This window comes from Hyla sarda, chromosome 10 (genome assembly GCF_029499605.1).
Source record: "Hyla sarda isolate aHylSar1 chromosome 10, aHylSar1.hap1, whole genome shotgun sequence".
Lineage (NCBI taxonomy): Eukaryota > Metazoa > Chordata > Amphibia > Anura > Hylidae > Hyla > Hyla sarda.
The window spans coordinates 4,545,841-4,690,019 of record NC_079198.1 but is presented as its reverse complement, the minus strand read 5'-3'; the positions used below and the strand labels follow the sequence as shown (position 1 = coordinate 4,690,019).

Below are 144,179 nucleotides of genomic sequence, written 5' to 3'. Positions count from 1 at the left end.
CATTTTTTACACTCGCATGTTCTTGTAGACCCAATTTTTGAATTTTTACAAGGGGAAAAAGGAGAAAATGTATACTTATATTTGTAGCCCAATTTCTCTCGAGTAAGCACATACCTCATATGTCTATGTAAAGTGTTCGGTGGGCGCAGTAGAGGGCTCAGAAGCGAAGGAGCGACAAGGGGATTTTGGAGAGTACGTTTTTTTGAAATGGTTTTTGGGAGGCATGTTGCATTTAGGAAGCCCCTATGGTGCCAGAACAGCAAAAATCCCCCACATGGCATACCATTTTGGAAACTAGACCCCTTGAGGTACGTAACAAGGAATAAAGTGAGCCTTAATACCCCACAGGGGTTTCACGACTTTTGCATATGTAAAAAAATAAAAATAAAATTTCACTAAAATGTGTGTTTCCCCCCAAATTTCACATTTTTGCAAGGGTTAATAGCAGAAAATACCCCCCAAAATTTGTAACCACATCTCTTCTGATTATGGAGGTACCCCATAAGTTGACCTGAAGTGCACTACGGGCGAACTACAATGCTCAGAAGAGAAGGAGTCATATTTGGCTTTTTGAGAGCAAATTTTGCTCGGGGGGCATGTCGCATTTAGGAAGCCCATATGGTGCCAGGACAGCAAAATAACCCCCACATGGCATACCATTTTGGAAACTAGACCCCTTGAGGAACGTAACAAGGCATAAAATGAGCATTTACCCCCCACTGGTGTCTGTCATATCTGTGGAACAGTGGGCTGTACAACATTTTTAATTTGCACAGCCCACTGTTCCAAAGATCTGTCAGACACCTGTGGGGTGTAAATTCTCACTGCACCTCTCATTACATTCCGTGAGGGGTGCAGTTTCCGAAATGGGGTCACATGTGGGGTTTTGTTTTTTTTGCGTTTGTCAAAACCGCTGTAACAATCAGCCACCCCTGTGCAAATCACCTCAAATGTACATGGCGCACTCTCCCTTCTGGGCCTTGTTGTGCGCCCCCAGAACACTTTACGCCCACATATGGGGTATCTCCGTACTCGGGAGAAATTGTGTTACAAATTTTGTGGCGCTTTTTTCCCTTTTACCTCTTGTCAAAATGAAAAGTATAGGGCAACACCAGCATGTTAGTGTAAAAAGTTTATTTTTTTACACTAACATGCTGGTGTAGACCCCAACTTCACCTTTTCATAAGGGGTGAAAGGAGAAAAAGACCCCCAAGATTTGTTAGTCAATTTCTCCCGAGTACGGCGATACCCCATATGTGGCCCTAAACTGTTGCCATGAAATACGACAGGGCTCCAAAGTGAGAGCGCCATGCCATTTGAGGCCTGAATTAGGGATTTGCATAGGGGTGGACATAGGGGTATTCTACGCCAGCGATTCCCAAACAGGGTGCCTCCAGCTGTTGCATAAACTCCCAGCATGCCTGGACAGTCAACGGCTGTCTGGCAATACTGGGAGTTGTTGTTTTGCAACAGCTGGAGGCTCCATTTTGGAAACCGTGGCGTACCAGGCGTTTTTCATTTTTATTGGGGAGGGGCGGGGGGCTGTGTAGGGGTATGTGTATATGTAGTGTTTTTTACTTTTTATTTTATTTTGTGTTAGTGTAGTGGTGTGTAGTGTTTTTAGGGTACAGTCACACGGGCGGGGGATTACAGCGAGTTTGAGCTACCGCGCAAAATTTGCTGCATCGCAAACTTGCAGCCTGATACTCACTGTAAGCCCCCTGCCCATGTGAGTGTACCCTGTACATTCACAGGGGGGGGGGGGGCCTCCAGCTGTTGCAAAACTACTACTCCCAGCATGCCTGAGAATGTTTGGGAGTTGTGGTTTTGCAACAGCTGGAGGCACACGGGTTGGGAAACACTGAATTAGGAAACAATGTTTCCCAACCAGTGTGCCTCCAGCTGTTGCAAAACCACAACTCCCAAACATTCTCAGGCATGCTGGGAGTAGTAGTTCGGCAACATCTTTAGAGCCAGATGTTGCCGAACTACAACTCCCAGCATGCTTGGAGTTGTAGTTTTGCAACATCTGGAGGACTACAGTTTGCAGACCACTGATACAGTGGTTCCCAATCTGTGCCCTTCCAGATGTTGCAAAACTACAACTCCCAGTATGCCAAAACTGTCCAGGCATGCTGGGAGTTGTAGTTCTGCAACATCTGAAGGGCCAGATGTTACAGAACTACAACTCCCAGCATGCCTGGACAGTAAGGGCATGCTGAGGATGTGTAGTTTTGCAACTTCTGGAAGGGCACAGTGGTCTCCAAACTGTGGACCTCCAGATGTTGCAAAACTGCAACTCCCAGCATGCCCAGACGCCAAGGGCTGTCTGGGCATGCTGGGAGTTGTAGTTTACAGGGTCCTATTACAGCAATGCATGTCGCTTTACGGCGACGTGCATTGCTGTAAAGGGCCCGACCGCGGCTGAAGATCTACTCACCTGTCGCCGCTGCCGCCGTCTTCATCGTCTGGATCCTGGTCTTCAGGGACGAGGTAAGTACCGGGGCCGGTCCCCAGCACTCCCCCGTCCCCCGCCGCGTCCTCCGGTCTTCCTCCCGTCCTCTCCGGACTTTCAGGGGCCGGGCAGGACGGGAGGAAGTAACCGCCCCCCCTCCTGCGATTGGTCGGTTAACTAACCGACAGATCGCAGGGGATCGGAGGAGGTGGCCGGCTTGCCACCTCGCTCCGATACTCCAGCATGGTCCTGGCTGTCTGTGACAGCCGGGATCATGCGAAATTACCGGGCGGTCGGGTCCCAGAGACCCGATCAGCCCGGTATCGCCGCAGATCGCAAGGGCGATTTCCCTTGCGATTTGCGGCGATCGCCGACATGGGGGGCCTACATGGCCCCCCTCGGCGTTTGCCCTGGATGCCTGCTGAAGGATTTCAGCAGGCATCCAGTTCCGATCTCTGCCCGGCGAGCGGCAGAGACCGGAAAACGCCATGACGTATGCATACGTCATGGGTCCTTAAGACCCAGGGTGTGAAGACGTATGCATACGTCATGGGTCCTGAACAGGTTAAGCATTGTGATTTTTCTGTGGGTCCGACTGGTGATCACATGACTCATTTACATTTAATGAACTCCATTGATGCAACAGCTGTCCGGGAATGCTGGGAGGTGTAGTTTTACAACAGCTGGAGGCACCTTGGTTGGGAAACACTGTACTATATTGTAGTCCTAGAGTACCCCTTTAACTATATAAATCCCACATGGCATCTTTTTAACATATCTGGAGTCAGAAAGGGTTTACAGCCTCTGTATTCTTACCCCAGTGTTTTCCCAACAAGGTTGCCTTCAGCTGTTGCAAAACTACAACTCCCAGTATGCCCGGACAGCCAATAGCTGGAGGCACCCTGGTTTGGAAACACTGCCCTATACTGTAGTCCTAGAGTACCCCTTTAACGATATAAATCCCACACGGCATTTATTTAACTTATCAGGAGTCAGAAAGGGGTAACAACCTCTGTATACTTACCCCAGTGTTTCCCAACCAGAGTGGCTCCAGCTGTTGCAAAACTACAACTCCCAGCATGCCCCAACAGGAGGCACCATGGTTTATTTTTTTTAATCAACTGGTGCCAGAAAGTTAAACAGATTTGTAAATTACTTCTATTAAAAAATCTTAATCCTTCCAGTACTTATTAGCTGCTGAATACTACAGAGGAAATTATTTTCTTTTTGGAACACAGAGCTCTCTGCTGACATCATGAGCACAGTGCTCTCTGCTGACACCTCTGTCCATTTTAGGAACTGTCCAGAGCAGCATATGTTTTCTATGCGGATTTTCTCTTACTCCTGGAAAGTTCCTAAAATGGACAGAGGTGTCAGCAGAGAGCTCTGTGTTCATGATGTCAGCAGAGAGCTCTGTGTTCCAAAAAGAAAATAATTTCCTCTGTAGTATTCAGCAGCTAATAAGTACTGGAAGGATTGATTTTTTAATAGAAGTAATTTACAAATCTGTTTAACTTTCTGGAACCAGTTGACTTAAATACAATTTCCACTGGAGTACCCCTTTAAAAGACGAGCTGTATCGGTGTAAGCCGATATGAACCATCTGGTATTTTTTTGCATTGCTGCAGCTGCTGACTCTCTTCTTTTTCTTCCCGGCAGACTTGCTCCGCATGTTCTTCGACTGTCTGTACGACGAGGAGGTCATATCCGAAGACGCCTTCTATAGGTGGGAAAGCAGTAAAGACCCGGTGGAGCAGAATGGAAAAGGTGTAGCACTAAAGTCCGTCACTGCCTTTTTCACGTGGCTGCGAGAGGCGGAGGAGGAGTCCGAGGACAACTAGAAACTTAATCCAATGGCGTTTTACTGACCGTGCTGCCCGTGAGGAGGGGGAGGAGTCACAGCCAGGGTCACTTTCAGCAACTTTATATAAAAAAAAATTTAAGTTTCGCCCTCCCGTTCCTCTCTCTTCGCCAATCAGGGTACAGAACAGTGGATGAAACCAAGTGTGAAGGAGGAGGGGGGTGGAGGAGGAGGGGGGTGAAGGAGGAGGGGGGGGGGGTGAAGGAGGAGGAGGAGGGGGGTTGAAGGAGGGGGGTTGAAGGAGGAGGGGGGTTGAAGGAGGAGGGGGGTGAAGGAGGAGGGGGGTGGAGGAGGAGGGGGGTGGAGGAGGAGGGGGGTGGAGGAGGAGGGGGGTGAAGGAGGAGGGGGGTGGAGGAGGAGGGGGGTGGAGGAGGAGGGGGGTGGAGGAGGAGGGGGGTGGAGGAGGAGGGGGGTGGAGGAGGAAAAAGAGGAGGGGGGTGGAGGAGGAAAAAGAGGAGGGGGGTGAAGGAGGAAAAAGAGGAGGGGGTGAAGGAGGAGGAAAAAGAGGAGGGGGGGTGAAGGAGGAGGAAAAAGAGGAGGGGGGTGAAGGAGGAGGAAAAAGAGGAGGGGGGTGAAGGAGGAGGAAAAAGAGGAGGGGGGTGAAGGAGGAGGAAAAAGAGGAGGGGGGGTGAAGGAGGAGGAAAAAGAGGAGGGGGGAGGAGGAAAAAGAGGAGGGGGGTGAAGGAGGAGGAAAAAGAGGAGGGGGGTGAAGGAGGAGGAAAAAGAGGAGGGGGGGTGAAGGAGGAGGAAAAAGAGGAGGGGGGTGAAGGAGGAGGAAAAAGAGGAGGGGGGTGAAGGAGGAGGAAAAAGAGGAGGGGGGTGAAGGAGGAGGAAAAAGAGGAGGGGGGTGAAGGAGGAGGAAAAAGAGGAGGGGGGGTGAAGGAGGAGGAAAAAGAGGAGGGGGGTGAAGGAGGAGGAAAAAGAGGAGGGGGGTGAAGGAGGAGGAAAAAGAGGAGGGGGGAGGAGGAAAAAGAGGAGGGGGGTGGAGGAAGAGGAGGGGGGTGGAGGAAGAGGAGGGGGGTGGAGGAGAGGAGGGGGGTGGAGGAAGAGGAGGGGGGTGAAGGAGGAGGAAGAGGAGGGGGGGTGAAGGAGGAGGAAGAGGAGGGGGGTGAAGGAGGAGGAAGAGGAGGGGGGGTGAAGGAGGTGGAAGAGGAGGGGGGTGAAGGAGGTGGAAGAGGAGGGTGGTGGTGGAGGAGGGGGAGGGGTGAAGGAGGAGGAGGAGGGGTGGAGGAGCATGGTGGTGAAGGAGGAGGGGGGGTGGAGGAGGAGGGGTGAAGGAGGAGGAGCAGGGTGGTGAAGGAGGAGGGGGGGTGGAGGAGGAGGGGTGAAGGAGGAGGAGCAGGGTGGTGAAGGAGGAGGGGGGGTGGAGGAGGAGGGGTGAAGGAGGAGGAGGGGGTGAAGGAGGAGCTCCCAGTCCAAGCATTGATTTGAATGGTTTTGGGGGAGGTCACCCCCTCCCCGTAGCTTTGTGGGAAGGAGGGCGCAAACCCCACCCCCCACCATCCCCCAACACTGTGTATAGAAGTAAATATTTTTTGTTTTCAATCTTCCCACATCGCGCTTTTTTTTTTTTTTCTTTTATAAAAAAAAAAAACAAATAAGAAAAATAGAGAAGAGACTTAAAGTAATAAAAAAAAACAACAAAACTCAAATCATTTCAAAAGAAAAATGAGAGATAAAATAATTTATTATCCAAGGACTATGCGAGCCGGTGTTCGGCCACGTTACGGGGACCCGGCTCCTTCCTCGCATTGTATCCGGCCTTTTATATTTAAAAGGATCTAATGGTGACGTTTTACGGAAGGTTTTGAGCAGTTGCTGGTTTGGTTGGAAACATATTTTTTGGAGGGCGCCCGGGCCTCTCTTCAGCGCGTCCACGTAACGAGGCGTTTAGGAATTGGGAGACCAGTCCCCGTCAGTTCTAAAGCTTTGGCGCGGTACGCGATGCTGATGGATTCAGGCGCACTGCAGCGGGTGGCCGAGCCCTACGATGTAGGACCCTAGGTCGACCATGACAGATGCCATCTCGCTGCCCGGTGTCTCTAAAAGGGTTGTTGAAAATTCAGTATTTTAAGTGAAATAAAAGATAAGGAGTAGAAAACCTCCAGGGGTACGGGGGAGGGGAGCGCGTCTGAGCCGGGACGAGCTGCGGCGTTCCACAATAACGGCACATGCCACTGTGCCACGCTTTCTCTTTTGTTGTATTTCTATTCATTTTAGCCTGGTTTCCTATGGAAAGAAAGGCTAATAAAACGATCTGTACCCTGTGTCTCGTCTCGTCTTTTCTTAGTACTTTTTTATTTAAACTTTATTAACTTTACTAAAACTTTTCGCTGTCTGGGAATGCTGGGAGTTGTAGTTTTGCAACAGCTGGAGGCGCCCTGGTTGGGAAACACTTGGGTAAGTATACAGAGGCTGGAACCCCTTCCTGACTCCTGATGCGTTAAAGGGGTAAAACATTATTATTATTATTATTATTATTACTTTATATTATTATTTTACATTATTATTATTATCTTATATTTATTATTATTATTACTTTATATTATTATTTTACATTATTATTATTATTATCTTATATTTATTATTATTATTACTTTATATTATTATTTTACATTATTATTATTATTATTACTTTATATTATTATTTTACATTATTATTATTATTACTTTATATTATTATTATCTTATATTTATTATTATTACTTTATTATTATTATTATTATTATTATTACTTTATATTATTATTTTACATTATTATTATTATTACTTTATATTATTATTTTACATTATTATTATTATTATCTTATATTTATTATTATTATTATTATTACTTTATATTATTATTTTACATTATTATTATTATTACTTTATATTATTATTATCTTATATTTATTATTACTTTATTATTATTATTATTATTATTATTACTTTATATTATTATTTTACATTATTATTATTATCTTATATTTATTATTATTATTATTACTTTATATTATTATTTTACATTATTATTATTATTACTTTATATTATTATTTTATATTTATTATTATTTTATATTATTATTATTATAAAAAAAAAATGTAATCAACTGGTGCCAGAGTTGTAATTTTGCAACAGCTGGAGGCACCCTGGTTGGAAAACATTGCCTACACAGTAGTCCTAGAGTACCCCTTTAACTATATAAATCCCACACGGCATCTATTTAAAGGGGTACTCCGGTGGAAAACCTTTTTTTTTTTTTTTTTTTTTTTTTTTGTAAGTCAACTGGTGCCAGAGTTGTAGTTTTGCAACAGCTGGAGGCACCCTGGTTAGGAAACACTGCCCTATACTGTAGTCCTAGAGTACCCCTTCCTAACTATATAAATCCCGCACGGCATCTATTTAAAGGGGTATTAAAGGGAAATCTCTATGGGAGAGCTGGAGATGAACGAATACAGCGCTGCTATTACACTGTAAAACTCAAATTCTTATCCTCTATACCACTGTTTCCCAACCAGGGTGCCTCCAGCTGTTGCAAAACTACAACTCCCAGCATACCCGGACAGCCAACGGCTGTCCGGGTATGCTGGGAGTTGTAGTTTTGCAACAGCTGGAGGCACCCTGGTTGGGAAACACTGCCCTATACTGTAGTCCTAGAGTACCCCTTTAACTATATAAATCCACCACGGCATCTATTTAAAGGAGTACTCTGGTGGAAAACCTTGTTTTTTGTTTTTTTTTGTAGTTTTGCAACAGCTGGAGGCACTCTGGTTGGGAAACACTGCCCTATACTGTAGTCCTAGAGTACCCCTTCCTAACCACATAAATCCCGCACGGCATCTATTTAACTCCTTCATGACCCAGCCCATTTTCACCTTCAGGACCTGGGCATTTTTTGAACATCTGACCACTGTTACTTTAAACATTAAAGGGGTATTCCAGGCAAAACCTTGTTATATATATATATATATATATATATATATATATATATATATCTCAACTGGCTCCGGAAAGTTAAACAGATTTGTAAATTACTTCTATTAAAAAATCTTAATCCTTCCAATAGTTATTAGCTTCTGAAGTTTTCTGTCTAACTGTTCAATGATGATGTCAATCTGTTTAACTTTCCGGAGCCAGTTGATATATAAAACAAGGTTTTGCCTGGAATACCCCTTTAATAACTCTGATGCTTTTACTTATTCTGATTCCGAGATTGTTTTTTCGTGACATATTCTACTTTATGTTATTGGTAAAATTTCACTGATATTTGCATCATTTCTTGGTAAAAAAAATATAAAAATGTCATGAAAATTTGGCATTTTTCTAACTTTGAAGCTCTCTGCTTGTAAGGAAAATGGATATTCCAAATAAATTATACATTGGTTCCCATCTACAATATGTCTACTTTATATTTGCATCATAAAATTTACGTGTTTTTTTACTTTTGGAGACATCAGAGGCGTCAAAGTTCCGCAGCAATTTTCCAATTTTTCTCAAGATTTTCAAAATCGTACTTTTTCAGGGACCAGTTCAGGTTGGAAGTGGATTTTAAGGGTCTTCATATTAGAAATACCCCACAAATGACCCCATTATAAAAACTGCACCCCCCAAAGTATTAAAAATGACATTCAGCAAGTGTGTTAACCCTTTAGGTGTTTCACAGGAATAGCAGCAAAGTGAAGGAGAAAATTCACAATCTTCATTTTTTACACTGACATGTTCTTGTAAACCCAATTTTTTAATTCTTACAAGGGGTAAAAGGAGAGAAATCCCCCTAAAATTTGTAACCAAATTTCTCTCGACAAAGGAAATGCCTCATATGCGTATGTAAAGTGTTCGGCGGGCGCAGTGGAGGGCTCAGAAGGGAAGGAGCGACAATGGGATTTTGGAGAGTGAGTTTTTCTGAAAGGGTTTTTGGGGGGCATGTCCCATTTAGGAAGCCCATATGGTGCCAGAATAGTGGACCCCCCACATGTGAACCCATTTTGGTAACTACACCCCTCATGGAATTTAATAAGGGGTGCAGTGAGAATTTACACCCCACTGGCGTTTGACAGATATTTCAAACAGTGGACTGTGCAAAGGAAAAATGGACTGTTCCAAAAATCTGTCAGACACCAGTGGGGTGTAAATTCTCACTGTACCCCTTATTACATTCCGTGAGGGGTGTAGTTACCAAAATGGGGTCACATATGGATATTTATTGTTTTGCGTTTGTCAGAACCGCTGTAACAATCAGCCAGCCCTGTGCAAATCGCCTCAAATGTACATGGCGCACTCTCCCTTCTGGGCCTTGTTGTGCGCCCCCAGAGCACTTTGCGCCCACTTATGGGGTATCTCCGTACTTGGGAGAAATTGCATTACAAATTTTGGGGGTCTTTTTTCCCTTTTACCTCTTGTGAAAATGAAAAGTATAGGGCAACACCAGCATGTCAGTGTAAAAAAATAAATTTTTATACACTAACATGCTGGTGTAGACCCCAACTTCACCTTTTCATAGGGGTTAAAAGGTGAAAATCCCCATAACAAACCTCTCCTGCTCTGGACAGTTCCTGACACGGACAGAGGTGTCAGCAGAGAGCACTGTGGTCAAGACAAAAAAGAAATTCAAAAAGAAAATAATTTCCTCTGCACCGTTTTGAGACCACTGTATAATGGTCTCCAATCTGTGCTCTTCCAGATGTTACAGAACTACAACTCCCAGCATACCTGGACAGACTGAACATGCTGAGATTTGTAGTTTTGCAACATCTGGAAGAGCACAGATTGGAGACCATTATACAGTGGTCTCCAAACTGTGGACCTCCAGATGTTGCAAAACTACAACTCCCAGCATGCCCAGAAAGCCAAAGGCTGTCTGGGCATGCTGGGAGTTGCAGTTTTGAAACTCCCAGAGGCAGCGGTGAGATCGCTTTACGGCGATCTCACTGCTGCCAATGAAGATGTTGCACTGCTGCCGTAAACTCGCCGCCGGGACGCACCACTGCCGGGACCGCATGGAGGACGCCGCTCGCACCAGGACCGCTCGGGACACCGCATGGCCGGGTAAGTGACGCCGGGAGACAGGTCAGGGACACTTAGCAGAGCGGTGTGTGTCCCGATCCCCCAGATTTGACTAGCTGATAGCAGCGATCCACCATCTTACCGGGCGCTGCGGGATGCCGCGAGTAGCGGCAGAAATGTTCATGACGTACCTGTATGTCATGGGTCGGGAAGGGGTTAAATGGGTACTTCGGTGGAAAACATATTTTTATTTTTTTTATTTTTTTTTTTTTTTTTTTTTTTATCAACTGGTGCCAGAAAGTTAAACAGATTAGTAAATTACTTCTATTAAAAAAATCTTAATCCTTCCAGTACTTTTTAGCAGCTGTATGCTACAGGAACTGTCCAGAGCAGGAGAAAATCCCCATAACAAACCTCTCCTGCTCTGGACAGTTCCTGACACGGACAGAGGTGTCAGCAGAGAGCACTGTGGACAAGACAAAAAAGAAATTCAAAAAGAAAAGAATTTCCTCTGCAGCATACAGCTACTAAAAAGTACTGGAAGGGTAAAAAAAAATTTCAATAGAAGTAATTTACAAATCTCTTTCTGGCACCGGTTGATTTAAGAAAAAAAAAATGTTTTCAACTGGAGTACCCCTTTTAAATAGATGCCATGTGGGATTTATATAGTTAAAGGGGTACTCTAGGACTACTGTATAGGGCAGTGTTTCCCAACCAGGGTGCCTCCAGCTGTTGCAAAACTACAACTCCCAGCATACCCGGACAGCCAAAGGCTGTCCGGGTATGCTGGGAGTTGTAGTTTTGCAACAGCTGGAGACACCCTGGTTGGGAAACATTGGTATAGGGGATAAGAATTTGACTTTTTAATAAAGTTTTACAGTTTAATAGCAGCGCTGTATTCGTTCATCTCCGGCTCGCCCATAGAGATGCATGGAGGGGGCACATCGACCCTGCGAGTTGGTCCGCGGTACTGGAGATATGGGGGGGGGGGATAAGTAGTAAACGCTGACCACCCCTTTAAACGCCACCTGCAGCCTTGAAGGTTATTTTTTATTTCCTTGGCGCAGAAATATTTAAAGGGGTACTCCACTGGAAAAAATCAACTGGTGCCAGAAAGTTACGCAAATCACTTCTATTAAAAAATCTTAATTCTTCCAGTACTTATCAGCTGCTATTAGGAAAATCTTTTCTTTTTGAGTTTCCACAGTGCTCTCTGCTGACACCTCTGTTCATTTTAGGAACTGTCCAGAGTAGGAGCAAATCCCCATAGCTAACCTCTCCTGCTCTGGACAGTTCTTGACATGGACAGAGGTGTCAGCAGAGAGCACTGTGGTCAGACTAGAAAGAACTACACAACTTCCTGTGGAGCATAGAGCAGAGAGTACTGTGGTCAGACTAGAAAGGAAATTGGAAAAAATGTCCTTCCATTTAAAAATCTTAATCCTTCCAGTACTTATCAGCTGTTGTATGCTCCACATGAAGTTCTTTTTTTTATTATTTCTTTTCTGTCTGACCACAGTGCTCTCTGCTGACACCTCTGTCCGTGTCAGGAACTGTCCAGAGTAGGAGCAAATCCCCATAGCAAACCTCTCCTGCTCTGGACAGTTCCTGACATGGACAGAGGTGTCAGCAGAGAGCACTGTGGTCAGACTGGAAAAAACTACACAACTTCCTGTGGAGCATACAGCAGCTGATAAGTACTGGAAGAATTAAGATTTTAGAAGAATAGAAGTAATTTACAAATCTGTTCAACGTTCTGGCACCAGTTCATTAAAAAAGAGAAGAAAAAACTATTTTTCCACCGGAGTACCCCTTTAACACAATAGTTTCCTAACCACAAATCTCAGTTTTATAAAGTGCTTGTGGGCCCCAAGCTGCAGCTTTTTGTTTATTAAAGGGCCCTTGGTTCCAGGCTGATGTATATAGGGAACGGTGTTGAATTCTGTAGAACATAAAGTACAATAAACATGAACAGGCTAATACAAAGGGAGGGAGAGGCCTTATATGAAGGAAGAGAAGGTTCTGCCTGGGAAAGAGGGTCCACAAAGACAGGTTGATATAAAGCAGGGGTCCCAAACTGGTGGTCCTCCAGATGTTGCAAAACTTCAACTCCCAGCATGCCAGGACATGCCCAGACAGATATTTGCTGCAGTTAAAGGGGGTCTCCGGTGCTTAAACATCTTATCCCCTATCCAAAGGATAGGGGATAAGATGCCTGATCGCGGGGGTCGTGCAGCTGGGGACCCCAGGGATCATGCACGCAGCACCCCGTTTGTAATCAGTCCCCGGAGCTTGTTCGCTCCGTGTCTGATTATGGTCGTCATGCTCATCCCCCTCAGTGCAAGCTGTCACGCCCCTCCAATAGACTTTCATTGAGGGGGTGGAGCGTGATGTCACACGGGGGTGGAGCCGTGACATCACTATGCTCCGTCCTCGTGGTCGAGAGACTCAGCCTGAGGATCTTCAGCGGTTCCGGAAGCCGCTAAAGGTGGGTGCTGCATGGTAGATCCCGGTGGTCCCCAGCGGCTGGACCCCCGCCATCTGACATCTTATCCCCTATCCTTTGGATAGGGGATAAGATGTCTAGGGGCAGAGTACCCCTTTTATGGGGTACTCCAGTGGAAAGCTTTTTTTTCTTTTCTATCAACTGGTGCCAGAAAGTTAAACAGATTTGTAAATGACTTCTAATTAAAAAAAAAAAATCCTTCCAGTACTTATTAGCTGCTGAATACTGTAGAGGAATTTCTTTTCTTTTTGGAACACAGAGCTCTCTGCTGACATCACAAGCACATTGCTCTCTGCTGACATCTCTGTCCATTTTAGGAACTGTCCAGAGTAGGAGAAAATCCCCATAGCAAACATATGCTGCTCTGGACAGTTCCTAAAATGGACAGAGATGTCAGCAGAGAGCACTGTGCTTGTGATGTCAGCAGAGAGCTCTGTGTTCCAAAAAGAAAATAATTTCCTCTGTAGTATTCAGCAGCTAATATATACTGGAAGGATTAAGATTTTTTAATAGAAGTAATTTACAAATCTGTTTAACTTTCTGGCACAAAAGTTTTCAAAAGGTGTACCCCTTTAAAGGGGTTGTGCGCTGCCCTGCAGTTCGGAGCTCTGCTCACAGCGTCCGGAAGTTCATTACTCCGAACGCTGTGTGCGGGCTTCCGTGTTCGCAGCCGCCGGGCGTGACGTCTCGCCCGCCCCCTCGTGACGTTTGCCCGCCCCCTCAACAAAAGTCTATGGGAAGGGGGCGCGACCGCTGTCACGCCCCCTTCCCATAGACTTTGGTAGAGGGGGCGGGTGTGACATCACGAGGGGGCGGTGAGATGTCACGAAGGGGCCGGTAGTGACGTCACGCCCGGCGGCCGCGAACACGGAAGCCCGCACACAGCGTTCGGAGTAATGAACTTCCTGACGCTGTGAGCAGAGCTCCGAACTGCAGGGCAGCGCACAACCCCTTTAAAGGGGTACTCCGCCCCTAGACATCTTATCCCCTATCCAAAGGTAAGATCCAGAAGCGGGACCCCCCTGCTGCACCCGGCGTTCATTTAGGCATCGGGTGCAGTGCCGGAGGTTCGTAACGTCGCGGCCGCGCCCCCTCAATGCAAGTCTATGGGAGGGGGCGTGACGGACGTCACACCCCCTCCCATAGATTTGCATTGAGGGGGGGTAGACGTAGGAAGAGTTAAGAGATGGCTTTTTTATTTTTAGATTGTTTTAAATGCCGCCTCGTCTGCTGTCCCCGGAGCTTTGGCTCGATCTAGTCTCTGAGCTAAAGCCCTGCCCCCTGAGTGATGTCATCACCTCTCACCTCAGAGGAGCAGACAGGGAATGAATACAGCAGCAGAATGCCGACTGTTTTGTTGTGTGGAAGAATGTTACGCAGCAGATCTGGACATGGAACTGGCAGGAGGACTGTGATAAAGAGCTCATGAAAATATATGGATTCTGGAAATTGTAGGTCTGGGCAATCACTCAAACTTATTTTTATTTTTTTCACCTTTTCTATATATAAAGTTTTGTACAATGTATATACAGTGATCCCTCAACATACGATGGTAATTCGTTCCAAACGACCCATCGTTTGTCGAATCCATCGTATGTTGAGGGATCCGTGCAATGTAAAGTATAGGAAGTTATACTCACCTGTCCCCGGCGCTCCGGACCAGGTCCTCACCTCTCCCGATGCTGTTCCAGGGGCTCCCGATGCGGTCCCGCTGCTCCGGTGTCTTCTTCGGGATCCTCTGGCTTCTTCTGCAGGGTCCAGGCCTCGCTTTCCGGTGACGTTATTACGCTGCTGCGCCGGCGCGGCGTGCGTAGTGACGTAATAACGACGCCGGAAAGCAAGGCCCGGACCCTGGAGAAGATGCGCAAGACACCGGAGGATCGCGAAGTGGACCCGGAGCATCGGGAATAGGTAAGTGAACCTGCTGGGGCACATTACACTGCTATCCGACAGCAGCTTAAGCATTTTGCGCTGTCTGATAGCAGTTAATGCGATGGCCCCGACATATAAAAGCATCGTATGTCGATTTTATCATATGTCGGGGCCATCGTAGGTCGGGGGGGGTTACTGTATATAACTTTTGGTATAAAAATAGGGGTCATTTTTTGATCGCGTTTTTATAAAAATAAAAAAGTTCTGGTATATGGAGTGACCAAAAATCATCAATTCTGAACTTTGGTATTTTGACGGACTGACTCTGCCAAAAGTGACTTCTCCTTCCGGATGACAAGCCCCCAGCATATCACAGGCAATATCCCCAGGCAGAACTAGAGATTATTGCATCCTTGCACCCAAAGAACCAGGCAACACCAGTCTTCAGGTATAAAATCTTTATTGTGGAACAAGTGTCTTTTTATAGGAAGGACATCACAGGGGGAAGGGTCAGTAAAGACAATACAGGTGACAGGTAGTCTGGGAGATAATCCAATAAAGGCAATACAGGTGACAGGTAGTCTGGGAGATAATCCAATAAAGGCAATGCAGGTGACAGGTAGTCTGGGAGATAATCCAATAAAGGTGATTAGATCTCCCTATACAGTGCCTTGAGTGCAAAAGGTGGAGGTGTGCAGAAGTCGGACTGTGTGCAAAACGGAGAAGCATGTGTAGAATTAGTGCATTGTACAAAAGGTGAACCGTGTGCAACAAGTGGACCGTGTGCAAAAGGTGTATTGTGTAAAGGAGGGGGGACCGTGTGCAAAAAGGTGTATTGTGCACAGAAAGTGGACCGTGTGTGAAAATAGTAAATAAAAGTATTTTAACTCTGAGCTTTATGTCACTGGACAACATCAACTGAGGGGTACAAATAGCGATGTCCCAAAGTCCATCCAAGTAGGAAGGGTGACTCTAGGATCCGTCACAGGTATTTTTTATTTTTATGTCATTGTGCGGTTTTATTAACATAGGTTGGATATATTTGCACACAGCGATAATGTGTTTATATTTGTTTTTTAAAACAGGAAAGGGGGAGGGGTGATTTTAAACTTTTAGAAAAGGGGCTTAAACACATTCCCTTTCCAGAAAAGCATCCAGGCCCCCCTTGAACTTGTTTGAGTCAGACATCCCAACGTCATGTGACTTAGAGTTCCATGGTCACTGCTCTTACAGGAAATAATCCTCCATCACTACATCATGTGACAGAGTTCCATCATCTCACTGCTCTTACAGTAAAGAATCCTCCATCACTACATCATGTGACGGAGTTCCATCATCTCACTGCTCTTACAGTAAAGAATCCTCCATCACTACATTCATGTGGCAGAGTTCTATAGTCTCACTGCTTACAGTAAAGAATCCTCCATGACTACATTCATGTGGCAGAGTTTTATAGTCTCACTGCTCTTACAGTAAAGAATCCTCCATCACTACATCATGTGACAGAGTTCCATCGTCTCTCTGTGATTATGGTGGAACCTTCTTTCCTCTTGACGTAGAGGATGCCCCCTTGTCGTCATGGTTAACGTCCTAGATATATAAAGATCACTAGACAAATCTCTGTCCTGTCCGTTCATATATTTCTACATCCCACTAAGACGGCTTTTCTCTAAACTAAATAACCCCAAGTGATATCCTCTCCTGGTCCTGTAATCCCCCCCCCATTAATTATGTTTGTCGCCTCCTCTGCACCCGTTCCAGTTCTTTAATGTCCTCCTTATATACAGTAATGTACTGTACACAATACACCATATGTGGTCTGACTAATGATTTTATAAAGAGTCAAAACTCTTTGACTATGTTCTTGTCCCGAGCCTCTCTGCCTGTCTTGATACATCCCATGACTATGTTGGCCTTGGCAGCAGCTGCCTGGCACTGGTCACTAACCCTGGCCTTACTGTCCACCAGTATCCTTTTTGGTAGAAGTTTTACCCAATGTTTTATTATTTGGCACATGAATCACGATTGTGGCCCCGATCAGCATCCCTGAGCTACCGGCAATGTAGTTTTGGTAACTTTACACCGCAATCTGCTTTGTTCTCAGTGTGTAAAGGGTTAATGCCAGCCATTACCCTGATTGGTAATGTCCATCATTAGGCTACGTTCAGACGAGCGGATTTACAGCATATTTTATGCTGCGGATCCACTGCTGAAGGACCGCTGTTTGCTGCCTTTACATGTGCCTGCTCGGAGCAGCAATCCACCGCTACGAGCAGACACACTGAAGCGGTGTGCGAGTTGCCATGCATGCGCGGTGTACTCGTACACATCGCGGCCACTCAGCCTAGCTCATAGAGCAGGGGGAGAGCTGCTGCTGCAATGTGCGAGTATACTGTGCGCATGCGCGCGGAGACTCGAACATCGATTCAGTGTGTCTGCTCATAGCGGTGTATTGCTGATCCGAGCAGGCACATGTAAAGGCAGCAGAGGTCCTTCAGCGGTGGATCCACAGCGAAATACGTGCGGAAAATCCGCTCGTCTGAACGTACCCTTAGTTGATCGCAGTCTGGACCAATCTACTATGAAGAACGCTCAGATCCTGACCATGTTTCATAGACCAGGAGCGGGCGAAGGGCATACATGTACACCCTGCATCCCCTAGGGCAGTGGTCTCCAACCTGCGGCCCTCCAGATGTTGCAAAACTACAACTCCCGGCATGCCCGGACAGCCATTGGCTGTCCGGGCATGCCGGGAGTTGTAGTTTTGCAACATCTGGAGGTCCGCAGGTTGGAGACCACTGCTCTAGGGGTTAATAACTTAGCTGATTCACTTGGGGGCATTAACAAATGTTTCTTCCTTTAATTATCTAGAAATAATAGGAATAAAACTACACGCGAAGGCCTTTCTAATAGAGAGACTGCAGGTCATCGGTGGTAGACTAGGTGCGGATTTATCTTCCACCCACATGGATTTTTTTTTTTTTCTTGTAACGGAAAAGTGTGGAAAGTTTTCGGAGAATGGTCTAATCTAGCAAAAGGCAATCCTGTGGATGGAGAGAACTTTGCTGAAATGGGTCAGAAGATTTCAGAAATAAATTTGATAAACAAGGTCAAAGCCAAGGCGAGGAACCTGCAGACTAATACAACGCTGGTGTCCATCATGTCCAAATGTAAAACGCACTGCAAAAGAGCAAAGAAAGTATATAAAGTGGGGAAACATGGACTGATAGATCTAGATCTCTGTGCAAAAAATCACAGCCTGGGCAGAAAAAAAAAAAAGCAGTGTTTCCCAACCATTTTCAACTCTGGGCCCCCCAGGAAAAAAAAATCGCGGGGCACCTCTACCAAAGTTGACAAGCAAAAAGAAGGAAAAAGGCTGTAATGCACAATAAGTGCTGCTTTATACAGCAACTCCGGCGTCGTTCCCTGTTCTTCTCCGTCTGGTCCGGACCGTCCTGACCATTTCTTCCCACAACACTTCTCCGTTAAACCTGCAAAACAAATCTATTAGGCTCCGCACGTTACCAACATTGGCCTCCAGATTCCCCTTTTACAAGTGAAGAGGAATACAGGGGCGTATAGGTGTAACAGAGGGGTGACAGGGGTGAACGTGGGTGACAAGGATGTGGTGAGAGGGGTGGACAATGGGGGGTGAACATGGGTGACGAAGGGGTGGAGAGGGGCAGGAGGGTGTACAAGGGTGACAAGCGGTTAAAAGAGGGGTGAACATGTGTGACAGGGGGATGGACAGGGATGACAGGAGGGTGGACAAGGGGGATAAAAGAGGGGTGAATAGGGTGTGGACGGGGGGGTGAACATGGGTGACTGATGGACAGGGGGGGGTGAACATGGATGACAGGAGGGTGGACATGGGTGACGTGAAGGGTGGGGGGTTGTGGACATGGTATAGTACCTTTTAAGCAAGCCATTGTAAAGGGTCTGGCATGTATGAAGGGTTAAAGCCATCCTTGGTAGCAATTTTGTGACAGGGGCAGACAATTTGGAGTGGATAAATCATTTTTCTCTCAGTCTAGACCAGTGTTTCCCAAGCGCGGTCCTCAAGCACCCCCAACAGGTCATGTTTTCTGGATTTCCTTAGTCTTTCACAGGTGATATAACTGGTGATTCCTGATTCACTGACTAGAATTATATCACCTGAGAGACCAAGGAAATCCAGAAAACATCACCTGTTGGGGGGACTTGAGGACCGCGTTTGGGAAACACTGATCTAGATCCTAATGGGGCTTGTGTGCCCTGCGTAGGGGTATGAGGTGTCTCCAGTCCGCAGTTTTTCCCGTCCTCCTTTCCAGGTCTCCCAGGTTTAGCTCCAGATGTTCCTGTTGGGTTCGATCTTATGCATTTCCCAGCACTTTATCTTGGATGACAGATCACAAAGCTCATTTAGAGAAAGTGCATATATTTGTTTAGACGGCCTGAATGTGGCCTAATTATTCCCGGAATATCAAGCAAACAAAATGATCAAGAACTTGTGCTGATCGGAGGGAACTCCATAAGACTTCGCTTTTAATAAATATGCTTTAAAATCCAATGTATTTATGAGCACTTTTGGTTACTCTGGTGGCCTTTAAAGCAAATTTATTAAAAGCGAAGTCTTCTGGCGTTCCCTCCGATCAGCACAAGATCACAAAGCTCCTGTGTGGGGCAGTAGACGGCCCGACAGGTCCTGTTCTTACACCTGTATCCATAACTAATGAGGGGGCCTCTATACCTGTGCACCTCAAAGGGCGGCTCTTAACCCCTTAAGGACGGACCCATTTTTTTTTACCTTAATGACCAGGCTCTTTAAAAAAAAAAAAAATTGACATGTATCTATTCGGAGATATTTTTTGTGACATATTGTACTTTATATAAGTGGTGCATTTTTTGTGTGAAAAACTCCAAAATATTGTGAAAAACTGGGAAAAATTTTTTTATGTTGTACACTGTGCGGTAAAAGTGATGTTATATTTATTCTGTGGGTCAGTAAGATTATGGCGATACCAATTTTATGTCGCTTTCTATGTTCTTTTTCCCTTTCTGAGTAAAATCCTTTTTCTGCCGTTCATTTTCCAACAGCCGTAAGGCTGGGTTCACATACTGTTTTCAATCCGTTTTTCTAAAGAAAAGTAAACCGTATGCTTTTTTAAACTGTATACTGTTTTGAAAAGTGCATACAGTTCCGTCCGTTTTTATTTAAAAAAAAAACACGTTTTTGAAAATGTTGTCCATTTTTAATGGGAGGGGTCTTGGGTGGGGACTTTAGGATGCAAATGCGCATGTGCAAAGTAAACACCATATACGGTTTCCCATATGGAACCGTATACATGTGTTTCCCATTGACGTCCATGTTAAAAAAATAAATGTATGCGGTTGCAGAACGGTTTTTAAACCGGAGACAAAACTGTGGTCAACTACGGTTTTGAGTACGGGAGAAAACCGTATTGCATGCAAACCGTACGCAACCAGATGCATACGGTTTTCAATTAATTGTCTATGTATACGGTTTTCAATACGGTTCCATACGTTTTCAATAATGAAAACATATTCGGGAAACGTACTTGAAAAACGTGGTGTGAATCCACCCTAACTTTATTTTTCGTCTGACGCCATTGAGTAAGGGCTTATTTTTTTACAGGACGAGTTGTACTTTTTATTGGTACCATTTTTGAGATAAGTGCTACCTTTTGATCTTTTTTATTCCGCTATTTGTACCAAAATTGGCGAATTTTGCTTTTTTTTTTTTTTTTTTTTTACGTCGTTCACCTTGGGGGATAATTTACATTATAGTTTACGGCATCTATGGGGTTAATGCTGCCGGGACTGGCGCGATCGCAGCTCCGGCAGCTGCGGTGGGACTCCGACTGTGATTGACAGCCGGGTCCTGCCGCCGATCTCCTGTGCTGCCCGCTGCAGTGCTGGAGATCACTAGGATGTATGCATACGTCCTATAGCAGGAAGGGGTTAAAGGGGTATTCCAGGATTTTTTATTTTATTTGACTATGCTACAGGGGCTGTAAAGTTAGTGTAGTTCATATATATAGTGTCTGTACCTGTGTGTGACGGTTTTCTTATAATTCTTCTGTGATTTTCACCCCAATATTTATTTTTATCCGCATACAAAATGACTGTTGTCTCAGATTTTTCCCAGCTTGCAATGCAGCCGAGACCTGACATCACTAGTCAGCTGATGACAGGGAGCCTGTCTGCTTCAATGGGTGGGAGGGATTGCTTGGTGGGAGAGAGATCAATCTGAAACTAATGCAACAGCTGTAGGCACCCTGATTGAAAACCACAGGTCTTTTGAATGGATGCAGCTCATTTATGTTTCAATGGGTGGGGTGACATATGTGGGGAGGAAGGAAAATGGAATTATGGGATTTGTAGGCAAAACAAAATTCAAACAGGAAATACCAGTTCACAAAAAGCTAGCCCCAGTGTTATGGTAATCTCCCAACATAGCCATCTATCCCCAAGACAAGCGCAGATCCTTCCAGATCCTTCCTAAGCTCGTCCATTACTGTCTGCCAGGTACTTACTAAAAGTGCAAAAAATTTGCACTCATACAGGAAAAATAGTTTTCTTTTCAATACCCGACCCCCTAATGTACTGTGTTTGTACCCCTAGGCATCTGTCGAGCAGAGATTCCATAGTGTGAACATACCCAACCAGGGTGCCTCCAGCTGTTGCAAAACTACAACTCCCAGAATGCCTGGACAGCCTTTGGCTGTCCAGGCATTCTGGGAGTTGTAGTTTTGCAACAGCTGGAGGCACCCTGGTTGGGAAACACTTCCCTAAGGCTATGAACACACTACGTTTCTGCCCCATTAATCGTATTCCTTGGTGTTCTGCCTAAAACAGGATGCCGATGTATACGGTTAACAGAACCAGTGGACCCCATTTACTTTTACGGCCAAAAGGAGTCATTTGGGGACGAACGCTCTATCTTAAAGGGGTATTCCAGGCAAAAACTTATATATATATATATATATATATATATATATATAATCAACTGGCTCCGGAAAGTTAAACAGATTTGTAAATGACTTCTATTAAAAAATCTTAATCCTTCCAATAGTTATTAGCTTCTGAAGTTTTCTGTCTAACTGCTCAATGATGATGTCACGTCCCGGGAGCTGTGCATGATGGGAAAATATCCTCATAGGAACTGCACAGCTCCCGGGATGTGAGTCATCAGAGAGCAGTTAGACAGAAAACAACAACTCAACTTCAGAAGCTAATAACTATTGGAAGGATTAAGATTTTTTAATAGAAGTAATTCACAAATCTGTTTAACTTTCCGGAGCCAGTTGATATATAAAACAAAGTTTTGGTCTGGAATACCCCTTTAAAAGCTGGCGCTCCACTGTCTGGAATGACCGCACAGACGTTTCCGTGTGAACATAGCCTTACATTTGTATTCCGTCCCCTCTTTTTTGGGCCTTGGTCCAGTACTCCACCCATTTGCTCCAGGCATTTCTAATTAGCAGAAGATGGCCTATATAAGGGGTCACTCCCAAACCCTTCCCCCTCTGGCTGGGATCACATAGTAAGGTAAGTTTAGTGATCGGTTTACCCTGTGCTGGATCGGTGCTCCTATGGACGGTGCTGGTCATCCCCGGTGACGCACCATTTTAAGTTAGGGATCCACTTGAATCCGGTGACCTTGTACAGATTGATCACTATGTCTACTGCAGTGTATCCCAACCAGGGGGCCTCCAGCTGTTGTAAAATTACAACTCCCAGCATGCCCGAAAAGCCAACTGCTGTCTGGGCATGCTGGGAGTTGTAGTTTTGCAACAGCTGGAGGGACCTTGGTTGGGAAACAGTGGTCTGCTGGCTTAATCTTTGTAATTGATCAATCTAGAACATGTGGAGGTGCAGCCATGTTGTGGTGGTTTTTTTCTACATTGGTATAAGTTTGGGAGGGTTATCTACCAGTAATGAGGGGTATGGGGGAGATTTATCACAACCTGTTCAGAGGAAAAGTTGCTGAGTTGCTCATAGCAACCAATCAGATCGCTGCTTTCATTTTTCAGAGGCCCTTTGGAAATGAAAGAAGTGATGTGATTGGTTGCTATGGGCAACTCGGCAACTTTTCCTCTGGATGGGTTTTGATCTGTGTATATATATATATTATATATGAGAGAGCACTGATTGGAAGGTTATATCCAAGTAATGAGTGGTGTATACGTGTGTACATGAGGTATTATATAATATGGTGTATTTATAGGGTTGTATATACTACAAGGGCTATTATATTATGGGTATTAGATATAGGGGGGTATATACTGTAGTGAGGGGTATTTATTGGGAAGGGGTATATACAGTAGTGAGGGGTATTATTTATAGGGGTATTTATAGAAGGGTATTCTAATATTTACAGGGGTGTACATGAGTTGTATATTAGTGGGGTATGTACATGGGGGGGGGGGGTGTATGTACATGGGGGGTGTATGTATATGAGGGGGGGTTGTATATTGGGGGGTGTATGTATATGAGGGGGGGTTGTATATTGGGGGGTGTATGTATATGAGGGGGGGTTGTATATTGGGGGTGTATGTATATGAGGGGGGGGGTGTATGTATATGAGGGGGGGGGGGGGTGTATGTATATGAGGGGGGGGTTGTATATTGGGGGTGTATGTATATGAGGGGGGGGGTTGTATATTGGGGGTGTATGTATATGAGGGGGGGGGTGTATGTATATGAGGGGGGGGGGGGGTGTATGTATATGAGGGGGGGGTTGTATATTGGGGGTGTATGTATATGAGGGGGGGGTTGTATATTGGGGGTGTATGTATATGAGGGGGGGGGTTGTATATTGGGGGTGTATGTATATGGGGGGGGGTTGTATATTGGGGGTGTATGTATATGGGGGGGGGGTTGTATATTGGGGGTGTATGTATAGGGGGGGGGGTTGTATATTGGGGGTGTATGTATAGGGGGGGGGTTGTATATTGGGGGTGTATGTATATGGGGGGGGGTTGTATATTGGGGGTGTATGTATATGGGGGGGGTTGTATATTGGGGGTGTATGTATATGGGGGGGGTTGTATATTGGGGGGTGTATGTATATGGGGGGGTTGTATATTGGGGGGTGTATGTATATGGGGGGGTTGTATATTGGGGGGTGTATGTATATGGGGGGGGGTTGTATATTGGGGGTGTATGTATATGGGGGGGGGGTTGTATATTGGGGGTGTATGTATATGGGGGGGGTTGTATATTGGGGGTGTATGTATATGGGGGGGGGGGGTTGTATATTGGGGGTGTATGTATATGGGGGGGGGTTGTATATTGGGGGTGTATGTATATTGGGGGTGTATGTATATTGGGGGTGTATGTATATGAGGGGGGGGGGGGTGTATGTATATGAGGGGGGGGGGGTGTATGTATATGAGGGGGGGGGGGTGTATGTATATGAGGGGGGGGTGTATGTATATGAGGGGGGGGGGTGTATGTATATGAGGGGGGGGGGTGTATATGAGGGGGGGGGTGTATGTATATGAGGGGGGGGTTGTATATTGGGGGGTGTATGTATATGAGGGGGGGGTTGTATATTGGGGGGTGTATGTATATGAGGGGGGGGTTGTATATTGGGGGGTGTATGTATATGAGGGGGGGGGTTGTATATTGGGGGGTGTATGTATATGAGGGGGGGGTTGTATATTGGGGGGTGTATGTATATGAGGGGGGGGGGGTTGTATATTGGGGGGTGTATGTATATGAGGGGGGGGGTTGTATATTGGGGGGTGTATGTATATGAGGGGGGGGGGTTGTATATTGGGGGGTGTATGTATATGAGGGGGGGGGTTGTATATTGGGGGGTGTATGTATATGAGGGGGGGGGGGTTGTATATTGGGGGGGTGTATGTATATGAGGGGGGGGTTGTATATTGGGGGGGTGTATGTATATGAGGGGGGGGTGTATGTATATGAGGGGGGGGGTTGTATATGAGGGGGGGGTTGTATATTGGGGGGTGTATGTATATGAGGGGGGGGGTTGTATATTGGGGGGTGTATGTATATGAGGGGGGGGGTTGTATATTGGGGGGTGTATGTATATGAGGGGGGGTTGTATATTGGGGGGTGTATGTATATGAGGGGGGGTTGTATATTGGGGGGTGTATGTATATGAGGGGGGGGGGGTTGTATATTGGGGGGTGTATGCATATGAGGGGGGGGTTGTATATTGGGGGGTGTATGCATATGAGGGGGGGGGTTGTATATTGGGGGGTGTATGCATATGAGGGGGGGGGTTGTATATTGGGGGGTGTATGCACATGAGGGGGGGGGTTGTATATTGGGGGGTGTATGCACATGAGGGGGGGGGTTGTATATTGGGGGGTGTATGCACATGAGGGGGGGGGTTGTATATTGGGGGGCGTATGCACATGAGGGGGGGGTTGTATATTGGGGGGCGTATGCACATGAGGGGGGGGGGTTGTATATTGGGGGGTGTATGCACATGAGGGGGGGGGGGTTGTATATTGGGGGGTGTATGCACATGAGGGGGGGGGTGTATATTGGGGGGTGTATGCACATGAGGGGGGGGTGTATGCACATGAGGGGGGGGTGTATATTATGGGGGGTGTATGCACATGAGGGGGGGGTGTATATTATGGGGGGTGTATGCACATGAGGGGGGGGTGTATATTATGGGGGGTGTATGCACATGAGGGGGGGTGTATATTATGGGGGGTGTATGCACATGAGGGGGGGGTGTATATTATGGGGGGTGTATGCACATGAGGGGGGGGGTGTATATTATGGGGGGTGTATGCACATGAGGGGGGGGTGTATATTATGGGGGGTGTATGCACATGAGGGGGGGGGGTGTATATTATGGGGGGTGTATGCACATGAGGGGGGGGGTGTATATTATGGGGGGTGTATGCACATGAGGGGGGGGGGTGTATATTATGGGGGGTGTATGCACATGAGGGGGGGGGGTGTATATTATGGGGGGTGTATGCACATGAGGGGGGTGTATATTATGGGGGGTGTATGCACATGAGGGGGGTGTATATTATGGGGGGTGTATGCACATGAGGGGGGTGTATATTATGGGGGGTGTATGCACATGAGGGGGGGGGTGTATTATGGGGGGTGTATGCACTTGAGGGGGGGGGTGTATTATGGGGGGTGTATGCACATGAGGGGGGGGGTGTATTATGGGGGGTGTATGCACATGAGGGGGGGTGTGTGTGTATTATGGGGGGTGTATGCACATGAGGGGGGGTGTGTGTGTATTATGGGGGGTGTATGCACATGAGGGGGGGGTGTGTGTATTATGGGGGGTGTATGCACATGAGGGGGGGGTGTATATTATGGGGGGTGTATGCACATGAGGGGGGTTGTGTATATTATGGGGGGGTGTATGCACATGAGGGGGGTTGTGTATTATGAGGGGTGTTATATACGTGTGTGTATGAGGGGGTTGTATATTATGGGGGGTAGATACATGAGGGGGGGTTGTTACATACGTGTGTATGAGGGGGTTGTATATTATGAGGGGTGTTATATACGTGTGTATGAGGGGGATGTATATTATGAGGGGTATGATATACGTGTGTATGAGGGGGATGTATATTATGAGGGGTATGTACATGAGGGGTGTTAATTATCGGAGGGGTATTTATTGGGGGTTGTTATATACGTGTGTGTATGAGGGGGATGTATATTATGAGGGGTGTTATATACGTGTGTATGAGGGGGTTGTATATTATGAGGGGTGTTATATACGTGTGTATGAGGGGGATGTATATTATGAGGGGTATGATATACGTGTGTATGAGGGGGATGTATATTATGAGGGGTATGTACATGAGGGGTGTTAATTATCGGAGGGGTATTTATTGGGGGTTGTTATATACGTGTGTGTATGAGGGGGATGTATATTATGAGGGGTGTTATATACGTGTGTGTATGAGGGGGATGTATATTATGAGGGGTGTTATATACGTGTGTATGAGGGGTTGTGTATTATGAGGGGTGTTATATACGTGTGTGAGGGGGGTTGTATATTATGAGGGGTATGTACATGAGGGGTGTTAATTATCGGAGGGGTATTTATTGGGGGGTTGTTATATACGTGTGTGTATGAGGGGGATGTATATTATGAGGGGTGTTATATACGTGTGTATGAGGGGGGTTGTATATTATGAGGGGTGTTATATACGTGTGTATGAGGGGGTTGTATATTATGAGGGGTGTTATATACGTGTGTGTGAGGGGGTTGTATATTATGAGGGGTGTTATATACGTGTGTGTGAGGGGGTTGTATATTATGAGGGGTGTTATATACGTGTGTGTATGAGGGGTATGTACATGAGGGGTGTTATATACGTGTGTATGAGGGGGATGTATATTATGAGGGGTATGTACATGAGGGGTGTTAATTATCGGAGGGGTATTTATTGGGGGTTGTTATATACGTGTGTGTTTGTGGGGGTGTATCTTGCAGCACACAACTCGTCTTACGGCAGCTCGGATTTCGGTCCGGTTGCCATGGCGATAACGTCGCAGACGTCGACGTGCGCGCTCGCGGTGAGGGGGCGTGTCCTGTGGTCGGGATAGCGCGAGTTGCAGGGCGTTCAATCAGCTCCGGAGCCCGAGGTAAGAGCGGCGGCGGCGGGTGATGAGCGGACGGTCTGGCTGAGGCGTGCGCGGGGCCCGATCCTCCGCTATAACCGGGGGAGGCGGACGCGGAGCAGCCGCCATTGTGTTTATAGGGGGAGGGGAGCAGGCGCCATGTTCTTCATCGAGATGACGGCGGTCGGGGGGAGCTGTGAGCCCGCGCACCCCGCGTCCTCTCCCCGGTTCTGCAGCCCATCATTGCTCCCGGTTTCCCCGGTGTTTTTATTTTATTTATTTTATATTTTTTTTAATTTGTGGTTCTATCCTCATTCCCCCCCCTCACGTCTCCCCCCGCGCAGGCGCAAATCCCGCCCAGTGTCTCCGGCCGTTTAAAAGATGCTGCGGCCGCTGATTGGCTGATCCAGGCCCCGCCCACCGAACGTTGCCTCTTTGTTTTGTGTTTTCTTCTCCCGCTTTTATCTGGTCGCTGATTGGCTGGATTTTCAGCGCTCGGGCTGTGATTGGCTGCAGGTAATGTGATGCTCCCCATCCCCCCTGGTGTATCGTCTGTGTTTCCTGACCCCTCACCCTGGCATTGCCCCTCACAACAGCCTCTGCACCAGGTACTGAGCCCTGACCCTGCTGGACGGTGCCGGTAATGCATCTCTCTGCAGTTCACTGATCACATCTCTCTGTACACGACTGTCTCGGAGGACGCAGCGCCCCCTACAGGCCGACCTGTGGCACTGCAGCCGTCACGTTGGTCGCCGTCTCTCCTCGCCGTCCTCTCATCTTTTGTTCTCTCCGTCTCTGAAGGTACACGTGATTCACCATGCCCATCCGACGCTCTGTCAACTCCTCCAGCCAGGAAGCTGCGCCGAAAAACCGCCCCGCCGAGAGCGAGGACAAGAAAAAAGAAGGTAACGTGTCCGACCGGAGGGAGAGGAAGGGTCCGTGCTGCGGCGGCCGCTCATCATATCCCTATCTCTTATATAGAGGCCGATGCCAGCTCCGAGGAGTCCGCGTCCACCGGAGAGGAGCAAGAGACCGAAACGCCCCCCGCAACCTCCAGCGAGACGGAGCAGGTGAAGGAGTCCGATGCCAACGAGGAGAAGAAGGCCGACGGGGCGGACGGCGAGGAGGCCAAGAAGGAGTGAGTGCTGCTGCGGGGGATGGACGGCGGCCGATGCCAGGAGCCGCGCCGTGTGACTGACTTAACGCGTCTTGTGTTTTTTTTTTTTTTGTAGTGGTGACAAGGAGCAGTCCAAAGAAAAGGAGAAGAAGGTGAAGAAGACCATTCCGGCGTGGGCCACCCTGTCTGCCAGCCAGCTCGCCCGGGCGCAGAAACAGACCCACATGTCGTCCTCTTCACGCCCCAAGATGGACGAAATTCTGACTGAAGCCATCAAGGTAAACGCTGACTGATTATCCTGCAAAGATGTCTGGCAGCAGCTGTGTGTGTAATACTTTTATCTGTGCAAGCATAGAACTATGTGCACCCCCCGATTCAGTGTTTCCTCATCCAGTGTGCCTCCAGCTGTTGCAAAACTACAACTCCCAGCATGCCCGGAGGTACCAACTTGACCTGACGGGTCTAGGTCTTCAAATTGTGTGCCTCCAGCTGTTGCAAAACTACAACTCCCAGCATGCCCGGACAGCCGTTGGCTGTCCGGGCATGCTGGGAGTTGTAGTTTTGCAACAGCTGGAGGCACACTGGATGGGAGACATTCCCCTGATTTGGTGGTTTCCACTAGAGATGCGTGAACTTTTACAGTAAATTCGATTCCTCACAAACTTCTCGGCTCGGTAGTTGATGACTTATCCTGCATAAATTAGTTCAGCTTTCCGGTGCTCCGGTGGGCTGGAAAAGGTGGATACAGTCCTAGGAGACTCTTTCCTAGGACTGTATCCACCTTTTCCAGCCCACCGGAGCACCGGAAAGCTGAACTAATTTACGCAGGAAAAGTCATCAACTGCCGAGCCGAGAAGTTCGTGACAAATCGAATTTACTGTAAGTTCGCTCATCTCTAGTTTCCACCATTACATAGGAATACCAAACACTTAGTATACACAGAGGGACATATAAAAAAATTTAATAAATAAACGGATTTAGCACTGTTTTTTTTCCCCTATTTTCATGCCAAAAATGTAAAAGTTTTTACAACTAATATTTGGCACAAACTAATACATTTTCAAAGAACTTTACACTTTTGTACAATTTTCTTAAAGGGGTACTCCGGTGGAAAACAATTATTTTTTTTTTTCAAATCAACTGGGGCCAGAAAGTTAAACAGATTTGTAAATTCATTTTTTGACCAATTTGTGCTGCTGCAATCCTCCTCTTTTTGTATACTCTGTATCTGCCACAGCAGCAGCGTGCACCCGTGTATTAGGTTACTGTGTTGGCTATTGTTTTTTTGTTTAGCTTGTTTGTACAACTCAGGGGGGGGGGGGAGATGGCACCCTCTTTAGCTGTGCACCCCTCCCCCCTTTCTCCCAGGATGGTGTTTTAAATTGTTAATGGATCCAGCATGTCGCCAAGTCAGAGGCTATATGCCCAGCAGATTATATGTATATAGCTATGTGCCCAGCAGAGGTGAGTGGATACGAGGGTTAGGCTCAGAATTTGTGCTAGGCTCCCATCCTAAATGAGGCCACGAGGACACGTTTGGATCAAAAAGTGCGCTAAGAGCCTCAATTTTGTTGACCAATGTGTGCTGCTGCAATCTTCTTTTTTTTTTGTATAGATTTGTAAATTACTTCTATTTAAAAATCTTACCCTTACAGTACTTATAAGCTGCTGTATGCTCCACAGGAAGTCAATTAGTTCTTTCCACAGTGCTCTCTGCTGACACCTCTGTCCGTGTCAGGAACTGCCCAGAGTAGAAGCAAATCCCCATAGCAAACCTCTCCTGCTCTGTACAGTTCCTGACACGGACAGAGGTGTCAGCAGAGAGCACTGTGGTCAGACTGGAAAGGACTACACAACTTCCTCTGGAGAATACAGCAGCTGATAAATACTGGAGGGACTAAGATTTTAATTTTTTATTAAAGGAAAGCTGTCAGTAGTATCAACCGCACTAAACTTGTTACACAGGCTTGTAGTGCGGGTGATGCTGATTATACGGTGCTCACATTGTGTAGATTCGCTCCGCATTTTTTTATATATGCTAATGAGGGCCTTGGGGCATGGGCGGAGCTCCGATCCGAGCTTAAGGCACCCTAATGTCGTCTTGGCCGGGCTCATCAATATTCAGCTGGGCGGAGCTGCACAATGTGAGTACAGTTTTAATTAAGATCACGCACTCTACAAGCCAGTGTAACCGGTTTAGTGTGGGTGATTCTACTGACAGATTTCCAAATCAGCTGCTGTATGCTCCACAGGAAGTTATGTAGTTCTTTCCAGTCTGACCATAGTCCTCTCTGCTGATGCCTCTGTCCATGTCAGGAACTGTCCAGAGCAGGAGAGGTTTGCTATGAGGATTTGCTCCTACTCTGGACAGTTCCTGACATGGACAGAGGTGTCAGCAGAGAGCACTGTGGTCAGACTAGAAGACTTCCTGTGGAGCATACAACAGCTAAGTACTGGAAGAATAGATAATTTTTTTTTAGTAGAAGTAATTTACAAATCTGGAACTTTCTTGCACCAGTTGATTTGGATTTTTTTTTTCCACCGGAGTACCCCTTTAAGAACATTGTGCAAAAGTATAAAGTTCTTTGAAAACTTATTAATTTGTGCCTAATATTTTAGCCCAAAACGCTGAAAAAAAAGTTTTGACTGTCCCCCGCACAGTCTCCATAGGACAGATGGGGTCCCATATATTAGAGGCGCGTCACTGGGTGCACTGATTCGGGAGTTGGGGTAAAGGGTAGAGATTAGCGAATTTACAGTAAATTAGATTAGTCACAAACTTCTCGGCTCGGCAGTTGATGACTTATTCTGCATAAATTAGTTCAGCTTTCCGGTGCTCCCGTGGGCTGGAAAAGGTGGATACAGTATTAGGAGACTCTTTCCTAGGAATGTATCCACCTTTTCCAGCCCACCGGAGCACCGGAAAGCTGAACTAATTTATGCAGGATAAGTCATCAACTGCCGAGCCGAGAAGTTTGTGACTAATCTAATTTACTGTAAATTCGCTCCTCTCTAGTAAAGGGGTTATCCAGGATTAATTAAAAAAAAAAGTGCCACTCTTGTCCTCAGGTTGTGCTGCAAGGGTTTATTGTGAACGGAGCCAAATTGTAATGCCACACACAACCTGAGGACAAGAGTGGCGCTGTGTCTTACTATTCGTGGATAACCCCTTTCATCTCCAACATTTGCGATATATGTGAAACTCTGCTGCCGTGCCCCTGAAGTAGTGTTACTAAACCAACATGCTTCCAGCTGTTGCAAAACTACAACTCCCAGCATGTTCAGGCATGCTGGGAGTTGTAGTTATGCAACAACCTGAGGCATGCTGGTTGGAAAACACTGCCCTAACAGGATATATGAACCAATTTTTTTATATATATTTTTTTCTTCTTTATACAATAAGAATTACTAAAAAATAAACCTAAAAGTTTTGTCTACAGCTTGGATACAGAGCCTTGTGTCTCCATGGTAACAGACTACATGTGTAGTCTGATCCAGTAGCCCATGGTTTCTGTTGTAGTATCGGGAACACCCTGCAGAGGGAGCATTAGCCACGGTCAGGTTTTTCTCTGGCGCCCACGTAACGTTCTTGTTTGCCTTGCAGGCGTGTTTCCAGAAGACGGGGGCCTCCGTCGTGGCAATCCGAAAATACATCATCAGCAAGTACCCTTCCCTAGATCTGGAGAAGAGGGGATACCTTCTCAAGCAGTCCTTAAAGAGAGCGCTGCAGAGAGGAAACATCCGCCAGGTGAGACTGCACAGGGAGAGTCGCTCTGCTTCAGTGGTCTTCAAAAGGTGGACCTCCAGCTGTTGCAAAACTAAAAATCCCAGCAGGTCTACCAACTTGACCTGACAAGTCCTCAGGTAGGGCTTAGTTCTCCAAACTGGGCCTTCTGCTGTTGCAAAACTTCAACTCCCAGCATGCCCGAGTAGCCGACGGCTGCCCGGGCATGCTGGGAGTTGTAGTTTTGCAACAGCTGGAGGTCCACTGTTTGGAGGTTACTGCTCCAGTTACCTGCTTGTTCAATGATTCAATAAGCCTTGGGGCCTCGGTCTCCACATTTTGAGCCTTCTGCTGCTGCAAAATTACAACTCCCAGCATGTCCTGCCAGGTCATCGGGTAGGGCCTAGGTCTTTAAATGGTGGACCTCCAGCTGTTGCAAAACTGCAACTTCCAGCATGTCTAAAAACTTGATCTATCAGGTAGGGCCTAGTTTTCCAGACTGTGGGCCTTCAACTGTTGCAAAACTTCATCTCTTAACTGTCAGCTTGCTCCCCCTCCCGGGGACGCTGATCAGTTTGATGCCTACTGTGCCCGAATCCGCCACGCCGGTCGTCCGAAATCTTTCAAAAATGTCTGTATATGCTAATTCGGTGGTAACTGGCACAGCCGGGGTTCCTGGCACTCTGACGTCAGCGCCGCCCAGCTAATCAATATTCCTCCCCTCCCTCCCCCTCTTCATTACAGAGCGGGGAAAAGAGGGAGGCATATTGATGAGCTGGGTGGTGCTGACGTCAGGGTGCCAGTAATCCCGCCTGTGCCAGTTAGCACCTAATTGGCATATACAGAAAAATCGAAGATTTCGACAAGATGGATCCGGGCACGGTAGGCATCAAACTGATCAGCGGGGCACTGATCAGTTTGATGCCTACCGTGCCCGGATCCATCTTGCCGAAATCTTCGATTTTTCTGCATATGCTAATTAGGTGCTAACTAACAATCCTGCTGATTAGTGTGGGGGTGGGGAAGCTGCCAGTTTTCCTTTTTATAGGCCACTGCTCCAGTTACCTGCATGTTCAATGATTCTAATCTGTTTGGTTCTTCACACAGATCAAGGGGAAAGGAGCCTCCGGCAGCTTCGTCGTGGTCTCCAACTCCTCCAAATCTGCATCAAAGTCCAGAGACAAGAAGGTGCCCACAATTGTCTTCAATTATCCACCCGGGTTAAAGGGGGCATCCAACAACCGCTCCTCACTCATTGCGTCCTTTTTCTTCTCGACAGAAGAGCAGCACCCCGGCAGCAGACCAACCCAACGTCAAACTGGAAGACATCCTGCCGCTGGCATTCACCAGACTGTGCGAGCCCAAGGAAGCTTCCTACAGCCTCATCAAGAAGTACGTGTCGCAGTATTACCCCAAGCTGAAGGTGGACGTCAGGTGAGTTCTGCTCCGCAGACTGTGGAGACCATAGATTGGTGCTGCCTTGCTCCTGCGAGTACTTTATATATTGGTGACTTGGTTGTTGGGTTTTGCAGGCCTCAGATGCTGAAGAACGCTCTGCAGAGGGCCGTGGAGAAGGGCCAGTTGGAGCAGATCACAGGAAAAGGAGCATCCGGCACATTCCAGGTCAGTCAGCTGTCGATACGTTCCTCTGTGCCATGTTCTTTGGTGACGGCAGGGAATCGGGGCAACACTGGAGCATCTCTCATTAATAACAATAAATTAGCTTCGTTGAGTGTCCGGGTGTTTAGTGACACGTGGCTTTGTTCTGTTCCACAGCTGAAACGAGCAGGAGATAAACCCCTTCTAAGCGGAGGCGTTTTCGAGGACGCCATCCTGTCCGCCATCACAGCGATGAACGAGCCCAAGACCTGCTCCACCACTGCCATCAAGAAGTATGTGCTGGAGAACCATCCTGGGGTGAACTCCAGCTTTCAGGGTGAGGATTTAGGAAAACTATAAGAATGGTCAGAACTCTGGCAACTGAAATGTAATGTGGATAAGTGCAAGATTAGACTGGGTTCACACTACGTTTTCTCCCATACGGGAGCGCATACGGCAGGGGGGAGCTAAAAGCTCGCGCTCCCGTATGTCACCGTATGCGCTCCCGTATGTCATTCATTTCAATGAGCCGGCCGGAGTGAAACGTTCTCTCGTATGGGAGAAAACGTAGTGTGAACCCAGCCTAATGGACCTGGGGCGTAAAAACCCTCGGGCAGAATATACAATGTGAGACAGTCCTGACCTCAGTATCTGAGGAAACGGATTTAGGAGAAATTATTTCAGAAGACTTAAAGGTAGGAAGATGATGTAATAAAGCAGCAGGAAACGCTACATAATGCTTGGATGTATAGGGAGAGGTATAAGCAGTAGAGAGAAGTGCTCATGGGTGTATAGGGAGAGGTATAAGCAGTAGAGAGAAGTGCTCATGGATGTATAGGGAGAGGTATAAGCAGTAGATGGAAGTGCTCATGAGTGTATAGGGAGAGGTATAAGCAGTAGAGAGAAGTGCTCATGGGTGTATAGGGAGAGGTATAAGCAGTAGAGAGAAGTGCTCATGGGTGTATAGGGAGAGGTATAAGCAGTAGAGAGAAGTGCTCATGGGTGTATAGGGAGAGGTATAAGCAGTAGAGAGAAGTGCTCATGGGTGTATAGGGAGAGGTATAAGCAGTAGAGAGAAGTGCTCATGGGTGTATAGGGAGAGGTATAAGCAGTAGAGAGAAGTGCTCATGGGTGTATAGGGAGAGGTATAAGCAGTAGAGAGAAGTGCTCATGCCGCTGTACAGAACACTGGTGAGACCTCACTTGGGGTATTGTGCGCAGTACTGGAGGCCGGATCTCCAGAAGGATATATATTCTCTAGATAGAGTTCAGAGAAGATACTAAACTAGTACATGGATTGCAGAATAAAACTTACCAGGAAAGGTTAAAGGACCTTAATGTGTATAGAAGAAAGAAGAGACTGAGGGGAAATGATAGAGACTTTATATACATAAAGGGAATCAACACGGTGAAGGAGAAGAAGATACATAAAAGAAAAACTACCACAAGAGGACATAGTTATATATTAGAGGGGAAAGGTTTCTGCAGTAATATCAGGAAGTATTACTTTACTGAGAGAGAAGTGGATGCATGGAATAGCCTTCCTGCAGAAGTGGTCGCTGCAAATACAGTGAAGGAGTTTAAACATGCATGGGATAAGCATAAGGCTATCCTCCATATAAGATAGAGATATACATAAGGATATCCTTCATAGAAGATAGATAGGTAAAAGGCTATCCTCCATATAAGATAGAGATAGGCATAAGGCTATCCTTCATATAAGATAGGGATAGGTATAAGGCTATCCTTCATAGAAGATAGGGATAGGTATAAGGCTATCCTTCATATAAGATAGGGATAGGTATAAGGCTATCCTTCATAGAAGATAGGGATAGGTATAAGGCTATCCTTCATATAAGATAGGGATAGGTATAAGGCTATCCTTCATATAAGATAGGGATAGGTATAAGGCTATCATGCATATAAGATAGAGATAGGTATAAGGCTATCCTTCATATAAGATAGAGAAAGGTATAAGGCTATCCTTCATATAAGATAGGGATAGGTATAAGGCTATCCTTCATATAAGATAGAGATAGGTATAAGGCTATCCTTCATATAAGATAGGGATAGGTATAAGGCTATCATGCATATAAGATAGAGATAGGTATAAGGCTATCCTTCATATAAGATAGAGAAAGGTATAAGGCTATCCTTCATATAAGATAGGGATAGGTATAAGGCTATCCTTCATATAAGATAGAGATAGGTATAAGGCTATCCTTCATATAAGATAGCGCCAGTGACTTTTGATAGGACTCTGATTATTGGGCAGACTAGATGGGCCAAATGGTTCTTATCTGCCGACACCTTCTATGAGTCTGGATATGCACCCCCCCCCCCCCCTCCCCGTTGTCTTCTGCCATGAGGACACCTCGTAGAGAAGAGATTTCCCTCATTCCGATGTTCTGTGCGTCTTTTCCCCCCTCAGTTCACCTTCTGAAGAGAACCCTGCAGAAGTGCGAGAAAAATGGCTGGATGGAGCAGATCTCTGGGAAGGGATTCAGTGGCACGTACCAGCTCAGCTTTCCATATTACCCGAGGTAGGAGGCGCCCACACTGGCACTATATATCTTTGTATCTTTAGCCTTTGGCGCTGTAAGGCTCCGTTCACATTACGCACGGATTTTGCTTGCAGCAGCCTCCCATTGATTTCAGTGTGAACTCCACCACTTCTGATGAAGTCTATGGCAACAGAGAATTGTTGTTTTGTCAATGGGTCATTGCTTATTACGATTCAGATTAATTTAAGGAAATGAACAAACCCGGCAAGAATTCTGCCTCGTCCGGGCAGATTCTACTTACAGCATCCTCCTCTAAAGGACATTAAAGGGGTCTTTTTTTTCTTTTTAATCAAGTGGTGCCAAAAAGTTACACAGATTTGTAAATAACTTCTCTAAAAAAAAAAAAAAAAAAAATCTTAATCCTTCCAGTACTTATTAGCTGCTGAATACTATAGAGGAAATTATTTTCTTTTGTCTCTTCCACATTGCTCTCTGCTGACATCATGACCACAGTGCTCTCTGCTGACATCATGACCACAGTGCTCTCTGCTGACTCCTCTGTACATATCAGAAACTGTCCAGAGCAGGAGAAAATCCCCATAGGAAACATATGCTGCTCTGTACAGTTCCTAAAATGGGCAGAGGTGTCGGCAGAGAGCACTGTGGTCAGAAAGAAAATAATTTCCTCTATAGTATTCAGCAGCTAATAAGTACTGGAAGGATTAAGATTTTTTTTTTTTTTTTTTTTTTACAAATCTGTTTAACTTTTTGGCACTAGTTGATTTAAAAAATAAAGAAAAACCACCAGCGTACTGCTTTATTTTTATTTAATTTAAGTACCATCCCATTCACTAGAGCAGTGTTTCCCAACCAGGGTGCCTCCAGCTGTTGCAAAACTACAACTCTCAGCATGGCCAGGCAGCCTTTGGCTGTCTGGGCATGCTGGGAGTTGTAGTTTTGCAACAGCTGGAGGCACCCTAGCATGCTGGGAGTTGTAGTTTTGCAACAGCTGGAGGCACCCTGGTTGGAAAACCATGCACGAGTGTTGTGCTGGGACTTCTCTGCTGGGTTCTGTCTGATAGTTGGACATGTTAAATTTTTCACCATATTGTGAACGACACAGCAGAATCCCGTTATAATCAATAGGAGTCTGCTGCAAGCGAAATCCTAGTGGAAAGGATGTAGTGTGAACAGATCCTATATATGGTGCTATAAAGGAAATTATCTCTTTCCTGCAGTCCCTATGTGCTGTTCCCAGACAAGGCAGCTGAGGAAGAAGAGGAAGAGTCTGACAATGAATCAGAAGAGGAGGAGGAGGAAGAAGAGTCTGAAGAAGAATCTGAGGACGAGGAGCCACCTCCAAAGAGAAGGTAAGTAAACCCCATAGAAGTTACTGGGGGGTTCATGACCCCATAATGTGGATTGTATATGGAATGACCATCTTTATTATACACAGGATGCAGAAGAAGGCGGCTCCTTCTAAATCTAGGTCCAGAGCCCCTCCACCCAAACCCAAGAAGAGCGCTCCAGCCCCCCGAGGGAAAGCAAAGAGTGCCCCCAAAAAGGCTCCTCCACCACCACCCCCTAAAGCGAAGAAGGGAAAAGCTGCTTCCCCACCTCCTCCCCCTGCCAAAAAACCAGCCAGCCGGGGCTCCAAGAAGGCCGCACCCGCAAAGAAAGCCGCAAAGCCTGCGGCAAAAGGCAAGTCCAGCCAGAGGAAATCGCTGCGGTCCAGGAAGTGAAGCGTAGACCACGGAGATGGCGGCACCTCAAGACAACAGCCGGGGGAGAGAAACCATTCCAGTGGTTTGATTTCCAGGAAAAGCGACTTTTCTAAAGTTGTTTGTTCAGTTTCTCCTTTTTTTTTTTTTCCCCTCTTCCTGTTTGAGTTCAGAGATGGTGCAGCATTCACACATCTGTTTTTTGGTATAGCAGTAGCCGCTGTGCACCCCCTCCCCACCCCCACAACCCCCCCCCTCCTCGTCCTCTGACCGAAAAACCAGCAAATGGTCCATTTCAGTTTCTTTTTATATATATATATTTTTTTTCCAAATGGTTTCCTGGTTGTGTAAATGCTAAAAGAATTGAAATCAATGTCAATGTTTAACCATTTGTTTCATTATTTAAAATGAACGTCGAGTCCCTTTTGCTGCAGGAAATCCCTTTTTTTTTATTTTTTGGTTTTTATTGCGTAGAGAAAGATGATGCGGCTGGGAGCGAGATAAGGATCCGTTAGTTGCTTTCCAGATACATCATTACGATGGTGCTGACTTAGTGCTGTGTAGGATACAGAATATAAATCTGAGCCCCTTCCACCATCAGACGAGCCGTTTAGCTAGGCCCACGCAACCCCCCCCCGGGGATGAGGGTCTCTGACCTCTGACCCATCTTCCTTCCGGCATGTTGTAACGGAGGAGCAGAGTTGCGCTGTCGCCTCTTGCAATACGTTGCGCGAGACATGGCTTCCATCAGACATGCCCGGTGCGTCGCACCCTCGGCTAGATCGGCATCTGTAGGTCTTACACGTGAGTGACTAGACGTAGCATGTTGTACAGAAATCCAACTTTTTATTTTTTCTTCTTTTTAAACCGATTGTGTCTTTATTTTAATGTTTTGCCATTTTGTAAAGATTTGGGTGAGGATAGACAAAGTGAACCAATGGGTATTCTGCTGTTTGCTACAATAAAAGACTAGATTCTGCTAGTAAGGCTCGGTGTTTGGTTTTTCTTGACTGTAGCGCGTGAATCTACGTGAATCCAACCCAAAGTGCGGCACAATATGGAAAAAAAAAAAAAACCTCCCAAAAAAATTCCATGATATTTATGATGCACACAGGGTAATGTTCACACTGAGGGGTTGGAGAGGAATTTCCGCGAGTAATTCTTCTCGCTTATTCCTCTCCAAATCATTCGGCAGTGAAAAAACCCCCCATAGCATGTAATGAAAATTCTGCTCTTCAGTTCACACTGAGGAATTTCCGCTAGCCGAATTCCGTCACTGAATTCCGTTCCGCATGAAGAATGAACAATGTTCGTTCTTCATGCGGAATTCGCGTCGTAACTCCATAGAAGTCAATGTAAATATTTTTTTTCAGGCCGCCAAACTCCCGTGCAAAAAAAAAAAATAACAATGTCTTCTATGCTGCGCTGAACTCCGCACTGATTTCTGCGCGGAATTCTGCGCAGATTCCACGCCGAGTCCGAGCGGGAGAAACTGTAATTTCTGAGCGGATTTGTTCAGCGCAAATTCCGCTCAGATATTTGTCAGTGTGAATGTACCCTAAAGGGTACCTTTCATCGAAAAAACTGCTTCTTTCGATTTCATTTTCCACTTTGAAAAAAATGACCACTAGGGGTCTCCCTACCAGTCCTGGCCGCAAGCCCTCATGTTGGAGTCCTAAATCTCAAGATTGCAGCCAGGACACAGACAAGCTCAGCACTGCTCCCTGCTTGTCAATCAGACTGGCCGGAGCCAGCACTGTGCTCGTAGCACAGCAGGACATACCGTATTTTTCGCCCTATAGGACGCACCGGCGTATAAGACTCGCCCAATTTTAAAGGTGCAAAATCTAGAAAAAAAAGATTCTGCACCCAACAGTGATCTTCATTCTGCGGACCTCCAGATGTTGCAAAACTACAACTCCCAGCATGCCCGGACAGCCGTTGGCTGTCCGGGCATGCTGGAGTTGTAGTTTTGCAACATCTGGAGGTCTGCAGGTTGAAGACCACTGGTATAGGAGGTTATACTCGCGTGTCCCCGCCGCTCCGGACCCGTCACCGCTGCCCTGGATGTCGTTCCATCGCTGTCACTGCGTCCCCGGGGTGTCCACGCTCTCCGTCGCCATCATCACGTCGCTACGCACGCCGCTCCTATTGGATGACGGGACGGTAGGTAAGGTTCCTCCCGGTGTCCTGTAAGCTGTTCGGGACGCCGCGATTTCACCACGGCGATCCTGAACAGCCGGGCTCCATACATGCTTCCCCATGTATAGCTGTGTGTGTAGTACATTCTTATATGGGGGGAGGGGTTTATGTGCAGAGCATTGCACTCTAGGGGATGAATGAGGGCTAATATTTTTGCGCTGTCATCTGTACTTTTTATCGGTATCATTTTTGTTTTTAATGGGACTTTTAGATCACTTTAATTTTTTTTTATTTCTTTTGCATATGAAGTGACCGAAAAAACTGAATTTTAGATTTTTTTTTTTTTTTTTTTTACATGTACACGATTGACCTTGTGATTTAATTAACATTCATTTTTTAATAGTTCAGACATAAACACGCGGTGATACCACATTTTTTTTTTTTCTACATTATTTTAGTTAAATGGGGAAAAATGTTTGTTCTATACACATGGGGGTATGTGCAGAGCATTGCACCCTTGTCTGCACATTACCCCCCCCCCCCCATGTGTATAGCAGTGCAGAGCAGACTTCAGCCACAGATGGGAGGATCGCTGACCGCCGGGGGCGCAGGATAGTGCAGAGTGTGCGCTCCAGAAGATTTGACATTTTTACCTTGTGAAATGGGCCAGGGCAGGCTGAGCGGAGAAATGAATGGCGGTGGCGGGAGGAGACAGTAAGGAGGAGCAGCAGCCCCACCCTGGTGAGTGATTGGTGAATGTACTCGGAGGGTGGGGTGCCTGACCGCCCGCCCGCAGCAGCCGCCTCCTAACTGTTATTGCGGTATATGAAAAATTCTGATCGTGAAACAAAAAACTATTCGGTATGAACCGGTAATACCGCCCAGGCTGGTGTAGTTTTAGAGACCTTTCAGTGGCTTTGCACCTTTTTTGTGCCTTTTCACAAAAAGGCGCAGTTCATAAAACCCGTCCATATCATATGTATTGCCAAAATCAGTGGATCGCACCTCCAAAATCAGCTGAAATATGTAAACAAAAGGCGCCGTATATAGTCAGAAAAAAAGGGTTAACACGATGAGAAATGCCGGCCTTTGTGCCTTTTCACATGGTGTAGCTGTTAAAGGGGTACTCTGGTGGAACCCCCCTTTTTTATTTATATAATGTGTATATTTTATATATGTATGTATAATTTTTTTATTTTTTTTATATATAAATAAAATGAACTGGTGCCAGAAAGTTAAACAGATTTGTAAATGACTTCTATTAAAAAAAATCTTAATCCTTCCAGTACTTATTAGCTGCTGAATACTACAGAGGAAATTCTTTTCTTTTTGGAACACAGAGCTCTCTGCTGAGATCACGAGCACAGTGCTCTCTGCTGACATCTCTGTCCATTTTAAGAACTTTTCCAGAGTAGGAGAAAATCCCCATAGAAATCATATGCTGCTCTGGACAGTTCCTAAAAGGGACAGAGATGTCAGCAGAGAGCACTGTACTCGTGATCTCAGCAGAGAGCTCTGTGTTCCAAAAAGAAAACCATTTCCTCTGTAGTATTCAGCAGCTAATAAGTACTGAAAGGATTAAGATTTTTTTTTAATAGAAGTAATTTACAAATCTGTTTAACTTTCTGGCACCAGTTGATAAAAAAAAATAAAAATAAAAGTTTTCCACCGGAGTACCCCTTTAAATGGCCCTGTAATGTCCAATGTTCTACTTTGTTTCCCAAACAGTTGTAAAACTACAACTTCCAGCATGCCCGGACAGCCTTCGGCTGTCCGGGCATGCTGGGAGTTGTAGTTTTGCAACAGCTGGAGGGCCTCTGGGTGGGAAACGGGTCTAGCAGTTGGGTTGTGGCGCCATCTTTCTGCTGCAAAGTTTAATAAACAGCAGTAGGGGGCGCAAGCACTGTGGGGGAGATTTATCAAAAAATGTTCGGAGGAAAAATTGCCCTGTTGCCCATAGCAACCAATCAGATCACTTTCATTTTTGAAAAGGCCTCTGAGAAATGAAAGCAACGATCTGATTGGTTGCTATGGGCAACAGGGCAATGTTTCCACTGGATGGGTTTTGATAAATCTCCTCCCTGTGGCCTCTCCACTATTTACATAGCTCCGTAGGTTTAGCGGTAGCATCACAGGGTATTACGGACTTGACCTTTGACCTCACCCTAATGTTTATTACCTATTTATTGCCCTAGACAGGGAGCCCTTGGTTACTCACCATTGGATCTTGCACGTTGGGGTTGTTCCAAACTTAATGTAAGGCCGTAGTAGGTGGGGGACGCGTGGGCTCCATGTGATGTGCGCGCCTCAGTTATGTGCAGCATGCTGCGCGTGTCAGGAATTTCCCCGGAGGGCAGAGATCTGTACTGACAGTAGATAATACAGCCGCTATATCCTCTGTATAACACTTCCTGAGCCCTGCCCCGTATACACCTGGGAGGGGTATATAACAACACACCTGAGGAGGGGAGGGATGAACACCGAGGAGAAGCCGCTCCAGGATCCTCCAGTCTGATCTCCAGAAAGACTCCAGGTAAATCCTAGCTGTGCAGTATATACAGTGTCCAGGGTAGATGTGCAGTATATACACAGGGTACATGTACAGTATATACAGTGTTATCAGTGTCCATGTACAGTATATACAGTGTCCAGGGTCCATGTACAGTATATACAGTTATCAGTGTCCAGGGTAGATGTAAAGTATATACAGTGTTATCAAGGTAGATGGTAGTATATACAGCGGCCACTATAGACGTGCAGTATATACAGCGTCCACTATAGACGTGCAGTGTATACAGCGTCCACTATAGACGTGCGGTGTATACAGCGTCCACTATAGACGTGCGGTGTATACAGCGTCCACTATAGACGTGCGGTGTATACAGCGTCCACTATAGACGTGCGGTGTATACAGCGTCCACTATAGACGTGCGGTGTATACAGCGTCCACTATAGACGTGCGGTGTATACAGCGTCCACTATAGACGTGCGGTGTATACAGCGTCCACTATAGACGTGCGGTGTATACAGCGTCCACTATAGACGTGCGGTGTATACAGCGTCCACTATAGACGTGCGGTGTATACAGCGTCCACTATAGACGTGCGGTGTATACAGCGTCCACTATAGACGTGCGGTGTATACAGCGTCCACTATAGACGTGCGGTGTATACAGCGTCCACTATAGACGTGCGGTGTATACAGCGTCCACTATAGACGTGCGGTGTATACAGCGTCCACTATAGACGTGCGGTGTATACAGCGTCCACTATAGACGTGCGGTGTATACAGCGTCCACTATAGACGTGCGGTGTATACAGCGTCCACTATAGACGTGCGGTGTATACAGCGTCCACTATAGACGTGCGGTGTATACAGCGTCCACTATAGACGTGCGGTGTATACAGCGTCCACTATAGACGTGCGGTGTATACAGCGTCCACTATAGACGTGCGGTGTATACAGCGTCCACTATAGACGTGCGGTGTATACAGCGTCCACTATAGACGTGCGGTGTATACAGCGTCCACTATAGACGTGCGGTGTATACAGCGTCCACTATAGACGTGCGGTGTATACAGCGTCCACTATAGACGTGCGGTGTATACAGCGTCCACTATAGACGTGCGGTGTATACAGCGTCCACTATAGACGTGCGGTGTATACAGCGTCCACTATAGACGTGCGGTGTATACAGCGTCCACTATAGACGTGCGGTGTATACAGCGTCCACTATAGACGTGCGGTGTATACAGCGTCCACTATAGACGTGCGGTGTATACAGCGTCCACTATAGACGTGCGGTGTATACAGCGTCCACTATAGACGTGCGGTGTATACAGCGTCCACTATAGACGTGCGGTGTATACAGCGTCCACTATAGACGTGCGGTGTATACAGCGTCCACTATAGACGTGCGGTGTATACAGCGTCCACTATAGACGTGCGGTGTATACAGCGTCCACTATAGACGTGCGGTGTATACAGCGTCCACTATAGACGTGCGGTGTATACAGCGTCCACTATAGACGTGCGGTGTATACAGCGTCCACTATAGACGTGCGGTGTATACAGCGTCCACTATAGACGTGCGGTGTATACAGCGTCCACTATAGACGTGCGGTGTATACAGCGTCCACTATAGACGTGCGGTGTATACAGCGTCCACTATAGACGTGCGGTGTATACAGCGTCCACTATAGACGTGCAATGTATATTTCTTAATATAGTCACATGATCCACAATCCAAACCATAAGCCCAGCAGTTATTGTTATGGGGCTGTGGGTGTGGAGAGACCACGGACACTTCCTTCTCCATAAAAAAAAAAAATCAAGTAATAAAAAGTCCCAGACGAGGATGGGCTCCTCCGCGGGGTGTACGTGACTGCAGACACTGCGAACCTGCATGTAATCGTGAGTAATCCACAGCTAATCTGACAGCTCCATACTGCTGCACCCAGACCGGCACAGAGACGCTCCTACAGGTAGGGGAACAGAAGCATGGTCACCGATCACAGCACGGTCACCACTCACAGCGTGGTCGCCGCTCACAGCGTGGTCGCCGCTCACAGCGTGGTCACCTCTCACAGCGTGGTCACCACTCACAGCGTGGTCGCCACTCACAGCGTGGTCGCCACTCACATCGTGGTCACCGCTCACAGCACGGTCACCGCTCACAGCACGGTCACCGCTCACAGCACGGTCGCCACTCACAGCGTGGTCGCCGCTCACAGCGTGGTCGTCGCTCACAACGCCAGTCACAGCGTGGTCGCCGCTCACAACGTGGTCGCCGCTCACAGCACGGTCGCCGCTCACAGCACGGTCGTCGCTCACAGCACGGTCACCGCTCACAGCGCGGTCACCACTCACAGCGCAGTCGTCGCTCACAGCGTGGCCGCCCCTCACAGCGTGGTAGCCCCTCACAACATGGTCGTCGCTCACAGCTTGGCCGCCCCCTCACAGCATGGCCTCCCCCTCACAGCGTGCCCGCCCCCCTCACAGCGTGCCCGCCCCCGCCCCCCTCACAGCGTGCCCGCCCCCCTCACAGCGTGCCCGCCCCCGCCCCCCTCACAGCGTGCCCGCCCCCCTCACAGCGTGGTCGCCTCCTCACAGCGTGGTCGCCCCCTCACAGCGTGGTCCTCAGGTGACCGGGGTGAGGTGGAATTATATCCACATCATATATATAGCACCAGGTGGAAGAGACTCTATTGGTCCTGACACCTCTGCACCTCCAATACAGGACATCATCTTACGGCACAGTTCACATTCTGAGGTCATGGGTAATCCTGCAGCACTATACGTGAAGTAGTTTGGCGGGGCATGTAATGGCGGTCATATTAGAAGGGAATTGCATAAAGAAGGTTTGTGCATTTCAGGGAGACATGCTCTACAACTCAATGTAACCTACTGCGCTTCTCCCTTACAGAGTTACTTAAAGCGGAGTAAGACATGAAGAAGACAAATCAGGCGTCCTCAGGGGGAACGTGTCCAGGGACTCGGGTCATAACCAAGTTTACAGAGGTGGGTAAACATGTTCAGTGTGAGCAGATATGAGGATAATGCTGTTATATACATTGCCTGTTCTTCACACACTGTATAGCAGCGGTCTCAAACTGTGGCCCTCCAGATGTTGCAAAATTTCAACTCCCAGCATGCCCGGACAGCCAACGGCTGTCCGGGCATGCTGGGAGTTGAAGTTTTGCAACTTCTGGAGGACTGCAGTTTGAAGACCACTGCACAAAGGCCTTGATTTGCATTTCAGGGCCAGAGTGGATCCTCTGGGGAAGACAGACAGGCTTTTGGCTGTCCGGGCATGCTGGGAGTTGATGTTTTGCAACATCTGGAGGGCCACACTTTGAGACCACTGCTGTATAGGGATTGCAGGAGGTTGCTAGGATGAGATCCTCTAGAGGAGCCTCATGTGTGATCTCCTCCTCCCCACAGGCCCAAAGGGCATTGTCTCCTGGAAACCCATGTTCAGAAGAATGTCTCTCCCTCAGTATGTAGCGAAGGGAGACGAACATAGAATCAGCAATGTCTCATCCTGAAAAGTATTTCAACAGGATAATAAACTCACTGACACAAATAATAATACTCCCAGATAGAAATTTTCGGATAAAAAGGCTCTCAGAGGCTTCTTTTGGGTAGTGTCCCTCTTGTTGAGAGATCAGCGACTGCTGTATATGCCACTTAGGTGCACTCGAAGACACATGGTAAACCGTCTCCAGACAGACTCCAGTATAGATTATCTGATCCACAAGCAGGAGAACCTCACAGCTTTATTGTCCATAATCCAGACACTGGTGGTCTCTTCATTACATCCACCCCCTTCATTCTGTTCATTACACACCTATGTCTTCATTACACTGCCATGTCTGTTATATCCCCTGCCTCTTCATTACACCCTCCTGTCTTTTCATTACACACCCCTGTCCCTCCATTACACCCTGTCCCTCCATTACACACCTTATCTCTTCATTACACACCCGTCTCGCCCCTTACACCTCCTCTTCATTACACTCTCCATGTCTTGTCATTACATCGCCGTCTCTTCATTACACACCCATCTCTTCATTACACACCCGTCTCTTCATTACACACCCATCTCTTCATTACACACCCATCTCTTCATTACACACCCATCTCTTCATTACACACCCGTCTCTTCATTACACACCCATCTCTTCATTACACACCCGTCTCTTCATTACACACCTCTGTCTCTCCATTACACTCCGTCTCTTCATTACATACCCTGTCTCTTCATTACACACCCCTGTCTCTCCATTACACCTCCTCTTCATTACACTCTCAATGTCTTGTCATTACATCCCCGTCTCTTCATTACACTTCCCATGTCTCTTTATTACATTCTCCATGTCTTTTCATTACATCCCCCGTCTCTTCATTACACTCTTCCTGTCTCTTCATTACACACCCGTCTCTCCATTACACCACGTCTCTTCATTACATACCCCGTCTCTTCATTACACACCTTATCTCTTCATTACACTCCGTCTCTTCATTACACTCTCCGTCTCTTCATTACACTCCTCCTGTCTCTCCATTACATCCCCCGTCTCCTTATTACAAACCTTATCTCCATTACCCCCCGTCTCTTCATTACACTCTTCCTGTCTCTTCATTACACACCTGTCTCTCCATTACACTCCATCTCTTCATTACATATCCTGTATTATACTCCAGAGCTTTACTCACTATTCTGCTGGTCAGGTCACTGTGTACATACATTACATTACTTATCCTGTACTGATCCTGAGTTATATCCTGTATTATACTCCAGAGCTGTACTCACTATTCTGCTGGTGAGGTCACTGTGTACATACATTACTTATCCTGTACTGATCCTGAGTTATATCCTGTATTATACTCCAGAGCTGTACTCACTATTCTGCTGGTGAGGTCACTGTGTACATACATTACATTACTTATCCTGTACTGATCCTGAGTTATATCCTGTATTATACTACAGAGCTGTACTCACTATTCTGCTGGTGAGGTCACTGTGTATATACATTACATTACTTATCCTGTACTGATCCTGAGTTCTATCCTGTATTATACTCCAGAGCTGTACTCACTATTCTGCTGGTGGGGTCACTGTGTACATACATTACATTACTTATCCTGTACTGATCCTGAGTTATTTCCTGTATTATACCCCAGAGCTGTACTCACTATTCTGCTGGTGAGGTCACTGTGTACATACATTACATTACTTATCCTGTACTGATCCTGAGTTATATCCTGTATTATACCCCAGAGCTGCACTCACTATTCTGCTGGTGAGGTCACTGTGTACATACATTACATTACTTATCCTGTACTGATCCTGAGTTATATCCTGTATTATACTCCAGAGCTGCACTCACTATTCTGCTGGTGAGGTCACTGTGTACATACATTACATTACTTATCCTGTACTGATCCTGAGTTATATCCTGTATTATTCTCCAGAGCTGTAGTCACTATTCTGCTGGTGAGGTCACTGTGTACGTACATTACATTACTTATCCTGTACTGATCCTGAGTTATATCCTGTATTATACTACAGAGCTGTACTCACTATTCTGCTGGTGAGGTCACTGTGTATATACATTACATTACTTATCCTGTACTGATCCTGAGTTCTATCCTGTATTATACTCCAGAGCTGTACTCACTATTCTGCTGGTGGGGTCACTGTGTACATACATTACATTACTTATCCTGTACTGATCCTGAGTTATATCCTGTATTATTCTCCAGAGCTGTAGTCACTATTCTGCTGGTGAGGTCACTGTGTACATACATTACATTGCTTATTCTGTACTGATCCTGAGTTATATCCTGTATTATACTCCAGAGCTGTAGTCACTATTCTGCTGGTGAGGTCACTGTGTATATACATTACATTACTTATCCTGTACTGATCCTGAGTTATATCCTGTATTATACTCCAGAGCTGCACTCACTATTCTGCTGGTGGGATCACTGTGTACATACATTACATTACTTATCCTGTACTGACCCTGAGTTATATCCTGTATTATACTCCAGAGCTGTAGTCACTATTCTGCTGGTGAGATCACTGTGTACATGCATTACATTACTTATCCTGTACTGATCCGGAGTTATATCCTGTATTATACCCCAGAGCTGTACTCACTATTCTGCTGGTGAGGTCACTGTGTACATACATTACATTACTTATCCTGTATTATACTCCAGAGCTGCACTCACTATTCTGCTGACATTTCCTCATTGTTCTATCTCCCAGTACGTTGGCTCATTCGCAGTGATGGAGTCGGACTCTAGGAGGAGAGTGTGGATTATAGAGGAGCAGATGCGCGTCCTTAAGGTCAGTAAAACCTGATGATAAATCCGTAGACGTGTTGGGCGACCTCTCTGATCTCAGCAGAGCCGACTGACCATGTGACGTGTATGATGGTTTCCAGATAGATGTTGTCAGGGGAGAGAAGGATCGGGCATGTTGAATTTTTACTGCCTGATCTTATCTACTCGGTCGCTCTTCATTGGGTGACACCGTTACTGATGGGTGTATGCTCTTGCCACTAGGAGGCGCTAACACTAATGAAAAAAATGAAAAGGTTGGCTCCTCCCTGGCAGGATAGACCCGCCCACTGGAAGTGAGGTCATCGGCTTAGTGTCAGGGCTAGCCCTCTGTCTGGTTGTTGCTTTCCTACCTCCTTCCGGGATGGTTTCGGTCCATCTGGCTTCCTAGTAGACTTTTTCTTGTCTCTCTCTTCGGACCGGAGGTTTAGAGTCTCTTTACAGGACGGTCTCGTCCTTTGACCATAAAATCTCTTTCTCGTAGCCTTCATTGGGAGACACCGCACCCACCCATTTCTTCATTTTTGCCCGGATGCTCTTTTCCAGTTCTTGGGTTTTTTAGGATTCCTTTCTAGGGTCTTTCGGACATATGTCCTTGTTGGCTTCTCCTACTGCTTTGTGACAAAACTGATGACCTCACTTCCATTGGGCGGGTATATCCTGCCAGGGAGGAGCCAACTTTATTTTTTTCCTTAGTGTCAGCGCCTCCTAGTGGCAAGAGCATATACCATCAGTATTGGTGTCCCCCATTGAAGGCCTGAAAAAGAGATTTTACAGTGAGTACAATAAATCTCCTTTAGTTTGATCTCCGCACAGCAGATGTCACACACTAACAGAATCTGATATTTATTTTCCCCGTCAGGACTGTCCTAGAAGAAGAGCCGTGATCCTGAAGTTCTGCATTCAGGGAGTAAAGATGTACGATGCAGACGGAGAGGTAAAAAACATCACAATGTCTGCTCCAAAAATGTATTGAAATAAGATATTTTACTTATTAATATAGTGTTATCACTGATTGTACAGGATTGGTCTTGGTCAGCAGCTCCCTGGCTCCTCACTCTCCTCTAACAGGAAGTTGTGTAGTTCTCTCAATGTCAGTTTGGTGTTGTCTTAAAATCTCTCTGACTCCTCACTCTCTCTCTTGAGACAACTCATTATCCTGTGCTTTCTCATGAGGCATGGCGGCTGGATCTTGTCTCTCAGCTTTAGCCCCGTTCTCTAAGTGATGTCATCACCTCTAACCAGTCTCTACAGCTGTGTCACTATCTCCCTGTCTATATATATATATATATATATATATATATATATATACACACACACACACACATACTGGGCCATTTAGGGAAGGTTGAGGTGTGGTTACAGCAGACAGGGAATGAATACAGCAGGTGCTGCAACCTCATTGATTGTTTGTTTGTCTTCTATGAAATGAGATGTTCTGCAGCAGCTCTGGGTGGTGAACTTGCAGAAGTGCTGTGGGTGGAAGGTAGGCAGCGTGGGGGGGGGGGGGAGACTATGATCAAGAGCTGAGGGAAAGCAACATATTCCCGAAATGCCAGGAAGTACAGGACTAAGATCCCCAAAACACACGTTTTTTTGGGTGGTTTGAGAAATGGGGCAGACAGTGCTATATGCTTTTGCAGCATTCTCATTTTTTTAAATTTTTTTTTTTAATCGGACATCTTTAAAGGGGTACTCCGCCCCTAGTCATCTTATCCCCTATCCAAAGGATAGAGGATAGGATGTCTGATTGCAGGGATCCTGCTGCTGGGGACCCCGAGATCTCCGTGCTGCACCCGGCATTCGTTTAGATCGTCGGCTTCATAGCCGGTGGCTCGTGACGTCACGGCCTTGCCCCTCAATGCAAGTCTATGGGAGGGGGCGTCACGAGCTGGGCATGAGCCTCCACCCCACATCGACAGTCATCCGGCAGCCATCCGAAGTTCGCTCCGTGCACCGGATGTCTGGGGTGCCGCACCTGAGATCACGGGGGACCCCCGCAATCAGACATCTTATCCCCTATCCAGACATAGGGGATAAGATGTCTAGGGGCGGAGTACCCCTTTAAGTATTTGTTTTCCTAAATCCCGGGTACTGCTGCCCCCATAATCAGTGTCCCTGATTACAGCCCTGTTGACAACCTATCGGGTGCCCATAATACCGCCCCATCAATGCTGTTTTCTCGTCCCCTTCTTACAGGCGCTGCTCATGGCCCATGCTCTTCGGAGGATCCAGTACACCACATGCAGGATGGAGGATAGTCAGTTTGCCTTTGTGTCACGTAACCCACATGACCAAGCAGATCACCTGTATTGCCACCTGTTTGTAGGCAGCCAGCCCAGCGAGGTGATGCCAAGACCCCTCAATAATGGCGCATTATATTGAGCCGTTCTGTGTGGACGGGCCGAGCAGCGTTGTCGTGTACAAAGCGTCCTGACCAATAAATCAGTCTCTCTCTCTGCGCAGGCTCAGGTGCTGAACCTGCTGCTGTGCCGCTCCTTCCAGCTCCAGTACCTGGCGGCGCATCCCGAGTCCGGTGACCAGACGGCGTCTACAAGCAAAAGGGCAAAGGGGATCCGCGATGTGATTGTCAGGGAGCCGCTCGACCCTGAAGAGGTGTCTCAGAATGTGAATGCCTTGGTGTCCTTTAGAAGGCTTCCAGTGACCGGAGAGGTGGAGAATGGCAGCGGCCAAGTAAGACCCCATCACCCGAACTTCATGAAAGTCAATCTGTGTGTCTGCGGCCTCCACATAAGCCAGTGTTTCCCAACCGGGGTACCTCCAGCTGTTGCAAAACTACAACTCCCGGCATGCCCGGACAGCCAACGGCTGTCCGGGCATGCTGGGAGTTGTAGTTTTGCAACAGCTGAAGGCCCACATTTTTAAGACCTAGGCCCTACCCAAAGACCCGTCTGGTCAAGTTGGTATATCCGGTCATTCTGGGAGTTGTAGTTTTGCAACAGCTGAAGGCCCACAATTTTAAGACCTAGGCCCTACCCAAAGACCCGTCTGGTCAAGTTGGTATATCCGGGCATGCTGGGAGTTGTAGTTTTGCAACAGCTGAAGGCCCACAATTTTAAGACCTAGGCCCTACCCAAAGACCCGTCTGGTCAAGTTGGTATACCCGGTCACGCTGGGAGTTGTAGTTTTGCAACAGCTGAAGGCACACAGTTTGAAGACCTTGGCCCTACCCAAAGACCCGTCTGGTCAAGTTAGTAGAGCCAGGCATGCTGGGAGTTGTAGTTTTGCAACAGCTGAAGGCAAACATCTATAAGACAACGGAATGTAGAATTTTTTATATATTTCAGTGGTCTCCAAACTGTGGACCTCCAGCTGTTGCAAAACGACAACTTCCACCAGTTTGAAGACCTAGGCCCATACCCGATGACCCATTGGTAGATTCGGGCATGCTGGAAGTTGTAGTTTTGCTACAGCTCAAGGTTGATAATTTTGCAGGTCACTGGTATACAGTATTTCTTCCAAAAGTGACAAATTGTTTAAAGGGGTACTCTGCACCCCTAGACATCTTATCCCCTATCCAAAGGATAGGGGATAAGATGTCAGATCGCCGGGGTCCCACTGCTGGGGACCCCCGGAATCTCGGCTTCTGCACCTGCCTCTACGGCTTCCACCTCACACCGGCAACGCTGGAGGCTTCGGAGCCCGACCACAATGGCGGACGAGCGTGATGTCACGACTCCGCCCCGTGTGACGTCACGCCCCGTGTGCCCCCTCAATGCAAGTCTATGGGAGGGGGCGTGACGGACCTCCCATAGACTTGCATTGAGGGGGCGGAGCATTACGTCACACGGGGCGGAGTCGTGACATCCCGCTCGTCCGCCATTGTGGTCGGGCTCCGAAGCCTCCAGCGTTGCCGGTGTGAGGTGGAAGCCGTACAGGCGGGTGCAGAAGCAGAGATCCCGGGGGTCCCCAGCAGCGGGACCCCGGCGATCTGACATGTTATCCCCTATCCTTTGGATAGGGGATAAGATGTCTAGGGGTGCGGAGTACCCCTTTAAGTTTCCCAACTTCATAAACAGAAGGTTTTCTTCCTCAGAGTGAATCTCCACCTGATCCGACAAGAAGCTCAGCCGTGGAGTCTCCGTATTGTTCGCCCACTCTGGTCCGTAAAAAGGCCATTCGCAGCAAAGTCCTTCGCTCTGGGGCGTATCGCTTCCCCAAGTCTGACCATCGTGCCCAGGAGAGGGGAGCAGAAGGTAGGAGGCATTGCCAGTCTTCTTACCAGGAATATGAGGAAGGGTTCTACAATGGACCTTTAGATCAGTGTTTCCCAACCAGTGTGTCTCCAGCTGTTGCAAAACTACAACTCCCAGCATGCCCGGACAGCCAACGGCTGTCCGGGCATGCTGGGAGTTGTAGTTTTGCAACAGTTTGAAGACCTAGGCCCTTAGCCGATGACCTGTCAGGTCTGGTTGGTCGATCTGGGCATGCTGGGAGTTGTAGTTTTGCAACAGTTTGAAGACCTAGGCCCTTAGCCGATGACCTGTCAGGTCTAGTTGGTAGATCTGGGCATGCTGGGAGTTGTAGTTTTGCAACAGCTGAAGGCCCACAGTTTGGAGACCTAGGCCCTACCCGATGACCCGCAGGTCAAGTTGGTAGATTTGGGCATGCTGAGAGTTGTAGTTTTGCAACAGCTGAAGGCCCACAGTTTAGAGACCAACCTAGGCCCTACCCGATGACCCGCAGGTCAAGTTGGTAGATTTGGGCATGCTGAGAGTTGTAGTTTTGCAACAGCTGAAGGCCCACAGTTTGGAGACCTAGGCCCTACCCGATGACCCACAGGTCAAGTTGGTAGATTCGGGCATGCTGAGAGTTGTAGTTTTGCAACAGCCTGAGGCACCCTGGTTAGGAAACACTGCTTTAGATAATAAAGAAACATAACCGAACCATTATATCTTGTCTGTGGTTAGGAGTGTGGGGTCCAGACGATGCTCTGTACTTTACTAGTCTCCATTTTCTTCCCCAGACAGATGTGCTGGTGCCGTGATGGAGCTCTCGGAGAAGTTGGAGGTTTTGCTGGACGCCGTTTGGTTCTGTGCTGGAGTCCAAAGGTGCGGAAGCTGAGATATCGAAGTCTTATCCTCATATAATTCTATGTACGGGGCACGATCTGCTAGTATAAGGGTACATTCACACTAGGGAATTTCGGAGCGGGGAAATTCTGCTCAAAAATTCAAGTGCAGCAGCCTCCAATTGACTTTAACATGGATTCCTCTGTACCATGCAGGTTGCAGAATCTCTGCAGCAAAAAATTATAATTCTGTATTTGTTCTTTAGGCGGAAATCTATCATATGGTGATGGCGCAGGTCTGCGGGGTCTGATGGATTTTGATGGCACGGGTCTGTGTGGTCTGATGGATTACAACAGTGCAGGTCTAGGTGGTCTGATGGATTTCGATGGCGCAGTTCTGCATGGTCTGATGGATTTCGATGTCGCAGTTCTGCATGGTCTGATGGATTTCGATGTCGCAGGTCTGTGTGGTCTGATGGATTTTGATGTAGCAGTTCTGCATGGTCTGATGGATTTCGATGGCGCAGGTCTGTGTGGTCTGATGGATTTTGATGGCACGGGTCTGTGTGGTCTGATGGATTACAACAGTGCAGGTCTAGGTGGTCTGATGGATTTTGATGTAGCAGTTCTGCATGGTCTGATGGATTTCGATGGCGCAGGTCTGTGTGGTCTGATGGATTTCGATGGCGCAGGTCTGCGTAGTCTGATGGATTTCGATGGCGCAGGTCTGCGTGGTCTGATGGATTTTTTGGCGCAGATCTGCATGGTCTGATGGATTGTTTTGGTGCAGGTATAGGTGGTCTGATGGATTTTGATGGCGCAGGTCTGCATGGTCTCATGGATTTCGATGGCGCAGGTCTGTGCGGTCTGATGGATTTCAATGGCGCAGGTCTGTGTGGTCTGATGGATTTATATGGCACAGGTCTGCGTGGTCTGATGGATTTCGATGGCGCAGGTCTGCGTGGTCTGATGGATTTTTTGGCGCAGGTCTGCGTGGTCTGATGGATTGTTTTGGTGCAGGTCTGTGTGGTCTGATGGATTTTGATGGCGCAGGTCTGCATGGTCAGATGGATTTCAATGCCACTGGCTGCAGGTGGAATCTCCGCCCAGGTTGAGATTCCATAGTGTGAATGTAGTAACAACAAGATGACCAGGATGTCCCCGCTGCTCTGTGCGCCGCAGTCTTCTGCGCTCTAACATCATATATTTTGCAGAGACAACTCCATCTGTCTTTTGAAGAACGATCGTATAGGCGCGTTCCTGCTCCAGCCAGACCCGGATCGTGCGGGTCAGCTTACCCTGCACATGAGCACTCAGTGCGGAGTCATCCCATACAAGATCTACAAAACAGCACAGCACAAGTACTACTTTGAGGTAGGTTATCCGTAGAGCCACTGGGTGGATCCAACAATGGACCTGACGAGTCTTGTCCCGGATCTGAATGGGTTTTTTCTCTCCTCAGCATCTCCCGCAGGAATTCCCCAGCCTGGCAGCCTTGGTGGCCCATCACTCTGGCGCGGACAGCAGTCTTTTCTTCCAGTTGGCTCAAGGTCGGGTTAATCCATGTTATGAAGCACAAGATGTGAAGACCATTCAGCGGCCCCTTACACAGAATGAAGCCACGCCGGAGCCTGAGCTAGAAGAGTCGGCCAAGACAGAGGAGCAGGCGACGCACACAGACTCAGCCCGCGAGCCCGCGCAGACTATATATCATATCTAACATGACGTCTCCAACATAGACTATAGGCCAGAGGTAAAAACAGCTGAAGCCGGCACTACGGACTGTGGGGATCAGTTCACACAAACAGGAGGAGTAAGCTGCGCTGTGGTCCGGATAGTAAGACGCTGTGACAGGTGGTGCCCAGTCAAGAGTATAATCCAGTACTGTAAGGCCGGGTTCACACCGCGTTTTTGCAATACAGTTCCCGTATCAGGTTTTTGATGGAAAACTGATTCCTCAAAACCTGACTAAACTGTATCAAAACGTGTACAAATTTTAATCCGTATACGGTTTGAAAAATAATGTCCGGTTGCATCAGTTTTTAAAGAAAAAAGTATACGTTTTTAACTTTTCACTCCATTATGAATAAAGTTTCACTTGTTTGAAAAAAACTGTGCAAAGTAAAAAACTGTATGGTGAAAACCTGATGGAACCGAACGCACATACGATTCTGTACGGTTCCCATTGACTCCCATGTTTAAAAAAAGTATACGTTTCAATACGGTTTTGTGTATGGGGGAAAAAAACTGACAAAACCGTACAGGATGCAAAACGTACACAACTGGATGCATAGTTCGGCATACAGTTTTCAGTGGAGAGTCAATGCATACGGTTTTCAATACGGTTCTGTGCGGTTTTCAAATTGATAACGTATACGGGAACTGTACTGAAAAAACGTGGTGTGAATGCACAGTAATGGAGACGTACCTTTTATTGTGTAACCGTTGGCTTTATGTAAAAACTGCTTTTATTCACAGCTGGGGAGGCGTGGGGGGGGGGGGGGGGTCCGCAATGCCACGCCTCTCTTGAACAACGTTACAGCATCTTGGCCGTGTAAGCGTAAAACAGCTCCTCCCCACATGGTCTCCAACCAATAGGGGCAAAGAGCTTGCTCACTCCCTGTCAAGCCTTAAAGGGGTACCCCACTGCTCAGCGTTTGGAATAAAATGATCCGAACGCTTAGAGCCGGCGCCAAGAGCGCGTGACATCATAGCCCCACCCCCTCATGACGTCACGTCCCACCCCCTCAATGCAAGAAGGCCAGACCTCATTCTCAATAGATGGACCCCTTATAGATGTTTCTGTAGGTGAGAAGTGATGGCATTTACCATCTTCACCAGGTCAGGGCACCATATGGACGGCTGACCCCATAGTGACCGTGTCTGGGGCAGTGAGAGCGATGCCCCCACATACACTTCTGGTTTACCTGTCCTCTGTCTATGTTGTCGGCTTTAATTTATTGCAGTAAATAAATATATTTTTTACACAGTGTGTGTCACTTCCTGCTGGTGCTGGTTCACACTTCACTCCCCATCTCCTCCGGGTTCACACTTCGCTCCCCATCTCCTCCGGGTTCACCCCATCTCCTCCGGGTTCACACTTCACTCCCCATCTCCTCCGGGTTCACACTTCACTCCCCATCTCCTCCGGGTTCACACTTCGCTCCCCATCTCCTCCGGGTTCACTCCCCATCTCCTTCGGGTTCACACTTCGCTCCCCATCTCCTCCGGGTTCACTCCCCATCTCCTTCGGGTTCACACTTCACTCCCCATCTCCTTCGGGTTCACACTTCACACCCCATCTCCTCCGGGTTCACTCCATCTCCTCCGGGTTCACACTTCACACCTCATCTCCTCCGGGTTCACACTTCACACCCCATCTCCTCCGGGTTCACACTTCACTCCCCATCTCCTCCGGGTTCACTCCCCATCTCCTCCGGGTTCACACTTCGCTCCCCATCTCCTCCGGGTTCACACTTCACTCCCCATCTCCTCCGGGTTCACACTTCACTCCCCATCTCCTCCGGGTTCACACTTCACTCCCCATCTCCTCCGGGTTCACACTTCACTCCCCATCTCCTCCGGGTTCACACTTCACTCCCCATCTCCTCCGGGTTCACACTTCACTCCCCATCTCCTCCGGGTTCACACTTCACTCCCCATCTCCTCCGGGTTCGCACTTCACTCCCCATCTCCTCCGGGTTCGCACTTCACACCCCATCTCCTCCGGGTTCGCACTTCACACCCCATCTCCTCCGGGTTCGCACTTCACACCCCATCTCCTCCGGGTTCGCACTTCACACCCCATCTCCTCCGGGTTCGCACTTCACACCCCATCTCCTCCGGGTTCGCACTTCACACCCCATCTCCTCCGGGTTCGCACTTCACACCCCATCTCCTCCGGGTTCACACTTCACACCCCATCTCCTCTGGGTTCACACCCCATCTCCTCCGGGTTCACACTTCACACCCCATCTCCTCTGGGTTCACACCCCATCTCCTCCGGGTTCGCACTTCACACCCCATCTCCTCCGGGTTCACACTTCACACCCCATCTCCTCCGGGTTCACACTTCACACCCCATCTCCTCCGGGTTCACACTTCACACCCCATCTCCTCCAGGTTCACACTTCACTCCCCATCTCCTCCGGGTCCACACTTCGCACCCCATCTCCTCCGGGTTCACACTACACACCCCATCTCCTCCGGGTTCACACTTCACACCCCATCTCCTCCGGGTTCACACTTCACACCCCATCTCCTCCGGGTTCACACTTCGCACCCCATCTCCTCCGGGTTCACACCCCATCTCCTCCGGGTTCACACTTCGCACCCCATCTCCTCCGGGTTCACACCCCATCTCCTCCGGGTTCACACTTCACACCCCATCTCCTCCGGGTTCACACTTCGCACCCCATCTCCTCCGGGTTCACACCCCATCTCCTCCAGGTTCACACTTCACTCCCCATCTCCTCCGGGTTCACACTTCACACCCCATCTCCTCCGGGTTCACACTTCACACCCCATCTCCTCCGGGTTCACACTTCACACCCCATCTCCTCCGGGTTCACACTTCGCACCCCATCTCCTCCGGGTTCACACTTCGCACCCCATCTCCTCCGGGTTCACACTTCGCACCCCATCTCCTCCGGGTTCACACTTCGCACCCCATCTCCTCCGGGTTCACACTTCGCACCCCATCTCCTCCGGGTTCACACTTCGCACCCCATCTCCTCCGGGTTCACACCCCATCTCCTCCGGGTTCACACTTCACACCCCATCTCCTCCGGGTTCACACTTCGCACCCCATCTCCTCCGGGTTCACACCCCATCTCCTCCAGGTTCACACTTCACTCCCCATCTTCTCCGGGTTCACACTTCACACCCCATCTCCTCCGGGTTCACACTTCACACCCCATCTCCTCCGGGTTCACACTTCACACCCCATCTCCTCCGGGTTCACACTTCACACCCCATCTCCTCCGGGTTCACACTTCGCACCCCATCTCCTCCGGGTTCACACTTCGCACCCCATCTCCTCCGGGTTCACACTTCGCACCCCATCTCCTCCGCTCACTTGTGTTTCGCAATCTGCAGTTCTCCAGCTGTCAGGACATACTAGGACAGTGCTTGCCAACCAGTGTGCCTCCAGCTGTTGCAACGCTACAACTCTTAGCATGCCACTGATCTACCAACTTGACCAGACGGGTCTTTGGGTAGGGCCTCGTTCTTCAACCTGTGGGCCTTCAAGTGGTGCAAAACTACAACTCCCAGCATGCCCGGATATACCAACTTGACCAGACAGGTCATCAGGTAGGGCCTAGGTCTTTAAACGGTGTGCCTTCAGCTGTTGCAAAACTACAACTCCCAGCATGTTTGGATATACCAGATGGGTCATTGGGTAGAGCCTAGTTCTTTAAACTGTAGGCCTTCAGCTGTTGCAAAACTACAACTCCCAGCATGCCCGGACAGCCAACGGCTGTCCGGGCTTGCTAGGAGTTGTAGTTTTGCAACAGCTGGAGGCACCCTGGTTGAGAAACACTTGTGAGAGCAGCAGAAACACAGTGTGATGGGGATCTTCCTTGTGCTGCCATGCTCCACCTCTCCGGTCACTGAAAGCCTTCTCAAGGACCAACGGCTGTCCAGGCATGCTGGGAGTTGTAGTTTTGCAACAGCTGGAGGCACACTGGTTGGAAAACTCTATGCTAGAAGCTGGAGTTTTGCAACAGCTTGCGGGCCATAAGTTGGGAAACACTCTCTTATAAGGAAGAAGTAGTAGTCCCAGCTGCCTCCCCCCTCTCTATTGACCCTCAAGCTGGGTTGGGCACATGGTGTAGCGGAGGGTAAAGTGCCCATCAGTCCCAGTCTGCACTGGGTTATCAAGTACCGATACCATCTACCCTGAAAGTGCCAATTTCATGAAGCTCCTTAAAGGGGTACTCCGGTGGAAAACTTTTTTTTTTTTTTTTTTTTTAATCAACTGGTGCCAGAAAGTTAAACAGATTTGTAAATTACTTCTATTAAAAAATCTTTACCCTTCCAGTACTTATTAGCAGCTGTATGCTACGGAGGAAATTGTTTTCTTTTTGAGTTTCTTTTTTGTCTTGTCCACAGTGCTCTCTGCTGACACCTCTGTCCGTATCAGGAACTGTCCAGAGGAGGAGAAAATCCCCATTGCAAACCTCTCCTGCTCTGGACAGTTCCTGATACGGGCATCAGGTGTCAGCAGAGAGCACTGTGGACAAGACAAAAAAGAAATACAAAAAGAAAAGAATTTCCTCCTTAGCATACAGCAGCTGATAAGTACTGGAAGGATACTTTTTAACAGAAGTAATTTACAAATCTGTTTAACTCTCTGGCACCAGTTCATTAAAAAAAATAAAAAGTTCCCCTTTAAGCTAGGTTCACATAGGGCCCTTGGAGGCTCAGAAATCCAATACAGGGGCCAATGCCCACTATGGGGATTCATCTTGGTTTTGGGACCAGTGTACGGAGGAGCCGTGAGAGTAATCGTGCCAAGTACCATATACCGGGACTACTTGAGGGACCGCGACATATACACCAACTACAAGTCACCTGTTCACACACATTATACCCAGCGGTGCCCTAGAAATAATAACGACTAAACCCAAACCAGGGGGTGGCCCGGACCATTTACTCCCGATCATTGTAAACATCTGAGGAACGATCAGAACGACCCCTCCGGATCATTTATCATGCAGAAGTGACGAAGGCCCCAGAGCGCGGCGCCAATTCTCACCACATCCATTTGGTGACTAAATTATTTCACTGTCATTTCAGAACCAAAACTTCATTCTGTGATTTATTCCGGATTATTTCCATCTCTGCTCCAACACTGAGAGGCCCAGAGGTTAGTGGTGAGATCGTGCGCATTGTGGCTCCAACTCACTCCAGAGGACAGGGACTGTGAGACGGTGAGTGGGCAGTGAGGGTGAGTGCGCAGTGAGGGTGAGTGCACAGTGAGTGGGCAGTGATGGTGAAGTGGGCAGTGAGGGTGAGTGTACAGTGAGTGGGCGGTGATGGTGAAGTGGGCAGTGAGGGTGAGTGTACAGTGAGTGGGCGGTGAGGGTGAGTGCACAGTGAGTGGGCAGTGAGGGTGAGTGGGCAGTGGGGGGTGAGTGGGCAGTGAGGGTGAGTGCACAGTGAGTGGGCAGTGATGGTGAGTGGGCAGTGGGGGGTGAGTGCACAGTGAGTGGGCAGTGAGGGTGAGTGCACAGTGAGTGGGCAGTGAGGGTGAGTGTAGTATGGTATCTGTTCTATGTAGATGTCTCTATGAGACTCCCCCGCCTCCTGTAGGCTGTATATATACTGTTTATACTTCACCTCAATACTCTTAGTCCTGGTGGAGCCCCGACACCCGACACCGGTCATTGGTGACGGATCCTCCCACCAAATATTTATGAAAACCACAAGGAGAAGCGGTTGCTCATAGCAACCAATCACGTGGGAACTGAAGATGGAGGCAGCGACCTGACGTCTCCGGAGCGCTGGGATCTGTTGTTCCCGTTATAAACCATGAGAATGATGGGCGGGGATTAGAGAGGATGATGGGCGGGGATTAGAGAGAGAGAGAGAGAGAGAGGATGATGGGCGGGGAGTAGAGAGGATGATGGGCGGGGAGTAGAGAGGATGATGGGCGCAGTAGTATTATGTGTCGTACAGAGGACAGCCCGGTAGGTTCCGCCCCTTCCCCTTGACGTCATTCAGCAGCGGCCGCCGGTTGCTAGGTAACGGGAACGCTGTGTGGGGGTAGAACGGGTTACGGAGGATCTGGGGGCGGCGCGCTGCGGGGGAGGCTGTAGAGAAACCGGGGAGACCGGCTAATACTGAGAGAGGAAGACGGGAGAGAGACTGGTACTGTTATATAGAGAGAGAGAGAGAAAGAAAGAGACTGGTACTGTTATATATAGGGAGAGAGAAAGAAAGAGACTGGTACTGTTATATATAGGGAGAGAGACTGCCTGGTACTGTTATATATAGGGAGAGAGACTGCCTGGTACTGTTATATAGAGAGAGACGGGTACTGTTATATATATAGAGAGAGAGAGAGAGAGAGAGAGAGAGACTGCCTGGTACTGTTATATATATATATATAGAGAGAGAGAAAGAGACTGGCACTGTTATATATAGAGAGAGACTGACTGGTACTGCTATATATAGGGAGAGAGACTGCCTGGTACTGTTATATATAGGGAGAGAGAAAGAAAGAGACTGGTACTGTTATATATAGGGAGAGAGACTGCCTGGTACTGTTATACATAGGGAGAGAGACTGCCTGGTACTGTTATATAGAGAGAGACGGGTACTGTTATATATAGAGAGAGAGAGAGAGAGAGAGAGAGAGACTGCCTGGTACTGTTATATATATATATATATATAGAGAGAGAAAGAGACTGGCACTGTTATATATAGAGAGAGACTGACTGGTACTGCTATATATAGAGAGAGAGACTGCCTGGTACTGCTATATATAGAGAGAGAGACTGCCTGGTACTGTTATATATAGGGAGAGAGACTGCCTGGTACTGTTATATATAGGGAGAGAGACTGCCTGGTACTGTTATATATAGGGAGAGAGAAAGAAAGAGACTGGTACTGTTATATATAGGGAGAGAGACTGCCTGGTACTGTTATATATAGGGAGAGAGACTGCCTGGTACTGTTATATATAGGGAGAGAGAAAGAAAGAGACTGGTACTGTTATATATAGGGAGAGAGACTGCCTGGTACTGTTATATATATATAGAGAGAGAGACTGCCTGGTACTGTTATATATATAGAGAGAGAGAGAGAGACTGCCTGGTACTGTTATATATATATATATATATAGAGAGAGAGAGACTGCCTGGTACTGTTATATATATATATATATAGAGAGAGAGAGACTGCCTGGTACTGTTTTAGAGAGAGCGATAGACTGGTACTCTTATAGAGAGACTGGTACTGTTAGAGAGAGAGCCTGCTACTGTAGTAGACATCTTATTACTGTTGTAGAGAGATTGCATGGTTTTGGAGGAGAAAAACTGTCTGGTACAGGTGTAGAGACTGCCTGGTACCGGTGTAGAGACTGCCTGGTACAGGTGTAGAGACTGCCTGGTACAGGTGTAGAGACTGCCTGGTACCGGTGTAGAGACTGCCTGGTACCGGTGTAGAGACTGCCTGGTACAGGTGTAGAGACTGCCTGGTACCGGTGTAGAGACTGCCTGGTACCGGTGTAGAGACTGCCTGGTACCGGTGTAGAGACTGCCTGGTACCGGTGTAGAGACTGCCTGGTACCGGTGTAGAGACTGCCTGGTACCGGTGTAGAGACTGCCTGGTACCGGTGTAGAGACTGCCTGGTACCGGTGTAGACACTGCCTGGTACCGGTGTAGACACTGCCTGGTACCGGTGTAGACACTGCCTGGTACCGGTGTAGAGACTGCCTGGTACCGGTGTAGAGACTGCCTGGTACCGGTGTAGAGACTGCCTGGTACAGGTGTAGAGACTGCCTGGTACCGGTGTAGAGACTGCCTGGTACAGGTGTAGAGACTGCCTGGTACCGGTGTAGAGACTGCCTGGTACCGGTGTAGAGACTGCCTGGTACCGGTGTAGACACTGCCTGGTACCGGTGTAGACACTGCCTGGTACCGGTGTAGAGACTGCCTGGTACCGGTGTAGAGACTGCCTGGTACCGGTGTAGAGACTGCCTGGTACCGGTGTAGAGACTGCCTGGTACAGGTGTAGAGACTGCCTGGTACCGGTGTAGAGACTGCCTGGTACCGGTGTAGAGACTGCCTGGTACAGGTGTAGAGACTGCCTGGTACCGGTGTAGAGACTGCCTGGTACAGGTGTAGAGACTGCCTGGTACAGGTGTAGAGACTGCCTGGTACAGGTGTAGAGACTGCCTGGTACCGGTGTAGAGACTGCCTGGTACAGGTGTAGAGACTGCCTGGTACCGGTGTAGAGACTGCCTGGTACAGGTGTAGAGACTGCCTGGTACAGGTGTAGAGACTGCCTGGTACAGGTGTAGAGACTGCCTGGTACAGGTGTAGAGACTGCCTGGTACAGGTGTAGAGACTGCCTGGTACCGGTGTAGAGACTGCCTGGTACCGGTGTAGTGACTGCCTGGTTTTGAGGGAGAGATCTCAGGTACTCTTGTAGAGATCCTGTCTATATAAAGCTTGGTCCTGCTGCTGGGGGGGACTGTTCCCGGAGCTCTGATCACTGTGTATGGTTGGGGCCCTACAGACAGAAGGACAGTGGGGACCCGGAGGAGCTGGACATGGCGGAGCAGTACAGTCGTCAGGAGTACTAGACATTACCAGGGTGAATAGTCATCAGCAGAGCGCCCCCTCCAGGGATCATGGCCTCAGAGTGTGTGAAGGTGGTGGTCCGCTGCCGCCCCATGAATGGCAGGGAGCAAGAACTGAAGTGCCAGGCGGTGGTCACCATAGACAGCAACCGGGGCCAGTGCTTCATCCGTAAGCCTGAGAGCGGGGAGGAGACCCCCAAACAGTTCACCTTCGATGGGGCGTACTACGTGGACCACTGCACTGAGCAGATCTACAATGAGATCGCCTACCCACTGGTGGAGGTAAGTACTGCCGCTCATCATAAAGGTCGGCACCACGTCGTCTATATACTGAGGATATATTATATATACATAGGAGATTTATCAAAACCTGTGCAGAGGAAAATGGACCAGTCACCCAAAGCAACCAATCAGATCACTGCTTTCATTTTTTTAAAAACCCTCTGAAAAAAATAGAGATGGAGGAGCTTAGATGTGAGGAACATCCTGTCCCAGAGATGTCTATAGGATCAAGATGTGTGGACGGGAAAGCAAGAACCCACTGTCATGTTCTTAAGGCCAATCCATATATTGGCTCAAATTCTGACCATCAGCATGGTGCCTCAGAGATCTGGACCCACCTGACCAGGACATGTTTCTCTATAGAGATCTGGATCCATCTGACCAGGACATGTTTCTCTATAGAGATCTGGATCCATCTGACCAGGACATGTTTCTCTATAGAGATCTGGATCCATCTGACCAGGACATGTTTCTCTATAGAGATCTGGATCCACCTGACCAGGACATGTTTCTCTATAGAGATCTGGATCCATCTGACCAGGTCATGTTTCTCTATAGAGATCTGGATCCATCTGACCAGGCCATGTTTCTCTATAGAGATCTGGATCCATCTGACCAGGTCATGTTTCTCTATAGAGATCTGGATCCATCTTACCAGGTCATGTTTCTCTATAGAGATCTGGATCTATCTGACCAGGACATGTTTCTCTATAGAGATCAGGATCCATCTGACCAGGACATGTTTCTCTATAGAGATCTGGATCCATCTGACCAGGTCATGTTTCTCCATAGAGATCTGGATCCATCTTACCAGGTCATGTTTCTCTATAGAGATCAGGATCCATCTGACCAGGACATGTTTCTCTATAGAGATCTGGATCCATCTGACCAGGTCATGTTTCTCTATAGAGATCTGGATCCATCTGACCAGGTCATGTTTCTCTATAGAGATCTGCATCCATCTGACCAGGACATGTTTCTCTATAGAGATCTGGATCTATCTGACCAGGACATGTTTCCCTATAGAGATCTGGATCCATCTGACCAGGACATGTTTCTCTATAGAGATCTGGATCCATCTGACCAGGCCATGTTTCTCTATAGATATCTGGATCTATCTGACCAGGACATGTTTCCCTATAGAGATCTGGATCCATCTGACCAGGACATGTTTCTCTATAGAGATCTGGATCCATCTGACCAGGACATGTTTCTCTATAGAGATCTGGATCCATCTGACCAGGCCATGTTTCTCCACAGAGATCTGGATCCATCTGACCAGGTCATGTTTCTCTATATAGATCTGGATCCATCTAACCAGGCCATGTTTCTCTATAGAGATCTGTATCCATCTGATCAGGTCATGTTTCTCTATAGAGATCTGGACCCATCTGACCAGGCCATGTTTCCCCCACAGAGATCTGGATCCATCTGACCAGGCCATGTTTCTCTATAGAGATCTGGATCCATCTGACCAGGACATGTTTCTCTATAGAGATCTGGATCCATCTGACCAGACCATGTTTCTCTATAGAGATCTGGATCCATCTGACCAGACCATGTTTCTCTATAGAGATCTGGATCCATCTGATCAGGTCATGTTTCTCTATATAGATCTGTATCCATCTGACCAGGTCATGTTTCTCTATAGAGATCTGGATCCATCTCACCAGGCCATGTTTCTCTATAGAGATCTGGATCCATCTGACCAGGACATATTTCTCTATAGAGATCTGGATCCATCTGACCAGGCCATGTTTCTCTATAGAGATCTGGATCCATCTGACCAGGTCATGTTTCTCTATAGAGATCTGGATCCATCTGACCAGGTCATGTTTCTCTATAGAGATCTGGATCCATCTGACCAGGACATATTTCTCTATAGAGATCTGGATCCATCTGACCAGGACATGTTTCTCTATAGAGATCTGGATCCATCTGACCAGGACATGTTTCTCCACAGAGATCTGGATCCATCTGACCAGGCCATGTTTCTCTATAGAGATCTGGATCCATCTGACCAGGTCATGTTTCTCTGTAGAGATCTGGATCCATCTGACCAGGTCATGTTTCTCTGTAGAGATCTGGATCCATCTGACCAGGACATGTTTCTCTATAGAGATCTGGATCCATCTGACCAGGACATGTTTCTCCACAGAGATTTGGATCCATCTGACCAGGCCATGTTTCTCTATAGAGATCTGGATCCATCTGACCAGGTCATGTTTCTCTGTAGAGATCTGGATCCATCTGACCAGGCCATGTTTCTCTATAGAGATCTGGATCCATCTGACCAGGACATGTTTCTCTATAGAGATCTGGATCCATCTGACTAGGCCATGTTTCTTTATAGAGATCTGTCACGCCCCCTCCCATAGACTTGCATTGAGGGGGTGGGGCATGATGTCACATGGGGGCGGAGTCGTGACATCACGAACTTCCGTTCCCGTGGTTGGGACCCAGACCCTTCAGCGCTTCCGGAGCAGAAACAGGTGGGTGCCGCATGCTATATTGTGGGGGTCCCCAGCGGCGGGACCCCCGTGATCAGAAATCTTATCCCCTATCCTTTGAATAGGGGATAAGATGTCTAGGGGTGGAGTACCCCTTTAAATACATTATACTGTGTAGTCTCTGACAATATATGGAGTATCTGGCTCCTCTTCACATCGTGTTACCTCTTTGCAGGGAGTGACGGAGGGATATAATGGCACCATCTTCGCGTATGGTCAGACAGGGAGCGGGAAGTCTTTCAGCATGCAGGGGGTTCCGGATCCGCCGGCACAGAGAGGCATCATTCCTCGGGCCTTCGAGCACATCTTTGAAAGTATTCAGGTGAGGACGGACAATGTGATGTGTCCTGTACATATATGAGAGCTGTGTATGTACGGATTATATCTCATCACAGCTGTGCAGTCTCCTGATGGTTTCCTCCAATCCTGTTCTTTCCGCACATGTGAACAGACGTCTTCTTCTCTGTCCTGCAGTGTGCAGAAAATACCAAGTTTTTGGTCCGAGCGTCATATCTGGAGATATACAACGAAGAGATCCGGGATCTATTGGGAGACGACACCAAGCAGAAGATGGAGGTATTAGGGACGGAAGTTATGTTTGACATATGATTTGGGGGGGGGGGGGGGGGCTGATTTTGGAAAGAAATGTAAGAAGGTGGGGGGAACATACAAAAAGGAAAAATACCATTTGGGTCTATTCACACGGCAGAGTTTCCACTTGCAGAATGCCACCTAAAATTAAAGCCTATAGACTTCTACGGGATTCCGCACTCCCATTCACGTTTCTGAATTTCTGCATGCGGAATTCTGCCTCAAATTAACCTGTTAAGTAAGGACCCATGACGTACCAGTACGCCATGAGTCCGCTCCCGTTCTATAACGCGGGGCCTCTAACAACGGCCAGGACCCGTGGCTAATAGCGCAAGGCATTGATCGCGGTGCCGCGCGCTATTAACCCTTTAGACGCGGCGTTCAAAGTTGATCGCCGCATCTAAAGTGAAACTAAAACATTGCCGGTTAGCTCAGGGAGCATCCCAAACAGCTTACATGACAGCCGGAGGGTCCCTACCTGCCTCCTCGCTGTCCGATCTCCGAATGACTGCTCAGTGCCTGAGATCCAGGCATGAGCAGTCAAGCAGCAGAATCATCGATCACTGGTTTCCTATGAGAAACCACTGATCAATGTAAAAGATCAGTGTGTGCAGTGTTATAGCCCCATATGGGATAATAATGATCAGTATAAGAGATCAGTGTGTGCAGTGTTCTAGTCTCCTATGGGATAACAATGATCAGTATAAGATCAGTGTGTGCAGTGTTATAGTCTCCTATGGGATAACAATGATCAGTATAAGATCAGTGTGTGCAGTGTTATAGTCTCCTATGGGATAATAATGATCAGTATAAGAGATCAGTGTGTGCAGTGTTATAGTCTCCTATGGGATAATAATGATCAGTATAATAGATCAGTGTGTGCAGTGTTATAGTCTCCTATGGGATCATAATGATCAGTATAAGAGATCAGTGTGTGCAGTGTTATAGTCTCCTATGGGATAACAATGATCAGTATAAGAGATCAGTGTGTGCAGTGTTATAGGTCCCTATGGGATAACAATAATCAGTGTGTGCAGTGTTATAGTCTCCTATGGGATAACAATGATCAGTATAAGATCAGTGTGTGCAGTGTTATAGTCTCCTATGGGATAATAATGATCAGTATAATAGATCAGTGTGTGCAGTGTTATAGTCTCCTATGGGATAATAATGATCAGTATAAGAGATCAGTGTGTGCAGTGTTATAGTCTCCTATGGGATACCAATGATCAGTATAAGATCAGTGTGTGCAGTGTTATAGTCTCCTATGGGATAACAATGATCAGTATAAGAGATCAGTGTGTGCAGTGTTATAGTCTCCTATGGGATAACAATGATCAGTATAAGATCAGTGTGTGCAGTGTGATAGTCTCCTATGGGATAACAATGATCAGTATAAGATCAGTGTGTGCAGTGTTATAGTCTCCTATGGGATAATAATGATCAGTATAAGAGATCAGTGTGTGCAGTGTTATAGGTCCCTATGGGATAACAATAATCAGTGTGTGCAGTGTTATAGTCTCCTATGGGATAATAATGATCAGTATAAGAGATCAGTGTGTGCAGTGTTATAGTCTCCTATGGGATAATAATGATCAGTATAATAGATCAGTGTGTGCAGTGGTATAGTCTCCTATGGGATCATAATGATCAGTATAAGAGATCAGTGTGTGCAGTGTTATAGTCTCCTATGGGATACCAATGATCAGTATAAGATCAGTGTGTGCAGTGTTATAGTCTCCTATGGGATAACAATGATCAGTATAAGAGATCAGTGTGTGCAGTGTTATAGTCTCCTATGGGATAACAATGATCAGTATAAGAGATCAGTGTGTGCAGTGTTATAGGTCCCTATGGGATAACAATGATCAGTGTGTGCAGTGTTATAGGTCCCTATGGGAGCTATAACATTGCAAAAAAAGTTTTCGCAGTTTTCTCTTTTCCCATAAAAAAAAAAAAACTATGTAAATAAAAATAAACATATGTGGTATCGCCGCATGCGGAAATGTCCAAATTATAAAAATATATAATTAATTAAACCGCATGGTCAATGGCGTACGCGCAAAAAAATTCCAAAGTCCAAAATAGCGTCGTTTTGGTCACTTTTGATAACATGGAAAAAATGAATAATAAGCGATCAAGAAGTCCGATCAATACAAAAATGATACCGCTAAAAACTTCAGAACATGGTGCAAAAAAATGAGCCCTCATACCGCCCCATACACGGAAAAATAAAAAAGTTATAGGGGTCAGAAGATGACAATTTTAAACGTATAAATTTTCCTGCATGTAGTTATGATTTTTTCCAGAAGTGCGACGAAATCCAACCTATATAAGTAGGGTATCATTTTAACCGTATGGACCTACAGAATAAAGAGAAGGTGTCATTTTTACCGAAAAATGTACTACGTAGAAACGGTAGCCCCCAAAAGTTACAAATGGCGTTTTTTTTTTTTTTCAATTTTGTCTCACAATAATTTTTTTTTTTTGTTTCGCTGTAGATTTTTGGGTAAAATGACTGACGTCATTACAAAGTAGAATTGGTGGCGCAAAAAATAAGCCATCATATGGATTTTTAGGTGCAAAATTGAAAGAGTTATGATTTTTTAAAGGTAAGGAGGAAAAAATGACAATGCAAAAAACGGAAAATCCCCGGGTCCTTAAGGGGTTAAAGCCCATAGACTTCTATGGGATTCCGCACTACCATTCACGCTTCTGAATTTCTGCTTGCGGAATTCCGACTCTAATTAAAGCCCATAGACTTCTATGGGATTCCGCACTCCCATTCACGCTTCTGAATTTCTGCTTGCGGAATTCCGACTCTAATTAAAGCCCATAGACTTCTATGGGATTCCGCACTCCCATTCACGCTTCTGAATTTCTGCTTGCGGAATTCCGACTCTAATTAAAGCCCATAGACTTCTATGGGATTCCGCACTCCCATTCACGCTTCTAAATTTCCACTTGAAGAATTCCGACTCTAATTAAAGCCCATAGACTTCTATGGGATTCCGCACTCCCATTCACACTTCTGAATTTCCGCGTGCCGAATTCCGACTCTAATTAAAGCCCATAGACTTCTATGGGATTCCGCACACCCATTCACGCTTCTAAATTTCCGCTTGCCGAATTTCGACTCTAATTAAAGCCCATAGACTTCTATGGGATTCCGCACTCCCATTCACGCTTCTGAATTTCCGCTTGCGGAATTCCAACTCTAATTAAAACCCATAGACTTCTATGGGATTCCGCACTCCCATTCACGCTTCTGAATTTCCGCTTGCCGAATTCCGACTCTAATTAAAGCCCATAGACTTCTATGGGATTCCGCACTCCCATTCACGCTTCTAAATTTCCGCTTGCCGAATTCCGACTCTAATTAAAGCCCATAGGCTTCTATGGGATTCCGCACTCCCATTCACGCTTCTAAATTTCCGCTTGCCGAATTCCGACTCTAATTAAAGCCCATAGGCTTCTATGGGATTCCGCACTCCCATTCACGCTTCTAAATTTCCGCTTGCCGAATTCCGACTCTAATTAAAGCCCATAGGCTTCTATGGGATTCCGCACTCCCATTCACACTTCTGAATTTCCGCGTGCGGAAATTCAGAAGTGTGAATGGGAGTGCGGAATCCCATAGAAGTCTATGGGCTTTAATTTGAGGCGGAATTCCGCAAGCGGAAGTTCTGCCGTGTGAATAGACCCTTACTCCAGACATAGCAGCCATATATATATCTCTTCCTGTATAGATCACCAGGGCTGCGGGTGAGAAAAAAAACTCCAAAACTACTACAGTCTGTGTCCAAAAGCCCCAATAATTATGGACAAAAATTTTGGTTTGGTAAGCAGCCAGTGACCATAGAGTAAATGTGCTCCCGATCCCGGCACTGACCCAAGGTGCTGCTCCACACGTGTCCATAGGGAGCAAGAGGCAGAGTATGTGCCTAGAAGTCAGAGGCCGTCCCCTCCTTGCTGAGAGGTTTTGGACAGGACGAGGTTAATAAGTCATCGCCGATTAGGTTTCCTCCCGGCCTTGTTGTATTCTCACTGACCCTCGTTTCCACAACAACCACTCACTTGTCCCCGGCTCCCAAGCTACAGCACATGTCCCACGATCCCTATAGTAACTGGGGCTAGAAGGCCTCTCCAAAAAGGAGTCAGATCCCCTGTGTCCCCGTCCACCAGAAACTCAATGACTGCAGGAGAACATACATGTCAGGTCCTGATAATATACATATATATCTGTCCCTGTGCACAATAACACCTTAAAGGGGTACTCCGGTGGGAAAAAATTTTTTACATTTTTTTTTTTTTAAATCAACTGGTGCCAGAAAGTTAAACAGATTTGTAAATTACTTCTATTAAAAAAAAAAAATCATTATCCTTCCAGTACCCATCAGCTGCTGAATGTTCCACAGGAAGTTCTTTTCTTTTTGAATTTCCTTTTCTGCCTGACCGCAGTTCTCTCTGCTGACACCTCTGTCCATTTTAGGAACTGTCCAGAGTAGAAGAAAATTCCCATAGCAAACCTATCCTGCTCCGGACAGTTCCTAAAATGGACAGAGGTGTCAGCAGAGAGCACTGTGGACAAGACAAAAAAAAAAAAAAAAGAAATTCAAAAAGCAAAGAATTTCCTCTGTAGCATACAGCTGCTAATAAGTACTGGAAGGATAAAGATTTTTTTTTTTTTTATAGAAGTAATTTACAAATCTGTTTAACTTTCTGGCATCAGTTCATTAACCCCTTAACGACGCAGGACGTAAATGTACGTCCTGGTGAGCTGGTACTTAACGCACCAGGACGTACATTTACGTCCTATGCATAACCGTGAGCATCGGAGCGATGCTCGTGTCATGTGCCGCAGGTCCCGGCTGCTGATAGCAGCCAGGGAGACGCCCGTAATGGCGGACATCCGCGATCGCGCGGATGTCCGCCATTAACCCCTCAGATGCCATGATCAATACAGATCACGGCATCTGCAGCATGGCGGCCAGAGGTCCCCTCACCTGGCTCCGGCCGTCTCCCAGGGTCTTCTGCTCTGGTCTGCAATCGAGCAGACCAGAGCAGAAGATGCCCGATAGCACTGATCAGTGCTATGTCCTATACATAGCACTGAACAGTATTAGCAATCGAATGATTGCTATAAATAGTCCCGTATGTAAAAAAATGTAAGCAAAAAAAATTAGAAAAACCCCCTCCCCCAATAAAAACGTAAATTGCCCCATTTTCCGTATTTCACCCCCAAAAAGTGTAAAAAAAAAATATTTTATATACATATTTGGTATCGCCTCGTGCCTAAATATCCCAACAATTAAAATAAAATGTTAATGATACCGTACGGTGAACGGCGTGAATGTAAAATAAATTTTATTTATACATTTTATTCCAAAAAAATGTATTAAAAAAAGTATTAAAAGTTTTATATAAGCAAATATGGTATCATTAAAAAGTACAGATCACAGTGCAAAAAGTGAGCCCCCATACCGCCGCTTTTATGGAAAAATGAAAAAGTTATAGGTCTTCAAAATAGGGGGATTTTAAATGCAGTAATTTGGTTAAACGGTTTGCGATTTTTTTTTTAAGCGCAACAGTAATAGAAAAGTATGTTATCATGGGTATCATTTTAATCGTATTGACCCAAAGAATAAAGAACACATGTCACTTTTACCGTAAATTGTACGGCGTGAAAACGAAACCTTCCAAAATTGGCAAAATTGTGGTTTTCTTTTTAATTTCCCCACACAAATAGTATTTTTTTTGGTTGCGCCATACATTTTATGGTAAAGTGAGTGATGGCATTACAACGGACAACTGGTCGTGCAAAAAACAAGCCCCCATACTAGTCTGTGGATGAAAATATAAAAGAGTTATGATTTTTTGAAGGCGAGGAGGAAAAAAACGAAAACGTAAAAATAAAATTGTCTGGGTCCTTAAGGCCCAAATAGGCTTAAGGGGTCCTTAAGGGGTTAAGGTTGTTGGCGCTTTCACCTCCTATAGGATGATGGTTGTGTAGATGTCTTTGGTTGTAGAGTTTTTGTCGGCAGAACATAGACAGTACTTACAGTCCCTTAATATCTTCAGCTGAAGGAGCACCCGGATCGGGGCGTTTATGTGAAGGCCCTGTCACAACATACAGTGCACAGCGTGGCTGAGTGCGAGAAGATCATGGACACGGGCTGGAGAAATCGCTCCGTAGGGTACACATTGATGAATAAAGACTCATCTCGCTCACACTCCATATTCACCATCACCATAGAGATCTGTACTACAGGTAAGAGGATGACAGGTGATGGACGGGAAGGCGGGAACCCCCGTTCACCCTACTGACGTGTTACTGTTCTCCATTGGCAGATGAGGGCGGAGAAGATCACCTCCGAGCCGGGAAACTCAATCTGGTGGATCTTGCCGGCAGTGAGAGACAATCTAAAACTGGCGCCACCGGAGAGAGGCTGAAGGAAGCCACGAAAATAAACTTGTCCCTCTCCGCTTTGGGCAACGTCATCTCGGCTCTTGTGGATGGAAAGTCCAAGCACATACCTTACAGGGACTCCAAGCTAACCCGCTTGTTACAGGACTCGCTGGGGGGAAACACGAAGACACTGATGGTGGCCTGCCTGTCTCCTGCGGACAACAACTACGACGAGACCCTCAGCACCTTGCGCTACGCTAACCGAGCCAAAAATATCAAGAACAAGCCGCGTATTAATGAAGACCCCAAGGACGCCCTGCTCCGAGAGTACCAGGAAGAGATCAAGAAGTTAAAGGCAATGCTTTCTGGACAGTCGGACATCAAGGAACCTCCAGGTACGTTCTCAAGCAATACTGAGTGTGCATTATTCTGCTGCCCAGGATGTTCCACCCAATCCATCCCGGTCACTGAAAGTACAGAAGACAGAACAGCACTCGCCATACAACGTGGCTTTATTCAGGTGTTCCAATGGTGGCAAGCGGGGGCAGTAGTGGAGGCGGGGGACAGGACCGGTCCCCGGTCCTGCCCCCCGCCTCCACTACTGCCCCCGCTTGCAACCATTGGAACACCTGAACAAAGCCACGTTGTATGGCGAGTGCTGTCCTGTCTTCTGTCCTAGCATTTGCATTGAACTTTATCGGGCGATGCACCACCGTTATCAACTGCAGTCTGGGCGTCACTATCGCACTCCTCCGTTAGGGTGCGTTCACACGGTCGTCTGTCCCCGTTTTTCTATCTCCGTTTCGGTTCCGTTCTTGCAGGCTGTAAACGGATTAAAATATGGTTTAAAAAAAATCCCATTCCTGTCAATGGGATTTGTTTACAATCCGTTTGCACCCGTCTGCGCTCATTTCCGTTTTTTTGACGGCAGGAAGAAAACGGCACATGCAGTATTTTTTCTTCTGTCAAAAAAACGGATACAGTAAATTTAACATTGAAGTCTATAGAAAACGGATGAGCCTTTAATGTCATTCATTTGCATCCGTTTTTTAAATCCGTTTTTTCAATACGTTTTTATTTCTGAGCATGCTCAGAACAAAAATTTTTTTTTATTTTTTTGGGTTTATTAACTGAACAATAATGGATACAAATGGATAACATCCGTTATTGTCCGTTTTTTTTGATGAGTGAAGAATGGGACGGGTCTAGACGGCCGTGTGAACGCAGCCTTACTCACATCCCCACAGCCTTAGTCCTGTACGTGCCGGACCATCTTCTTTTTCTTCAGTTTATGCTAAGGATGGATAAGAGATGGTCTGTCAGCTGTGGGTTTGTTTTTTTTTATTGTTTTTAATATTTTATAATTTTTTTTTACAATAATACAAACAAGAAATGAACCGGGACAATAGCAGTGGGTTTGCTAATGCCATACACATAAGGTGGCTGTCCGAACACTCATTTGGCCGACAGCTATGTCTCCCGATCCCCTCATACACATTCATGTGTTCTGAATAAGAACCTGCTGCCAGACCCCTCTGTCACCCACATACTCCCCTTATTCCTAAGCAAGGAATGATGTCCAGCGCAATTCCCATAAAAAAAAGTTTTTATTGCATAAGATTCCACAGGTACATAGACACAGTAGACAAGGTGACGCGTTTCGGTTAGTCAGAGAACCTTAGTCATACTTTCTTCTTAGCATGACTAAGGTTCTCTGACGAACCAAAACGCGTCACCTTGTCTACTGTGTCTATGTACCTGTGGAATCTTATGCAATACGTTTTATGGGAATTGCGCTGGACATCATCTACACAGCAATGAGTCCACACAGGTCCGTGCGCTCAAGAACAGGGAGGGGAGCTGGATTTTCAAATACTGCTCCTATATTCCTTTTCATAGTCCTCTGTCCCCCTAAATTGTCAGGTTCACAGATACTTATCTAATGTGTATGACCAGTTTAACGGGGTACTCCGGTGGAAATTTTTTATTTTTTAAATCAACTGGTGCCAGAAAGTTAAACAGAATTGTAAATTACTTCTATTAAAAATCTTTACCCTTCCAGTACTTATTAGCTGCTGAATACCACAGAGGAAATACTTTTCTTTTTGGAGCACAGTGCTCTCTGCTAACATCACGAGCACAGTGCTCTCTGCTGACATCTCTGTCCATTTTAGGAACTGTCCAGAGTAGGAGAAAATCCCCATAGCAAACATACGCTGCTCTGGACAGTTATCAAAATGGACAGAGATGTCAGCAGAGAGCACTGTGCTGGAAGGATTAAGATTTTTTTTTTAATAGAAGTAATTTACAAATCTGTTTAACTTTCTGGCACCAGTTGATTTAAAAATAAAAAAAGTTTTCCACTTTAATCCCGGTGGTCGCACTTGTTCACACCCTGTACAATATTGTGCACTATCACCGGTTATATTATTCACCGGTTATATTATCCTGTGGTGGTGGGCTATTATTCAGGTGTTGCATTGTCTCTGAGCATGTCACTCTTCTATCGGCAGCAATCCCAAGGCCTCCGGTAAAGCCCGTACAGACAGAAGCGAATGGACAGATAGTGGACATGGAGTCTGAGAAACAAATGATCCGGCAGGTAACTCCAACTATAGCAGAAGCTTTGTTCCCAAATGACTTCCCGGACTACAAAAAAAATGCTAATCTGTCCTTAAAGGGGTACTCCGCTGCTCAGCGTTTGGAACAAACCGTTCCAAATGCTGGAGCCAGCAGTGGGAGCTCGTGACATCATAGCCCTGCCCCCTCATGATGTCACGCCCCGCCCCCTCAATGCAAGTCTATGGGAGGGGGCGTGACAGCCGTCACGCCCCCTCCCATAGACTTGCATTGAGGGGGTGGGGCGTGACATGAGGATATGATATGTTGTTAGGATATGAAAGCTGAGCTGTGATTGGTCACTATTGGTTACCAGCCAAATCCGGCACCATGAATGATCCGCTGCCCTCACTTATCTCGAGATTATAAGGTAACAATACGTTGACTTCCCACCGTGTCCGGTCACAGGAGTACGAGGAGAGGTTTGCTCGTCTGAAGGCCGAATATGAAGCGGAGCAGAAGTCTCGAGTTCGTCTAGAAGAAGATATCAACAATCTGCGCAATTCCTACACCCAGCAGCTGGCCGACATGGAGCAAGACCTGAAAAAGAAATCAGGTGACGGTGACTTTACTCATAGGGGGACATTTATCAATGTTGGTGTAAGGTAGGAAAGATTTTACCCCTGTCTGGGATGGGGAATTCCTATCGCCCGACGCCCGGGACAGGCAGTTTCAGGCGCCAGGCAGGTGAATTTTTCCGGCCCTTAGTCCTGCTACGGGCAAGCAGGGCCGGACCTGAATAGCGCGGCAGCGCAGAGAAGTCTGTATGGAGAAGGCTTCCGACTCCTGCCCGCTCCGTACTCTGCAGCCCCCGGCTGTTCTCAGTAGACAGGGGCCGCCGCTAATAGCCAGCATGCGGCGATCGCCGCAGCTGGCTATTAACCCTTTAGATCGCCGCTGTCAAAGCTGACAGCGGCATCTAAAGGGACATGTGAATGCTCCCTGGTGGGCTAGTGGGGTGGATTGCCCCCCACAGCGTGATCGCGAGGGGGGGCGATCCACTATAGAGGTAGCCGGAGGGCTTACCTCTGTTCCCTGCTGTCCGGGGGCTCTGTCATTGATAGATCCTGGCTGGATTAGGCTCTATCAATGGATCGCAGAGTGCACAGATCAATGGAGTTCAATAGAACTCTATTCATCTGTGTGAGGAATCTAATGATTCCTCCTTAAAGTCTAATAAAGTGTAAAAAAAAACAAAAAAAAAAAGTTTAAATAAAAGTTTAAAAGACACACATTAACCCCTTCCATGTTAAAAGTTCAAATCACCCCCTTTTCCTAAATAAAAACTTAATAAATAAATAAACATAATAAAAATAAACATATTTAGTATCGCTGCTTGCGTAATTGTACGAACTATTAAAATATAACATTATGAATCCCGTACGGTAAATAAAAAAAAAATTCCAGACTACAGAATTGCAATTTTTATAATATCCCCGAAAAAAAGTAAGAAAAAGCGATTAAAAAGTCAGATCAATACCAAAATGGCACCGATACAAAAAATGGTGCAAAAAATTAGCCCTCATACAGCCTGGTATGCACATAAATAAAAAAAGCTACAGGGGTCAAAAAATGGCAATTAAAAAAATCCGAAAAAGTTAAAAAAAAAATTACATTTGTAAAACATGCCGAAAACTATAGAAATCTGGTATTACTGTAATCAGGCGGCTTAAAGTATTAAAACAACATGTTATCTCAACCACAAGGTAAATGGCGCAGAAAAGAAAACCACCAAATTTGCTAAATTACCTTTTTACTATTTCAATTTCACTTCACCGATTTTATATAGATATATATATATATATATATATATATATATATATATATATAGGATCCAACAATAACGCAGCACTCCAAAGAACGGTGAAAAAAGTGTTGAATTATTCCTGTCACATCAGTACAAGCAACGTTTCTGCTCCTATGGAGCCATTTTCAAGCTTGAAAATGGCTCCATAGGAGCAGAAACGTTGCTTGTACTGATGTAACAGGAATAATTCAACACTTTTTTCACCGTTCTTTGGAGTGCTGCGTTATTGTTGGATCCTATTTAAACTCGGGACTTTTGGTCAAGAAGTTTTTTGGACGCTGGCACCCACACATTGAGGCTGAGTAGTGCTGCAATACTTTTTTGGCTTTTTTTTATATATATATATATATATATATATTTTTTTTTTTTTTTTGGTTTCGGAGAAAATGTTATTGAAAAATTAAAAGGTCTCATTATAGTAGGTAGTTACGGCTGTTATAGGGCGAGGAGGAAAAAACGAGAGTGTAAAAGTGAAAATTGGCCGGACAAGATTTTGCTCCGTTTTAGTCCCATGGACAAGTAGTTTTTTATTAAATTTCCACACCCCTGGTCACCTGTTCCCCCCCCCCCGTCAGGACATTGCTGGTAGTTGTGATGATTCTTGCAGTTCTCAGACCGTTTCCCGCTCTCTGCAGTCAGTATACAGCATGATGGTCATATCCATATGACATAAGCTTCTGTCCTTTGTTCACAGATTCCAGTATAAATGGCGCAGGCGCGGCCTCTGGTGCCTCAGCTGAAGGTTTAGTGATCCAGGTATGTACAAATAACACAGCAGCGTGACGGGGCGGTGCGTTTCAGGGGGTCACTAGGATTGTAGAATGTAAATTTATCAGAAAGGAAATCGATTATCGACATTGATGATGCGCTAAAATCTACTGCGATCAGAGAGAGCGATATCACCATAGACTGGAGTTTACCAACCAGGGTGCCTCCTGCTGTTGCAATACTACAAATCCCAGCATGCCCGGATATACCAACTTGACCAGACGGGTCATCGGGTAGAGCCTAGGTCTTTAAACTGTGGGTCATCAGCTGTTGCAAAACTACAACTCCCAGCATGCCCGGATCTACCTACTTGACCTGACAGGTAATCGGGTAGGGCCTAGGTCTTTTTATTGGGGTACTCCGGTGGAAACTTTTTATTTTTTATTTTTATTTTTTAAATCAACTGGTGCCAGAAAGTTAAACAGATTTAAAAATCTTAATCCTTCCAGTACTTATTAGCTGCTGAATACTACAGAGGAAATTCTTTTCTTTTTGGAACACAGAGCTCTCTGCTGACATCACGAGCACAGTGCTCTCTGCTGACACCTCTGTCCATTTTAGGAACTGTCCAGAGTAGGAGAAAATCCCCATAGCAAACATATGCTGCTCTGGACAGTTCCTAAAATGGACAGAGATGTCAGCAGAGAGCACTGTGCTCGTGATGTCAGCAGAGAGCTCTGTGTTCCAAAAAAAAAAATATTCCTCTGTAGTATTCAGCAGCTAATAAGTACTGGAAGGATTAAGATTTTTAAATAGAAGTAATTTACAAATCTGTTTAACTTTCTGGCACCAGTTGATTTAAAAAAAAAAAGTTTTCCATCGGAGTACCCCTTTAAACTGTGGGCCTTCAGCTGTTGCAAAACTACAACTCCCAGCATGCCCTATTCTACCAACTTGACCTGACAGGTCATCGGGTAGTGCCTTAGTCTTTAAACTGTGGGCCATCAGCTGTTGCAAAACTACAACTCCCAACATGCCCCGACAGCCGTTGGCTGTCCGGGCATGCTGGGAGTTGTAGTTTTGCAACAGCTGGAGGTGCCCTGGTTGAGAAACACTTGACTTGCTAGAGGCACGATGGTTTAGGAAGTCAAGCCACTGGTCTCCTCTCTCCCTGTTCAGAGTACATGCATGCTCAGGCAAGCCAAATGTACATGTGTCTTAGGAGATTTAGAGCGATATCACCCTAGACTGAAATTTGCCAGCCTGGGTGCCTCCAGCTGTTGCAAAACTACAACTCCCAGCATACCCGGACAGCCAATTACCCTGCTGACTGCACCTTATGTGAAAAAACTCTTACGTCACATGTCCTGTCACTGTCATTCGGAAAAAAGACTTTGCATAGATCAAGAGTACAAGCGAATATATAAGAAACTAACTTCATAATAGTGCAGAAATAGTGCTGCTCCATATGTACACACAGGGCAGCTTATCCTGAAAAGTCACCCGAAATGGTAGGTACGCTTTAAAGGGGTACTCCGCTGCTCAGCGTTTGGAACAAACTGTTCCGAACGCTGGAGCCGGCGTCGGGAGCTCGTTACGTCATAGCCCCACCCCCTCATGACGTCACACACCACCCCCTCAATGCAAGTCTATGGGAGGGGGCGTGACAGCCGTCACGCCCCCTCCCATAGACTTGCATTGAGGGGGAGGGGCGTGACGTAATGAGGAGGCGGAGCTATAACGTAACGAGCTGCCGACTCCAGCGTTCGGAACAGTTTTCCAAACGCTGTACAGCGGAGTACCCCTTTAAGAGCCATTTCCATATGTTTTTCTTTTCAGCCAGAAGCACAAGTGGCCGTACATCTTAGCAGCATATCCAGAGAAAACCTGGGGACGGATACTGCGTCAGCCACACTTGTCCCTCCGCAGGAGCCCCCGCGGTCTGTCAGCCCCCAGCAAGTACTTGCCAGGTGAGGAAAGGGAGATCAGCCCCTGATGGTGGACGCTGCAGATCACAGGGCAAAACTCCAACCGTCAATTATTTGGTAATTCAGTAGTCATCACATTTCACAGTAATTTATGGGCTTCAGCACAAGCATATATGTTTGCATTGCGCAAAAAAAAAAAAAAAGTAGATCTGCAGTTTTTCCGTAGCAAAATCCACAACGCTGCAGATTTTGTCTTTTTGTCTTGTTTTCCATAACATGTGAACAGGTTTTTCTGAAACTCATCCATTTTGCTGCTATTATACATATAAATTTCACATATAAATTCTCATAATTTCTGCTACATGTGACCCTTCTGAACTTTGCAGATGACAGGCGTCTTAGAGCCCATTTACACTACAGAATTTCCATGCGGGATTCCGCTCAGAAATTCCAGAGCTGCAGCCTCTCATTGTTTTCAATGGGATTCTGCTGCACTGTGCACACTGCAGAATTTCCCCTGCTGAAATTCCCGACTCTGAATTAACATGTTCATTTGGCGCCCCCCTGCCCCTCACCTATATGTGGGCGGAGATTCCTTAGTGTGAATGGGAAATGAGTGCAGTGTCCTAACAATGAGAGGGGGCGCTGTTGTTATTTTCAGGTTGCAGATGCTGGAGCAGCAGGTGGTTGGCGGTGAACAGGCCAAAAACAAAGACCTAAAGGAAAAACACAAGCGCAGGAAAAAGTATGCGGATGAACGGAAAAAGGAGCTGGTCGCTGCCCTGCAAAACGTGGACGAGGACAGCGGCGACCGAATCCTGCTGAACGTCTATGAATCTATTCAGGAAGAGCTGCAGGCCAAAAGTAAACACCTCGAGAAGATCCAGAAGAAGGTAAGAAATCCGTGCATCCGGCAAAGGGCTTAAAGGGGTACTCCGATGGAAAACTTTTTTTTTTTTTTAAATCAACTGGTGCCAGAAAGTTAAACAGATTTGTAAATTACTTCTATTAAAAAATCTTTACTCTTCCAGTACTTTTTAGCAGCTGTATGCTACAGAGGAAATTATTTTCCTTTTTGAATTGTCTTGTCCACAGTGCTCTCTGCTGACACCTGATGCCCGTATCAGGAACTGTCCAGAGCAGGAGAAAATCCCCCTAGCAAACATATACTGCTCTGGACAGTTCCTGACACGAACAGAGATGTCAGCAGAGAGCACTGTGGACAAGATAAAAAAAAGAAATTCAAAAAGTAAAGAATTTCCGCTGTAGCATACAGCTGCTAAAAAGTGCTAAAAGGATTCAGATTTTTTTTTTATAGAAGTCATTTACAGATCTGTTTAACTTTCTGGCGCCAGTTCATTTAAAAAAAAAAAAAAGTACTCCACCCCTAGACATCTTATGCCCTATTCAAAGGATAGTGGATAATATGTCTGATCGCGGGGGTCCGGCCGCAGGGGACTCTCGCGATCTCGGCTGCGGCTCGCTCTGTGACGGAGGACTGGTGATGCGGGGTGGAGGCTTGTGATGTCACAGTCACGCCCCGTTCGTGATGTCAGTCACGCCCCGGTCATGACGTCACAGTCACGCCCCCTCAATGCAAGTCTATGGGAGTCACGCCCCCTCCCATAGACTTGCATTGAGGGGGTGTGGCCGTGACATAACGAGCCTCCGGTGCTGCACCCAACGCTCAAAACGAATGCCGGGTGCAGCAGGGAGATCGCGGGGGTCCCCAGCAGCAGGACCCCCACGATCAGACATCTTATCCCCTATCCTTTGCATAGGGGATGAGATGTCTAGGGGTGGAGTACCCCTTTAAGTACATATACCTCCGCAGTACATAGATTCATTGGATGTGGTATTGGGGGTTCTTCTATGTACATGATATCTAAGAGAATAATTCTAAAAAGCTGTCAGAGTTTATTATATATATATATATATATATATATATATATATATATATATACATACAGTGTTCCCTCAACATACGATGGTAATCCGTTCCAAATGGACCATCGTTTGTTGAAACCATCGCATGTTGAGGGATCCGTGCAATGTAAAGTATAGGACAGTGGTTTACAACCTGCGGACCTCCAGATGTTGCAAAACTACAACACCCAGCATGCCCGGACAGCCAACGGCTGTCCGGGCATGCTGGGAGTTGTAGTTTTGCAACATCTGGAGGTCCGCAGGTTGAAGACCATTGATATTGGAGGTTGTACTCACGTGTCACCGCTGCCCTGGATGTCGCCGTCCATCGCTGTCGCCGCGTCCCTGGGGTGTCCCCGACGCTCCGGCAAGGCCTCTGCTTCCCCGGCATCCTCGCTCTCCGTCGCTGCCATCACGTCGCTACGCACGCCGCTCCTATTGGATGACGGGACGGCGTGCGCAGCGACATGATGACGACGATGGAGAGCGCCGACGACGCAGGGGATCCCGAAGAGGACGCGCCGGAGCCCCGAGGACAGGTAAGTGATCGTCACCGGACCACACGGCACCGTAAACGGCTATCCGGTGGTGGCTGAAGCAGTCTGCGCAGAGGGATAGCCGTTTATGCGATGGCCCCCAACATACAAAAGCATCGTATGTTGAAATGATCGTATGTCGGGGCCATTATAGGGCGGGGGAGGGGGATCACTGTATATGAAAACCAGAAGCAGCACGTGTGCACCCGAGATCTCCGTCCCCCGCAGGGTGTAGTACTGTCTGGCCTCACTGTCTTTTTGCCATCACAGCTGAAAGCCGCAGAGATTGAGATTCAGGATCTGCACTCAGAGTTTGAGCAGGACAGAGACGACTATCTAGTGACTATACGGCGCCAGGAACGGGACCTGCTCCTCTTCCAGCAGATGCTCGAACAGATCCAGCCCCTGATCAGGAGAGACTGTAACTACAGCAACCTGGACAAGATCAGGAGAGAAGCATCATGGGACGAGGAGAGCGGATGCTGGAGGATCACCGAAATCCTCATCCAGAAAACCAGCCTCCCCTCAGGTAGGGGCCCCCTGGGGTGTATTGGATACAAGGACGGAGTACATCACTGTTACCCCAACCCGTGGCTCTCCAGCTGTTACTTAAAGGGGTACTCTGGGGGGAAACTTTTATTTATTTATTATTATTTTAAACAGATTTGTAAATTACTTCTATTAAAAAATCTTAATCCTTCCAGGACTTATTAGCTGCGGGATACTACAGAGGAAATTATTTTCTTTTTGGAACACAGAGCTCTCTGCTGACATCACGAGCACAGTGCTCTCTGGTGACATCACTGTCCATTTTAAGAACTGTCCAGAGCAGGAGAAAATCCCCATAGAAAACATATGCTGCTCTGGACAGTTCCTAAAATGGACAGAGATGTCAGCAGAGAGCTCTGTGTTTGAAAAAGAAAATAATTTTCTCTTTAGTATTCAGCAGCTGATAAGTACTGGAAGGTTTAAGATTTTTTTTTTAATAGAAGTAATTTACAAATCTGTTTACCTTTCTGGCACCAGTTGATTTAAAAAAACAAAAACAAAAAATGTTTTCCACCGGAGTACCCCTTTAAAGGCCTTTTATCTGCTATACAAACCCAATATTTTGCCATGTTAAAGGACTACTCCGCTGCTCAGCGTTTGGAACAAAATCAAACGCATAGAGCCGGCGCAGGGAGCTTGTGACGTCATAGCCCCGCCCCTTCATGATGTCACGCCCCACCCTCTCAATGCAAGTCTATGGGAGGGGGCGTGACGGCCGTCACACCCCCTCCCATAGACTTGCATTGAGGGGGCGGAGCGTGACATCATTAGGGGGTGGGGCTATGATGTCACCAGCTCCCGGCGCCGGCTCTAAGCGTTCGGAACATTTTGTTCCAAACACTGAACAGTGGGGTACCCCTTTAAAGGAGTAGTCCAGTCCTGAAAAACTTATCCCCTATCATAAGGATAGGGGATAAGTTTCAGATGGCGGGGGTCCGACTGCAGGGACCCCCCGAAATCTCCCATACAGGGCCCCACCAGCCTGGGGGAAGGGGGCGTGTCGACCACCGCACAAAGCTGCAGCTGACAAGCCCCCTCAATACAACTCTATGGCCTTCAGCAATCTCCGGCTCTGCCATAGTGATGTATTGAGGGGGCGGGGCGGTTGCCGCTTCGTGTGGTGGTCGACACACTCTATCGGGCTGGAGAGCCGGGGCCCCGTACGAGAGACAGTAGGACCCCCCGCTATCTGAAACTTATCCCCTATCCTTAGGATAGGCGTTACGTTTTTCAGGACTGGACTACCCCTTTAAGGACCGAGCACTCTGCCTACAAAGGAGGAATTCTCTGGGAGTGTGCTGGTCACCCGTGCTCAGCTGCACGTCTCTCTACGTTATAGGCACTAGTGTTCATGAATCTCCATGTTACCGTTATACTGATGTCATGTTGTCCGTTGTTTCCTTACATATGGCAGATAAATGTTATTCTCGCTTCCTTTATAGCCCCTGGTCTTCCATCGGCGAAACCAAAGAGGACTCCACCAAGTGAGAACGGGGAGCACCACCTGGTACGTCTCCATGTAGATAACACTGGTCCCAAACTGTGGCCCTCCAGATGCTGCAAAACTACAACTCCCAGCATGACCGGACAGCCGTTGCATCAATGCATTTCATTCCCGTAACTAGGTCATGTGATCACCAGTCTGACCCACAGAAAATCACAGCGCTCAGTGCCGTGTTTTTTTGACCAGGGTTCCTCCAGACGGTATAAAACTACAAACTCCCACCATGCCCGGACAGCAGTTGCATCATTGCATTTTTATTCCTGTAACTGGGTTATGTGATCACCAGTCTGACCCACAGAAAATCACAGTGCTCAATGCAGTGTTTTTTATGACAAGGGTTCCTCCAGCTGTTGCAAAACTACAAACCACCACCATGCCCAGACAGCCGTTGCATCGATGCATTTCATTCCTGTAACTGGGTCATGTGATCACCAGTCTGACCCACAGAAAATCACAGTGCTCAATGCTGTGTTTTTTTTTTTTACCAGGGTTCTTCCAGCTGTTGCAAAACTACAACTCCCAGCATGCCCGGACAGCCGTTGGGTGTCCGGGCATGCTGGGAGTTGAAGTTTTGCAACATCTGGAGGGCCACAGTTTGAGACCACCGACTTAGAATGGTGTTAGGGTCACAATGAAGCGCTGCAGCAGCTGAGGTCAGAGGTTTCTAGTGCTCCATTATTGAACCACACAGTGTGCACTTTTATCCATGTTGGACTTTCACATGTAACATATGGTAGTGTCCTGAGTATCAGAACAGGCAGGGAGAGAAGAGTGCTGCTGTGCACTTCCCTCCCTGCTCTATGTCTGTGAGGCCGGGACGGCGCCATTATACACGGACTTCTCTTGACTCCTGGCTTCTGACTTGTTCTCACTAAAGGTTTCCTTATTGTTGTTGCTCCTAGAAATTTCTTGTTTCTTTGCTGAAAATCCGATAAACCATCATATAAATTATTCTGTCAGGGGGAAGATCGATACAAGGCCATGCTCAGCCGAAGTGACAGCGAAAACCTGGCAAGCAACTACTTCAGATCCAAGCGTGCCAGCCAAATACTCAGCGCCGATCCCATGAAGAGCCTGGGTGAGTGTCCCATGTAGGGGCCTTGTCTCCCATAAAGGGGTTAATCTGACAATAGTTCAGTCACCTAAGTGTAACATACAATATAAAATGATGGCGTCCAGAGGAACCACGTCCCAGCAGCCGGGGGAGTCTCAATTACTCTTACACTTTGTTCCCACTCATTTTTGGGGCTATTTCTTTAGTCATAAAATGGTCCTAAAATGGCATAATCACATGACATGACAGGTCCTCACAGCATAATCACATGACAGGTCCTCACAGCATAATCACATGACAGGTCCTCACAGCATAATCACATGACGTGACAGGTCCTCACAGCATAATCACATGACATGACAGGTCCTCACAGCATAATCACATGACATGACAGGTCCTCACAGCATAATCACATGACATGACAGGTCCTCACAGCATAATCACATGACATGACAGGTCCTCACAGCATAATCACATGACAGGTCCTCACAGCATAATCACATAACATGACAGGTCCTCACAGCATAATCACATGACATGACAGGTCCTCACAGCATAATCACATGACATGACAGGTCCTCACAGCATAATCACATGACATGACAGTCCCTCACAGAATTACAGCATAATCACATTGCATAACAGGTCCTCACAGCATAATCACATGACATGACAGGTCCTCACAGCATAATCACATGACATGACAGGTCCTCAGCATAATTACATGACATGACAGGTCCTCACAGCATAATCACATGACATGACAGGTCCTCACAGCATAATCACATGACATGACAGGTCCTCACAGCATAATCACATGACATGACAGGTCCTCAGCATAATCACATGACATGACAGGTCCTCACAGCATAATCACATAACATGACAAGTCCTCACAGCATAATCACATGACATGACATGTCCTCACAGCATAATCACATGACATGACATGTCCTTACAGCATAATCACATGACATGACATGTCCTCACAGCATAATCACATGACATGACAAGTCCTCACAGCATAATCACATGACATGACAGGTCCTCACAGCATAATCACATGACATGACAGGTCCTCACAGCATAATCACATGACAGGTCCTCACAGCATAATCACATGACATGACAGGTCCTCACAGCATAATCACATGACATGACAGGTCCTCACAGAATAACAGCATAATCACATGACATGACAGGTCCTCACATCATAATCACATGACACGTCCTCACAGCATAATCACATGACATGACAGGTCCTCACAGCATAATCGTATGACATGAGAGGTCCACACAGAATTACAGCAAAATCACATGACATGACAGGCCCTCACAGAATTACAGCATAATTACATGACATGACAGGTCCTCACAGCATAATCACATGACATGACAGGTCCTCACAGCATAATCACATGACATGACAGGTCCTCACAGCATAATCACATGACATGACAGTTCCTTACAGCATAATCACATGACATGACAGGTCCTCACAGCATAATCACATGACATGACAGTTCCTTACAGCATAATCACATGACATGACAGGTCCTCATAGCTTAATCACATGACATGACAGTTCCTTACAGCATAATCACATGACATGACAGTTCCTTACAGCATAATCACATGACAGTTCCTTACAGCATAATCACATGACATGACAGGTCCTCACAGCATAATCACATGACATGACAGGTCCTCAGCATAATTACATGACATGACAGGTCCTCACAGCATAATCACATGACATGACAGGTCCTCACAGCATAATCACATGACATGACAGGTCCTCACAGCATAATCACATGACATGACAGGTCCTCAGCATAATTACATGACATGACAGGTCCTCACAGCATAATCACATGACATGACAGGTCCTCACAGCATAATCACATGACATGACAGGTCCTCACAGCATAATCACATGACATGACAGGTCCTCACAGCATAATCACATGACATGACAGTCCCTCACAGAATTACAGCATAATCACATTGCATAACAGGTCCTCACAGCATAATCACATGACATGACAGGTCCTCACAGCATAATCACATGACATGACAGGTCCTCAGCATAATGACATGACAGGTCCTCACAGCATAATCACATGACATGACAGGTCCTCACAGCATAATCACATGACATGACAGGTCCTCAGCATAATCACATGACATGACAGGTCCTCACAGCATAATCACATAACATGACAAGTCCTCACAGCATAATCACATGACATGACATGTCCTCACAGCATAATCACATGACATGACATGTCCTCACAGCATAATCACATGACATGACATGTCCTCACAGCATAATCACATGACATGACAGGTCCTCACAGCATAATCACATGACATGACAAGTCCTCACAGCATAATCACATGACATGACAGGTCCTCACAGCATAATCACATGACATGACAGGTCCTCACAGCATAATCACATGACAGGTCCTCACAGCATAATCACATGACATGACAGGTCCTCACAGCATAATCACATGACATGACAGGTCCTCACAGAATAACAGCATAATCACATGACATGACAGGTCCTCACATCATAATCACATGACACGTCCTCACAGCATAATCACATGACATGACAGGTCCTCACAGCATAATCGTATGACATGAGAGGTCCACACAGAATTACAGCATAATCACATGACATGACAGGCCCTCACAGAATTCCAGCATAATTACATGACATGACAGGTCCTCACAGCATAATCACATGACATGACAGGTCCTCACAGCATAATCACATGACATGACAGTTCCTCACAGCATAATCACATGACATGACAGTTCCTTACAGCATAATCACATGACATGACAGGTCCTCACAGCATAATCACATGACATGACAGTTCCTTACAGCATAATCACATGACATGACAGGTCCTCATAGCTTAATCACATGACATGACAGTTCCTTACAGCATAATCACATGACATGACAGTTCCTTACAGCATAATCACATGACAGGTCCTCACAGCATAATCACATGACATGACAGTTCCTTACAGCATAATCACATGACATGACAGGTCCTCACAGCATAATCACATGACATGACAGTTCCTTACAGCATAATCACATGACATGACAGGTCCTCATAGCTTAATCACATGACATGACAGTTCCTTACAGCATAATCACATGACATGACAGTTCCTTACAGCATAATCACATGACATGACAGTTCCTTACAGCATAATCACATGACATGACAGTTCCTTACAGCATAATCACATGACATGACAGTTCCTTACAGCATAATCACATGACATGACAGTTTCTTACAGCATTTACCATAACACTGCAGTATTTGCTGAGCTTTGGCTGCACCGTGTACATTCACACCTTGAGGTCACATTACATTTATTGTGTGAGATGACTGACGTATGATCCACCCATAGAAGGAATATGTGGATTTTTGCGGATTGTACAGAGCGCTGACCACACTGACGTCGTTCCTCATTGTCTCCCTTCGCAGCTCCGCACAGCAGTTCTCCAGCGTACAGCTCTCCGCATACCACATCGCCTTCCATCTTGTCTGCCAGTCTCAACTCCGTGTCTCCAGTTCCGTCCCTGGATGCGCCCCTTCCACGGCCATTTAGACTGGAGTCCCTGGAGATCCCAGCCTCATCTGCCAAAACCAAGCGCAAGAAAAGCAGAAGCCACTCAAACACTGAGGCTTATTGAACATTTGTGGGAGAATGGCCGATCGGGAAGCACCAGCACGACAGAAGAACAAGGACGGTATAGAGAATCTCCTGGATGCACCATGAGATGTTTCTGCACTGCCTACCAGGGGCAAACTGGTTCAGCATGGGACTGATGGGACCCGAAGGGGCAAACTTGTTCAGAATGGGACTGATGGGACCCAAAGGGGCAAACTGGTTCAGCATGGGACTGATGGGACCCGAAGGGGCAAACTGGTTCAGCATGGGACTGATGGGACCCGAAGGGGCAAACTGGTTCAGCATGTGACTGATGGGACCCAAAGGGACAAACTGGTTCAGCATGGGACTGATGGGACCCGAAGGGGCAAACTGATTCAGCATGGGACTGATGGGACCCGAAGGGGCAAACTGATTCAGCATGGGACTGATGGGACCCGAAGGGGCAAACTGGTTCAGCATGGGACTGATGGGACCCGAAGGGGCAAACTGGTTCAGCATGGGACTGATGGGACCCGAAGGGGCAAACTGGTTCAGCATGGGACTTCTTATAGGACAATGTGAATCAGGACAAATTGTCCAGATATCTCTCTACCACCGGTCTCCAAACTGTGGACCTCCAGCTGTTGCAAAACTACAACTCCCAGCATGTCCGGACAGCCAACGGCTGTCCGGACATGCTGGAAGTTGTAGTTTTGCAACAGCTGGAGGTCCACAGTTTGGAGGCAACTGGTATACACAGTTCAAGCCATTAGCCCTGTGGTCAGGCCAAGACTTGTGACCGTAATAGGGATGCAAAAAACGCAGTCAGATTGCGCTCATCTGAAACCTTCCTTATAGCGGGAGCAATAGGGTTAAAGATAAACAAAAAACATTTACATAGCTATATTGCATAGAATTGTAATTCTATAATGTAATTTCTATAGGGCCCTGCAGGGAAAGGAAATTGAACCTATATGGGTAAAATCGTTCTATTGTAAGCCAGCTTGTGATTGGCTATCCAGTTTCTGTTAAGGACTGCAGAGAAAAGGGGGGGGGGGGCGTTAGATTGCCCATTTAGTTGTGTATTAGAAACACTGAATAAAGTGACGTTCCTCCTTTGCAGCTTATATCGACTTTCTGAATACTTTGAGGGATATTTACTGTGTCTTCTCTATGTTTTACACCGGGGAATTCTGCAGGAATATTCAGCTCGGAAATTCTGCTGCAGCAGAGTCCCATTGGCTTTGCACACAGCGGAATTTCCGCTGCAAAATCCTGATTTTGCAGAAAGAATAGACATGTCTATTCTTTCTGCGAATTCCGCTCAGAAATCTATGAGACGGTGCTTTTCCTAGAGGTCCTGCCAGAACATTTAAACATGCAGAATATCCGCCCATTGTTCTCCAGGCGGACATTCCGTACGGAGTGAACTGTGTGAATATAGCCGTATAGTAAATTTCTCTTTATTGCCAGAAACCAATCAGAGCTCAGCTTTTATAGTTGTTGCTACGGGCAACAAAGAGAATCCTACTATTTGGGCTCCTCATCAGAGGGGATTCTGCTTACTACCGTTTCATTTGGACATTAAAGAGAACCTCTCATGATCTTGTTAATGTTATAATCCCCCCAGGTCACTGCCCCCATCATGATAAACCACCTCCCGCCTTTATTTTTTATTATTTTTTAGTTTTCTACCTTGATATTTCTCTGTATTTTCTGCTCAGTCTCAGTCAGATTCACAGACTGGGAAGGGGGCGTTCCCCAGCAGGTGTGACATCATCTGAAGCCATACAGGGGAGAACTTCCTCCCTCACTCTGCTACACACAGCCCAGAGCAGTGCAGTGTGAGATGAGCTATGATTGGCTAAGGCTGTTTACCCCCCCCCCCCCTTAGCATTTCCTGATTTCAGACTTCTGCCAGGCCAGCAGGAGTCCAAAGTCTATGCAAGAGATGGGGGGGGGGATGTGCTCTGGACAAGCAGGGAGACACCTAGTGGCAGCTTTTTAAAGCACTAATAAAACAGAAAAAACTTCCTTTTTTTAAATAAAGTACGTTGGAAAGATTTTTTTATTTACCATAAGGAGCGCAATAGCAAAAGTTTGTTTTAATGAGACTGACCATTTAAGCGCCATCCAATTGACTGCAGTACGGTCTCAGGCGGATTTTGCCGAATAAAATTAACCTGTTCCATGTGAGAAGTTCTGCTATGGAATTTCTGATGTGTAAACCGTGCACCGGAATCCTGATGACAGCAATAAGACGCTGCCGCAAGCACAATTTCCATAGTGAGACATAGTGTTTTTGTAGGGGAAAAAAAGCCGTTCTCACTGTATGGTGTTTTTTTTTTTAGGCCAAAAAACACTGTGTTATTAGGAAAAAATATGAAATTCCAGACCCAGGCGGTGTTTTTTCTCCATTTAGTGGCGTATTTAGACTCGGTAACAGTTTTTCCATATCGCAGAATTCTTTGGATATGGCAGGTTTTTTTTTCTCTAGTAATGTTGTTTTTCCTTCTATAAATGGAACAAAATTCCAGAAAAAAACGCTATGTCGGTACGTATATTGCCGTTTTAGCCCTACGCTGTTAACGTAGTGATGCGCATGCGCTCTAAGTTTTCTTCAGCTCGAGGTAAACTACATCAGCGGAAATAGACGTCCGCTGCCCATGACAAAGATGACGCCTGAGTGTCAGTCACGTGACGGCGTTTGACAGGAGGTGGCGCAGCGTGATTGGACGGCTGTCCGGAACTTCCGGTGACGTGGAGGCTGCCGCTCAGGACCGGTGTGGATGATGGCTGCTCCCCTGTGCTCCGCGCTGCTGCTCCTGGCCGCCCTGCTGCTCCTCAGCCCCGGGGCCCGCGCCGGCCCCCGCACCCTCATCCTGCTGGAGAACATCAACCTCCGGGAGACGCACTCGCTCTTCTTCCGCAGCCTGAGCGGTGAGATCCGGGGTCACTGGGGATCTTAGGGGGCGTCCTGCTCACAGCTGAGGGACAAGAGTTTGTTACAATGTATCAGCGCGAAGAACTGGAGTTTGTTACAGTGTATCAGTCTGGGCTGTTCATCCCAAAGGGGATTGTGCAGACCGAATGTAATTGTAGCAAAGAATTCTCCCATTCACTGACAGTAAGCAGAGGTCTTATCAATGGTGGATATAGGTGCAGTCACAGCTCTGATCCACACTGACTCCTGATAAGTGGGAGAAGTATCGTGTATTCACCTCTATACTTTACCCTGCAGCACCTCTTAGTTACCCAGCATGCTCTGTGTGATGTCATCATTGGGGGAAGTATCTGTAAACATCAGGGGTACAAGTGGGGTGGGGGTATCTAAACATCAGGGGTACAGATGGGTTGGGGGGTATCTAAGCATCAGGGGTACAGATGGGTCGGGGGGTATCTAAACATCAGGGGTACAGATGGGTCGGGGGGGTATCTAAACATCAGGGGTACAGATGGGTCGGGGGTATCTAAACATCAGGGGTACAGATGGGTCGGGGGTATCTAAACATCAGGGGTACAGATGGGTCGGGGGTATCTAAACATCAGGGGTACAGATGGGTCGGGGGTATCTAAACATCAGGGGTACAGATGGGTCGGGGGGGTATCTAAACATCAGGGGTACAGATGGGTCGGGGGGAATCTAAACATCAGGGGTACAGATGGGTCGGGGGGGTATCTAAACATCAGGGGTACAGATGGGTCGGGGGGTATCTAAACATCAGGGGTACAGATGGGTCGGGGGGTATCTAAACATCAGGGGTACAGATGGGTCGGGGGTATCTAAACATCAGGGGTACAGATGGGTCGGGGGTATCTAAACATCAGGGGTACAGATGGGTCGGGGGGGTATCTAAACATCAGGGGTACAGATGGGTCGGGGGGGTATCTAAACATCAGGGGTACAGATGGGTCGGGGGGGTATCTAAACATCAGGGGTACAGATGGGTGGGGGGAATCTAAACATCAGGGGTACAGATGGGTCGGGGGGTATCTAAACATCAGGGGTACAAATGGGGTGGGGGGTATCTAAACATCAGGGGTACAGATGGGGTGGGGGGTATCTAAACATCAGGGGTACAGATGGGGTGGGGGGGTATCTAAACATCAGGGGTACAGATGAGGTGGGGAGGGGTATCTAAACATCAGGGTACAGATGGGGTGGGGGGGGTATCTAAACATCAGGGGTACAGATGGGGTGGGGGGGTATCTAAACATCAGGGTACAGATGGGGTGGGGGGGTATCTAAACATCAGGGGTACAGATGGGGTGGGGGGGGGTATCTAAACATCAGGGGTACAGATGGGGTGGGGGTTATCTAAACATCAGGGGTACAGATGGGGTGGGGGTATCTAAACATCAGGGGTACAGATGGGGGTGGGGGGGTATCAGTATCTAAACATCAGGGGTACAGATGGGGTGGGGGGGGTATCTAAACATCAGGGGGTACAGATGGGGTGGGGGGGGGTATCTAAACATCAGGGGTACAGATGGGGTGGGGGGGTATCTAAACATCAGGGGTACAGATGGGGGTGGGGGGGTATCTAAAACATCAGGGGGTACAGATGGGTTGGGGGGGGGGTATCTAAACATCAGGGGTACAGATGGGTTGGGGGGGGGGGTATCTAAACATCAGGGGTACAGATGGGTTGGGGGGGTATCTAAACATCAGGGGTACAGATGGGTTGGGGGGGGGGTATCTAAACATCAGGGGTACAGATGGGTTGGGGGGGGGGTATCTAAACATCAGGGGTACAGATGGGTTGGGGGGGTATCTAAACATCAGGGGTACAGATGGGTTGGGGGGGGGGTATCTAAACATCAGGGGTACAGATGGGTTGGGGGGGGGGTATCTAACATCAGGGGTACAGATGGGGTGGGGGGGGTATCTAAACATCAGGGGTACAGATGGGTTGGGGGAGTATCTAAACATCAGGGGTACAGATGGGTTGGGGGGGGAGTATCTAAACATCAGGGGTACAGATGGGTTGGGGGGGGTATCTAAACATCAGGGGTACAGATGGGTTGGGGGGGGGGTATCTAAACATCAGGGGTACAGGTGGGGTGGGGTTATCTAAACATCAGGGGTACAGGTGGGGTGGGGTTATCTAAACATCAGGGGGGTATCTAAATGTTGGGGGGGGGGTATCTAAATGTCAGGGAAATACAGAAAGGGGTAACTTAATGTTGTGGGTTGTATCTATGTCGGGGGTATCTAAATGTTGGGGGGGTATCTTTTTGGCCCAGGCTTACAGATGGGGGGCATCTAAACGTCAGGGAGGGCCTCTTGCGGAGGGTAGCTAAATATGGGGGGGGGGTTACAGTATCCAAACATTGGGGAAAACAGTTGGGGTATTTAATTGTCAGTACAGATGGGGAACCTAAATGTGGGGGGGTGTAATCTATACGTCAGGGAGGTATCTAAATATCAGGATGGTACAGATGGGGGTAGCTAAACCTTAAAGGGATACAAATGGGGGGTTATCTAAACTTGACAGGGGTATTTAAATGTCAGATGGGCTTAGGCCCTAATATCCCCTCATCTCTTTGTACTGATGATTCTTCTCTCCGCAGAGCGAGAGGGTTCGATCTTTCCTTTAAGACGGCGGATGACCCGAGCCTGTCCCTCATCAAGTATGGAGAGTTCCTGTACGACAACCTGATCCTCTTCTCCCCGTCAGTAGAAGGGTCTGTGTGCGGTGTAAACCACCGCCACCTCTTCAGCGTCCGCTGACCTGAGACCACAGCGCTCTGTGAGGGTCGGCGGCCGTCACTTCTCTCCCTGACTCTTCTTCTTCTTCTTCTTCTTTTTGCAGATTTTGGAGGAAACATCAATGTGGAGATGATCAGCAACTTCATTGACGGTGGCGGGCAGCGTCCTGGTGGCGGCGAGCTCTGATATAGGTAACATCAGGGGTTAATGTGGATATCCAGAATTAGAAGAAACAGCGCCACCCTTGCCCTCGGGTTTGTATTGTGGTATTGCATTGACTTGCAATACCACAAGCAACCTGAGCACAGGGTGGCGCTGTTTGTGGAGTGCAGGGATCTTATTTTGTGATCTGCCTCCAGGGGATCCTCTCCGTGAGTTGGGGAGTGAATGTGGTATCGAGTTTGATGAAGAGAAGACGTCCGTCATCGACCACCACAACTACGACGTGTCCGACCCCGGCCAGGTGGGTGCGCAAGAGAGCGGGGCTGAGGCCTACTACGCCCATTCTGTCTGCAGCCCCTCTTACTGTCTGTCTGTCTCTTACCCCCTCAGCATTCTCTGATAGTCACTGATCCCGAAAACCTCCTGAAGGCTCCGACTATAGTGGGGAAGAAAACCCTGAACCCCATCCTGTTCAGAGGTGTGGGGTAAGTGCCCGCTGTGTGGGGTGATGTCGCCCTCCGCCATCTCTGTGCTCATTACTGTGTTCACCCCCTGTACAGGATGGTCGCCGATCCGGACAACCCCCTGGTGCTGGACATCCTCACCGGCTCCTCCACCTCCTACTCCTTCTTCCCTGATAAGCCCATCACACAGGTGAGTCTCCTGACCAATGCTTCCCAACCGGTGTGCCTCCAGCTGTTGCAAAACTACAACTCTCAGCATGCCCGGACAGCCTTCGGCTGTCCGGGCATGCTGAGAGTTGTAGTTTTGCAACAGCTGGAGGCACATTTGTTGGAATGCACGACAGATACACCACTAGTTTCCCTTTTCCCTGTACAGAATACATGCATGCTCAGACAAGCCGAGCGTGCATGTGTTTTAGGGAATTAGTGTTGTAGATTTGTTGGGAAATGCAGGTCTACATTAGTGTTGCTGAACCTCTGGCTCTCCAGCCTTTAGCTGGCAAGGCATGCTGGGAGTTGTAGTTTTGCAACAGCTGGAGGCACACTGGTTGGAAAACACGACAGATATACCACTAGTTTCCCTTTTCCCTGTATAGAATACATGCATGCTCAGACAAGCCGAGCGTGCATGTGTGTTAGGGGATTGCTGTTGTAGATTTGCTATGCTGGTCTATATTAGTGTTGTCCAACCTCTTGCTCTTTAGCTGTCAAGGCATGCTGGGATTTGTAGTTCTGCAGCCTGTTGGGAAGCACTATAGTACTGGATACTTTAACTGTCCGGGCATGCTGGGAGTTGTAGTTTTGCAACAGCTAGAGCAACAGTTGTTGGAAAGCAATGGTTTAGACAGGTAACCGTGACTAGAATGCATGCACACTCAGACAAGCAGAGCATGCATCTCTTTAGCTGGCAGGGCATGCTGGGAGTTGTAGTTTTGCAACAGCGTGAGGCACCCTAGTTGGAAAACGCAACAGATACGCCACTAGTTTCCCTGTATATAATACATGCATGCTCAGACAAGCCGAGCGTGCATGTGTTTTAGGGGATTGCTGTTGTAGATTTGCTATGCTGGTCTATATTACTGTTGTCCTACCTCTTGCTCTTTAGCTGTCTGGGCATGTTGCGAGTTGTAGTTTTGCAACAGCTGAAGGCACACTGGTTGGAATGCACAACAGATACGCCACTAGTTTCCCTTTTCCCTGTACAGAATACATGCATGCTCAGACAAGCCGAACATGCATGTGTTTTAGGGAATTAGTGTTGTAGATTTGTTGGGAAATGCAGGTCTACATTAGTGTTGCTGAACCTCTGGCTCTCCAGCCTTTAGCTGGCAAGGCATGCTGGGAGTTGTAGTTTTGCAACAGCTGGAGGCACACTGGTTGGAAAACACGACAGATATACCACTAGTTTCTCTTTTCCCTGTATAGAATACATGCATGCTGAGATAAGCCGAGCGTGCATGTGTTTTAGGGGATTGCTGTTGTAGATTTGCTATGCTGGTCTATATTACTGTTGTCCAACCTCTTGTTCTTTAGCTGTCAAGGCATGCTGGGATTTGTAGTTTTGCAACAGCTGGAGGCACGCTGATTGGGAAGCACTGGCTTAGGCCGGGTTCACACCAGGTTTTTTCAATACTGTCCCCGTTTCAGGTTTTTGATTAAAAAAATAAAAATAAAAAATAAATAGATTCCTTAAAACTGTACTGCATAGAAACGCGTGGACAAATTTTAATCCGTATACGGTTTTAAAAATGATGTCAGGTTGCATCCGTTTTTTAAGAAAAAATTTATACATTTTTAACTTTTCACACCATTATGAATAAAGTTTCACTTGTTTGATTGAAATTCCAAGGAAAAAAACCTGTGCACATTCAAAAACCGTATGGTGAAAACCGGATGGAACCGAACGCACATACAGTTCTGTACGGTTCCCATTGACTCCTATGTCTAAAAAAACGTATACAGTTTAATACAGTTTTTCACCCGGACCAAAGACCGTGGTCGGCTACAGCTTTAGGTACAGGAAAAAAAACTGACAAAACCGTATGAGATGCAAAACGGACACAACCTGATGCATTGTTTGGCGTACGGTTTTCAATACGTTTTTCAAATCGATAACGTATACGGGAACTGTATTGCAAAAACGTGGTGTGAACTCAGCCTTATACATATAAGCTACTGGTCTCCCCGATCCCGGTACAGAGTACATGTACGCTCAGACAAGCCGAGCATGCATGTGTTTTAGGGAAATAGTGTTGTAGATTTGTAATGCTGGTTGAGAAGCACGGGTCTAGAATAGTATTGCCCAGCCTTCATGCTGGGAGTTGTAGTTCTGCAAGAGGTCAGGAACCACTACTCCGTATAGCAGTGGTCTTCAACCTGCGGACCCCCAGCTGTTGCAAAACTACAACTCCCAGCATGTTGGACTTTATAATAGTATAGGTCAGTGTTTCACAACCTGGGGTGCCTCCAGCTGTTGCAAAAAAACTCCCAGCATGTTGGACTATATAGTAGTATATAGTATAGGTCAGTGTTTCACAACCAGGGGTGCCTCCAGCTGTTGCAAAAAAACTCCCAGCATGTTGGACTATATAGTATAGGTCAGTGTTTCCCTACCAGGGGTGCCTCCAGCTGTTGCAAAAAAACTCCCAGCATGTTGGACTATATAGTATAGATCAGTGTTTCCCAACCAGGGGTGCCTCCAGCTGTTGCAAAACTACAACTCCCAGCATGCCCGGACAGCCGTTGGCTGTCCGGGCATGCTGGGAGTTGTAGTTTTGCAACATCTGGAGGTCCGCAGGTTGGAGACCACTGCCGTATAGTGGCGGAGGAGACAGTATATACGGCTCTTGTGCTCACATATGGATGTGCCATCCTGTTCTCTATCCCGCAGTACCCACATGCAGTTGGTAAGAACACCCTCCTGATCGCAGGGCTCCAGGCCCGGAATAACGCCCGCGTGGTCTTCAGCGGCTCCCTGGATTTCTTCAGTGACGCCTTCTTTAACTCTGCTGTGCAGAAGGCTGCGCCCGGCTCCACCAGGTAATGCGCGGGGTCGTCTGGACACCTTCTGGCCTTCGTCCTTCCCCCCCCCCCGGACGTGATTTCATTTTGCCCCTTTTACCGTTTTCCGTTTCAGATACTCAAAGACCGGTAACTACGAGCTGGCGGTGGCCCTGTCCCAGTGGGTGTTTAAGGAGGAGGGCGTGCTGCGGGTTGGCGCTGTGTCCCACCACCGCGTTGGCGAAACGGAACCTCCCAGCGCTTACACGATCACCGACCTGGTGGTAAGGATGGGATTTATGGGAGCACCTGTGTAATACACCCCAGTGTCCTGCAGGGGGAGACGGCAGCAGCTCCACTGTACTGACTGTTAGAGAAAGGGCTCTAACTAGGGGCCCCACTGTTATGCCACCATATTGTGGGGAATTAAAACCAAACATAAACAGAACCTGTCCCCACTTTCATGCTGCCTGAACCCTTAGTCATTCGGGCGGTCCTCACTTGACTTGATGGATTGGATCTATCCCTTTACCATATATCAGGGGTTCCCAAACTGTGCGGCTGCGTCACCTTGGCGCATAATGGATGGCTTCTAAGAGTGCCAGTAGGAATGCAAGAAGGGGTGCCAAGCGTTACTATATGGGGGCACAGAGATTGCCCTATTATATGGGGGCACACTGTTACAATACTATATGGGGACACAGTGCGAGGCCCTAACTACTATATGGGGGCACAGTGCGAGGCCCTAACTACTGTATGGGAGCACAGTGCGAGGCCCTTACTACTGTATGGGGGCACAGTGCGAGGCCCTAACTACTATATGGGGGCACAGTGCGAGGCCCTAACTACTATATGGGGACACAGTGCGAGGCCCTAACTACTATATGGGGACACAGTGCGAGGCCCTAACTACTATATGGGGGCACAGTGCGAGGCCCTAACTACTATATGGGGGCACAGTGCGAGGCCCTAACTACTATATGGGGGCACAGTGCGAGGCCCTAACTACTATATGGGGGCACAGGGCGAGGCCCTTACTACTATATGGGGGCACAGGGCGAGGCCCTAACTACTATATGGGGGCACAGGGCGAGGCCCTAACTACTATATGGGGGCACAGGGCGAGGCCCTAACTACTATATGGGGGCACAGGGCGAGGCCCTAACTACTATATGGGGGCACAGGGCGAGGCCCTAACTACTATATGGGGGCACAGGGCGAGGCCCTAACTACTATATGGGGGCACAGGGCGAGGCCCTAACTACTATATGGGGGCACAGGGCGAGGCCCTAACTACTATATGGGGGCACAGGGCGAGGCCCTAACTACTATATGGGGGCACAGGGCGAGGCCCTAACTACTATATGGGGGCACAGGGCGAGGCCCTAACTACTATATGGGGGCACAGGGCGAGGCCCTAACTACTATATGGGGGCACAGGGCGAGGCCCTAACTACTATATGGGGGCACAGGGCGAGGCCCTAACTACTATATGGGGGCACAGGGCGAGGCCCTAACTACTATATGGGGGCACAGGGCGAGGCCCTAACTACTATATGGGGGCACAGGGCGAGGCCCTAACTACTATATGGGGGCACAGGGCGAGGCCCTAACTACTATATGGGGGCACAGGGCGAGGCCCTAACTACTATATGGGGGCACAGGGCGAGGCCCTAACTACTATATGGGGGCACAGGGCGAGGCCCTAACTACTATATGGGGGCACAGGGCGAGGCCCTAACTACTATATGGGGGCACAGGGCGAGGCCCTAACTACTATATGGGGGCACAGGGCGAGGCCCTAACTACTATATGGGGGCACAGGGCGAGGCCCTAACTACTATATGGGGGCACAGGGCGAGGCCCTAACTACTATATGGGGGCACAGGGCGAGGCCCTAACTACTATATGGGGGCACAGGGCGAGGCCCTAACTACTATATGGGGGCACAGGGCGAGGCCCTAACTACTATATGGGGGCACAGGGCGAGGCCCTAACTACTATATGGGGGCACAGGGCGAGGCCCTAACTACTATATGGGGGCACAGGGCGAGGCCCTAACTACTATATGGGGGCACAGGGCGAGGCCCTAACTACTATATGGGGGCACAGGGCGAGGCCCTAACTACTATATGGGGGCACAGGGCGAGGCCCTAACTACTATATGGGGGCACAGGGCGAGGCCCTAACTACTATATGGGGGCACAGGGCGAGGCCCTAACTACTATATGGGGGCACAGGGCGAGGCCCTAACTACTATATGGGGCACACTGGGGGGGTTCTAATCACTATATAGGTAGGAACAGAGGGGGTCCTAATCACTATATAGGTAGGAACAGAGGGGGTCCTATTTACTATATGGGGGTTCAGGTTTGCACGTTTCCACATTTAGGCAAAGGTCGTGACTTTAGGGAGCAAATCCTGATACATCGGGGCAGTGGAGAATTCCCATCATGTGACCTGATCTGATAAGATTCTGTTCTCCTGCGTCACTACAGCAGAATGTTTCTCCACGACGGCGCCATCAGCTGTTGCAAAACTATAACTCGTGACATGCTGGAAATTGTAGTTTAGCAACAGCTGGAGACACACTGGTCTAAGACAAATGGATAGTTCTGTGTAAATCCAACCTGCCCGACCATTCTCATCTGCCGTCGGGAACAGTGATGAGGCAATGAACATATGCCCTATAGCGCCCCCCGTGGTGGGTGACAACCCAGGGTCCAGTCTGTACTGAGTCACTGACTGGCGCCCCCTGTGTCCTCTCCTCAGGAGTACAGCATTGTGATCGAGAAGCTGTCAGATGGGAAGTGGATCCCCTTCGATGGAGACGACATTCAGCTGGAATTTGTGCGCATTGATCCGTTTGTAAGAACCTTCCTGAAGAAGAACGGTAAGTCCAGCGTCATCCCCCCTCACTACTCTAGGGGGCGCTCAGCATGTGCGGATTATAACTCTCATCTCCTACAGGTGGGAAGTACAGCGTCCAGTTCAAGCTCCCTGACGTGTACGGGGTGTTCCAGTTCAAGGTGGATTATAACAGACTGGGATACACTCACCTCTACTCCGCCACACAGGTAATGTATGGAGGGGACCCCACCAGCAGAATAGTGAGCGCAGCTCTGGAGTATAATACAGGATATAACTCAGGATCAGTACAGGATAAGTAATGTAATGTACACAGTGACCTCACCAGCAGAATAGTGAGTACAGCTCTGGAGTATATAATACAGGATATAACTCAGGATCAGTACAGGATAAGTAATGTAATATATGTACACAGTGACCTCACCAGCAGAATAGTGAGTACAGCTTTGGAGTATAATACAGGATATAACTCAGGATCAGTACAGGATAAGTAATGTAATGTATGTACACAGTGACCTCACCAGCAGAATAGTGAGTACAGCTCTGGAGTATAATACAGGATATAACTCAGGATCAGTACAGGATAAGTAATGTAATGTATGTACACAGTGACCCCACCAGCAGAATAGTGAGCGCAGCTCTGGAGTATAATACAGGATATAACTCAGGATCAGTACAGGATAAGTAATGTAATGTATGTACACAGTGACCTCACCAGCAGAATAGTGAGTACAGCTCTGGAGTATAATACAGGATATAACTCAGGATCAGTACAGGAGAAGTAATGTATGTACACAGTGATCTCACCAGCAGAATAGTGAGTACAGCTCTGGAGTAGAATACAGGATATAACTCAGGATCAGTACAGGATAAGTAATGTAATGTATGTACACAGTGACCTCACCAGCAGAATAGTGAGTACAGCTCTGGAGTATAATACAGGATATAACTCAGGATCAGTACAGGATAAGTAATGTAATGTATATACACAGTGACCTCACCAGCAGAATAGTGAGTACAGCTCTGGAGTATAATACAGGATATAACTCAGGATCAGTACAGGATAAGTAATGTATGTACACAGTGATCTCACCAGCAGAATAGTGAGTACAGCTCTGGAGTAGAATACAGGATATAACTCAGGATCAGTACAGGATAAGTAATGTAATGTATGTACACAGTGACCTCACCAGCAGAGTAGTGAGTACAGCTCTGGAGTAAAATACAGGATATAACTCAGGATCAGTACAGGATAAGTAATGTAATGTATGTACACAGTGACCCCACCAGCAGAATAGTGAGTACAGCTCTGGAGTATAATACAGGATATAATCAGGATCAGTACAGGATAAGTAATGTATGAACACAGTGATCTCACCAGCAGAATAGTGAGTACAGCTCTGGAGTATAATACAGGATATAACTCAGGATCAGTACAGGATAAGTAATGTAATGTATGTACGCAGTGACCTCACCAGCAGAATAGTGAGTACAGCTCTGGAGTATAATACAGGATATAACTCAGGATCAGTACAGGATAAGTAATGTAATGTATGCACACAGTGACCCCACCAGCAGAATAGTGAGTGCATCTCTGGAGTATAATACAGGATATAACTCAGGATCAGTACAGGATAAGTAATGTAATGTATGTACACAGTGACCTCACCAGCAGAATAGTGAGTGCAGCTCTGGAGTATAATACAGGATATAACTCAGGATCAGTACAGGATAAGTAATGTATGTACACAGTGATCTCACCAGCAGAATAGTGAGTACAGCTCTGGAGTATAATACAGGATATAATCAGGATCAGTACAGGATAAGTAATGTAATGTATGTACACAGTGACCTCACCAGCAGAATAGTGAGTGCATCTCTGGAGTATAATACAGGATATAACTCAGGATCAGTACAGGATAAGTAATGTAATGTATGTACACAGTGACCTCACCAGCAGAATAGTGAGTGCAGCTCTGGAGTATAATACAGGATATAACTCAGGATCAGTACAGGATAAGTAATGTAATGTATGTACACAGTGACCTCACCAGCAGAATAGTGAGTACAGCTCTGGAGTATAATACAGGATATAACTCAGGATCAGTACAGGATAAGTAATGTAATGTATATACACAGTGACCTCACCAGCAGAATAGTGAGTGAAGCTCTGGAGTATAATACAGGATATAACTCAGGATCAGTACAGGATAAGTAATGTAATGTATGTACACAGTGACCTCACCAGCAGAAAAGTGAGTACAGCTCTGGAGTATAATACAGGATATAACTCGGGATCAGTACAGGATAAGTAATGTATGTACACAGTGACCTCACCAGCAGAATAGTGAGTGCAGCTCTGGAGTATAATACAGGATATAACTCAGGATCAGTAATGCCCCTCCCTCTTCCGCAGGTGTCGGTCCGCCCCCTCCAGCACACGCAGTACGAGCGCTTCATTCCCTCCGCCTTCCCTTACTACGCCAGCGCCTTCTCCATGATGTTCGGCCTTTTCATCTTCAGTATCGTTTTCTTGCACATGAAGGAGAAAGAGAAATCAGATTAGGACACGATCGGATTCCACAGGACGCAGAGATCGCAGCCGCCATCGTCCGGGTCACGGGGGCCAGAATGGAGCAGCGGGGGATGGGACGGGACGGGGACATTTATGTTGTAAATTTTTGGATTTCTATTTTAATTTGTGGAAATTTTTGTACATTTGCCATCACTGGGGATAGGGGGAGGGGCTGTGATGGGTAACGGGGGAGACACGCGGCGTAGGCTCCTCCCCTTGCAGTAGACAGTCAGGTTTTGGGTTTACATTCATGGGCACTTGGAGATTTATTTGGACCATTTCTAATAAAAATAAGTGTTTCCCCCATAAAGTTTTGTCTTTTATTTGCGCATTACTGATCGTTTCGTGCTGCGCTCATTTACATATTGATCCTCCCATCATGCACTGCGGTCACTGACCTATCTTGTGGGGGGGGGGGGGGGAAATGTACTGCAGAATCATATTGGAACGGGATGATGGTGTGATAAGGAGAGTAGATTGTGGTCCCCAATTAGTGTGTCTCCAGCTGTTGCAAAACTACAACTCCCAGCATGCCTGGACACCAATGAATTTTGTTACTGTAACTGGGTTATGTGATCACCAGTCTGACCCATAGTAAATCACAGTCCTTAAAGGGGTACTCCGCTGGAAAACATTTATTATTGAATCAACTGGTGCCAGAAAGTTAAACAGATTCGTAAATTACTTCTATTAAAAAAAATCTTAATCCTTCCAGTACTTTTTAGCAGCTGTATGCTACAGTGGAAATTCTTTTCTTTTTGAATTTCTTTTTTTGTCTTGTCCACAGTGCTCTCTGCTGACACCTGATGCCCTATATGGCTCTGGACAGTTCCGGACATGGACAGAGGTGTCAGCAGAGAGCACTGTGGACAAGACAAAAAGAAATTTAAAAAAAGAAAAGAATTTCCTCCGTAGCATACAGCAGCTGATAAGTACTGGAAGGATAAATATTTTTAAATAAAGCAATTTACAGATCTGTTTAACTTTCTGGCACCAGTTCATTAAAAAGAAAATAATAATTTCCACCGGAGTACCCCTTTTAAAGCAGTTTTCCAACCAGCGTGCCTCCTGCTGTTGCAAAACTCCCAGCATGCCCAGACAGCAGTTGAATGCGTGAATTTTATTACTGTAACTGGGTCGTGTGATCACCTGTCTGATCCATAGTAAATCACATTGTTTAGTTTAGTGTTGTTATTCAAGCTGTTGCAAAACTACAAATCCCAGCATGCCCGGACAGCCGTTGGCTGTCCGGGCATGCTGGGAGTTGTAGTTTTGCGGCGGTACATTGGTTGGGGGAGCATTATTTTGGGGTGAGGGATGATTCTGATACATTATTTGGTTTTAAGGGATTTTCTGGGAATTTAGATGTGTTTAATCAGAAGAACTACAACACCCAGACTACCTGTGAGGATTCCGGATGTAGATTTGACGCTATGGAAAGGAAATGACTGAAAATCCGCAGCAGATCGTGCAGGTGTGAATGTGCCCTGCAGGGGGCGCAGCATTGAGGCGTCAGTTATCGCAAAGGATTCTGGGAGACAAGGGCTGAGTGCACACACACAACACAGGGCGGAAGCTCTGGCGCCCACGTGATGATCAGGTGACCCAACTTGCCGGAAGCCGCGCCTGCGCAGTGAGAGGATCCGCGGCGCCGCCCCCCCCGGTGTAGCAGAGTGAGTGAGTGAGTGCTCGGTGCGGGCGTTCAGAGCGGCAGCCGCCATGTTAATCACCGTGTACTGTGTCCGCCGCGACCTGACGGAGATCACCTTCTCCCTGGATGTGGATCCGGACTTCGAGCTGGAGAATTTCCGCGCCCTGTGTGAACTGGAGAGCGGGATCCCGGCGGCCGAGTGCCAGGTGAGAGGAGGAGCCGGGGCCCGGGACTGTGGATAAGATATAAAGAGGGACAGATGTATGGTATATACAGGGGGCAGGGTACAGGTATATAGAGGACAGCTATATGGTATATACAGGGGGCAGGGTACAAGTATATAGAGAATACAGATATATGGTATATACAGGGGGCAGGGTACAAGTATATAGAGAACAGATGTATGGTATATACAGGGGGCAGGGTACAGGTATATAGAGAATACAGATATATGGTATATACAGGGGGCAGAGTACAAGTATATAGAGGACAGATATATGGTATATACAGGGGGCAGGGTACAGGTATATAGAGAGAATACAGATATATGGTATATACAGGGGGCAGGGTACAAGTATATAGAGGACAGATATATGGTATATACAGGGGGCAGGGTACAGGTATATAGAGAATACAGATATATGATATATACAGGGGGCAGGGTACAGGTATATAGAGAATACAGATATATGGTATATACAGGGGGCAAGGTACAAGTATATAGAGGACAGAAATATGATATATACAGGGGGCAGGGTACAAGTATATAGAGAATACAGATATATGGTATATACAGGGGGCAGGGTACAAGTATATAGAGGACAGATATATGGTATATACAGGGGGCAGGGTACAAGTATATAGAGGACAGATATATGGTATATACAGGGGGCAGGGTACAAGTATATAGAGGACAGATATATGATATATACAGGGGGCAGGGTACAAGTATATAGAGGACAGATGTATGGTATATACAGGGGGCAGGGTACAAGTATATAGAGAACAGATGTATGGTATATACAGGGGGCAGGGTACAGGTATATAGAGAATACAGATATATGGTATATACAGGGGGCAGGGTACAAGTATATAGAGGACAGATATATGATATATACAGGGGGCAGGGTACAAGTATATAGAGAATACAGATATATGATATATACAGGGGGCAGGGTACAAGTATATAGAGGACAGATGTATGGTATATACAGGGGGCAGGGTACAAGTATATAGAGAACAGATGTATGGTATATACAGGGGGCAGGGTACAGGTATATAGAGGACAGATATATGGTATATACAGGGGGCAGGGTACAAGTATATAGAGGACAGATGTATGGTATATACAGGGGGCAGGGTACAAGTATATAGAGGACAGATGTATGGTATATACAGGGGGCAGGGTACAAGTATATAGAGAACAGATGTATGGTATATACAGGGGGCAGGGTACAGGTATATAGAGGACAGATATATGGTATATACAGGGGGCAGGGTACAAGTATATAGAGGACAGATGTATGGTATATACAGGGGGCAGGGTACAGGTATATAGAGAATACAGATATATACAGGGGGCAGGGTACAAGTATATAGAGGACAGATGTATGGTATATACAGGGGGCAGGGTACAAGTATATAGAGAGGCCAGATATATGGTATATACAGGGGGCAGGGTACAAGTATATAGAGGACAGATATATGGTATATACAGGGGGCAGGGTACAAGTATATAGAGGACAGATATATGGTATATACAGGGGGCAGGGTACAGGTATATAGAGGACAGGTATATACAGGGGGCAGGGTACAGGTATATAGAGGACAGATATATGGTATATACAGGGGGCAGGGTACAGGTATATAGAGAATACAGATATATGGTATATACAGGGGGCAGGGTACAGGTATATAGAGAGAATACAGATATATGGTATATACAGGGGGCAGGGTGCAGGTATATAGAGAGGACAGATATATGGTATATACAGGGGGCAGGGTACAAGTATATAGAGGACAGCTATATGGTATATACAGGGGGCAGGGTACAGGTATATAGAGAATACAGATATATGGTATATACAGGGGGCAGGGTACAAGTATATAGCGAGAATACAGATGTATGGTATATACAGGGGGCAGGGTACAGGTATATAGAGAATACAGATATATGGTATATACAGGGGGCAGGGTACAGGTATATAGAGGACAGAAATATGATATATACAGGGGGCAGGGTACAATTATATAGAGAATACAGATATATGGTATATACAGGGGGCAGGGTACAAGTATATAGAGAGAATACAGATATATGGTATATACAGGGGGCAGGGGGCAGGTATATAGAGAGGACAGATATATGGTATATACAGGGGGCAGGGTACAAGTATATAGAGGACAGCTATATGGTATATACAGGGGGCAGGGTACAGGTATATAGAGGACAGCTATATGGTATATACAGGGGGCAGGGTACAGGTATATAGAGGACAGATATATGGTATATACAGGGGGCAGGGTACAGGTATATAGAGGACAGATATATGGTATATACAGGGGGCAGGGTACAAGTATATAGAGAATACAGATATATGGTATATACAGGGGGCAGGGTACAAGTATATAGAGAATACAGATATATGGTATATACAGGGGGCAGGGTACAAGTATATAGAGAATACAGATATATGGTATATACAGGGGGCAGGGTACAGGTATATAGAGGACAGAAATATGATATATACAGGGGGCAGGGTACAAGTATATAGAGAATACAGATATATGGTATATACAGGGGGCAGGGTACAAGTATATAGAGAGGACAGATATATGGTATATACAGGGGGCAGGGTACAAGTATATAGAGAGAATACAGATATATGGTATATACAGGGGGCAGGGTACAAGTATATAGAGAGAATACAGATATATGGTATATACAGGGGGCAGGGTACAAGTATATAGAGGACAGATATATGATATATACAGGGGGCAGGGTACAGGTATATAGAGGACAGATATATGGTATATACAGGGGGCAGGGTACAAGTATATAGAGGACAGATATATGGTATATACAGGGGGCAGGGTACAGGTATATAGAGGACAGATATATGGTATATACAGGGGGCAGGGTACAGGTATATAGAGGACAGATATATGATATATACAGGGGGCAGGGTACAGGTATATAGAGGACAGATATATGGTATATACAGGGGGCAGGGTACAAGTATATAGAGGACAGATATATGGTATATACAGGGGGCAGGGTACAAGTATATAGAGGACAGATATATGGTATATACAGGGGGCAGGGTACAAGTATATAGAGGACAGAAATATGGTATATACAGGGGGCAGGGTACAAGTATATAGAGGACAGAAATATGGTATATACAGGGGGCAGGGTACAAGTATATAGAGGACAGAAATATGGTATATACAGAGGGCAGGGTACAGGTATATAGAGGACAGATATATGATATATACAGGGGGCAGGGTACAGGTATATAGAGGACAGATATATGGTATATACAGGGGGCAGGGTACAGGTATATAGAGGACAGATATATGGTATATACAGGGGGCAGGGTACAAGTATATAGAGGGCAGATATATGATATATACAGGGGGCAGGGTACAAGTATATAGAGAATACAGATATATGATATATACAGGGGGCAGGGTACAAGTATATAGAGAGAATACAGATATATGGTATATACAGGGGGCAGGGTACAAGTATATAGAGAGAATACAGATATATGGTATGTACAGGGGACAGGGTACAAGTATATAGAGAGAATACAGATATATGGTATATACAGGGGGCAGGGTACAGGTATATAGAGAGAATACAGATATATGGTATATACAGGGGCCAGGGTACAGGTATATAGAGAATACAGATATATGATATATACAGGGGGCAGGGTACAAGTATATAGAGAGGACAGATATATGGTATATACAGGGGGCAGGGTACAGGTATATAGAGAGGACAGATATATGGTATATACAGGGGGCAGGGTGCAGGTATATAGAGAGGACAGATATATGGTATATACAGGGGGCAGGGTACAAGTATATAGAGGACAGCTATATGGTATATACAGGGGGCAGGGTACAGGTATATAGAGAATACAGATATATGGTATATACAGGGGGCAGGGTACAGGTATATAGAGGACAGAAATATGGTATATACAGGGGGCAGGGTACAGGTATATAGAGAGAATACAGATATATGGTATATACAGGGGGCAGGGTGCAGGTATATAGAGAGGACAGATATATGGTATATACAGGGGGCAGGGTACAAGTATATAGAGGACAGCTATATGGTATATACAGGGGGCAGGGTACAGGTATATAGAGAATACAGATATATGGTATATACAGGGGGCAGGGTACAAGTATATAGCGAGAATACAGATGTATGGTATATACAGGGGGCAGGGTACAGGTATATAGAGAATACAGATATATGGTATATACAGGGGGCAGGGTACAGGTATATAGAGGACAGAAATATGATATATACAGGGGGCAGGGTACAAGTATATAGAGAATACAGATATATGGTATATACAGGGGGCAGGGTGCAGGTATATAGAGAGGACAGATATATGGTATATACAGGGGGCAGGGTACAAGTATATAGAGGACAGCTATATGGTATATACAGGGGGCAGGGTACAAGTATATAGAGGACAGCTATATGGTATATACAGGGGGCAGGGTACAGGTATATAGAGAATACAGATATATGGTATATACAGGGGGCAGGGTACAAGTATATAGAGAGAATACAGATATATGGTATATACAGGGGGCAGGGTACAGGTATATAGAGAATACAGATATATGATATATACAGGGGGCAGGGTACAAGTATATAGAGGACAGATGTATGGTATATACAGGGGGCAGGGTACAAGTATATAGAGAGGACAGATATATGGTATATACAGGGGGCAGGGTACAGGTATATAGAGAATACAGATATATGGTATATACAGGGGGCAGGGTACAGGTATATAGAGAGAATACAGATATATGGTATATACAGGGGGCAGGGTGCAGGTATATAGAGAGGACAGATATATGGTATATACAGGGGGCAGGGTACAAGTATATAGAGGACAGCTATATGGTATATACAGGGGGCAGGGTACAGGTATATAGAGAATACAGATATATGGTATATACAGGGGGCAAGGTACAAGTATATAGAGGACAGAAATATGATATATACAGGGGGCAGGGTACAAGTATATAGAGAATACAGATATATGGTATATACAGGGGGCAGGGTACAAGTATATAGAGAGAATACAGATATATGGTATATACAGGGGGCAGGGTGCAGGTATATAGAGAGGACAGATATATGGTATATACAGGGGGCAGGGTACAGGTATATAGAGAATACAGATGTATGGTATATACAGGGGGCAGGGTACAGGTATATAGAGAATACAGATATATGGTATATACAGGGGGCAGGGTACAGGTATATAGAGGACAGAAATATGATATATACAGGGGGCAGGGTACAAGTATATAGAGAATACAGATATATGGTATATACAGGGGGCAGGGTACAAGTATATAGAGAGAATACAGATATATGGTATATACAGGGGGCAGGGTACAAGTATATAGAGGATACAGATATATGGTATATACAGGGGGCAGGGTACAAGTATATAGAGGATACAGATATATGGTATATACAGGGGGCAGGGTACAAGTATATAGAGAATACAGATATATGGTATATACAGGGGGCAGGGTACAGGTATATAGAGGACAGCTATATGGTATATACAGGGGGCAGGGTACAGGTATATAGAGGACAGATATATGGTATATACAGGGGGCAGGGTACAGGTATATAGAGGACAGCTATATGGTATATACAGGGGGCAGGGTACAGGTATATAGAGGACAGATATATGGTATATACAGGGGGCAGGGTACAGGTATATAGAGGACAGATATATGGTATATACAGGGGGCAGGGTACAAGTATATAGAGAATACAGATATATGGTATATACAGGGGGCAGGGTACAAGTATATAGAGAATACAGATATATGGTATATACAGGGGGCAGGGTACAAGTATATAGAGAGGACAGATATATGGTATATACAGGGGCCAGGGTACAAGTATATAGAGAGAATACAGATATATGGTATATACAGGGGGCAGGGTACAAGTATATAGAGAGAATACAGATATATGGTATATACAGGGGGCAGGGTACAAGTATATAGAGAGAATACAGATATATGGTATGTACAGGGGGCAGGGTACAGGTATATAGAGAGAATACAGATATATGGTATGTACAGGGGGCAGGGTACAAGTATATAGAGAGAATACAGATATATGGTATATACAGGGGGCAGAGTACAAGTATATAGAGGACAGATATATGGTATATACAGGGGGCAGGGTACAAGTATATAGAGGACAGATATATGGTATATACAGGGGGCAGGGTACAGGTATATAGAGGACAGATATATGGTATATACAGGGGGCAGGGTACAGGTATATAGAGGACAGATATATGGTATATACAGGGGGCAGGGTACAAGTATATAGAGGATACAGATATATGATATATACAGGGGGCAGGGTACAGGTATATAGAGGACAGATATATGATATATACAGGGGGCAGGGTACAAGTATATAGAGGACAGAAATATGGTATATACAGGGGGCAGGGTACAAGTATATAGAGGACAGAAATATGGTATATACAGGGGGCAGGGTACAAGTATATAGAGGACAGAAATATGGTATATACAGAGGGCAGGGTACAGGTATATAGAGGACAGATATATGATATATACAGGGGGCAGGGTACAGGTATATAGAGGACAGATATATGATATATACAGGGGGCAGGGTACAAGTATATAGAGAATACAGATATATGGTATATACAGGGGGCAGGGTACAAGTATATAGAGGGCAGATATATGGTATATACAGGGGGCAGGGTACAAGTATATAGAGGGCAGATATATGATATATACAGGGGGCAGGGTACAAGTATATAGAGAGAATACAGATATATGGTATATACAGGGGGCAGGGTACAAGTATATAGAGAGAATACAGATATATGGTATGTACAGGGGACAGGGTACAAGTATATAGAGAGAATACAGATATATGGTATATACAGGGGGCAGGGTACAAGTATATAGAGAGAGGACAGATATATGATATATACAGGGGGCAGGGTACAGGTATATAGAGGACAGATATATGGTATATACAGGGGGCAGGGTACAGGTATATAGAGGACAGATATATGGGTATATACAGGGGGCAGGGTACAAGTATATAGAGAGAATACAGATATATGGTATATACAGGGGGCAGGGTACAAGTATATAGAGAGAATACAGATATATGGTATATACAGGGGGCAGGGTACAAGTATATAGAGAGAATACAGATATATGGTATATACAGGGGGCAGGGTACAAGTATATAGAGGACAGATATATGGTATATACAGGGGGCAGGGTACAAGTATATAGAGAGAATACAGATATATGGTATGTACAGGGGCCAGGGTACAGGTATATAGAGAATACAGATATATGGTATATACAGGGGGCAGGGTACAAGTATATAGAGGACAGATATATGATATATACAGGGGGCAGGGTACAGGTATATAGAGGACAGATATATGATATATACAGGGGGCAGGGTACAGGTATATAGAGGACAGATATATGGTATATTCAGGGGGCAGGGTACAGGTATATAGAGGACAGATATATGGTATATACAGGGGGCAGGGTACAAGTATATAGAGGACAGATGTATGGTATATACAGGGGGCAGGGTACAAGTATATAGAGGACAGATATATGGTATATACAGGGGGCAGGGTACAAGTATATAGAGGACAGATATATGGTATATACAGGGGGCAGGGTACAGGTATATAGAGGACAGATATATGGTATATACAGGGGGCAGGGTACAGGTATATAGAGGACAGATATATGGTATATACAGGGGGCAGGGTACAAGTATATAGAGAATACAGATATATGGTATATACAGGGGGCAGGGTACAAGTATATAGAGAGGACAGATATATGATATATACAGGGGGCAGGGTACAAATATATAGAGGACAGATATATGGTATATACAGGGGGCAGGGTACAAGTATATAGAGGACAGATATATGGTATATACAGGGGGCAGGGTACAGGTATATAGAGGACAGATATATGGTATATACAGGGGGCAGGGTACAAGTATATAGAGGACAGATATATGGTATATACAGGGGGCAGGGTACAAGTATATAGAGGACAGAAATATGGTATATACAGGGGGCAGGGTACAAGTATATAGAGGACAGAAATATGGTATATACAGAGGGCAGGGTACAGGTATATAGAGGACAGATATATGATATATACAGGGGGCAGGGTACAGGTATATAGAGGACAGATATATGGTATATACAGGGGGCAGGGTACAAGTATATAGAGGGCAGATATATGATATATACAGGGGGCAGGGTACAAGTATATAGAGGATACAGATATATGATATATACAGGGGGCAGGGTACAGGTATATAGAGAGAATACAGATATATGGTATATACAGGGGGCAGGGTACAAGTATATAGAGAGAATACAGATATATGGTATATACAGGGGGCAGGGTACAGGTATATAGAGAGAATACAGATATGATATATACAGGGGGCAGGGTACAAGTATATAGAGAGAATACAGATATATGGTATATACAGGGGGCAGGGTACAGGTATATAGAGGACAGATATATGGTATATACAGGGGACAGGGTACAAGTATATAGAGAGAATACAGATATATGGTATATACAGGGGGCAGGGTACAAGTATATAGAGAGAATACAGATATATGGTATATACAGGGGGCAGGGTACAAGTATATAGAGAGAATACAGATATATGGTATGTACAGGGGGCAGGGTACAGGTATATAGAGGACAGATATATGGGTATATACAGGGGGCAGGGTACAAGTATATAGAGAGAGGACAGATGTATGATATATACAGGGGGCAGGGTACAAGTATATAGAGGACAGATATATGGTATATACAGGGGGCAGGGTACAGGTATATAGAGGACAGATATATGGTATATACAGGGGGCAGGGTACAAGTATATAGAGGACAGATATATGGTATATACAGGGGGCAGGGTACAAGTATATAGAGGACAGATATATGGTATATACAGGGGGCAGGGTACAGGTATATAGAGAATACAGATATATGGTATATACAGGGGGCAGGGTACAAGTATATAGAGAGAATACAGATATATGGTATATACAGGGGGCAGGGTACAGGTATATAGAGAATACAGATATATGATATATACAGGGGGCAGGGTACAAGTATATAGAGGACAGATGTATGGTATATACAGGGGGCAGGGTACAAGTATATAGAGAGGACAGATATATGGTATATACAGGGGGCAGGGTACAGGTATATAGAGAATACAGATATATGGTATATACAGGGGGCAGGGTACAGGTATATAGAGAGAATACAGATATATGGTATATACAGGGGGCAGGGTGCAGGTATATAGAGAGGACAGATATATGGTATATACAGGGGGCAGGGTACAAGTATATAGAGGACAGCTATATGGTATATACAGGGGGCAGGGTACAGGTATATAGAGAATACAGATATATGGTATATACAGGGGGCAGGGTACAAGTATATAGAGGACAGAAATATGATATATACAGGGGGCAGGGTACAAGTATATAGAGAATACAGATATATGGTATATACAGGGGGCAGGGTACAAGTATATAGAGAGAATACAGATATATGGTATATACAGGGGGCAGGGTGCAGGTATATAGAGAGGACAGATATATGGTATATAGAGAATACAGATGTATGGTATATACAGGGGGCAGGGTACAGGTATATAGAGAATACAGATATATGGTATATACAGGGGGCAGGGTACAGGTATATAGAGGACAGAAATATGATATATACAGGGGGCAGGGTACAAGTATATAGAGAATACAGATATATGGTATATACAGGGGGCAGGGTACAAGTATATAGAGAGAATACAGATATATGGTATATACAGGGGGCAGGGTACAAGTATATAGAGGATACAGATATATGGTATATACAGGGGGCAGGGTACAAGTATATAGAGGATACAGATATATGGTATATACAGGGGGCAGGGTACAAGTATATAGAGAATACAGATATATGGTATATACAGGGGGCAGGGTACAGGTATATAGAGGACAGCTATATGGTATATACAGGGGGCAGGGTACAGGTATATAGAGGACAGATATATGGTATATACAGGGGGCAGGGTACAGGTATATAGAGGACAGCTATATGGTATATACAGGGGGCAGGGTACAGGTATATAGAGGACAGATATATGGTATATACAGGGGGCAGGGTACAGGTATATAGAGGACAGATATATGGTATATACAGGGGGCAGGGTACAAGTATATAGAGAATACAGATATATGGTATATACAGGGGGCAGGGTACAAGTATATAGAGAATACAGATATATGGTATATACAGGGGGCAGGGTACAAGTATATAGAGAGGACAGATATATGGTATATACAGGGGGCAGGGTACAAGTATATAGAGAGAATACAGATATATGGTATATACAGGGGGCAGGGTACAAGTATATAGAGAGAATACAGATATATGGTATATACAGGGGGCAGGGTACAAGTATATAGAGGACAGATATATGGTATATACAGGGGGCAGGGTACAAGTATATAGAGGACAGATATATGGTATATACAGGGGGCAGGGTACAAGTATATAGAGGACAGATATATGGTATATACAGGGGGCAGGGTACAGGTATATAGAGGACAGATATATGGTATATACAGGGGGCAGGGTACAGGTATATAGAGGACAGATATATGGTATATACAGGGGGCAGGGTACAAGTATATAGAGGACAGATATATGGTATATACAGGGGGCAGGGTACAAGTATATAGAGGACAGAAATATGGTATATACAGGGGGCAGGGTACAAGTATATAGAGGACAGAAATATGGTATATACAGGGGGCAGGGTACAAGTATATAGAGGACAGAAATATGGTATATACAGAGGGCAGGGTACAGGTATATAGAGGACAGATATATGATATATACAGGGGGCAGGGTACAGGTATATAGAGGACAGATATATGGTATATACAGGGGGCAGGGTACAGGTATATAGAGGACAGATATATGGTATATACAGGGGGCAGGGTACAAGTATATAGAGGGCAGATATATGATATATACAGGGGGCAGGGTACAAGTATATAGAGAGAATACAGATATATGGTATATACAGGGGGCAGGGTACAAGTATATAGAGAGAATACAGATATATGGTATGTACAGGGGACAGGGTACAAGTATATAGAGAGAATACAGATATATGGTATATACAGGGGGCAGGGTACAAGTATATAGAGAGAGGACAGATATATGATATATACAGGGGGCAGGGTACAGGTATATAGAGGACAGATATATGGTATATACAGGGGGCAGGGTACAGGTATATAGAGGACAGATATATGGGTATATACAGGGGGCAGGGTACAAGTATATAGAGAGAATACAGATATATGGTATATACAGGGGGCAGGGTACAAGTATATAGAGAGAATACAGATATATGGTATATACAGGGGGCAGGGTACAAGTATATAGAGAGAATACAGATATATGGTATATACAGGGGGCAGGGTACAAGTATATAGAGGACAGATATATGGTATATACAGGGGGCAGGGTACAAGTATATAGAGAGAATACAGATATATGGTATGTACAGGGGCCAGGGTACAGGTATATAGAGAATACAGATATATGGTATATACAGGGGGCAGGGTACAAGTATATAGAGGACAGATATATGATATATACAGGGGGCAGGGTACAGGTATATAGAGGACAGATATATGATATATACAGGGGGCAGGGTACAGGTATATAGAGGACAGATATATGGTATATTCAGGGGGCAGGGTACAGGTATATAGAGGACAGATATATGGTATATACAGGGGGCAGGGTACAAGTATATAGAGGACAGATGTATGGTATATACAGGGGGCAGGGTACAAGTATATAGAGGACAGATATATGGTATATACAGGGGGCAGGGTACAAGTATATAGAGGACAGATATATGGTATATACAGGGGGCAGGGTACAGGTATATAGAGGACAGATATATGGTATATACAGGGGGCAGGGTACAGGTATATAGAGGACAGATATATGGTATATACAGGGGGCAGGGTACAAGTATATAGAGAATACAGATATATGGTATATACAGGGGGCAGGGTACAAGTATATAGAGAGGACAGATATATGATATATACAGGGGGCAGGGTACAAATATATAGAGGACAGATATATGGTATATACAGGGGGCAGGGTACAAGTATATAGAGGACAGATATATGGTATATACAGGGGGCAGGGTACAGGTATATAGAGGACAGATATATGGTATATACAGGGGGCAGGGTACAAGTATATAGAGGACAGATATATGGTATATACAGGGGGCAGGGTACAAGTATATAGAGGACAGAAATATGGTATATACAGGGGGCAGGGTACAAGTATATAGAGGACAGAAATATGGTATATACAGAGGGCAGGGTACAGGTATATAGAGGACAGATATATGATATATACAGGGGGCAGGGTACAGGTATATAGAGGACAGATATATGGTATATACAGGGGGCAGGGTACAAGTATATAGAGGGCAGATATATGATATATACAGGGGGCAGGGTACAAGTATATAGAGGATACAGATATATGATATATACAGGGGACAGGGTACAGGTATATAGAGAGAATACAGATATATGATATATACAGGGGGCAGGGTACAAGTATATAGAGAGAATACAGATATATGGTATATACAGGGGGCAGGGTACAAGTATATAGAGAGAATACAGATATATGGTATATACAGGGGGCAGGGTACAGGTATATAGAGAGAATACAGATATGATATATACAGGGGGCAGGGTACAAGTATATAGAGAGAATACAGATATATGGTATATACAGGGGGCAGGGTACAAGTATATAGAGAGAATACAGATATATGGTATATACAGGGGGCAGGGTACAAGTATATAGAGAGAATACAGATATATGGTATGTACAGGGGGCAGGGTACAGGTATATAGAGGACAGATATATGGGTATATACAGGGGGCAGGGTACAAGTATATAGAGAGAGGACAGATGTATGATATATACAGGGGGCAGGGTACAAGTATATAGAGGACAGATATATGGTATATACAGGGGGCAGGGTACAGGTATATAGAGGACAGATATATGGTATATACAGGGGGCAGGGTACAAGTATATAGAGGACAGATGTATGGTATATACAGGGGGCAGGGTACAAGTATATAGAGGACAGATATATGGTATATACAGGGGGCAGGGTACAAGTATATAGAGGACAGATATATGGTATATACAGGGGGCAGGGTACAGGTATATAGAGAATACAGATATATGGTATATACAGGGGGCAGGGTACAGGTATATAGAGAATACAGATATATGGTATATACAGGGGGCAGGGTTCAGGTATATAGAGAATACAGATATATGGTATATACAGGGGGCAGGGTACAGGTATATAGAGAATACAGATATGATATATACAGGGGGCAGGGTACAAGTATATAGAGGACAGATATATGATATATACAGGGGGCAGGGTACAAGTATATAGAGGACAGATATATGATATATACAGGGGGCAGGGTACAAGTATATAGAGGACAGATATATGGTATATACACGGGGCAGGGTACAAGTATATGGTATATAGAGAGGACAGATATATGATATATACAGGGGGCAGGGTACAAGTATATGGTATATAGAGAGAATACAGATATGATATATACAGGTTTAGGTGTTACTGGTTGTGGGTGTCATGAGGTCATCTTAGGTAGATTCTCTTAGACTCCTCCCCTGCGTCCTGATATGAACTGGAGTCTGAGACCTTTGAATCTCATAAAGGAAACAGGTTTCTGACTAACTATATAAATAGCAAAAAATGTAAGCGTTGGCCCTTTAAAAAATGATGAGGAAGAAATTATAAACGGGGATCAGAAAAAAGCAAATATATTAAACAAATTCTTCTCCACTGAATGAAAATGAAATGTCAGGTGAAATACAGTGTGAAAGGCAAACTCCCCCGTACAGGTCACCTGTCTAACCCAGGAAGAAGTACAGGTCACCTGTCTAACCCAGGTAGACGTACAGTGCCACCTACAAAAAAAAAAAAATAGACAAATCGCCAGGTCCAGATGGCATTCACCCCCGTGTTCTAAAGGAATTATGTATGTAATAGACAGACCCCTATTTTTAATATTCAGGGACTCTATAGTAACAGGGTCTGTTCCCCAGGACTGGTGCATGACAAATTTGGTGCCAATATTTAAAATGGGATCAAAAGGTGACCCCAGGAATTATAGACCAATTAGTTTAACCTCTGTAAAGTGGTAAAAACTATACAGGACAGTGCACTGTGTATAGTAGATAATACAATAGAGGACATTTCACTTTGTATAGTAGATAACACAATAGAGGACATTTCACTTTGTATAGTAGATAACACAATAGAGGACATTTCACTTTGTATAGTAGATAACACAATAGAGAACAGTGCACTGTTACAAATGGATCTGGATAGGTTGGAGATTTGGGCTGAGAAGTGGCAGATGAGGTTCAACACTGATAAATGTAAGGTAATGCACATGAGGAGGAAAAATCCGGGCTGGGATTATGTATTAAATGGGGGAACACTTGGGACGACTGACGTGGAAAAGGACTTGGGAGTCTTGGTTAACAATAAATTTAGCTGTAGTTACCAGTGTCAGGCAGCTGCTGCCAAGGCAAATAAAATAATGGGGGGCATCAATAGGGGCATAGATGCCGACGACAAGGAAATAATTCTACCGCTGTACAAATCACTAGTCAGACCAGACATAGAATACTGTGTACAGTACTGGTCAGACCACACATAGAATCCTGTGTACAGTACTGGTCAGACCACACATAGAATACTGTGTACAGTACTGGTCAGACCACACATGGAATACTGTGTACAGTACTGGTCAGACCACACATGGAATACTGTGTACAGTACTGGTCAGACCACACATGGAATACTGTGTACAGTACTGGTCAGACCACACATCTAATACTGTGTACAGTACTGGTCAGACCACACATGAAATACTGTGTACAGTACTGGTCAGACCACACATGGAATACTGTGTACAGTACTGGTCAGACCACACATGGAATACTGTGTACAGTACTGGTCAGACCACACATGGAATACTGTGTACAGTACTGGTCAGACCACACATGGAATACTGTGTACAGTACTGGTCAGACCACACATAGAATACTGTGTACAGTACTGGACAGACCACACATAGAATACTGTGTACAGTACTGGTCAGAACACATAGAATACTGTGTACAGTGCTGGTCAGACCACACATGGAATACTGTGTACAGTACTGGTCCGACCACACATGGAATACTGTGTACAGTACTGGTCAGACCACACATGGAATACTGTGTACAGTACTGGTCAGACCACACATGGAATACTGTGTACAGTACTGGTCAGACCACACATGGAATACTGTGTACAGTACTGGGCACCAGTGTACAAGAAAGATATAGTGGAGCTGGAGAGGGTTCAAAGACGGGCAACCAGGGTAATAGGGGGAATGGGAGGACTACAGTACCCAGAAAGATTATCAGAATTAGGGTTATTTAGTTTCGAAAAAAGACCTAATAACTATGTATAAATATATCAGGGGGCCGTACAGAGATCTCTCCATGATCTATTTATACCCAGGACTGTATATATAACAAGGAGGTGACCTAATAATATATATAATATATCAGGACAGTACAGAGATCTCTCCATGATCTATTTATACCCAGGACTATATATATAACAAGGAGGTGACCTTATAATATATATAATATATCAGGACAGTACAGAGATCTCTCCATGATCTATTTATACCCAGGACTGTATATATAACAAGGAGGGGACCTAATAATATATATAATATATCAGGACAGTACAGAGATCTCTCCATGATCTATTTATACCAAGGACTGTATATATAACAAGGAGGTGACCTAATAATATATATAATATATCAGGACAGTACAGAGATCTCTCCATGATCTATTTATACCCAGGACTGTGTATATAACAAGGAGGTGACCTAATAATATATATAATATATCAGGACAGTACAGAGATCTCTCCATGATCTATTTATACCCAGGACTGTGTATATAACAAGGAGGTGGCCTAATAATATATATAATATATCAGGACAGTAAAGAGATCTCTCCATGATCTATTTATACCCAGGACTGTGTATATAACAAGGAGGTGACCTAATAATATATATAATATATCAGGACAGTACAGAGATCTCTCCATGATCTATTTATACCCAGGACTGTGTATATAACAAGGAGGTGACCTAATAATATATATATATATCAGGACCGTACAGAGATCTCTCCCATGATATATTTATACCCAGGACTGTATATATAACAAGGAGGTGACCTAATAATATACTGTATATAATATATCAGGACCGTACAGAGATCTCTCCATGATCTATTTATACCCAGGACTGTGTATATAACAAGGAGGCGACCTAATATAAATATATATCAGGACAGTACAGAGATCTCTCCATGATCTATTTATACCCAGGACTGTATATATAACAAGGAGGTGACCTAATAATATATATAATATATCAGGACAGTACAGAGATCTCTCCATGATCTATTTATACCCAGGACTGTATATATAACAAGGAGGTGACCTAATAATATATATAATATATCAGCACAGTACAGAGATCTCTCCATGATCTATTTATACCCAGGACTGTATATATAACAAGGAGGTGACCTAATAATATATATAATATATCAGGACAGTACAGAGATCTCTCCATGATCTATTTATACCCAGGACTGTATATATAACAATGAGGTGACCTAATAATATATATAATATATCAGGACAGTACAGAGATCTCTCCATGATCTATTTATACCCAGGACTGTATATATAACAAGGAGGTGACCTAATAATATATATATATATATAATATATCAGGACAGTACAGAGATCTCTCCATGATCTATTTATACCCAGGACTATATATATAACAAGGAGGTGACCTAATAATATATATAATATATCAGGGACCGTACAGAGATCTCTCCATGATCTATTTATACCCAGGACTGTATATATAACAATGAGGTGACCTAATAATATATATAATATATCAGGACAGTACAGAGATCTCTCCATGATCTATTTATACCCAGGACTGTATATATAACAAGGAGGTGACCTAATAATATATATAATATATCAGGACAGTACAGAGATCTCTCCATGATCTATTTATACCCAGGACTGTATATATAACAAGGAGGCATCCTCTCCGTTTAGAGGAAAGAAGGTTTCTACACCAGCACAGACGGGGGTTCTTTACTGTAAGAGCAGTGAGACTGTGGAATTCTCTCCCGGAGGAGGTGTCATGGTGAACTCTGTAAAAGAATATAAAAGGGGTCTGGATGCATTTTTGGAGAATAATAACATCACAGGTTATGTATAATAGATTTATAGGGACAGATCCAGGGATTTATTCTGATATTTGGAGTCGGGAAGGAGTTTTTACCTCTAGTATGAGGGTTTTCCTCCTCTGGATCAGTCGGACTTATTAGGGTTTTAGGTTGGACTTGGACTCTGGTCTTTTCTCCACCTTATGAAGGATGTTACTATGTATATTAGGCCGGAGCACAAGACGTGTAGAGACAGAATCCACTGGAATTTCCTGCCTGACAGGTAGAACCTGAAGAGGCGCAGTCACCTATCTACACACCTTGGACTCCTGTCACCTGGGAGCAGTGCATTGTGGGATCTCAGAGTTGGGTCACATGACATGCAGATTCTTAATTGTTTACATTGCATGTGAATGGAGAACATAAAGATGTATAGTATCATACAGTGAATGGCCGCCCGCCCCCTTACCCTCCTCCTGCGACCCTCATCCTCCTGACCCTCCATCCTCCTGACCCTCCATCCTGACCCCCCTCATCCTTCTCCCCTCACCCTCCTGACCCTCCCTTCCTCCTGCTCCCCTCTTCTTCCTCCTGCTCCCCTCTTCTTCCTCCTCCTGCTCCCCTCTTCTTCCTCCTCCTGCTCCCCTCTTCTTCCTCCTCCTGCTCCCCTCTTCTTCCTCCTCCTGCTCCCCTCTTCTTCCTCCTGCTCCCCTCTTCTTCCTCCTCCTGCTCCCCTCTTCTTCCTCCTCCTGCTCCCCTCTTCTTCCTCCTCCTGCTCCCCTCTTCTTCCTCCTCCTGCTCCCCTCTTCTTCCTCCTCCTGCTCCCCTCTTCTCCCTCCTCCTGCTCCCCTCTTCTCCCTCCTCCTGCTCCCCTCTTCTTCCTCCTCCTGCTCCCCTCTTCTTCCTCCTCCTGCTCCCCTCTTCTTCCTCCTCCTGCTCCCCTCTTCTTCCTCCTCCTGCTCCCCTCTTCTCCCTCCTCCTGCTCCCCTCTTCTCCCTCCTCCTGCTCCCCTCTTCTTCCTCCTCCTGCTCCCCTCTTCTCCCTCCTCCTGCTCCCCTCTTCTTCCTCCTCCTGCTCCCCTCTTCTTCCTCCTCCTGCTCCCCTCTTCTTCCTCGTCCTGCTCCCCTCTTCCTCGTCCTGCTCCCCTCTTCCCCCTCCTCCCGCTCCCCCCTTCTCCTGACCCCCCCATCCTGACCTCCCCTCATCCTCCCTCCCCTTCCCTTGTCCGGCCCCCTCCTCCTCCCTCATTTTGCCCCCTCCTCCTCCCTCGCCCTGCCCCCTTCATCCTCCCTCCTCCTCCCTCATTTTGCCCCCTCCTCCTCCCTCGCCCTGCCCCCTTCATCCTCCCTCCTCCTCCCTCATTTTGCCCCCTCCTCCTCCCTCGCCCTGCCCCCTTCATCCTCCCTCCTCCTCCCTCATTTTGCCCCCTCCTCCTCCCTCGCCCTGCCCCCTTCATCCTCCCTCCTCCTCCCTCATTTTGCCCCCTCCCTCGCCCTGCCCCCTTCATCCTCCCGGCCCACCCTGTAGTTTTTAGTGGTCTCTGTTGGGGTTATTGACTGTTCCTCTGTCTTGTAGATCGTCTATGCGGAGCAGCCTTTGACTGACAACCAGCGATCACTCTCCTCCTACGGTCTAAAAGATGGCGATGTGGTCGTCCTGCGGCAGAAAAATCCTCCTGAGTCACGTCCTGCCCCCGCGTTCCCCGGTAAGACTCCAGTGTGTGGCCATCTTGTACCTGGTCTTCCTGCATTCGTTGCACCTATGGCTGTATCTGGGGGGGTCATGAAGTCTTTATAGGGGGGACTACACCTGCCGTCTGCTGCTCTTGTTTTATGCAGACGATGGGCTGTGTGTGGGGCGATCAGCAGGGGCTCTTTCCACCATTGTTCTTCCTGAATGTAGATCAGTGTTTCCTTAACAGGGTGCCTCCAGCTGTTGCAAAACTACAACTGCCAGCATGCCCGGACAGCCTTTGGCTGTCCGGGCATGCTGGGAGTTGTAGTTTAGCAACAGCTGGAGGCACCCTGGTTGGGAAACACTTCTGTAGATCTTTGGTTGGCACCAGGTGACTCTTGTGTCTTCTCTACAGGTTTGCCCCGGATAGACTTCAGTAGCATTGCAGTTCCCGGGACCTCCATGCCGCCCGCTGCGCCCCCTCAGTCCCAGGCTCAGGCTCCGGCTCCAGATTCCACCTCGTTCCCTCAGGGGCTGGATAACCCCGCTCTGCTGCGAGAGATGCTGCTGGCCAATCCCCACGAGCTGTCACTGCTGAAAGAGCGGAACCCTCCCCTGGCGGAGGCGCTGCTGAGCGGTGACCTGGGTAAGTAGTGCTCCTCCATGCCGCTGGACAATGAGCGACGACGGCTCCTTCATCTTTGTCTTCTCGTTCCTACAGAAAGATTCACCAAAGTTCTCCAGGAGCAGCAGCAGGAGCGGGCGCGGCGGGAGCAGGAGAGGATCCGACTCTTCTCTGCCGACCCATTCGATCTGGAAGCTCAGGCTAAAATAGAAGAAGACATAAGGTGTGGCCCCTCGTCTCTCCTACTGCCATGCTGCCAGGGTTATATATTGGAGTGCCATTCACAAACAAAAAATTTTGAAATGATCTGTGGGGGTCTGAGCCTTTAGACCCTGACCAATCGCTAGACTGAGAGACAGTGCTATAGACTTACACTGTGAGTCCGATCTCAGTCAGGTTGCACAGAGCCGGGAGAGAACAAGCTTAGCTCGCTCTTATCCCGGCTCTTTCTAGCAATTGGTCGGGGTCTGAAAACTCAGACCCTGACGGATCAAATCTTGTGTCTCTGCAAAAGTGTTTCCCAACCAGTGTGAAAAACTACAACTCCCAGCAGTTGCAAAACTACAACTCCCAGCATTTCAGGACTTGGGTCCAGAGCTTGGCTGTATGCCAGGAGTACACACACAGGACTTCACTTCCATTAGTTGGCTGGCCAATCACAGGACAGCACCTCCTTCTTTCTGCTATGCCATGACCGATCAAAACTCATGTCTCTATAACAGTGTTTCCCAACCAGTGTAGCTCCAGCTGTTGCAAAACTACAACTCCCAGAATGACCGGACAGCCAACGGCTGTCCGGGCATTTTGGGAATTGTAGTTTTTGCAACAATCCTTTTTGGATTCTCACTTCTATTATTGATCCCCCTGACGGTCCCCTCCATGGTTCACAGCTATCTGTACAGATCACGGCATCTGAGGGGTTAATGGCGGACATCAGCGCGATTGCGGATGTCGGCCATTACCGGTGGGTCCTCGGCTGCCGTGTATGACGCGAGCACCGCTCCGATGCTCGCGGTCATACACAGGACGTTAATGTACTGCCAAACCAGGACGTAGATTTACGTCCGTGGTCATTAAGGGGTTAAAGGCGCATCACATGCTTGAAACAATCTTATTTTTCCACAATTATGAAAGGGGCCAATAATTGTGTCCGGACCATTTTTGGAGTTTGGTGACATTATGTCCAATTTGCTTTTTTTTCCTCCTTTTTTGGTTTAGTTCCAATACACACAAAGGGAATAAACATGTGTATAGCAAAACCTGTGTTACTGCAATATATATATATATACAGAGGAGAGGAGATCTATATATATATACAGAGGAGAGGAGATCTATATATATATATATATATATATATACAGAGGAGAGGAGATCTATATATACAGAGGAGAGGAGATCTATATATATATATATACACAGAGGAGAGGAGATCTCTATATATATATATATATATATATATATACACAGAGGAGAGGAGATCTATATATATATATACAGGAGAGGAGATCTATATATATATATATATATATATATATATATACAGAGGAGATCTATATATATATATACAGAGGAGAGGATATATATATATATATATATATATATATACATACAGAGGAGAGGAGATCTATATATATATATACACAGAGGAGAGGAGATATATATATATATATATATATATATACAGAGGAGAGGAGATCTATATATATATATATACACAGAGGAGAGGAGATCTATATATATATATATATATATATATATATATATATATACACAGAGGAGAGGAGATCTATATATATATATATATATATACACAGGAGAGGAGATCTATATATATATATATATACAGAGGAGAGGAGATCTATATATATATACAGAGGAGAGGAGATCTATATATATATATATATACAGAGGAGAGGAGATCTATATATATATATATATATACAGAGGAGAGGAGATCTATATATACATACAGAGGAGAGGAGATCTATATATATATATATATACAGAGGAGAGGAGATCTATATATATATATACACAGAGGAGAGGAGATCTATATATATATATATATACAGCAACAGGAGAATACAGCAGCACACTGCCAGCACAAGGATATAGGTGCAACATGAATATGCAGTTAAAACATGGAGACTATACAGCTATGGTGTAATAGATGCAAATGTGAAACTATGAGATAGTGAGGCACTTAGCTCGCAAATTTGTCTCCGCCGGCGGTCAAATAGCTTGGACCTCTAGCCTAGTAGCGTGCACCTGTAGGCCAGGTCCATATAATAGTTTGGTATCAACTAAAGTGCTGGCTGACTTATTCTTTGTCTGTATTGCACATACGGGGGAGGGGCTACCTCCATGTTGGCCTTGCACCCCACCCACCTCTATCAGGTGTATATAAGGTGGCTTGGATGTTCCAGATCCTGCCATGCTTACTGAACTGTTCACACAGAGGCATATTCACAGTGTAGGGTCCGTCCCAGGAGGCCACCTTATCGCGGTGGGACGGTCCAAGCTATTTGACCGCCGGCGGAGACAAATTTGCGAGTGCCTCACTATTTCATAGTTTCACATTTGCATCTATTACACCATAGCTGTATAGCTCTCCATGTTTTAACTGCATGTTCATGTGTCACCTATATCCTTGTGCTGGCAGTGTGCTGCTGTATACTTCTGTTGCTGTATATCTAGCCTAGTAGCGTACACCTGTAGGCCAGGTCCATATAATAGTTTGGCATCAACTAAAGTGCTGGCTGACTTATTCTTTGTCTATATATATATATATATATACAGAGGAGAGGAGATCTATATATATATATATATATATATATACACACAGAGGAGAGGAGATCTATATATATATATATATATATATATATATACAGAGGAGAGGAGATCTATATATATATATATATATATATATATATACAGAGGAGAGGAGATCTATATATATATATATATATATATATATATATATATATATATATATATACAGAGGAGAGGAGATCTATATATATATACACAAAGGGAATAAACATGTGTATAGCAAAACCTGTTACTGCAATATATATATATATATATACAGAGGAGAGGAGATCTATATATATATATATATATATATATATATATATATATATATATACAGAGGAGAGGAGATCTATATATATATATATATATATATACACAGAGGAGAGGAGATCTATATATATATATATATATATACACAGAGGAGAGGAGATATATATATATATATACAGAGGAGAGGAGATCTATATATATACATATACACAGAGGAGAGGAGATATATATATATATATATATATATATATATATATATATATACAGAGGAGAGGAGATCTATATATATATATATATATATATATATATATATATATATATATATATATATATATATATATATATAGAGGAGATCTATATATATATATATATATATATATATATATATACAGAGGAGATATATATATATATATATATATACAGAGGAGAGGAGATCTATATATATATATATATATATATACAGAGGAGAGGAGAGATCTATATATATATACAGAGGAGAGGAGATCTATATATATATACAGAGGAGAGGAGATCTATATATATATATACAGAGGAGAGGAGATCTATATATATATATATATATATACAGAGGAGAGGAGAGATCTCTCTCTCTCTCTCTATCTCTATCTCTCTCTCTCTATATATATATATATATATATATATATATATATATATATATATATATACAGAGGAGAGGAGATATATATACAGAGGAGAGGAGATCTATATATATATACACAGAGGGAATAAACATGTGTATAGCAAAACATGTGTTACTGCAATATATATATATATATATATATACAGAGGAGAGGAGATCTATATATATATACAGAGGAGAGGAGATCTATATATATATATATATATATATATATATATATATACATACAGACAAAGGGAATAAACATGTGTATAGGAAACCTGTGTTACTGCAATATATATATATACAGAGGAGAGGAGATCTATATATATATATATATATATATATATATACAGAGGAGAGGAGATCTATATATATATACAGAGGAGAGGAGATCTATATATATATACAGAGGAGAGGAGATCTATATATATATATATATATATATATATATATATATACATACATACAGACAAAGGGAATAAACATGTGTATAGGAAACCTGTGTTACTGCAATCCTTTCCTGTGAGGGGTTCCAACATTTACGCCATGACTAGATGTGCAGTCCCGTTTGGTTGGGACTCCTGATGGTCAGTGACCGCGTCTCCTCTCTCCGCAGGCAGCAGAACATTGAGGAGAACATGACCATCGCTATGGAGGAGGCTCCCGAGAGCTTCGGGCAGGTGGTGATGCTTTACATTAACTGCAAGGTGAATGGTTACCCGGTGAAGGCCTTTGTAGACTCAGGTGAGGATCGCTCGGCTCGGAGGACGTTGTGGGGTCCGCACAGCAGGACAGGGGGGGTCACAAGTCTTTGTTTATCTCCTGACAGGAGCTCAGATGACTATAATGAGCCAGGCGTGTGCGGAGCGCTGCCATATCATGAGGCTGGTGGACAGGAGGTGGGCCGGGATCGCCAAGGGGGTCGGCACTCAGAAAATCATTGGCAGAGTGCACCTGGGTGAGTCATAAGAGCTTCTGGGGTTAAAGGGTCACTCCGCACTTCCTTAAAGGGGTACTACACTATTTCTTTCACTATCGGTGGATTGGAGTTGGGTTGTACAGGGTTCAGGGTCTGTGTTTTGGGTTATACAGGGTGCAGGGTCTGTGTTATACAGGGTACAGGTTCTGTCTTTTGGGTTATACAGGGTACAGGTTCTGTCTTTTGGGTTTTACAGGGTGCAGATTCTGTCTTTTGGGTTATACAGGGTACAGGTTCTGTCTTTTGGGTTATACAGGGTACAGGTTCTGTCTTTTGGGTTATACAGGGTACAGGTTCTGTCTTTTGGGTTATACAGGGTTCAGGTTCTGTCTTTTGGGTTATACAGGGTGCAGGTTCTGTCTTTTGGGTTATACAGGGTGCAGGTTCTGTCTTTTGGGTTATACAGGGTGCAGGTTCTTTCTCATTCACTTTCTTTTTCTCTTTGTGTTTTGCAGCTCAGGTCCAGATTGAGGGAGATTTCCTGCCCTGCTCATTCTCTATTCTGGAGGAACAACCGATGGATATGCTGCTCGGTCTGGACATGTTAAAGAGACATCAGGTATTTACTTCAGCTGCAGAATATTTATAGAAGTAAATATATATATGTGTGTGTGTATATATGTATATACCAGTGACAGTTGAGTAACGTGCTTCATCAGAGTCATGGAGGGGGGGTTTGGTAAGAGCCATGGGGGGGAGGGTCAGTAAGAGCCATGGGGGGGAGGGTCAGTAAGAGCCATGGGGGGGGGGGGGCGCGGTCAATAAGAGTCATGGGGGGGGGGGGGGGCGCTGTCAATAAGTCATGGGGTTCTGTTGGTCATGGAGGAGTGCTGCTTAGTTAGGTGGCGTCTGCCATAACTTTTCTTACTGTTTCCAGTAACATGCAGCAGAATTAAGAGTGCAGCTCTGTAGTTGGGTTATCTTGTAGGGATGGAGTCCCTGTTCCGGTAGAATATTATATGATCTATTTTGCGCCGGTTGTTGGGCCGTCCAGTAATCCCGTCTCTCCCCCACAGTGCTCTATTGACCTGGAGAAGAATGTTTTAGTCATCGGGACTACTGGTACCCGGACCAGCTTCCTGCCTGAGGGTGAGCTCCCGGAGTGTGCCCGGCTGGCATACGGCCCAGGGACCGAGGACATACGCCCCGAGGACATCGCAGACCGGGAATTAGCTGAAGTGTTGCAGAAGTCTGCTGAGGAAGCAGGTACGCCGCGTGCCCGGGTTCTGTTCATGTTCTCTATGGTGTCCGGGTTCTATGCATGTTCTCTATGGTGTCCGGGTTCTATGCATGTTCTCTATGGTGCCCGGGTTCTATGCATGTTCTCTATGGTGTGCGGTGCCCGGGTTCTGTGCATGTTCTCTATGGTGTCCGGGTTCTGTGCATGTTCTCTATGGTGTCCAGGTTCTATGCATGTTCTCTATGGTGTGCGGTGCCCGGGTTCTGTGCATGTTCTCTATGGTGTGCGGTAGAGATGAGCGAACTTACAGTAAATTTGATTCGTCACGAACTTCTCGGCTCGGCAGTTGATGACTTTTCCTGCATAAATTAGTTCAGCTTTCCTGTGCTCCGGTGGGCTGGAAAAGGTGGATACAGTATTAGGAGACTCTTTCCTAGGACTGTATCCACCTTTTCCAGCCCACCGGAGCACCTTAAAGCTGAACTAATTTATGCAGGAAAAATCATCAGCTGCCGAGCCGAGAAGTTCGTGACGAATCAAATTTACTGTAAATTCGCTCATCTCTAGTGTGCGGGTTCTGTGCATGTGTCCTCCATGGTGTGCGGTGTGCGGGTTCTGTGCATGTGTCCTCCATGGTGTGCGGTGTGCGGGTTCTGTGCATGTGTCCTCCATGGCGTGCCGTGTGTGGTGTCTGTGTTCTTGGCCATAGGAACATTCTTTATACGGACAGGTTATGTGGAGGAGTAGACTGCTATAAACTCATCCATCTTGTATCTATTAATGCAGTGTAAAGTATGGAGCTTTAGATGTAAACACACAGAGAGAATCCTGAGCTTTACACTGCAGGCTGCATCCAAAACCAAAAAACGCAGCAGATGTGTTTTATACAGTGTTTGCCAACCAGGGTGCCTCCAGGTGTTGCAAAACCACAACTCCCAGAATTCCCAGACAGCCAACAGAGCAGAAAGAAGTAGGTTCTGTCTTGTGATTGGCCAGACAACTAAGGAGAGTGAAGTCTTGTGTGTGTACTCCTAGCAAACAGCCCAGCTCTGGGCCCAAGTCCTGGAAGAAGAATTAGAAGTAACTGTGCACCATGGAGGGGGGCCATCAGGGGGGCTCAATAACATGGATTCCCCTTTTAAATAAAAGTTTATACCCCCCCTTGTCTATCTCCGTTGACCCTTCATTTGTATACACTTTCTGTTTCTCTCACTTGTGTCTCCTGTGGATTGTAAGTGAACGTTGATGGATCGGGGCAGCGGCCTGTACCCGGCGGGGGGGCCTCCTGGGATTTAGTGACTAACTGCACGTGGCTTGTTGTGTTCTCTTAATACCCGTTTGCTGTTTTGTCTCCTAATCCTCACAGACCAGCGGAAGCCATGATGCATGTGTGTGTAATCTGCAGCAGGAGAGGCCGTACCACAGGTAATCGGACCAATTCATCAGAAGTAACAGGGTTAAATATCTTAGAAGTTCTAGCTATGTTCTTAAAGGGGTATTCTGACATCAGTTAAAAAAAAAGTAAATGCTGCAGACGCATATAGCACTATTGCAGAGCATTGCACCTGCTGCATTCATTCACTGACTGCTCCTTTGCCTATGGCATTGTTCACAAGGCATCATGGTATGAAGATAACCCTTCTTCTTTCATATGTTTTACAATAATGATATATGACAGGGAGATGGTGATGAAGCCTTAGGGGCTGGTCAGAGGGGATGACATCATGCAGGGGGCGGGGCTTAAGCTCAGAGGAGATACAACCACGGCTCCTGAGATGCCAGATGATGATGCATTGGGGAGAGAGGAGGAGCCAGGAAGCTACTGAGACACCACATTGGCAGTGAGAGGTCTACACAACTTCCTGCCAGGGGAGAGGGAGGAGCTGGAGACAACACCACATTAGCAGTGAGAGGTCTACACAACTTCCTGTCAGGGGAAAGGGAGGAGCTGAAGACTACACAACCTCCTATTAGGGGTGAATCTCCATAAAGCTTGCTGAAGCCAGTACAATGTGTTATAAACATTTTTTTACTAAGTTATATGTCTTGGGGTTAAAGATTTTCTTTTTGAAATACAATTTTTTGATACCAGAGTGCCCCTTTATTGGGAACTTGACCCCATAGACAAAGGTTCCTTCATAATGACCATTCTCTGTTTTAGGACTTGCAAACTAGACATCAGCTGCATCATGGGGAAGACTTCACAGGATAGTCTGTATTCTCAGTGATGTCACCGCTGATCTCTAGTGATGTCACTGCTGATCTCTAGTGATGGATAGGCTGTATTCTCAGTGATGTCACCGCTGATCTCTAGTGATGGATAGGATGTATTCTCAGTGATGTCACCGCTGATCTCTAGTGATGTCACTGCTGATCTCTAGTGATGGATAGGCTGTATTCTCAGTGATGTCACCGCTGATCTCTAGTGATGGATAGGCTGTATTCTCAGTGATGTCACCGCTGATCTCTAGTGATGTATAAGCTGTATTCTCAGTGATGTCACCGCTGATCTCTAGTGATGGATAGGCTGTATTCTCAGTGATGTCACCGCTGATCTCTAGTGATGGATAGGCTGTATTCTCAGTGATGTCACCGCTGATCTCTAGTGATGGATAGGATGTATTCTCAGTGATGTCACCGCTGATCTCTAGTGATGGATAGGATGTATTCTCAGTGATGTCACCGCTGATCTCTAGTGATGGATAGGATGTATTCTCAGTGATGTCACCGCTGATCTCTAGTGATGGATAGGCTGTATTCTCAGTGATGTCACCGCTGATCTCTAGTGATGTCACCGCTGATCTCTAGTGATGTATAAGCTGTATTCTCAGTGATGTCACCACTGATCTCTAGTGATGGATAGGCTGTATTCTCAGTGATGTCACCGCTGATCTCTAGTGAATGGATAGGATGTATTCTCAGTGATGTCACCGCTGATCTCTAGTGATGGATAGGCTGTATTCTCAGTGATGTCACCGCTGATCTCTAGTGATGTATAAGCTGTATTCTCAGTGATGTCACCGCTGATCTCTAGTGATGGATGGGATGTATTCTCAGTGATGTCACCGCTGATCTCTAGTGATGGATAGGCTGTATTCTCAGTAATGTCACCGCTGATCTCTAGTGATGGATAGACTGTATTCTCAGTGATGTCACCGCTGATCTCTAGTGATGGATAGGCTGTATACTCAGTGATGTCACCGCTGATCTCTAGTGATGGATAGGCTGTATTCTCAGTGATGTCACCGCTGATCTCTAGTGAATGGATAGGATGTATTCTCAGTGATGTCACCGCTGATCTCTAGTGATGGATAGGATGTATTATCAGTGATGTCCCCGCTGATCTCTAGTGATGGATAGGCTGTATTCTCAGTGATGTCACCGCTGATCTCTAGTGATGGATAGGATGTATTCTCAGTGATGTCACCGCTGATCTCTAGTGATGGATAGGCTGTATTCTCAGTGATGTCACCGCTGATCTCTAGTGATGGATAGGCTGTATTCTCAGTGATGTCACCGCTGATCTCTAGTGATGGATAGGCTGTATTCTCAGTGATGTCACCGCTGATCTCTAGTGATGGATAGGCTGTATTCTCAGTGATGTCACCGCTGATCTCTAGTGATGGATAGGCTGTATTCTCAGTGATGTCACTGCTGATCTCTAGTGATGGATAGGCTGTATTCTCAGTGATGTCACCGCTGATCTCTAGTGATGGATAGGATGTATTCTCAGTGATGTCACCGCTGATCTCTAGTGATGGATAGGCTGTATTCTCAGTGATGTCACCGCTGATCTCTAGTGATGGATAGGCTGTATTCTCAGTGATGTCACCGCTGATCTCTAGTGATGGATAGGCTGTATTCTCAGTGATGTCACCGCTGATCTCTAGTGATGGATAGGCTGTATTCTCAGTGATGTCACCGCTGATCTCTAGTGATGGATAGGCTGTATTCTCAGTGATGTCACCGCTGATCTCTAGTGATGGATAGGCTGTATTCTCAGTGATGTCACCGCTGATCTCTAGTACATAGAGCAGTGTTTCCCAACCAGGGTGCCTCCAGCTGTTGCAAAACTACCTTCGGCTGTCCAGGCATGCTGGGAGTTGTAATTTTGCAACAGCTGGAGGCACGCTGGTTGGGAAACACTGACATAGAGTAACAATAGTTTATATATTCAATCCTTATTGTGATAAAACTTTATTGTGTTTTGCTTCTCTGCAGACAAGGAATCTACCTCAGAGGCAGGTCCGTCACTGGTGCCAGCGATGGATGGATCTACCCCCCCTCTCCCCCCTGCTCACCCAGCGCCCACCCGGACACCCGGCACAGGAAGCGGAGATGTTCCTCATGAAGATGTCGCATGCAGTAGCAGCTTCCATGCAGGAGGTGGTGAAGTAATGGCCGACACATCTGATCCATCAGACTCTACAATCGCTCATGACCAAGGTTTGGCCGCCTCTTTATCTCCTCCATTATCTGTCGCTGGTCGGGGTCCGGAGCCCGCGCTGCCTGCTGCTGAGTTTACAGTCACCTCTGATGCCGGTTTAGTGGTTCATGAGGAATCGGGGTCGGTGCCTCGTCCAGGGGATGTGTCTCCTCATTCCATATCTGCCTTGGAGGGGGATGGAGGACGAGACGTGACGCCAGCTCCTGGTGCCATTACTGAAGACATGATGGAATTGGACACACAAATAATTCCTGATCTCCATGGCTGCAGACCAGGGGTGAACGTCATTGTCCAAAACCCTGAAAGCCAAAACGTGTCCTGCAATGACCTCCTCACTGATCCCGAAAAGTCTGAAGACGCGGACATAGTCAACAAGCAAGATCACCTGAAACCATTGAGCAGCTCGGGCCAGGATGGAGGGGACGGCTGCTTCTCCTTGGCTGCTGCCCTGAAGGAACTTCATAAGTTACTGATCATCAGTGGTCAAGGATCTGCTCAGACCGGGGAGGATGGAGCCTTGGGCTCCGGGGATGATCGGGCCTTGGGCTCCGAGGATGATCGGGCCTTGGGCTCCGAGGATGATCGGGCCTTGGGCTCCGGGGATGATGGAGCCTTGGGCTCCGGGGATGATCGGGCCTTGGGCTCCGAGGATGATCGGGCCTTGGGCTCCGGGGATGATGGAGCCAACGTCATTCAGGGCACTGATCAAGAATCTGGCCAAAATGGGGATCTGGACAATGACCTTCATCAGGAGGATGGAATGAGCCACCCAGTCACTGAAGAGACGTCTCCGTGTATTGAGGCGGACGCCCCCGGTGACTCCTTCCAGGTCTCCTCAGACTGTTCTGGTGACTTCATGGAGTCGTCGGCTGTGATGGGATCGGCTCCTGGTCAGACTCTGCCCGGCCCTGTGCCGGACCATGATACAATCACTGGAGTGATGGGTAACTCCACAGACCCAGCAGTATCTAAACAACGGCCTGAACTAAGCTGTGACCAGGGGGAGGCGGTGGGGGAGGGCCGCTCTTCTGTACCGCCATCAGATCCCCCGTCACCATCCGATGTAGAGCGCATTGTGGGCGCAGGGTTTACCGCGCAGGATGCTCTTGTGGCCCTGGAAAGAGCTGATGGGAACGTGGAGCTGGCGCTGCTCACTTTACTCGCCAGGAATATCGTCGTCCCCACGTAATTTATTGGGTCCGTGTTTCCATTGGACGTTGTATGAGAACTCTTGTCCTGTGGGTGAGATCTGTACGGGACTGTCTGCAGCGATGGGGTCGCACTGCGCCTCCCGAAGCCATGAAAGCCATTTAGCTTGTTATAATCCAGGGATCTGTGCGGCCGTGTAATCTGTATAGATATCAGAGCCATAATCAATGACCTTTTCTATTCTCCTTTCACCTTTATTGTATTTTTTATGTCTCCATTTTGATTCTGTGATAAGAGAACGAGTGCAGCCTCATCTCCGCTGCTCCGGGGCCGACGCTCAAATAATATTTATCTTTTTATTTTTTTGCACCTCTTGTTTTCTTATTCAGTCCCATATAAAGCAGCGGATGACAGTGAAAATGCAAAAAAAAAAAAGCAGCGCCCCCTGTGGGGTTAATATCTCAGTATAAAATGATTTGTTTGCATTGGGGAATTGGAGGATTTACACAAACAGCCCTGGGGTCACATATTGGGCCCATAATTCAGCTTAGACTCTTATTGTACAAAATATGTATACAAGCAATCTACATAAAGTCACCGTGTACAGAATTACTGATCCTGAGTTATATCCTGTATTATACTCCAGAGCTGCACTCACTATTCTGCTGGTGAGGTCACTGTGTACATACATTACATTACTTATCCTGTACTGATCCTGAGTTATATCCTGTATTATACTCCAGAGCTGTACTCACTATTCTGCTGGTGAGGTCACTGTGTACATACATTACATTACTTATCCTGTACTGATCCTGAGTTATATCCTGTATTATACCCCAGAGCTGTACTCACTATTCTGCTGGTGAGGTCACTGTGTACATACATTACATTACTTATCCTGTACTGATCCTGAGTTATATCCTGTATTATACCCCAGAGCTGTACTCACTATTCTGCTGGTGAGGTCACTGTGTTAGAGTTGAGGTTCTGGACTCTTTACACTGTGGGGGTCACCAGATATGACACACAACCTATTTTTGATCTCTAACATAATTCATTAAACATCCTTTAAATAAGGGAAATTTCATTATTTCATCATTTACCACTAGAGGAAATTATTCAGGAATTATCATCATTTACATTTATAAAACAAATCTCAACACAAAGTTTGCAACTTATTCAAAAAACACAAAAAAGTTGAAGCCCTTTCAAAACTTACTGAGTTGTGGACTGGACTCATTGTCCGAAAACATGGCCCCAGCAAGAGAGATGGCGGTTGTATCAATAGTAAGGAAGATACAGCTCTTTTCTGTCTAGTTTGGAGCGTGGCAGAAGATGTTGGTTGTTCCCATTCAGCTGCGTGTAAAATAGAGGGCAAGTAGAAAGACAATGGGAAGGTTATAAAAGGAGAATGTACAGGGAGATTGAGGAAAAATTAAAGCGTCTCACTAGGAGTGCGGAAGATAATGTTGGTTGTTCCCAGTCAGCTGTGTGTGAAAATATAGTGTAAGTAAAAAGACAGTGGGAAGATTATATAAGAAAGCACAGGAGGAGTATCAGAGCATCCAACTTGGTGTGGCAGAAGATGTTGGTTGTTCCCAGGTGGCTGTGTTTGAATATAGTGTAAATAAAAAGACATTGGTGAAGTAGAAAGACAGTGGGAAGATTATATAAGAACGTACAGGAGGGGTGAGAAAACAATCGGAGCGTACAACTTGGAGTGTGGCAGAAGTTGTTGGTTGTTCCTAGTCAGCTATTTGTAAAATAGTGGGCAAGTAAAAAAGACATGGGCAAAGTTATAAAAGGAGAATGTACAAGGAGAGTGAGGAAGAAATCGAAGTGCCGGGGGGGGGGGGGGGGGGGGGGGGACATGAATCGATGACTGTAACGAATTGCTAATGAGATTTGTGTAAAGAAAAGACAAATACGGCACCAAAACCTAAACCACAAAAAAACATGGCTGCAGGAGCTGAACAACAGACGAATTTGCGCATCTCCCACACTTGTACTCTTAATTCAGATGCAGTGTTTCTCCAACCAGGGAGCCTCCAGCTGTTGCAAAACTACAACTCCCAGCATGGGTACAAATAGGATTGTATATGGCCTCATTGGTACAAATAGGATTGTATATTGTCTCATTGGTAATAATAGGATTGTACATTGTCTCATTGGTAATGATAGGATTGTTATGACCTCATTGGTACGAATAGGATTGTACATTGTCTCATTGGTAATGATAGGATTGTATATGGCCTCATTGGTAATAATAGGATTGTTATGACCTCATTGGTACGAATAGGATTGTATATTGTCTCATTGGTAATGATAGGATTGTATATGGCCTCATTGGTACAAATAGGATTGTACATTGTCTCATTGGTAATGATAGGATTGTATATGGCCTCATTGGTAATAATAGGATTGTTATGACCTCATTGATGGTAATAGGATTGTATATGGCCTCATTGATGGTAATAGGACTGTATATGGCCTCATTGGTAATAATAGGATTGTATATGGCCTCATTGGTAGTAATAGGATTGTATACGGCCTCATTGGTAGTAATAGGATTGTATACGGCCTCATTGGTAGTAATAGGATTTCTGCCCTATACTCTCTATAGAGCCAATAACCCTGCCCCAGCAGCCGACCGCTGGTGATTCCCTTTTTAGTGCTTGGCCATTAATCCTTTGTCATGTTCCGACATTTCCTGCGAGCTCCAGTAGGTGGCACCAGAGAGCAAGCGCTTTACCTCAGACCTAATTATAACCTCCGCATGACCGGGATACATTATATCTTGTGATTAAGGGGACGCGGAGTCCGGGACGATTTCTATGTATTTTAATTTCCCCCCAAAATTGTGTTGATCGTAGAAGAACAATATTCTGTAAGAACAATTCTGCTTGTTGTGGCTTTTGCTCAGCCATGTGTTTTCTGTCCCTACAGGCATGCTGGGAGTTTTAGTTTTGCAACAGCTGGAGGCACGCTAATTTTGTAAACACTGGTCTGGAATAAGAGGGGGAAATGATTCACATGGAGCAACTACAGTCAATTAAGATCCCTATAAAGTCTACACGGCTACAAAGGGTTTATCCAGAGATAAAAACACTGAGCTAATTTCTTTTTTTTTTAAACACTTCCATGGTAATCAGTTTGTGTGTGGTGTTACAACTCTGAGCTGCAATACCACATGAGGACAGAGGTGGTGCTGTTTGTGTTCTATCCCTGGATAATGCCTTTAAAGGGGTACTCCGCCCCTAGACATCTTATCCCCTATCCGGGTGTAGCACCAGAGGCTCGTGACATCACGGCCACACACCCTCAATGCAAGTCTATGGAAGGGGGCGTCCCTGGTGCGCAGAGCCCCCGCCCGTCCCCGGCTGTGTCCCGGCCCAGAAGAATTCAGAGTCCTAGAACACATGACCAATGTGGATTTTCTTGACGATTCTCCTTATTTTAGTCATCTACATATATATATATATATATATATATATATATATATATAGCACCAACATAGTCTGCAGCGCTGTACAGAGATCATCCTCCCTCACATCAGGTCATCAGTGGAGATCACCATCGTTGTTCCAGATTGTTCTATCCGTATATTTTCCATAATTTCCTCTTTTCGTTGGCATTATTTATTATCGTAAATAGCGTCGCGTCTTTCCGCGAGTGTGAGGGACGAACATGATGCAGATTGTTCAGCCATCGATATCTGAGATTCGTGGATTTACCATAAAGGTAACAAAGCTGGTGAAGTCCTCGAGGCTGGGACAAGGATTTTTCCCACCCTAGGTGAAAGCTAATTTTGCCGCCCCTTGACCCCACTGATTGGATCTGCCCTTTGACATGCCCCACCTTACTACTGGGGTGACACACTGTAACAAACCCTCCTCCTCATGTAATCTCCTTACTACTGGGGTGACACACTGTAACAAACCCTCCTCCTCATGTAATCTCCTTACTACTGGGGTGACACACTGTAACAAACCTCCTCCCCATGTAATCTCCTTACTACTGGGGTGAAACACTGTAACAAACCTCCTCCTCATGTAATCTCCTTACTACTGGGGTGATACACTGTAACAAACCTCCTCCTCATGTAATCTCCTTACTACTGGGGTGACACACTGTAACAAACCTCATGTAATCTCCTTACTACTGGGGTGACACACTGTAACAAACCCCCTCCTCATGTAATCTTACTACTGGGGTGACACACTGTAACAAACCCCCTCCTCATGTAATCTCCTTACTACTGGGGTGACACTGTAACAAACCTCCTCCTCATGTAATCTCCTACTGGGGTGACACACTGTAACAAACCTCCTCATGTAATCTCCTTACTACTGGGGTGACACTGTAACAAACCTCCTCCTCATGTAATCTCCTTACTACTGGGGTGACACACTGTAACAATCCTCCTCCTCATGTAATCTCCTTACTACTGGGGTGACACACTGTAACAAACCCCCTCCTCATGTAATCTCCTTACTACTGGGGTGACACACTGTAACAAACCCCCTCCTATGTAATCTCCTTACTACTGGGGTGACACTGTAACATACCCCCTCCTCATGTAATCTCCTTACTACTGGGGTGACACACTGTAACAAACCTCCTCCTCATGTAATCTCCTTACTACTGGGGTGACACACTGTAACAAACCTCCTCCTCATGTAATCTTCTTACTACTGGGGTGACACACTGTAACAAACCTCCTCCTCATGTAATCTTCTTACTACTGGGGTGACACTGTAACAAACCCCCTCCTCATGTAATCTCCTTACTACTGGGGTGACACACTGTAACAAACCTCCTCCTCATGTAATCTCCTTACTACTGGGGTGACACACTGTAACAAACCCCCTCCTCATGTAATCTCCTTACAATTGGGGTGACACACTGTAACAAACCTCCTCCTCACGCGACAGTGGTTCTGGCTGGGCAGGTACTTTGGATGAGCGGCAGATGCTGGTTACTAACTTCCTTGCAGCGGGCAGAGCGGCGCCCCCATGAAGAGTGCGCTCTAGGCGGCTGCCTATTTTGCCTGGAATCCTCTGAACACGGGAGTTGTATAATACGGGATGTAACTTGGTCTGTAAGGAACGGCTCAGCCAAAATATCTGCCCTGGTCGGTGACGAAGTTCTGGATGTGACTGGAGGATAAGATATAATTCCAGAGGAGGAGTAAAGATACCAGGCGCCGCACCTCTGCCTCATCTGCCCGGACATGTGCAGGGCGGTGCGGATTTCACATAGATGCCAGAAATAAATCATAGGAAGTTGTCCAAACTATTAAACAAAAGTCCTTAAACTGTGGCCCTCCAACTGTGGCCCTACAGCTCCCAGCATGCCCGGACAGTGAGTTGTAGTTTTACAATGCACCTGTTCATCCAGTTATGACAATCGGGGATCGGTACATGGTGGGTCTGGGGGTGACCGCGCAGTATGGAACATCTATTTCTTGTACTGCTATATAGTTCTGTAGTAGAGGCCACTCCCTGAGGCTCTCGGCACATTCAGGAAAGAATCTTGGTGGGTGCTGGGTCAGCCGGCCTCTAGGGGGCGCACACTCTCCAATAGAATCTAGTCGGCTGAGGCTGCATCGGCATAAACTACTGGATCAGCTCTCAGCACAATGATCAGATCTGCGGGGTTGGGCCTCAGGTGTTTTCTCGTGACGCCGTCTTGCGCTCTTGTCGTGTTTGTTCGGTTCTTGCCAAATACAGAAGTGAATCGCTTTATCTGATCCTG

General features: G+C 46.2%; 6 protein-coding genes across 16 annotated transcripts in view; all 6 read left to right on the top strand.

Annotated features, from left to right (window-relative positions):
• Positions 1-4,403, top strand: part of EIF4G3 (eukaryotic translation initiation factor 4 gamma 3) — a 74,500-nt gene extending 70,097 nt beyond the window's left edge. For all 5 annotated transcript variants that reach the window (XM_056543571.1, XM_056543573.1, XM_056543572.1 and 2 more), the window contains one exon: positions 4,115-4,403. In XM_056543571.1, the coding sequence (XP_056399546.1) occupies positions 4,115-4,296 (182 nt within the window). In that variant the 3' untranslated portion in view covers positions 4,297-4,403. The remainder of the gene's footprint in view (positions 1-4,114) is intronic.
• A 22,748-nt stretch (positions 4,404-27,151) lies between these two features.
• HP1BP3 (heterochromatin protein 1 binding protein 3) lies at positions 27,152-38,924 on the top strand. Of its 3 annotated transcripts, none has more exons than XM_056543580.1 (12): positions 27,152-27,297; positions 28,075-28,178; positions 28,255-28,411; positions 28,506-28,668; positions 31,995-32,138; positions 33,222-33,302; positions 33,394-33,548; positions 33,647-33,737; positions 33,891-34,050; positions 36,145-36,256; positions 37,456-37,587; positions 37,674-38,924. In XM_056543580.1, the coding sequence occupies exons 2-12, from the start codon at positions 28,091-28,093 to the stop codon at positions 37,957-37,959; spliced, it is 1,569 nt and encodes a 522-aa protein (XP_056399555.1). In that variant the 5' UTR covers positions 27,152-27,297; positions 28,075-28,090; the 3' UTR covers positions 37,960-38,924. The 3 variants fall into 3 exon arrangements, with proteins under 3 accessions (XP_056399555.1, XP_056399556.1, XP_056399557.1); XM_056543581.1 differs by lacking the exon at positions 27,152-27,297 and adding an exon at positions 27,320-27,789; XM_056543582.1 differs by lacking the exon at positions 27,152-27,297 and adding an exon at positions 27,859-27,881.
• A 3,197-nt stretch (positions 38,925-42,121) lies between these two features.
• Positions 42,122-56,969, top strand: SH2D5 (SH2 domain containing 5). Of its 2 annotated transcripts, XM_056543583.1 has the most exons (10): positions 42,122-42,613; positions 45,506-45,600; positions 48,860-48,940; positions 49,796-49,870; positions 51,133-51,279; positions 51,400-51,627; positions 52,991-53,150; positions 53,921-54,005; positions 55,180-55,339; positions 55,428-56,969. In XM_056543583.1, the coding sequence occupies exons 2-10, from the start codon at positions 45,529-45,531 to the stop codon at positions 55,683-55,685; spliced, it is 1,266 nt and encodes a 421-aa protein (XP_056399558.1). In that variant the 5' UTR covers positions 42,122-42,613; positions 45,506-45,528; the 3' UTR covers positions 55,686-56,969. The 2 variants fall into 2 exon arrangements, with proteins under 2 accessions (XP_056399558.1, XP_056399560.1); XM_056543585.1 differs by lacking the exons at positions 42,122-42,613; positions 45,506-45,600; positions 48,860-48,940 and adding an exon at positions 49,533-49,709.
• A 4,640-nt stretch (positions 56,970-61,609) lies between these two features.
• On the top strand, positions 61,610-91,034 carry KIF17 (kinesin family member 17). 3 transcript variants are annotated; one of them, XM_056543578.1, is made up of 15 exons: positions 61,610-61,713; positions 64,215-64,560; positions 67,246-67,392; positions 67,545-67,646; positions 73,743-73,932; positions 74,013-74,465; positions 76,584-76,672; positions 77,098-77,245; positions 79,191-79,252; positions 81,044-81,174; positions 81,794-82,025; positions 83,865-84,123; positions 85,586-85,650; positions 86,608-86,725; positions 90,223-91,034. In XM_056543578.1, the coding sequence occupies exons 2-15, from the start codon at positions 64,330-64,332 to the stop codon at positions 90,429-90,431; spliced, it is 2,436 nt and encodes an 811-aa protein (XP_056399553.1). In that variant the 5' UTR covers positions 61,610-61,713; positions 64,215-64,329; the 3' UTR covers positions 90,432-91,034. The 3 variants fall into 3 exon arrangements, with proteins under 3 accessions (XP_056399553.1, XP_056399552.1, XP_056399554.1); XM_056543577.1 differs by having other exon boundaries at positions 61,666-61,840; XM_056543579.1 differs by lacking the exon at positions 64,215-64,560 and having other exon boundaries at positions 61,666-61,840.
• A 2,100-nt stretch (positions 91,035-93,134) lies between these two features.
• DDOST (dolichyl-diphosphooligosaccharide--protein glycosyltransferase non-catalytic subunit) lies at positions 93,135-105,476 on the top strand. Its single transcript, XM_056543586.1, is given in 12 exon segments — positions 93,135-93,331; positions 95,968-96,090; positions 96,208-96,260; positions 96,262-96,295; positions 96,464-96,567; positions 96,657-96,751; positions 96,827-96,920; positions 99,621-99,769; positions 99,867-100,014; positions 102,503-102,623; positions 102,701-102,807; positions 105,015-105,476. Coding segments are annotated over 12 exon segments (1,329 nt in total). The 5' UTR covers positions 93,135-93,180; the 3' UTR covers positions 105,165-105,476.
• Positions 105,477-106,794: 1,318 nt separating this feature from the next.
• Positions 106,795-138,669, top strand: LOC130293166 (protein DDI1 homolog 2). 2 transcript variants are annotated; one of them, XM_056541632.1, is made up of 10 exons: positions 106,795-107,030; positions 126,217-126,346; positions 126,731-126,961; positions 127,037-127,163; positions 131,284-131,411; positions 131,497-131,625; positions 132,102-132,205; positions 132,663-132,852; positions 134,193-134,251; positions 137,048-137,186. In XM_056541632.1, exons 1-9 carry the CDS (start codon positions 106,893-106,895, stop codon positions 134,207-134,209), a joined length of 1,194 nt encoding a protein of 397 aa, XP_056397607.1. In that variant the 5' UTR covers positions 106,795-106,892; the 3' UTR covers positions 134,210-134,251; positions 137,048-137,186. The 2 variants fall into 2 exon arrangements, with proteins under 2 accessions (XP_056397607.1, XP_056397606.1); XM_056541631.1 differs by lacking the exons at positions 106,795-107,030; positions 126,217-126,346; positions 126,731-126,961; ... (2 more) ...; positions 131,497-131,625; positions 132,102-132,205 and having other exon boundaries at positions 132,713-132,852; positions 137,048-138,669.
• The last annotated feature ends 5,510 nt before the right edge of the window (positions 138,670-144,179 follow it).

Excerpts from the sequence above, each read along its gene's own strand:
- HP1BP3 (XM_056543580.1), top strand. The coding sequence starts at position 28,091 with ATGCCCATCCGACGCTCTGTCAACTCCTCCAGCCAGGAAGCTGCGCCG. Across the intron at positions 34,051-36,144 it reads GGTGAACTCCAGCTTTCAGG|TTCACCTTCTGAAGAGAACC; the intron begins GTGAGGATTTAG and ends TTCCCCCCTCAG. Across the intron at positions 37,588-37,673 it reads GAGCCACCTCCAAAGAGAAG|GATGCAGAAGAAGGCGGCTC; the intron begins GTAAGTAAACCC and ends TATTATACACAG.
- SH2D5 (XM_056543583.1), top strand. The coding sequence starts at position 45,529 with ATGAAGAAGACAAATCAGGCGTCCTCAGGGGGAACGTGTCCAGGGACT. Across the intron at positions 54,006-55,179 it reads TTCTGTGCTGGAGTCCAAAG|AGACAACTCCATCTGTCTTT; the intron begins GTGCGGAAGCTG and ends TATATTTTGCAG. Across the intron at positions 55,340-55,427 it reads AGCACAAGTACTACTTTGAG|CATCTCCCGCAGGAATTCCC; the intron begins GTAGGTTATCCG and ends TTCTCTCCTCAG.
- KIF17 (XM_056543578.1), top strand. The coding sequence starts at position 64,330 with ATGGCCTCAGAGTGTGTGAAGGTGGTGGTCCGCTGCCGCCCCATGAAT. Across the intron at positions 81,175-81,793 it reads CCCCAGCAAGTACTTGCCAG|GTTGCAGATGCTGGAGCAGC; the intron begins GTGAGGAAAGGG and ends TGTTATTTTCAG. Across the intron at positions 85,651-86,607 it reads AGAACGGGGAGCACCACCTG|GGGGAAGATCGATACAAGGC; the intron begins GTACGTCTCCAT and ends TTATTCTGTCAG.
- LOC130293166 (XM_056541631.1), top strand. The coding sequence starts at position 134,206 with ATGATGCATGTGTGTGTAATCTGCAGCAGGAGAGGCCGTACCACAG. Across the intron at positions 134,252-137,047 it reads CAGGAGAGGCCGTACCACAG|ACAAGGAATCTACCTCAGAG; the intron begins GTAATCGGACCA and ends GCTTCTCTGCAG.